This window comes from Loxodonta africana, chromosome Y, assembly GCF_030014295.1.
Source record: "Loxodonta africana isolate mLoxAfr1 chromosome Y, mLoxAfr1.hap2, whole genome shotgun sequence".
NCBI lineage: Eukaryota > Metazoa > Chordata > Mammalia > Proboscidea > Elephantidae > Loxodonta > Loxodonta africana.
The window spans coordinates 5,430,051-5,574,229 of NC_087370.1; the positions used below are offsets into that span (position 1 = coordinate 5,430,051).

Genomic DNA, 144,179 nt, shown 5'->3' on the forward strand with positions numbered 1-144,179 from the left:
TGACCCCACGTGTTTCAGAGTAGAACCGCATTCCATATGGTTTCAATAGCTGATCTTTCAGAAGTAGATTGACAAGCCTTTCTTCCTAGGTTCCGTTTGTGTGGGTTTGAACAACCAATCTTCTGGTTAGCAGCTGTCTCAGTTATCTAGTGCTGTTACAACAGAAATACCACCTGTGAATGTCCCTAATAATGAGAAATTCATGCTGTCATAGTCCAGGAGGCTAGAAGTTCGAATTCAGGTCTAGGGGAGGGATTTGTCTCTCTGTTGCCATATCATAAAATAACCCTTGCAAGGTCACCTAACTCTATATAACCCAGTCCATAATTGAGGATGAAAAGAACAGGGGTATTAAAATTATTCTTTATAAACATATTAGGCTATGGAGGGCCAATAACATCTTGCAGAAGTTCTTAGGCTGCCTTTCATATATGACACCTGAGCTCCAACCAGGAGGATATCTGTGGTGATCAAATAATAAATCTGGTGTCGCTCCAGAAATATAGAGAAAGACAGTTAACCTCCACCTTGCATAGAAATGAATGGTGATACTCAGCCCAACTTCCGGTAAGGAATTAACCTTGGAAGTCATCCAGGATATAAACTCAAAACTGTTTTATTTTCACTACAGGGTGACTGCTTGCTAGTCATCATCACCACCATCATCATCACAATCATCATCATTACCACCATCATCATTCCCACTACTATCATCATCACAATCATCATCACCATCATTATCACCATCATCACCTTCGTCACCATCACAATTATTACCACCATCACTATCGCTATCATCACCATAACCATCATCTTCATCACTATCACCATTATCACCACCATCACCATCATCATCGTTACCACCATCACTGCCATCATCATGATCTCCATCACCATTGCCGTTATCACAACCATCACAATCATCATCATCACCACCATCACTATCCTTATCACCATCATCACTACCACCATCATCACCTTCATCACCATTACCATTATCACCACCATCACTATCATCACCATCATCGTCTTCATGATTACCACCATTATCACCACCATCACCATCACTATCATCATGGTTACCATCATCATGACCTTCATCACCATCACCATTATCACAGCCATCACCATCATCTCCACCATCATTTCCACCATCATCATCGCCATCTTCATCACCATCAATATCATCACCAACATCATTGTCATCAACACCTCCACCATCATTCGTCTGATCTTTACTGTTGAGAAAGCATTTTCCTGTGATTTCTTGTTAGATGTAAATGGCATGGCTGATTTCTGTCTTCAAGAGCAGTAGGTAAAATGGGTGGGAAACTTGAGACTGATTAACAGTGAACAAAAGTTAAGTGCTTGCATAATTACAATATACAAACAGTCAGGATTTTATAAGGGAAAGAGCCTTAGCTCTGAAGAAAAATGAAAGATGTTAGGCACATCGGAGAAGTGAGACAGTAAAATGCATTTTGGCTTCTTTTAGACATGTCGGCAGAAAAGAGCAATCACTAGAAAAGATATCGTGTTGGTAGAGGGTCAGCAGAAACAAGGGAAGCCCTCTATGAGATGGACTTACACAATATCCACAAAAACGAGCCCAGACAACGATGGGCTCAAACATACAAACAGTCATGAAAATGACGTGGGTTTGGGCATTTTGTTCTCTTTGTTATATATAAGGTCATCGTGAGTCTCAGCTGACTTAACAGCAACTAACAGCAGCAGGATTCCCTTGAAAGCAGAGGAAAGGCTTGAGGGTAGGCAATTTATATAGGAATGTGATCCAAGGAAGCAGGAGTCTAAGACAAAAGGAGTGAGATAGAGAAGGGGGAACAACCAGTACAAAAGATGCTTCATGGGAGGCGCAAATAGTCAAGCCCTCAACTGCAATCCGAAAGGTTGGCATTTCAAACCCACCCAGAGGATTCTGAGAAGACAGACCTGGTGATCTGGTTCTGAAAGTTGACAGCCACTGAAAACCTTATGGAGCAGTTGTACTCTCCACACACAGGGTCGCCATGAGTCAGAGTCCACTTGATGTTAACTAACAACAACAACAAAAGACTGGTGCTCAATCCAATGGGGACCTTCATAGCAACGTTTTCAAATGCATCTCAGAACTGTCCACCTGTGGCACAAAGGGAGCAACAATGATCTTCTGACCGTTGTTGACCATTGGCCAAGGGAGACCTCGTGTGTGTTTACAGCCATGTGATTTGAAGTTGCATATCCGTGAGTACAAAGCTGGCTTTGCAGATGTCTCGTTTTGAGATGTCATAGGAACCCCAAGGCAGGCAGAAGGAAAGGAACACTGTTCAGTTGTACCCAAGTGAATCACCGGGTAGTGCAAATGCTTAATGTACCCAGCTGCTAACTGGAAGGTTGGAGGTTCAAGTCCACCGAGAGGTGCCTCAAAAGAAAGGCCTGCAGGTCTACATGCAAAAAATCATCCATTGCAAACTCTATGGAGCACAGTTCTACTCTGACACACATGGGGTCCACATGAATTGGAGGCAACTCTACAGCAGCTGGTAAAGCACCATAGCTGTGGTGGCTGGAGTTGAGAGGAAATTGAAGCAGTTCACAAAAGATGTCGAACAGGGCCACATTATAGAAGTATCCATTCCATCTTTATTAATGATACTATCTCAAAAAAATGCATACTCTTTGATAATGCCAAAGAGGAGGGGAATTTAACTTCATTTTTTTCTTGGCAGGCAACCTTAAGATAACTGCTTAGTCTCTTAAATGACAAAGAAAAGATTTGTAATATTTGGAAGATTATAAAAATAGCCAGACACTTACTTTACTTACATATTCTACAGTCTCCTTTTGAAATTAGCTCATCTATGATACACAACTTTAACAAAGGTTCATACCGATTTTTATAAAATTTTTTTTGTGCTTTAAGTGAAAGTTTCCAAATCAAGTCAGTCTCTCACACAAAAACTTACATACACCTCGCTACATACTCCCAAATGCTGTCCCTCTAATGAGACTGCTCGCTCCCTCCTGCTTTCTCTTTTAGTATCCATTTTGCCAGCTTCTAACCTTCTCTAACTTCTCTTCTGCCCTCCAAACAGGACATGCCAACATAGTCTCAAGAAGCTCACTCCTCACCAGCATCTCTCTCCATCCAATTGTCCAGTCCAATCCCTGTCTGGAGAGTTGGCTTTGGGAATGGTTCATGTCCTGGGCCAACAGACTGTCTGGGGGCCATGACCACCAGGGTCCCTCCAGTCTCAGTCAGACCATTAAGTCTGTTCATTTTATGAGAATTTGGGGTCTGCATCCCACTGCTCTCCTGCTCCCTCAGGGGTTCTCTGTTGCGTTCCCTGTCAGGGCAGTCATCCATTGTAGCTGGACACCATCTAGCTAAACTGGCCTCAGGATGATATAGTCTCTGGTTTAGGTGTCCCTTTCTGTCTCTTGGACTCATAATTACTTTGTATCCTTGGTGTTATTCATTCTCCTTTGCTGCAGGTGGATTGAGACCAGTTTATGCATCATAGATGGTTGCTTGCTAGCATTTAGGACCCCAGATGCCACTCTCCAACATGGGATACAGAATGTTTTCTTAATAGATTTTATCATGCCAATTGACTTAGATGTCCCCTGAAACCATGGTCCCCAAGCCCCCGCCCCTGCTACGCTGGCCTTCAAAGTATTCAGTTTACTCAGGAAACTTCTTTGCTTTTGGTTTACTTCAGCTGTGCTTGATCTTGCCTGTATCATGTGTAGCCATTCCGTCACCTACAGTAATTCTTATCTACTGTCTAATTAGTGAATTCCCCTCTCCCACTCTCCCTCCCTTCCCTGTCTCATAACAATCAAGAATATTTTCTTCTCTGCTTAAACTATTTCTGGAGTTCTTGTAATATTGGTCTTATACGATATTTTTCCTTTTGCAACTGACTAATTTCACTCAGCATAATGCCTTCGAGATTCCTCCATGTTATGAAATGTTTCACGGATTTATCACTGTTCTTTACTGATGCATGGTATTCTACTGTTAATATACCATAATTTATTTATCCGTTCATCCATCGATAGGCACCTCATTTGCTTCCATCTTTTTGCTATTGTAAACATTGCTGCAATGAACATGGGTGTGCATATATCTGTTCGTGTAAAGGCTCTTATTTCTCTAGGATATATTCCAAGCAGTGGGATTGCTGGATCATATGGTAGTTCTATTTCTAGCTTTTTAAGAAAGTTTGAAATGGATTTCCAAAGTGGTTGTAGCATTTTACATTCCGATCAGCAGTGTGTAAGTGTTCCAATCTCTCCACAACCTCTCCAACATTTATTGTTTTGTGTTTTTTTGGATTAATACCAGCCTTGTTGGAGTGAGATGGAATCTCATTGCAGCTATGATTTACATTTCTCTAGTGATCGTGAGCATTTCCTTGTGTATATCTTAGACGTCTGAATGTCTTCTTTAGTTGTGTGCTACTTTGTCGATTCCAGCGCATTGTGACCCTACGGGACAGAGTAAAACTGCCCCATAGGGTTTCCTAGGCTGTAATCTTTACAGGAACATTTTGCCAGGTCTTTTCTCTTTGGAAAACCTATGGGGCAGTCCTACTCTGTCTGGTAAGGTTGCTATGAGTTGGAATCAACTCAACAGCAATGGGTTTGGTTTGGGGTTTTTCTCCTGCAGAGTTGCTGGGTGGGTTCAAACCGCTAGCCTTTTGGTCAACTGCTGATTACTTAATCATTGCAGCAGCAGGACTCCTTTGGTAAAGCAGAGGGCCAGCAAAAATGATGGAAACCCTGCATGAGATGGGTTTACACGGTAGCCTCAAAAGTGGGCTCAAACTTATCAATGTTCGTGAAGATGGCACGGGACCAGGCAAGGAAGGATTCCTTCTGTTAAACATAAGGTCATCATGAGTCAGAGCTGACTCAGTGGCAGCAAACAGCAATGGCAAAGACTGTTCAATGTCAAAGGCATCTATTAAATGCAGACCTCCCTTTGAGGTGAAGAGAGAAGATTCTTATACATGTATACGTTCTTATACATCTTACACATTCTTAGTCTCTATGTAAGTGCCCCAAGAGGGAGGCTCAGACCTGTCTGCAAACCTGCGATCTGCTTGAAACGCGCCTGAGCACATGGACAGAGCTCGTGTCCTATGAATACATTTGCCAAGCATGCAGACACACAGATATTTATCAGGCCACGGGCTGCCAGTGTTACATAAATCGGTGCAAACGATCTCTCTGCCACGGCTCCCTCCTCTGCTTCTATCAAGTAACTTTCATTTCTAGATGTCCACGGAGAATCCAAAGGGGCCCTGGTGGTGCAACAGTTAATCCCTCAGTTGTTAACAAAAAGGTCAAAGTTTGAACTCACCAGAGACTCCATGGGAGAAAGGCCTGGGCATCTGCTCCTGTAAAGATTTCCTCCTAGGAAACTCTATGGGGCAGTTCTACTCTGTAACACGTGGGGTCGCTATGAGTTGGAATTGACTGGGTGCACACAACAACAAGAATCTATATAATGTCACCATAAATCATCACCAGGACTTAAAAAAATACGTCAGTTGCTTCGAAGATCTCCGAAATTTAGAAACCGTTCTGGAACCTTGGCTGGGTTAAATGTACTGAAACATTTAATCACATCCATGAATAAATTAACATGTAGGATTTTAGAGTCTCAAGGAGCCCTGGGGACACCGTGGTTAAGCACTCAGTTGTTAACCCGTATGTTGGAGGTTCAGGCCCACCAGTGGTTACAAAGGAGAAAAACCCCAGAGATAGGTTTCCATAAGAATTTAAAAAAAGGTTGCCCCCAAAGTCAAGTCAATTCTGACCCATAGTGATCTTATAGGACAAAATAGAACTACCACATAGAGTTTCCAAGGGGCAGCTGGTAAATTCAAATTGCCGACCTTTTGGTTAGCAACCAAGCTCTTAACCACTGCACGACCAGGGCTTCTCCATAAAGACTACAGCCTAGAAAACCCAATGGGGCAAGACTACTCTATCACATGGTGTCACTATAAGTCTGAGTCAACAGCAATAGGTTTTATAGGGTGTCACCCAGCCCAGTGCCATGGAGTTGATTCTGACTCATAGTGACCGTATAGGACAGAGTAGAACTGCCCCACAAAATTTTCAAGGAGGGAGTGGCGGATTTGAACTGCCAACCCTTTGGTTAGCAGCCGTAGCATTTAACCACTACACCACCAGGGTTTCCATAGGGACTCACAACTCCTTTTCATCTGGCAAATACATCCAAGCCCAAGGCTATGGTAATAAATTCCAAATTACGGGTTTTGTTTTGTTTTGTTTTTCATGTAAAAGCAGCGACTGTATCCACATCAGGAGTTAATTTTCACAGTTCACCATCTCTTCTTTGAACTTTGTTTACAAGAAATAATGGGTTGTAGAAACAGTGAACCAGAAGCCAAGAGTTGGACAGCCCACTGGGTATAATCCATCAGGAAGGAATGAAAGCAAGCATTACGTTTCTGGAACCCTGTCAGCGAGCTGAACCAAGTGCACTAAGCAGAGACATATGTTATCTAGCAATTTCCTTTCCTTGTTCCTTGACATCCTCAAAACAAATGGCTGTCTTCATTTCTTTAGCCCTGTGTTTAATAGATAATTATTCCTTTATAAATACACTATCATAAATATCACTGTATTAAGAATCAGCATCCATATTATAATACCCTTTATCAGGTTACATGATCTCAAGGGAGCTCCATCATTGAAAATCATAAGATTACTGTCTACACTGGTGCTGTCCGATAGAACATTCTGGAATGATTGAAGTGTTCTATACCTGTGCCGTCCAATATCAAAACCACTTGGCTCGAGTGGCTCTTGAACTTGGGAAAGGTGGCCAGTATGACTGAGGAGGTGAATTTTAAGTTTTATTTAATTTGAACAAATCTGAATTTAAGCTCAAACAGACACATGTAGCTAAATGTATCAGGCAGTATATGGGGTCTCTACCAGTTGGCACTGACTTGGTTAATAAACAGGAATTTAGCCTGCTTGAAAATAATAACAACTATAATAACAATTTTTAGGTGAATTCCATGTCTGCCAAGTGGCATGGATTATATTATGGATTCTAAAATATGTGTTTGAATCCTAACCTCCACACATATGGATGAGACCCTATTGGGAATAGAGTTTCCTTTGTTATGTTAATGAGGCAGTGTCAGTGTCGGGTGTGTCCTGAACATGATCACTTCTGAGCAGCATAGACCCAGAGACAAGCCAACACAGGAGTGGAAAGATACATGCCACAAGGAGATGGCCTAGGAACCAAGGAACTGAAGCTGAAGAGACAAGAATCTTCCCCCAGAGCCACCATACAGGGAGAGGGAGAGAGCCTTTTCCTAGAGCTTGTCCCCTGAATTCAGACTTCTAGCCTTCAGAACTGTGAGAAAATAAATTTCTGTTCTTCAGGAATGGATTATCCAATAAGCAAGGTAAACATGTGCTTAGGGCATCAACAAAACAGGGGCACCAGTTGTCCAAAGCAAAGACCCACAGATGCCAAGCGGACAGGACACAAGGAAAATCGAGCGCCACAGTGGAAGGGGACTGGCAGGGCACTAAATGAAACTGATACCACCTCCAGTGTGTGAGAATGTGATGGCCAGAAGTAAAGCCCATGCAGGGTCATGAAGGCGCCCACGACCAGAGTGGTTTAAGCTATGAGGAACCTGCCACTTCTACACTTTTGTTGACTACTCGGTTCACTCCGGTGTAGTTGAAACTCCTTATCTCTGCAGGTCTCTTGGGGCAATCTACTGTTTCATTCTAATACACAAGAGCTGGGGGTGGGGTGTCGAGTCTAACTCTGCTACATTCACCCCATATGCAACTGAATCCAACATGAGCCGTTCCTGGGCATGGATGGATGATGTTACAGATAACAGATCTTTGATCCATTTTGAGAGAAACGTCTTGTACATCCATGTCTGCTGATCCAGTAACTCCAGCCAGGAGGGCCAGCAATGCTCTTTGCCATGTTACAAACGCAAGGTGTACCCATGTGTGAGTCTGGGTTGAATGCCTAAATTACTTCACAGAAATGCTGGAACTTTATAAAAAAGGAAAGCAGCTGGGGGATCAGCTGCTTTAAAAATTTTTTTTAGTCCTGGTGAAGAAAACAGGAGGGTTTGGTTGTATTGTATTTTTGCTTCTATTGAAGTAGTGTAACTGCTGATTTTGTGAACAAAATGTTTAAAAGCAGACAGGTTCTGACAACTGCCCAGTGTTTTTCTGAGATCACGGTGTCAGCCAGGTCCTGACAGGGAGGGTAAACCATGCATAAACACCACCACCAAGGCTTTTAAGTAGGCTTTTAGGGGTACATAAAGGAGACCACCAGGAGAAGCCAGATGGTGAGCAACAAAAGTGGCAAGGAGGGTGCATGAGAGACAGTGGTTAAGGGCTGAGGAGCAGCTTTGCCAGAGGAAAGAAGGTAATGGGACAGGTAATAAACCAAACTGCCAGAACTCACAGGTAGCAGGAAAGAATAAAACATATGGTGGTCGCTTTTTTTTTTTTTTTTTTTTTGGCTTATCCATCTGCTAGGGAGTCTAACCTCATATATACAGTTGGTCAAGTCCACCTTTGTCTACGGTCGAAGGAGTGTGTTTGCTTAAGCCCTCCCTTTTCTCCCCATTTCTCATTCCTCCCTCTGGTTTCATTTGTAGCCACTTCCTCTTCCCTTCTTTCTTTCTATTCCCTCTTTTTACCTTGTCTTAGTCATCTAGTAGGTTACAAGTCCAAATTCAGGGTGTCAGCTCCAGGGGAAGGCTTTTTCTCTCTGTGGGCTCTGGAGGAAAGTCCTTGTCCTCAATCTTCCTCTGGTTGAGGAGACTCTCAGGCACAGGGACCCCAGGTCCAACATACTTGCTGTGCTCCTGGTGTTGCTTTCTTGGTAGTATGAGGACCCCAAATCTCAGCTTGCTTCCCTTTCCTTTTGTCTCTTGAGAAAAGTGGTGGTGCAGGTCCCACCTCAGGGAAACTCCCTTTACCTTGGATCAGAGTGGTGACCTGAGTAAGGGTGGTGTTACAATCCCGCCCTAATACTCTCAACATAAAATTACAATCAGAAAATGGAGGACAACCATACAATACTGGGAATCATGGCCTAACCAAGTTGATACACACATTTTCGGGGGACATAATTATATCCATGACGTATCTTATAAAGAAGGGTCCAGACAATGTGTGTAGGAGAATGAGGGGAGATGTCATTTAGGCTTTAGAACTAAGTTCTAAAGATAGAAAATTTCAAGTTAGATCAACAAGTGTAGAACACTTGTTACACACCCAGCACTTTGGCATTTGTGGAAGTAAATATTATTAAAGGTAGGATATTTTTACTTCAGTGTGCCCTAGTTTCCATGTCTTCTGTTTTGAGAAATGGCCCACCCATACATTTACTAGAGAACTCAGGAGAGTGGGTGTGGTTGGCTGCTAATTTTTGAAGTGTGCATGGACCCCACACAGGGCAGACTATAGAGCCCAGTGACCAGCAGCCGTGTACTGAAGCACATCACAGTGGTGATGGTTGCTCCATTCCTATTCTTCAGACTTCCAGTTGCAGTGTCTGGAAAATCAGATTTGTCCTGGAAATAAAAGCTGCTGGGTGGGAAGCAGACACAGGTGACTACAGGAGGGTCAGACCAGCCTTCCCAGGCATTTTCAGGAAGAAATGGCTTCTGTCTCTGGAGGTGCCTGGAGCATCCTTTCCAGAGCCTACTGAGCACAGATACCAGTTAATGCCATCTAGGGATTCTGCTGGTGCCATTAGAGCATGGGGAGAAAGCAAACTTGAAATGGAAGGGGCAGGAGAGGCCAAAAGCTGCCCATGACAGGGAGAATTTATTAAATCAGCAATACTTATTAGGTTGTCTCAGGCAATCTTTCTCATGTTCACGCCTGTTGATCGCCTTCTTCGAATATTTTGTGGAAATTCTGGTTCCTGCCCTCAAGTAATTAACAGTAAATAAAGACAAAATACAAACACACATAGATCCAGAAGATCTCTTAGAGCAAGAGAAAGAATAAGCTTTGGATTGTGTTCTCTTCCAGTTGCATCAGGACTCCAACTTGGCAACTTCATTTGTGTCAGAATAGAACTATGCTCCATAGGGTTTTCAGTGGCTGCTTTTTCAGAAGTAGATTGCCAGGCCTTTCTTTTTTTTTTTTTTTTTAATAACTTTTATTAAGCTTCAAGTGAACGTTTACAATCCAATCAGTCTGTCACATATAAGTTTACATACATCTCACTCCCTACTCCCACTTGTTCTCCCCCTATTGAGTCAGCCCTTTCAGTCTCTCCTTTCTTGACAATTTTGCCTGCTTCCCTCTCTCTCTATCCTCCCATCCCCCCTCCAGACAAGAGTTGCCAACACAATCTCAAGTGTCCACCTGATATAATTAGCTCACTCTTCATCAGCGTCTCTCTCCCACCCGCTGACCAGTCCCTTTCCTTTCTGATGAGTTGCCTTCGGGGATGGTTCCTGTCCTGTGTCAACAGAAGGTCTGGGGAGCATGGCCGCTGGGATTCCTCCAGTCTCAGTCAGACCATTAAGTTTGGTCTTTTTATGAGAATTTGGGGTCTGTATCCCACTGATCTCCTGCTCCCTTAGGGGTCCTCTGCTGTGCTCCCTGTCAGGGCAGTCATCCATTGTGGCCGGGCACCAACTAGATCTTCTGGTCTCAGGATGATGTAGGTCTCTGGTTCATGTGGCCGTTTCGGTCTCTTGGGCTCTTAGTTGTCGTGTGGCCTTGGTGTTCTTCATTTTCCTTTGCTCCAGGTGGGTTGAGACCAATTGCTGCATCTTAGATGGCAGCTTGTTAGCATTTAAGACCCCAGACGCCACATTTCAAAGTGGGATGCAGAATGATTTCATAATAGAATTATTTTGCCAATTGACTTAGAAGTCCCCGCAAACCATGTTCCCCCGGCCCCCGCGCTTGCTCCGCTGACCTTTGAAGCATTCATTTTATCCCGGAAACTGCTTTTGGTCCAGTCCAATTGAGCTGACCTTCCATGTATTGAGTGTTGTCTTTCCCTTCACCTAAAGCAGTTCTTATCTACTGAGTAATCAATAAAAAACCCTCTCCCACCCTCCCTCCCTCCCCCCCTTCATAACCACAAAAGTATGTGTTCTTCTCAGGTTTACTATTTCTCAAGATCTTATAATAGTGGTCTTATACAATATTTGTCCTTTAACCTCTGACTAATTTCGCTCAGCGTAATGCCTTCCAGGTTCCTCCACGTTATGAAATGTTTCAGAGATTCGTCACTGTTCTTTATCGATGCGTAGTATTCCATTGTGTGAATATACCACAATTTATTTACCCATTCATCCATTGATGGACACCTTGGTTGCTTCCAACTTTTTGCTATTGTAAACAGAGCTGCAATAAACATGGGTGTGCATATATCTGTTTGTGTGAAGGCTCTTGTATCTCTAGGGTATATTCCCAGGAGTGGGATTTCTGGGTTGTATGGTAGTTCTATTTCTAACTGTTTAAGATAACGCCAGATAGATTTCCAAAGTGGTTGTACCATTTTACAATCCCACCAGCAGTGTATGAGAGTTCCAATCTCTCCGCAGCCTCTCCAACATGTATTATTTTGTGTTTTTTGGATTAATGCCAGCCTTGCTGGTGTGAGATGGAATCTCATCGTAGTTTTAATTTGCATTTCTCTAATGGCTAATGATCGAGAGCATTTTCTCATGTATCTGTTGGCTGCCTGAATATCTTCTTTAGTGAAATGTGTGTTCATATCCTTTGCCCACTTCTTGATTGGGTTGTTTGTCTTTTTGTGGTTGAGTTTTGACAGAATCATGTAGATTTTAGAGATCAGGCGCTGGTCGGAGATGTCATAGCTGAAAATTCTTTCCCAATCTGTAGGTGGTCTTTTTACTCTTTTGGAGAAGTCTTTAGATGAGCATAGGTGTTTGATTTTTAGAAGCTCCCAGTTATCGGGTTTCTCTTCATCATTTTTGGTAATGTTTTGTATTCTGTTTATGCCTTGTATTAGGGCTCCTAGGGTTGTCCCAATTTTTTCTTCCATGATCTTTATCGTTTTAGTCTTTATGTTTAGGTCTTTGATCCACTTGGAGTTAGTTTTTGTGCATGGTGTGAGGTATGGGTCCTGTTTCATTTTTTTGTAAATGGATATCCAGTTATGCCAGCACCATTTGTTAAAAAGGCTATCTTTTCCCCAGTTAATTGACACTGGTCCTTTGTCAAATATCAGCTGCTCATACGTGGATGGATCTATGTCTGGGTTCTCAATTCTGTTCCATTGGTCTATGTGTCTGTTGTTGTACCAATACCAGGCTGTTTTGACTACTGTGGCTGTTTAATAGGTTCTGAAGTCAGGTAAGGTGAGGCCTCCCACTTTCTTCTTCTTTTTCAGTAGTTCTTTGCTTATCCGGGGCTTCTTTCCCTTCCATATGAAATTGGTGATTTGTTTCTCTATCCCCTTAAAATATGCCATTGGAATTTGGATCGGAAGTGCGTTAAATGTATAGATGGCTTTTGGTAGAATAGACATTTTTACTATGTTAAGTCTTCCTATCCATGAGCAGGGTATGTTTTTCCACTTAAGTATGTCCTTTTGAATTTCTTGTAGTAGAGCTTTGTAGTTTTCTTTGTATAGGTCTTTTACATCCTTGGTAAGATTTATTCCTAAGTATCTTATCTTCTTGGGGGCTACTGTGAATGGTATTGATTTGGTTATTTCCTCTTCGGTGTTCTTTTTGTTGATGTAGAGGAATCCAAGTGATTTTTGTATGATTATTTTATAACGTGAGACTCTGCCAAACTCTTCTATTAGTTTCAGTAGTTTTCCGGAGGATTCCTTAGGGTTTTCTGTGTATATAATCATGTCATCTGCAAATAGTGATAACTTTACTTCTTCCTTGCCAATCCGGATACCTTTTATTTCTTTGTCTAGCCTAATTGCCCTGGCTAAGACTTCCAACACGATGTTGAATAAGAGCGGTGATAAAGGGCATCCTTGTCTGGTTCCCATTCTCAAGGGAAATGCTTTCAGGTTCTCTCCATTTAGAGTGATATTGGCTGTTGGCTTTGCATAGATGCCCTTTATTATGTTGAGGAATTTTCCTTCAATTCCTATTTTGGTAAGAGTTTTTATCATGAATAGGTGTTGGACTTTGTCAAATGCCTTTTCTGCATCAATTGATAAGATCATGTGGTTTTTGTCTTTTGTTTTATTTATGTGATGGATTACATTAATGGTTTTTCTGATATTAAACCAGACTTGCATACCTGGTATAAATCCCACTTGATCAGGGTGAATTATTTTTTTGATGTGTTGTTGGATTCTATTGGCTAGAATTTTGTTGAGGATTTTTGCATCAATGTTCATGAGGGATATAGGTCTATAATTTTCTTTTTTTGTAATGTCTTTACCTGGTTTTGGTATCAGGGAGATGGTGGCTTCATAGAATGAGTTGGGTAGTATTCCATCATTTTCTATGCTTTGGAATACCTTTAGTAGTAGTGGTGTTAACTCTTCTCTGAAAGTTTGGTAGAACTCTGCAGTGAAGCCGTCCGGGCCAGGGCTTTTTTTTGTTGGGAGTTTTTTGATTACCGTTTCAATCTCTTTTTTTGTTATGGGTCTATTTAGTTGTTCTACTTCTGAATGTGTTAGTTTAGGTAGGTAGTGTTTTTCCAGGAATTCATCCATTTCTTCTAGGTTTTCAAATTTGTTAGAGTACAATTTTTCGTAGTAATCTGAAATGATTCTTTTAATTTCATTTGGTTCTGTTGTGATGTGGTCCTTCTTGTTTCTTATTCGGGTTATTTGTTTCCTTTCCTGTATTTCTTTAGTCAGTCTAGCCAATGGTTTATCAATTTTGTTAATTTTTTCAAAGAACCAGCTTTTGGCTTTGTTAATTCTTTCAATTGTTTTTCTATTCTCTAATTCATTTAGTTCAGCTCTAATTTTTATTATTTGTTTTCTTCTGGTGCCTGATGGATTCTTTTGTTGCTCAGTTTCTATTTGTTCAAGTTGTAGGGACAGTTCTCTGATTTTGGCTCTTTCTTCTTTTTGTATGTGTGCATTTATTGATATAAAATTGGCCTCTGAGCACTGCTTTTGCTGTGTCCCAGAGGTTTTGATAGGAAGTGTTTTCATTCTCGTTGCTTTCTATGAATTTCCTTATTTCCTCCTTGATGTCTTCTATAACCCAGTCTTTTTTTAGGAGGGTATTGTTCATTTTCCAAGTATTTGATTTCTTTTCCCTAGTTTTTCTGTTATTGATCTCTAGTTTTATTGCCTTGTGGTCTGAGAAGATGCTTTGTAATATTTCGACGTTTTGGACTCTGCAAAGGTTTGTTTTATGACCTAATATGTGGTCTATTCTAGAGAATGTTCCATGTGCGCTAGAAAAAAAAGTATATTTTGCAGCAGCTGAGTGGAGAGTTCTGTATAAGTCAATGAGGTCAAGTTGGTTGATTGTTGTAATTAGATCTTCCGTGTCTCTGTTGAGCTTCTTACTGGATGTCCTGTCCTTCTCCGAAAGTGGTGTGTTGAAGTCTCCTACTATAATTCTGGAGGTATCTATCTCGCTTTTCAGTTCTGTTAAAATTTGATTTATGTATCTTGCAGCCCTGTCATTGGGTGCATAAATATTTAATATGGTTATGTCTTCCTGATCAATTGTCCCTTTTATCATTATATAGTGTCCTTCTTTATCCTTTGTGGTGGATTTAAGTCTAAAGTCTATTTTGTCAGAAATTAATATTGGTACTCCTCTTCTTTTTTGCTTATTGTTTGCTTGATATACTTTTTTCCATCCTTTGAGTTTTAGTTTGTTTGTGTCTCTAAGTCTAAGGTGTGTCTCTTGTAGGCAGCATATAGATGGATCGTGTTTCTTTATCCAGTCTGTGACTCTCTGTCTCTTTATTGGTGCATTTAGTCCATTTACATTCAGGGTAATTATAGATAAATAAGTTTTTAGTGCTGTCATTTTGATGCCTTTTTATGTATGTTGTTGACAATTTCATTTTTCCACATACTTTTTTGTGCTGAGGTGTTTTTCTTAGTAAATTGTGAGATCCTCATTTTCATAGTGCTTGACTTTATGTTAGTTGAGTCGTTACGTTTTTCTTGGTTTTTATCTTGAGTTATAGAGTTGTTATACCTTTTTGTGGTTACCTTATTATTTACCCGTATTTTTCTAAGTAAAAACCTAACTTGTATTGTTCTATATCGCCTTGTATCACTCTCCATATGGCAGTTCAATGCCTCCTGTATTTAGTCCCTCTTTTTGATTATTGTGATCTTTTACCTATTGACGTCCATGATTCCCCGTTATGTGTATTCTTTTTTTTTAATTAATCTTAATTTGTTTGTTTTTGTGATTTCCCTATTTGAGTTGATATCAGGACGTTCTGTTTTGTGACCTTGTGTTGTGCTGATATCTGATATTATTGGTTCTCTGACCAAACAATATCCTTTAGTATTTTTTGTAGCTTTGGTTTGGTTTTTGCAAATTCTCTAAACTTGTGTTTATCTGTAAATATCTTAATTTCGCCTTCATATTTCAGAGAGAGTTTTGCTGGATACATGATCCTTGGCTGGCAGTTTTTCTCCTTCAGTGTTCTGTATATGTCGTCCCATTCCCTTCTTGCCTGCATAGTTTCTGCTGAGTAGTCAGAACATATTCTTATGGATTCTCCCTTGAAGGAAACCTTTCCTTTCTCCCTGGCTACTTTTAAAATTTTCTGTTTATCTTTGGTTTTGGTGAGTTTGGTGATAATATGTCTTGGTGTTTTTCTTTTTGTATCAATCTTAAATGGGGTTCGATGAGCATCTTGGATAGATATCCTTTCGTCTTTCATGATGTCAGGGAAATTTTCTGTCAGGAGTTCTTCAACTATTTTCTCTGTGTTTTGTGTCCCCCCTCCCTGTTCTGGGACTCCAATCACCCACAGGTTATCCTTCTTTATAGAGTCCCACATAATTCTTAGGGTTTCTTCATTTTTTTTAATTCTTTTATCTGATTTTTTTTTCAGCTATGTTGGTGTTGATTCCCTGGTCCTCCAGATGTCCCAGTCTGCATTCTAATTGCTCGAGTCTGCTCCGCTGACTTCCTATTGCGTTGTCTAATTCTGTTATTTTATTGTTAATCTTTTGGATTTCTACATGTTGTCTCTCTATGGATTCTTGCAACTTATTAATTTTTCCACTATGTTCTTGAAAAATCTTTTTGAGTTCTTCAACAGTTTTATCGGTGTGTTCCTTGGCTTTTTCTGCAGTTATCCTAATTTCATTTGTGATATCATTAAGCATTCTGTAAATTAGTTTTTTATATTCTGTATCTGATAATTCCAAGATTGTATCTTCATTTGGGAAAGATTTTGATTCTTTTGTTTGGGGGGTTGGAGAAGCTGTCATGGTTTGCTTCTTTAAGTGGTTTGATATGGATTGTTGTCTCCGAGCCATCACTGGGAAACTAGTTTTTCCAGAAAATCCGCTAAAAAGAAAAATGCAGTCAGATCCCTATCAGAGTTCTCCCTCTGGCTCAGGCTATTCAGATGTTAATGAAGCCGCCTGCGTCCAGTCCAAATCCCTGCGGGACGGTTCCCCGGCTCGGACGCTGCTCTTTCTGCTCCAAGACCAGTCACTGCCTCCCGGGGACTTCTTCTACCGGCTGCGTCCCACACTGCCCGTGGAACCGGCTGGTCCCCCTCCCGGGGTTAGTTCAGGGGGTGGAGCAGCTCTCTGTGCTTGTGCCGTACCTGACTGGTACCCTGGCTCCAGACTCTGGAAACAATCGCTGCTTCCCCGTATTAGTTTGTTCTCCGTCTCTAAATCTGTGTTTGTTGTTCAGGGTTCGTAGATTGTTATGTATGTGATTGATTCACTTGTTTTTCCGTGTCTTTGTTGTAAGAGGGATCCGAGGTAGCGTCTGCCTAGTCCACCATCTTGGCTCCGCCCCCAGGCCTTTCTTTTAAGGCACCTCTGGGTGGACTCAAACCTCCAACCTTTCAGTTAGTAGTTGAGCTCATTAGCTGTTTACACAACCCAGGGAGTCCTATGATCTCTTAGGGTCTTCTTAAACAAAGGTGATTAATACTGTAGTTTAAGTACATTAAGTTTGGGACTTGCTTTTGAGGTTTCATTTTGTTTTGTTTTCATTTCTTGCAGAGAATATAATTTTTGTTTAAGAGATTGACTATGCTAAAAATGAAAATTGTCTGTCACAAGTAATTCATGGAGCATCAAATGTCCTTTACATGTTACGTGAATGGTTTTTTCAGTTACGATGCATACAAGAACATTAATGATAATACCTTGAGACACTTCGCAGGCTTATCAAAGGCTGGCCCTGATAAAGCTGCTGGCCCCGATAGAGCTGCTGGTCCTAATAAAGCTGCTGGTTTTTTTTTTTTTTTCAGTTTGACCAATATCATGGCTAGAAGCAAACAGAGGTCTAGTTTCCTAATTTTCAATACAAATTCACGGAAATACGTGTGTCAGAGGTTTTGTAAGCCCCAAAAAGCAGCTGTTGTCTAAAGCCAATAAAATCCGTGGAAGAAGGGAAAAAAGACAAGTGGTTATGGGGAGGGTTGGCCCTGCCCCTTATGTTCAAACTCCAGAGTTGATAAGAGATTTGAGCCTCCTTAGAGATGAAAACCAAACCAAAACCAAACCCATTTTCATCGAGTTGATTCCAACTCATAGCGACCCTATAAGAAAGACTAGAACTGCCCCCATAGGGTTTCCAAGGCTGTAAATCTTTGTGGAAATGGACTTTCAAATTTTCTTCTGCAGAGCAGCCAGTGGATTTGAACTGCCAGCCTTTTGGTTAGCAGCGAAGCACTTTAATGACTGCACCACTGGGGCGCCTCGAGCTACATAAAATGGAAAGCATTATTACCTGCTCCTTATCTCCTATCTGTCCAGAGGCTCTCCAAGGGAAACGAAAAGCCTAGTGATTCCAACCAGAAAATTAGGCTCATTTTTTCATTGCTGTTGTTGATTTGAAATATAGTACACTGTCCTTCAGTGTAGATAGACTTTATGGAAGTACAAAATCCATAGCATAAGCATGTTGCTGTTAGGTGCTGTTGAGTGGGTACCTATTCATAGTGTGACCCCATGTACACAGAACAAATACTGCCCGGTCTTGTGCTATCCTCAGAATCATTGTTATACTTGAGCCCGTTATTGCAGCCACTGTGTCAAGCCTTCTCCTTGAGGGTCTTCCACTTCTTTGCCGATCCTGTACTTTACCAAGCATGATGTCTTTCTCCAGGGACTGGTCCCTCCTGATAATATGACCAAAGTATTTGAAATGAAGTCATGCCATCCTTGTTTCTAAGGAGCATTCTGGCAGTACTTCTAAGACAGATTTTTTCATTCTTCTGGCAGTCCACGGTTTATCCAATATTCTTCACTAATGCCATAATTCAAAGACATCAATTCTTTTTCAGTCTTCCTTTTCCATCGTCCAGCTTTTGCATGCATATGAGATGATTGAAAATACCATGGCTTGGGTCAGGTGCACTTAGTCCTCACAGTAGCTTCTTTGCTTTTTACAACCTTAAAGAGGCTTTCTGCAGCAAATTTGCTCAATACCATATGTCATTTGATTTCTTGACTGCTGTTTCCATGGGTGTTCATTGTGGATCCAAGTAAATGAAACCTTTGGCAACTTCAATCTTTTCTCCTTTTACCATGATGTTGCTTATCGGGCCAGTTGTGAGAATATTTTTTTTCCTGCTGTTGAAGTGCAATCCACACTGAAGTCTGTAGTCTCTGATCTTTGTCAGTAAGTGCTTCAAGTCCTCTTTGCTTTCAGCAAGCAAAGTTTTGTCATTTGCATATGGCAGGTTGTTAATGAGCCCTCCTCCAATCCTAATGTTGTGTTCATCTTCATAGAATCCACTTTCTTGTATTAGTTACTCACCATACAGATGAAACGAGTATGGTGAAAGGATACAACCCGGACACACACCTTTCCTGACTGTAAACAATGCAGTATCTCCTTGCTCTGTTCAAATGACTGCCTCTTGGTCTCTGTACAGGTTCCTCATGGGCACAATGAAATATTCTGGAATTCCCATTCTTGGTAATGTTATCCATAATTTGTTATGATCCATAGAGTTGAATGCCTTTGCACAGTCAATAAAACACAGGTAAATGTCTTCCTGGTATTCTCTGCTTTCAGCTAAGATCCATCTGACATCAGCAGTGATATTCCTCTTTCCAAGTCCTCTTCTGAATCTGGCTTGAATTTCTGGCAGTTCCCTGTCAATGTACTGCTGCAACTCCTTTTGAATTATCTTCAGCAAAATTTTACTTGCATGTGACATTGATACTGTTCAATAATTTATGAATTCTGTTGGGTCACCTTTCTTTGGAATGGGCACAAATATGGATCTCTTTCAGTTGGTTGGCCAGGTAGCTGGCTTCCAAATTTCTTGACATAGATGAGTGAGTGAGCATTTCCAGTGCTGGATCCACTTGTTGAAACATCTCAATTGATATTCTGTCAATTCCTGGGCCTTGCTTTTTGTTTGTTTTTTGATTTTTGTTTTTTGCCAATGTCTTCAGCGCTGCTTGGACTTCTTCCCTCAGTACTATCAGTTCTTGATCATATGTTACCTCCTGAAATGGTTGAACCTGGACCAATTCTTTTTGGTACCATGACTATGTATTCCTTCCATCTTTTTTTGACGTTTCCTGCGTCATTCAATATTATCCCCATAGAATTCTTCAATATTTCAACTCAAGGCTTGAATCTTTTTCTTCAGTCCTTTCAGCTTGAGAAATGCTGGGTGTGTTCTTCCATTTTGGTTTTCGATCTCCAGGTCTTTCCACACTTCATTATAATACTTTACTTTGCCTTGTTGAGCTGCCCTTTGGAACCTCATGTTCAGCTCTCTTACATGGTCATTTCTTTCATTCTCTATAGCTACTCTACGTTCGAGAGCATGTCTCAGAGTTTCTTCTGACGTCTTCTGATATCTATTTTGTTTTCTTTCTTTCTTCTCTTTTTAATGACCTCTTGCCTTCTTCATGTATGATATCATTCCACAACTCCCCTGGTTTTCAGTCATTAGCATTCATTGCTTCAAATCTATTTTTGAGAAGCTCTCTAAACTCAGGTGGGATATACTGAAGGTTGTATTTTGGCTCTTGTGAACTTGCTCATGTTCAACTGCAACTTGCATATGAGCAATTAATTTTCTGTTCTGAATTGGGCCCCTAGCCTTGTTCTGACTGATAATATTGAGTTTCTCCATTGTCTCTTTCCACAGATGTAGTAAATATGATTTCTGTGTATTTTATCTGGCAAGGTCCACATTTATGTTGTTGAAAAAAGGTGTCTGCAATGCAGAAGTTATTGTCTAGCAAAATTCTATCATGTGGAAACCAGAATCATTTCTATCACCAAGGACATATTTTCCAACCACTGATCCTTCTCTGTTTCCAACTTTCCATTTCCAATCACCATTATTTACCATTGCATCTTGATTGCATATTTGATCAATTTCAGACTGCAGAAGTTGGTAAAAATCTTCAATTTCTTCATCTTTGGCCTTAGTGGTTGGTGCCTAAATTTGAATAATAGTCACATTAACTGACCCACCTTGTCCAGACCAGACCAGACCCAGTGCCGTAGAGTTGATTCCGACTCATAGCAACCCTATAGGACAGAGTAGAACTGCCCCATAGAGTTTCCAAGGAGCACCTGGTGGATTCGAACTGCCAGCCCTTTGGTTATCAGCCATAGCACTTAACTGCTATGCCACCAGGGTTTCTGATCTATCTTGTAGGCGTGCAGATATTATCCTATCACTGACAGCATTGTACTTAAGGATTGGTCTTGAAATGTTCGTTTTGTTGATGAATGCAATACAGGCAGAGTAGACCATATCGTTGTCCTATTCAAAATTGTCAATACCAGTCCTCACTAAATGCCTAGGATATTAATGTTTATGTGTTCCATTTCATTTTTGATGATTTCCAGTTTTCTTAGATTCATAGTTCATACATTCCATGTTCTGATTATTAATGTATGTTTACAGCTGTTTCTTCTCATTTTGTGTCATGCCACATCAGCTGATGAAGGTCCCGAAAGCTTGACTCTATCCACATAATTAAGGTTGACTCTACTTTGAGGAGGCAGCTCTTCCCCAGTCATATTTTGAGTGCCTCGTATCCTAAGGGGCTCATCTTCTAGCACTGTATCAGTGTTCCACTGCTATTCATAAGGTGTTTACTGGCCAATTTTTTCAGAAGTAGACTGTCCTTCTTCCTAGTCTGTCTTAGTCTGGAAGCTCCGCTGAAACCTGTCTACCATGGATGATCCACTGATATTTGAAATACCAGTGGTATAGCTTTGAGCATCAAAGCAACATGCAAGCCACCACAGTACAACAAACTCACAGATGAGTGGTGGAGCATAAATATATAACCCCTAAAATATGGCCCCCCACATGAGGCTACAATAAAGCAGGGCTTCCAACTTGTTCCTTAGGGTTCTTCCTCCTGATGGGAATTTGCGCTTTCCCCCCAGATATACAGAACTAGAATTTACCTTTTAGATTCCTATTCAGTATATTTGGAGTGGAAACATAACTTCTCAGCAAGGGTAGAACTGGAAACAATCTGTTGGAAGCCCTACTGGTAAAGCCAATGTCTGGGGAAATGTGCATGGAAAGCCCAGCATAAAGCATTTGTCGGCTAGATGAGAGGCTGTGCCTACCACCACCTGCTTTTCATTCCGAGCACAGAGGACTCTCACCTGACTGAGGCTGCCTGCATTAATCACTTCTCTGCTAAATGTTCACACTGGGGATGCTGTGCGGTGGGCATCTACATAATAACTGATACAGCTATCAATGAGGAAAGGAATTCAGGTTTGCCTGCTCCGTGGTCACTTACTGTTGATGAGATGACACTGAACTACAGTAATTTGGGGGTGGGGCTGTGCCCCACCTAGATACTCCTGTTTCCCCCAGCATCAGTCTGTGAACTGTCATTCTGTAAAGTGATGTATCTGGTAAGGCATTGTGCTATAACTCAAGTGGACGCCGTCCCTGTCGTTGGATCAATAGGCCTTTAATGCTTCTTCAGGGCTATGCAGAGCAGCCCTCATGGCCAATGTCACACTTTTTACAAGTGCTCTTAAGGCATAGATTGCTGCACAGGATACATTGTGCCTCCCAACTCTTCTAAACCACTGAACCTTGAATTCTACAGATTTAGAAGTTTGTTCAAGCTTCAGGGCAAAGCCCAGTTAAGGCAAGTAAACCGGAAAAGCAAGTGTCTCTGGACTGTCTGGGAGTGTACCCTCTGGAATAAATTACTAGTAAAAAAAGAAAAAAAAAATTATTTTTTTAATACGACTTCAGATAGAGGCGTCTTTAGAATCACAAAGCTGTAGATAAATTCAGTCACATGGATTCAGCTGATCAAGTGGGTTCTGTGAATCCTAGAAGTCCCAGGTGGTTGTAAGGGCCAGCAATGCTGCGCTCTTTGGCCTGTGGAGTTTTACATGCAGGAAGGTGAAGCCAGTGGACCATTGTGTGTCTCAAGGTTTCCCAGATATCTTACTCTAAGCCTCAGATTATGTCCCAGGGGCAAATGCAGGCCGGTCAGCAGGGTGGGGTACAGCTTTTCCTAACCATTTGTCAATGCCTTCATCCTACTCAGGTGGACAACATACTCCCATCAGTGAACTCTTCTGATAATCTGTAATTCTCGACTTGGAGGATACTGGAGAGCAAAATCACAAGACCTGGTTAAGGCTGAGAGTAAAGAGTGTTACTGAGGGAATAGGGACAGCTGCTGCACAAAATAACATTTGAATGGGGAAACATGGAGTCTCAGCATATGGAACACACAAATCCAAGGGGGAGCACCGGGGGCATATGGTTATAGGGCTGGAGGAAGAACTACAAAACAATATTCTGATTGGTTTACAATGATTGAGGCCAGTCAAAGGTAAGACAAAGTGAAGTACAATCTTTGACATCATTAGTTACATGAATATATTGATTGGCTAAAAGACATAACAGAAAGACATGGGGTCAAGGGAGGCTTCACGTTGGTTACAAAGCAATGACATGACCAGTCTGTTCAAAGTTATCCTGCTCTAAGGGTCAATCTCCAGAGGAGACCGGGAACAAAGAGTTTCCATCAGGGTATTCCTTGAGGTATTCACATTCTTTAGCCTGACCACAAAGAAATTTATTTTCTTAACAATAATAGGGGTTGGCTGCTAGGCAACAAAAGTAGAGCCGGGGCAAAGGTTACTTTGAGCTCTTAGAGTTAGCTCAGTCATTTTACAAATAGGACAGATGACTCTGTTTTGATTTTATGCCTTATCAAGGACAAAGGGGGAGGGTGTCAGAATATCTGGGGGAAGGATAGTTTGGAAAACCAATTGGAGCCAGTTGTCGAGTTGACTTCTATTCGTGGTGACCCCATGTGTGTCAGAGTAGAACTGTACTTCTTAGGGTTTTCAATGGCTGATTTTTCAGTAGACAGGCAGGCATTTCTTCCAAGGCAGGTGGACTCAAACCTCCAACCTTTCGATTAACAGCAAAGCTTATTAACTGTTTGCATGGGTAATGCCAATTTCATCTTCCCCTTTAGAATCTCTGCAGAAGATGCCCACTGAAGACACAGGCACTGCAGGCTTTCTCTTCCTCTAGATCTAGGGCTTTGGCAGGGTGTCCCTATGTCACTTCTTTGGTGGCAGGCCACCATCACTCTTCTGTCACACTCCCCTTTTCCCAGGACTACACAAAAAGTAGGGGGAAATACAAATTCCTGCATTTCCCATCAAATAAATAAGGAATTGACATCTCTAATGCAGCTATTTGGACAAAATTGAAGGTTGATCATGTTTATCTTATTTTGGAGAAGTAAGCAGAGTTCTTGGAACGGGAGTGTTCAGCTTGATTGCCTGTTCTGTCTGAGAGTGTAACAAGGAAAGCCACACTGTTACTGGGTGGGAATCCCAGGCTCTTACTCAGCATGACGCGTATTGGCAAATAAATGAGACCAAGGTGAAAGAAAAAAAAAAGGCACTTTATTTCATTGTACAAGGAAATGGAGTCAGTTGGTGTTTACTGCTGCCAAGACTGCTCACTAAGGGCTGGCATGCAGGTTACTTTTAAAGGAGTTTACAAGTAAAGAGTTCATACAAGTTACGTCCCACCCACTGATTACGTCAGCAACATTCTTAATCATACTGCACAGGTGCGATGGGCTTTACATATAACTTTCAAAGCAAATCAGGATTCAAATGCAAAGCTGGGGGTGGGGAGACCAGCAAAGGAAAGGATTTTGCAAAACAGCACTGAAGGGGAGGAAGCCAGGTAAAGAATACAGCACTGTAGGGTTTCTGTCTCACTCCTCCCATTTCTGTTTAGACATTGGTCATTCAAGACCAGTGTCCATTTTGAACTATAGCCCAGCTCAGAATTGTTGGGCGTATTTTTGGGTAGGGCAAATATTGGACCTAGGCCTTTCATTGTGGCTACTGACCTCTTGTTGGTTTATAACTATTTACTAAATATTAAAAGAAAAGGAGTGGCTTTTACGTCCTGTTTATGTGACTGTCTTCCTAAAAGATTTTTTTTTTCTTTTCAGATTGTCTTATTTATTGTCTTTATATCTCAGGGCCCAGTTGATGTGTCTCCATGAGTCTTTGTGAATCCAGCTTCAGCTGGGTCACATTCTTAAGGAAAATGAATAATGATTTCAATATTATTTTCTAAATCATTCCCTCTTGTTGATCAGAGATTGGAGATAACGCATCTATGATCAATACCTGGACTTAGTCAAGTTCCTAAATGTCAGCCGTTGCGGGCTCTTTTAACTCATGGTGCTGGTTTTCCACTAGATACCATTTGGTTTTTCACCAGGCTATTAAGTAAAAGCGATATTCTGAATCACATTGCCAGAGTAGGCAGACTCAGTGTATATCAACATTTTAGCCCAAGGCCTTCTTTTGCCCTTTTGGGTGTGTAAGACAATAGAAGATAAATTTAACTATGCCTAATACCACTAGGATGCAGACTAAGAATATTACTATCCCTTGTAGTAGTGATCTAGCTCATGTACTTATTCCTTTGGTTCGATGGTAACGAACCAAATAAATCTGGTGTTTTAAGAGTGTTACACTGTGTAACCACCAATTCTATGTATATCCTGTTCCACTTTTCTTGTGTTATTTCTGTAAATGCAACAAGGGGTATTTGCTACAGCACAGACTATACTTTCTTGGGCTAATAAAAATCTTAAGGCTATTTTGTCATCTCATGTCACCTTGGCTAATGAGGTCAGAGATTACTGTTGTATCTCTATCTCATTAGCAATTTTGTCTGTTATTTGTCCCATAATGACTGATACATTTTTAAAAGATTTCTCCAATTCAACTATACTGTAACTAGGAATTAAAGCTACCAACCATACTCTGAGTGTTGGACCAATGGGTTTTTTTTTTAATTCTCATTTTATAGTGTATAACAATTTAACATTACCTTTTCAATATTTACTAATACCATTACTCTGAATATCTAAAGATAATCTTAAAATTATCTAAGTGCATTGCCCATGCATTCACTAGAAATCTAAACAAGAGATTGCCCAAGCAAACTCTCTGTCATTTGGAAAAGAATCATTTAAAACCAGTATAATTGGATCCACCACACACAAAGTTTGTCTAGAAACAGAAGGTATAGAAAAATTCACATGTGACAACTAGATTTTCATTAAAGAATACGTGATTAACAAGATGATATAGGATGGGCTTTTCCTGTTGGAGGTCTTCAGTTAACCTATTTAAAACACAGTAAGTGTTCTTCTTGAGGGTAAGGTGTCCCTCCTTGGTCTACCTATTAACAGTCACAAGTCACCTTCTCAGAAGCAGTAGTGTCACAAAACTGTTTTTATGAGAGAAGAACTTCTAATTCAAGAGTCACAATAGCTAAGCCCATTAGTTCAATAATTTAGGAGAAAGGAAAATGGTTTCTTATATCTAGAAAGTATGACTTTAAAACATCAGCAGCATTCTCACATAAAACCCATAGTTTCCTTTCTTTTTCTCTGTCTTCTGTAGTTAATTTCTATTCCACATGATTTTGGATCAGCCACAGTCAGCTTCTGCGTAAAAAAAATTAAAAAATTATATATTTATTTATTTATGCATAAGGGTTCTGAAAATCTTGATTGAGTCTAGTCACAGTCCTTTTCATAAGTCCAATATAGTCTGCCTTTTTTTGTTGAGATATTCTCATCAAATGTTTTCAGAAAATCAGCAAAGTAAAAACTTATCTGCTAATGACAAAACTTAATATAGCCATGATTAACTTATAAAAATAATACTCTTACAGTGAACGACATGGTAGAAATTAATTACAAGCAACATAAAGGCCAAATAAAATCAGTTAAAAAATTTAGATAAAAATATCTCTAAAATATAACCTTTAACTGTATTTTTAAAGAACTTCAGATATAATGCGAAATAATTTTGAGACATAATACCAGGATATACCAAGAATATTACCAAGATTATCAAATTTTAAAAACCTGAATAGTAACGAAAGAAAACTTCATAGGTAAATGACGTAAACTCTCAAACCATTGGCCTTGATAAAGTTGTAACCAAGTTAGCACTTAAGAAATTATAATAAAATATGACATAATATTATGCATTTGCTGTGTAATATTAGGCAAAAACACAAGAGGAATTACTAACATATAAATCTTAACCCAAAGAGAATCAGGCTTTTTTTTTTTTTTTGGATAACACCTTCCATGTAATTTATTAAATAAAACTTTTTAGCACTTTTCCTTCATAAAAAATTCTTTTGTGGCTTTCCGTGAAGTTTCAGAGTTGTCAGGAGTTTGTTATAGGTCACCATGAAATAATACTTAAGTTATTTAACCAAAGATCTTAAAGTAAAAACCTTGGCTTTTTTTTCCAAAAACCACACAGCTTGGTTTTTGGCTCAGGAATCTTATTTTAATGAGAAGCCTAACCTTTGCCTTTGAGGCAGAGTACACAAAAAATAAGCTAACACTTCAACTCAGAAATCAAAGAAAATTTTGATATTTCAACAGGAAGAAACCCAGTTCTTTGTTTTATGTTTTATTAATGTTAAAGCTCTTAAAAATCTCATAAATTAAACCATTAGTCAGGCAGATAAAACTTTTGACCGTATCAAATAAATTTCTTTTTAATAAACCTCTTGAATGTTGTCTTTGTTGCATACCTCTTATGTTGCATTTCTTTAAATGGACACACTCATTAGCAGACCAAAATGTACACACATATATATGTAACCTTTCTCTGTGGCATAAAAAGCAAAAAATATATAAGTTTAAATTATGACATATATCTACTAATTCAATTTAACAGCAGTAAGTTACCTAAAAGGTCTTAATTGCTATTTTAAGCCTATATACCATAAAACATAAAACTGTTGTTGAAAGAATGTCCATTCAAACATTTTGAGTTGTCTTTTAACTTTTACTATTTCTTGTATTTTCCCAATTTAATTGTAGCCCTTAAAGATTTTATCAACTGGCTTTAGAAATCACAGTCTTTGCTCAACTGACCAATTCATTGATATGGGTGTAAACTTAAGTGTCAGCCTAGGGTTATTTAAAGAAAAAGGCAGGCCATTTTAGGTGTGTTTCATTGTGATTTCTATTTGACCTCAAAACTGAAGGCTGGGGAACCCTGATGTTGTCCCACCCTCTCTATTTTTTGACTCACAGTAGAAGACAATATTAGCCCATTCTGACTCATTTACATATGTTTAAATTGATCGAGGCATTTTGAAAGGCTATCTACCCAGTAAATATCAAAGCTCTCTAGCAATTTTATAAATGAATCCATCAATTCTTGGCTAGCAAGACTGGTACTGGGGCAGTGGGGGGGAGGGGGGAGTGGTTATCCCAATTCCTTTACATATGTTTAAATTGATCTAGATCTACAAGAGACTCTTTATCAGACTAAAGAGATACATGCCGAACAAAACAACATCACTAATGAAAATATGCAGAAAGGAGGAGGCAGGCAGAAAAAACTTATAGGTTCACCATGGTGTAAGTTATGTCAAGCTCCCAACTGCCCATTTTGAAAAGGAGAAAACATGTTGCAGACTATTAGGATGACATATTTCCCCCTTTTGAAGCTTGGGTGGCTATGCATCTATCCCAAGGTTCAGCCTAGTCCCTTAGATCAGAAAGTTTCAAGTGAAAGGATTGGGGCTTTTGCCTGCAATGGGTTTGAGTCATCCATTGGACAGTGTGATTTGGGACAGAGAATGCCATCCTACATACAGTCATAAATTGGAAACGGCAACAGATTAACAGGCCTATACTGACCAATCCAGTTCCACTAGTGAATAAGGTTTTTAGCCAGGTAAGATCTGGCAGCCAAGAGGGGAGGCAAGAAAAATCAAACCCTTCATGAATCTTTACTTTTTGTAGCTCATCTTTTACATAGCTCGCTTTCAGTTCAATGAGTTCAGAGTTAGCAGTAAGGTTAAAAAAAACACATTCCTTTTTACTCTTGACACCGTGGTTGTGTCATAGAAGTAGGTAGTCTAAGGTGGCTCTGTTTTCTAGGACGGCCTCTCTGACCTGTCCTAGTTCCTGGCTAATAGCAGGTATGGGTTGTGATGTGGCATTCAGCAATTCTGTAGCGAAGCAAGCTAGATGATCTATTTCTCGACAGGCCCCAACCACTAAGCCTGGGACACTAACCAAGATTGAAGCAAGGGAGATATAGTCAGCAGCACTTAACAAATGTAGATTATCATTACAGGTTGCAGCTAGGACGAGTTTTCTAGTGACGGTATTTTGAAGGAATCTCTTTTGAGGCAAGTTCATAGCCGAACACCCCTTTGAACGGGGCCCATTGGTGGCATTAGCAGGGATATAAGAATAAACAATAGCTCTGCAAAGTAGGAACCAACCTGAAGCGAGTTTGACATGATTAGTTGCATGTGTCACTCTGTCAATGAAACCAAAATTCGAATGGTTTTTCTTCCTAAATCAACACAACTTCATTGACATTTTGAGAACATTCACACAGTTAGAGGCATTAGTTACCAAGAAAACCTGAAGAGTGTACTTCTCTCTGTCTTTGAATCTTGTTACAGGCCCCCAACTATAAATATCAGAATGTTGTAATTCTTTATTTATGTGTTTAAAAATGGTGAAATTTCTCAATACCTCTAGGGGAGCACAAACCCCAAAGAGACAGGACTTGAGGGCAGACTTGGCATGCAACCCCGATGCAGACAGAAATCAGTAATGTTTAACACTTCTCTAACAATATAGATCCAAAAATTTTCACCTTTCAACTAGGGGTCAGGGCAAGCATTTATTTCAGGGGTAAGGATTCCCCAGGTGGAAGTCTCTCTGGTACCTAATAGTAATCCCATCCAAGCTAGCAACAAAAACGTTTTTACTTTTTAACCCTAGAAAGTCTTAACTTCAGGCAGTCGCTGGGTTGGGCTTTCCACTCCTTCTTGTCACTCACTGTAGGCCAGCCAGGGCTTGACGCAGAAATGATGGATCCATGGTTTAACTCCTGCAAGCTTCACGGCTGTGTGAGTGCTGAGTAGCAAGATGAAGGGGCCAGTACATTTAGTCTGTAATGGGAGGTCCTTCCATGTCTGAAGGATCACCTGATCATCGGGCTGGAATGAGAGCAAAGCTATCTCAAGAGGGAACTTCTGCCTGATCCACACTGCCGGATGCAACTAGGAAAGAATTTTGGTTAGAGAAAGCAAATATTTAGACATCATTACATTAGGGGGCTGGGTGGAAGATTGCAGGGAGAGTTGGTTGAGACAATATTGTCTCCCGTAAAGTATTTCAGAAGGACTGATTTGAAGTTTTCCCTAGGGTGCAGTATGAACTCAGAGGAAAGCCAGCGGCATAACATCTATCCAGGGCAGCCTGGTCTTTTGGCACAGTTTACTAATATGGCGTTTTATGGTCTGATTCATTCTTTCAACCTTTCCACTAGACTGGGGTCTCCGTGCTGTGTGGAGATTCCACTTTATTCCTAAAGCAGCTGAAACCTGTTGTACCACTGTGGATACAAAATGGGTGCCATTGTCACTATTGAGACCTCTTGGAAGCCCAAAGTGGGGGATGATTTCTTTCAGAAGGGCCCTGGTCACCTCTCCAGCTGTCTGGGTTCAGCAGGGAAAAGCTTCTACCCATCCTGAAAAAGAATCTACACACAGCAGTAAATATTTCATCCAATGTTTAGTTCTGAACACTTCACAAAAGTAAATTTGCTGTATCTCACCTGGGAAGTGTCCTATTCCTTGAGGGCTGGAAATCTCGGGCCCATGAGTCTTTGGATTATTGACAGCGCAAAGTAAGCAAGTGTCAACCACATGGTGAATGGCTGTAATGAGCTTTTATCCCAAGACATACTTTGTTACTCAATCAAACATGGTTTCTTTCCCAAAATGTGAAGCCTGATGTAGATGAAGAATCATATTAAAACTTGATTGGCAGGGATGAAAATCTTACCGTCAAGGGTGTGTTTCTAGCCTGACTCTTTTGGGTGGCACCCCAGTCTTGGGCTCTCTGTAGATCTTCTTGACTGTATCAGGAAAGTTCATTTGACACGGACAAGACTGGAAGAAGAGCTCAAATTGGCGGAGCTCCAGCAGCCACTCACTTAGCTTCCCGGCTGGCGGAGCGATTTTCTTGTATTATTGTGGAAGTCCCTTTTTGGTGAGCTCAGCAGTGCATTACTGCCACCTGCTGGGATTTTAGGACAGCGTCCAAAAGTTGCAACAGTTCAGCTCCATACTTAGTAATTCTGCCTCCTGTGTTCAGGAGACCCTTTTCTTTCCACAAGGTTCCATGTGCATGTAGCGCTTTAAAAACAAAATTAGAATCCCTGTATATATTGATTTTCTTACCTTCTGCCAATTCCAAGGCCCTTACCAGTGTGCTGAGGTGCCCACCGGTAAGCGTTTGTTTTCAATAACACCTAATAAAGAGACAGTTGCATACCCTGTGCACGGGACTTCCTCTTGCGCGAAACTGCCACCGTCAGTGAACCAGGTATCCTCTGGATCGAGCAGGGGTTCATCTTGCAGATCAGGTCTACTTGAATAAACAGCATCAACGACCTCGAGACAATCATGAATATTTTTTTCTCGAGGGTCGAGTGGCAAGAACTAACCTGGAATGTCAAATTTGATTCCCCCAAAAGCTGGGTTTGATATAGGGCTAGCCAGATGGAGGTAAGCCACAAGTGTTCTTTTTGTTTCAATACTACAGTCAGCATGTGAGGGACACACACAATAATATCACGTCCCGAAGTAAACTTGTTAGCCTCTTTTATGATAATATTAGCTGCAGCTACCGCCTGGAGACAGACCAACCAGCCTTTTGAGACAGTGTCCAGCTTTTTAGAGAAACAGGTGACAGAGCATCTCCATGGTCCCAACAACTGTGCTGATATGCCAATGGCTACTCCTCTCCTTTCATCTATGTATAATTCAAAGGGTTTTTGATAATCTCGCAGCTGTAGAGCTGGGGCTTTCGTCAGCTGGGGCTTTAAATCACTAAAGGCTCGTTGACACTCAGAGTTCATTCAAAAGGATCTCTCTCTGCGCCTTGAGTAGCCTGATAAAAGAAGTTGCACCAAGACCCCAAAATTAGGTATCCAGATGTGACAGAAACCTGCTATTCCTAGGAATCCTCTGAGTTGTTTACGTGTCTTAGGAGGGGCTAGGCAGCAGTCACAGTATTTGTAAGAGTCTTCTTCAGACTTGCCTCCTATCAGGAGGTTGTTCACATATTGCAGGACCATTCCTCAGTTGAGGGGAGGTAACCTCTCTAGATCTTGGGCCAGCGCTGTTCCAAAAATAGTGGGGGAGCTCTTAAATCCTTGGGGTAGCTCAGTCCAACAGAGCTGTTTCTTTCCTTTGTCCCCTTCTTATTCAAAAGCAAAGATCGCCTGGCTCTCAGCAGCCAGCAGGATACAAAAGAAAGTGTCTTTTAAATCCAAAAACAGTAAAATGAGTACAGGGAAGTAGGAGGACCAATAGTAGGGTATATGGTTTCAGGACTACCGGGTGTAGGGTCTTCACAACTTATTAACAGCCTGCAAATCCTGACAAAACAGTACTCACTGGTTGACATCTTCTTCACCAGCAGGAGTGTTGAATGGGGATCAGCACTCTGGCAACAGGCCCCACTAGTGATTAATCCCTGCAGTCCCAGACAAGCCTCAACTCTAGGTGGATACTGCTTAATCCAAGGAAGCATGACATCGGGTAATAGCTCCACGACCACAAGGATGACAGTCCGAGCTTGTCCTGGTTGAGCACTGGCCCAAACCCATAGGGCTTCAGCATCAACCACTCTTTGAACTGTGGGTGAGACAGACACTGGGGACAGCACTGGTTAAGCGAGGGCTAAGAGAGCTGCTTGCACTTTCCACGTGTTTGCTGGTGGTACTGTCAGGGACAAGCCTTTTTCATGAAAAGAGATTTCAGTACCCACTTTACTTGAGAATCCCATCCCAAAAAGGGGACCAGACATTCGGGCATGCATAGAAACTGGTGGAATAGTTTGGTTCCTCCTATTTTATAATCCATGAACTATAGTAAAGGTCTAGTCACCTCTTTTCCAACAACTTGAGTACTGCTGGTCAAAGCAGTCCCTTTAGGCTTCTGGATGAGTACCAAGAAATCTGCCACAGTATCAATCAAAAAGTCTACTAGCTGTCCTCCTACCATAACTTTTACCAGGCGGTTGGTAGGAGGGAAGTTAAAAGTTGTCTCCCCTGGTCTTTGTCATTAACAGTCCTCCTCCTGCTCTTTCGTAACTCTTTTAAAAAGCTTCTCCCCCTTTTCAATCTTGCCTGGGGTTTTTTCATTCTTTCTTTGGGAGCACTCATTCTTTCAGTGTCCGTCCTCTGCAAAATGCACATTTGTTTTTCTTGAGTCAGGGCCCATCCTTACTTTGGTCTTCTCATCTTCCTCCAAACAGTCCTAGAGCAGCAGTCAGTAGATTGGCCTGTTTCTTCATGTCCTGTTCTTTTTCTTGGCCTCTTTTACCTGATCTCTGTTAATAAAGATCTTAAATGCAATTTCAACTAGTTGAGTTAAAGATGGGGTCCCTAGTTCTCCTACCTTCTGCAACTTTCTTCAAATGTCAGGAGCACTCTGCCCAATAAAAGTCATACTGATCAGAGGACCATTCTAGGGCAGTTCAGGATCGATGTATGTATAGCTGTAGAATCCTATCATGAGTCATTCCAGAAAGGCTGATGGGTTTTCTTCCAACTGCTGAATGATCTCTTTGATCTTACTAAAGTTTATCTGTCTGGCTGCCCCATGTTTTAGCTCATACAGTAGGAACCCTCTGTAAGCTATGAGACTCTGTCTGCTTTCTGCTGTATCCAGATCCAACCCTGGGTCCTTAGCAGGTACCACCTGATCTACTGGTATACTAGGTACAGCCTCTCCCTCATTGTATTTTTCTTATGACTTTTCTTTTTCTTTTGCTAAGACCATCCATCTTTCTTCTGCTGTGAGGGGTGCCTCTAATAAAGTCTGACAATCTGCCCATGCAGAATGGTGGGTAGTGAAAATGTGAGAAAAATGTTCAGTCATGACATGTGGGTCTGATTGATACGCTGAGAGTTTTCACTTCCAGTTGTACAAATTGGAAGCTGAGAATGGATTTTGGACCCACGTCATCTGAGGTGGCCCTTCTGCAGCAGGGACTGGCACTTCCTGAAGTGGGTAAAGCCCTCCCGGGGGAACTAGGCCAAATTGTACCCCACTCCTAGTATGGGGTGGGGAGACCATATCTGTCCCCACCTCCTCCAACCCCCTGTAACACCTTCCCACCCTCAACTTCTGATACCACCAGGGAGGGGTCATGCAAATGAGGGGGTTTTTCGAGGTGGGGGAATAAGAACAACATCCATCGGTTCTTCATCTCTTACCCCATCATCATCATCTGCCTGCACCAAAGGGGCTAAAACAGAGGCTTTATCTTTTCTCTTAAGCCATAATGTCATAAAACACCCTACATATAATTTTTCATACCATTTGTTAGTTCGAGTACAAAACAAGTCAAGATGCAGAATAGTATCAAAGCCTCTAAAAAAATTTAAAGGCCATTTGACCCCATCAGGGAGCTGGTATTGAGGCCACACCTGATTACATGAACTTTTAAGACACCTCTTGATTAGTAGATTCCCCTCCCCTCCCCCATAGGTCCAGTTAGAAAAAATAAGACCTAATGCAATTGTGGCCAGAATCTTACTTCCCTGGGTACCCATTTGCAGTGGGGAATCTCACTAATCTCTTGTCCAACCTCACGGGACCTAGTCACCAGTTCTTGGAGGGAGTCTATGAGAACTGACACCACTTGTGGCTTTTACAGAGGATTTACCACCTGAAGCCCAAACACCTATCATAACATGGCTGAACTTTCTCCCTTCGTCTGGAGCTCACTGCCATGGAGTCCTCTTCTGTCACCGGATCTCTGGGACACCACAGGTTGAGGGACCTCCACAACTCGAGGAGGGGTGCACCTTCTCTCTTCCTGGCTCCTTCCTTAGGGAGATGGAACCAGGGCCAGAGTAACTCAAGCCCCACATTGGGTGCCAAAATTTGTTCCCCCATTTAGGGTTTGCGCCCTGGAGCAGTTGAGCCAATGAAATGTACTCCAAGTCAGAAAGAGAGAGGAAGTTTATTTAGAAGGTGACACCAACAGAGAGTCTGGCAGCAACACAGGCTATTTTTTAGGGAGTCTTGAAAAGCAGTTTCATATTAGAGCTCATTTATCACTGTTGCAAGGGTCTTTTGGCATGTAGCCCACAGATGGCATGGCCAGATGACTTCTTCATTACAAGATAATTACAAGAGACCCTTTATCAGACTAAACAGATACATGCCAGACATCTCCTTATCAGGCTAAAAATATACATGCCAGATATGTAGGCTCTAATCTTCATGTGGGGGGTCGTAAGTTACAGGTGGCTGGACAAAACAAAACAAAGCCATTAACAAAAGTATGCAGAAAGGAGAAGGCAGGCAGGAAAAAACTTACAGGTTCATCATGGCATTAGTTATGTCAGGCTCTCAGTCGCCCATTGTGAAAAGGAGAAAGCATGTTGTAGAGTATTAGGATCACATAGGCATTTTGAAAGACAAAAGATAACTAATTTCTTTTTCTTTTCCTATTCTGGAGCTGGTACTTTTACTTTAAGACAAAAACTAGCCCTTTTCCTTAAATAAAACACATTTCTTATGATATCTAGCTTAAGTTACTTAGAAAGGTTTCAACTTTAAGATTGACATAGTATAGAGTATAAAGATCTTAGTGTACTTTTCAAATAGACTAATTTATATAAAAGTTTCTTCAAGTAGCTACTAAATCTAAATCAGAAGACAGATTCAAGATGCAGTTTTTCTTGGTTGAGGAAAGAACTGAGACAGCTTTATAAAAAAACAGGAATTTTCAGCCATACACTGTAGGTCAGAAGCAAGCTCTCAGAACAAAAGGAAACAGACTACATAAACTCACCAAAAAATGCCACACAAAACAAGGATACGTATGTAGCAATTTTTGACTGACTCAATTCAACAGAAAAAAACAGGTTTAAAAATTTTTTTTTAGGTAAAACTTATTAACTTGCCAAAGCCTCGGATGAAGGAATATTAGATTTTGACAAAACCTGAGCTTCAAGCAAAGTTCCCCAAAGAGGAAGAGACAACACAAATGAAAGCTCATTTTCCAAAGTAGTCACCAAAATTCCAAATTACTTCTAGTATACTCAGCGTAGAGTGTTTTTAGATAGGACCCCCAAACCAGTGTCTTGGTAGCAGAGGGGGAAAAATCCAGGCTCATTTATCAAAGATGTTAAGCTCTAAGGTTCAAGCTTTTGTTTTTTTCTTTTTGAACTTAATTCATTCTGATGGCTAGAGACCTAGTCTCCTATTTTAAATCTTAAATATACTAGTTCCTCTAACTGTAAAGTAAAATATCTACTGTTGATTTTAATTTTAACATTGTGATTCTTTATTAACAAACCATATCATAAAACAGGTAAGGGACAACCGTTTCTCCCTGTGAATTTGGCAAAAAAAGCACTGTTTTCCAGGTTTTCTCTGAGCCACAAAAAGAAACCTAACCAGGAACACCACGGGGTTCGGACAGTGTTTTGCTTAGACTAACGTGTACCTTCGTTGAGCGAGTATTCTCTTGTGGGTGGCAGGCAGCCTAGCGCTCTAGCCTGTCTCGTGACTACCTTATCCTGCCACGGGAGCCTTGAACTCTCCTGATGAGCGCTGGTGGCCACCCTAATGGCTTTTACTGGCTGACTTGTGCTGGAATTTTTACTGCTTATAGTGGCTCAGAGCTCTTTGAAAATAGAATTACCTCTTTAATGTTTCAAACGCCCAAATCTGGACTTAAACTGCAATTCACCAAGGGTTACTAGATACCACTCTTAAAACAAACGATCAAGCAAATATCTAAGAAAGATTCTCCTTAGTCAAACAACTGGCTTTTCAAACAAATATGCTGAACAAAACTTAAGAAAACATGAGAAAAAGAATAAGCATAGGCTCATTTTCCGAAAGCATTCACCCTGTGGGTGTCAAAGGGACATGGAGTGTGACTGCTTGGATCCGGAAGATAGGATCTCTCTTTTTGCTGGCTTCTGCTCCACAGTCCAGGTCTCCTCGTGGTTGACTGCATTCGTGGTTTTAGAATTCCTGCAGCAACTAACTCTAATAGGGTGAAAACACGACAAAGTGTAGTAAAGCAAAAAGAAAGGTTTTATTTGGCATATATTCAAAAAGGCAAAAGTGGAAAATGGACAAACATGCTGCCAGAGCCACGTCTTTCTGAGACGTGTTCCCAATTCTTAAGGATGCATCTTAGTGGGCCACATTTCAGGATCCGTTGAACGTTCTCCATTCTCTAGATAAACACACTTGTACATTCACACAACCTAATCTGTTGTACCAATCTAACAGGCACCTGAGCCTTTTATGCCCTCAGCAGTCAATTCCTCCCACTTCTTGGGACTATTCTAGGGCCTTTCCTAGGAATTATCCTGTTACTTCCCAAATAACCTCAGATTCCTAATGCTCTCAAAGGTCAGTTTCTTCTGCTTCTTGGGACTCTTCTAAGGCCTTACCTAGGAATTACCTTGTTATTTACCAAATAACTTCAGATTCCTAATGCCCTCAATGGTCAATTTCTCCCACTTCTTGGAACTCTTCTAAGGACTTACCTAGGCACTTACCAAAGAACCCAGGGGCATTTATTGTCTCTCACAGAGCCATCATTTGGGTCCTGGGGGGAATCAGCTTTCAGAGCTGCTCCAAGATCTCTAGGAGAAATCTCCTGGTGGCACCAGATATTGGGGCTGTTTTGCTTTCCAATCCCCGTCAGGAATCAAGCAGATGGCTCCTGGTTGGCTTGCTAGAAATGTTACTGGCATGACTCGTATTGGCCAAGAAAGAAGAGACCGAGGTGAGGGAACAAAAAAGCCACCTTTATTTCATTGCACAAGGAAATGGATCAGTCGGTGCTTACTGCTGCCAAGACTGCTTGCCAAGGGCTGGCAGTCAGGTTACTTTTAAAGGGGTTTACAATAGAGAGTTCATACAAGTTATGTCAGCAACATTCTTAATCATACTACGCAGGTGCAATGGTGTTTACATATACCCTCCAAGCAAAAGCAGGATTCAAATGCAAAGGTGAAGGGGGTAGGTAGGGGGTAGGTAGGGGTGTGGGCACCAGAGGAAATGATTTTGCAATGCAGCGCTGTAGCAGAGGAAGCCAGGTAAAGAATACAACACTGGGAGTTCTGTCTCAACATCATAAACAAGATAGAAAAAGATCCTCCAAAGTACACCTTCCGTAGCTCATAAGCAAACCTCCTTGAAGCAGGAAACTATTATTTACCTGAGGCTGTCAAGTCACTTGTCCCATTAAAAGGTAAACTTCAAGGCATGTTTTTATTGGAGAATTAGCAAGACTGCCTGCAGTGGGGCTCTTAACAGTCTAATGGCATCTGGGTAAGATGGATTAAGTCCAAGACCACGGGATGAGTCCCCATCCAAACGAAGGTGATAGAGGCACCTTTGAGGGCACCATTGTAAACACCTTTCTCTGTGTCTCCCCCAGGCTTGGATGTCAGGGAAGCTCAGGTCATCCCTCTGTCATTGGTCAACAAGTGCATCAGTGGTGAGTATATCAACGACCAGGGGCTGGTGGTCAATGACTGCCATGCGGAAATTGTGGCAAGGAGAGCATTTGTTAACTTCCTCTATGCACAGCTGGAGCTGCACCTGAGGTAAATGGATCATAGTTTGTGATAAGTTGACTTGTGTTCCCCATATTGAAATACATATTGAAGCCCTGGCCCCTATATTGGTTGATGTGATCCTATTTAGAAATTAGAATTTTCTTTTGTTATGTAAATGAGCTTATACCATTGTAGGGTGGATCCTAAACCTAATCACGTCATAGTTATGAAAAGAGCAGATTAGATACGAACACACATGGGAGAAGAGGAAGACTGAAGACAGAGACCTATGTCTCTGCAAGCCCAGGAACACCAAGGGTTGCTGGCAACTACTCAAAGCTAAACAGACAAGAAAGGACCTCTCCCTAGAGCCACGCACTGAATTCAGGCTTCTAGCCTCCAAAACTGTGAAAAAATTGAATTCTGCTCTTTAAAGCACCCACTTGTGACATATCTGTTACAACAGTACTAGGTAATTGAGACACTGCTGATGACTTAGACAGGCTTTATGGAACTCCATGGCGGGGTAATAAACCTGTCCACTGGACATCCAAACCCATGGCTCTTTTGGAGTTGTATTTATGCATCTTGTTGATGAGCAGCCAGTATCTAGGCGAAAGAAGAGTTACCCCACAGTCAGCTCAGAATGTATTTTCCCCTTTATCCTGGCAGTTTTCCTACTCATGATAAATACTGGTGAGCCATAAAGCTTAAGTTTTTATTCAGACGATTGACAATCCCTTAAGCACTGACATTGTTGTCATGCAAACTAGTAAAATATTGAAATGCCAAGCGTCTTCCTCATTATTGTCATTTCTCTCTCCAGTAAGCACTCCGCTTGCCTGTGAATTATTGCAGCAGTTTCCAAGGCATGTGCGCACGCTCACACACACGGACACATCTTGTCACATGCTCATACCATTAAATAATATTTCGTATTGTTTTCTGTTAAAACATTCAGAGATCTCTAAAGGGTGAAATTTTACTACAAATAACGAATTTCACAAATAAAATCATAGGCAGTTATCACAAGTTCCTTCTTCATGAGGCTAAGACTGCCTTCTAGAGACTAAAGGAAATTATTGAGAAAGAGAACTGACAACCTATTTTATACATTGTCAACTTTCAGGCAAGGTATTTCTCTAATTAGTTACTTATATTCTAAAAACAAATGAGACTAGGGGAATATTTATGGAATTGGCTAGAGGAGAACAAAGATGTTTCCCCAACGGGAACAGCAACCCAGTCCTGGTTTAAACTCTGCTTCCTTTACCGTGGGTTTAAATGAAGACTATATTCTACCCATCACCAGCCCTCCAGTTGTTAATTCCAGTGCTAATCTGCTGTTAAAAAAAAAAAGAAAGAAAAAAGGAGGAGAAATAAAATAAAGAAAAACTGACAGGAAAAAAAAAAAAAAACAACGCATGGTCTCGTGGGAGTTGAAAGCTATTGCTCTCTCTAAAATCCATAATTGCATTGATCGAGCTTAGAGTGTGTTCAATTAGAGGATTATGTTATTTGGATCAATGTTACCTGCTCCCTGGTAAACTTTCATTTCAGCCTTGGAAAGGTGCCAATTTGACATTGGCATCTATGCTTGATTTTGATGAAACTGTTGCCGCTTCAAGCGGGACCCACAATTCAGTATTTCCACCAGGCTCTGTGCCTTCCGACCAGGTAACCACAGGCTCACAGGAAGACTGAAGGCTTAGCACCTCTATCCCTTCCTTGTGAGCTTCTTGTCTTGAGAATTTCTCAGCCAAGCAAATATCTTAGAATGCATAATTTCTGCAAGGCCGACCAGGCTGCCTCTCACCATGCCAGGTTACCATTTTGTTTCCTCTCTCCAAGCCTCTTCCCAGGGCTCAATCCCCACTAGAGTACTGCTAGGCCCACTGTAGTGGTGTCCCTCAGCAACAAGTTCTAATTATATATGACAGGTTGGCAAAGTTCAGTTTTAGTGGTCTATTATCTTCTAGCGCTTTTCCTTCCTGGGTCAGGGGTAATATTCTTATCTTCTTCATCTCTCCCTTCACTTCCATATTTCCCAATTTTTTGCATTTTCTAAGACCATGTCCTCAGATAATATTACCAAAATGGCTAATAATGGATTTTAAACTGTCATCTGCTCCCTGCCCCCTCCTGCATGAGTATTTGCATTTTAATAAGGGTGTTTTCAAATGGAGAGGCCAGAAGCCCCTAAGAAATGTTCTCTAATATTGAAATTTCTGGTGTTCTGATGGCAGTGTGCTCTGAGCATCAGTAAGAAGCAGGCTGTCACCTGGACCAGCATCTCTCTGTCAAATGTATTAAACAGGAACAGAAAAGCTGGTGGATTTGAGCCTGTGACATCTCAGTCGCATTCCTGGACTGCACTGTTAGTCATAAGGATTTGATTGCTGTGGGTCTCTCTGCCAGAAACTTTTCTTCATTGTATCTTCCTAGCCAGTCTTTCCTTTCTTATATCCTTTAAAGCAGTGCTCCTCAAATCCACTAATATTGGAGCCTTGGTCTTGGTGAGGACTTTATGAGTACTCAGTCATGCCATTAACATGTACAGAGACTACACAAAGGGAAGAAAGGCCCAAATATATGCTGAACAGACTCAACTAAAAGCTATACCATAATATACTCTATTAATTTTTATCTGAGCCTCTGAGCAGTGCCCAGTAGCCAAATATATTGCCCCGCATTTGTTCCAGGAGGACTGCCAAGGGTGCGTCCTCAGTTGGATATAGGGAAATGGAATTGGAAGTTTTTCAAAATGTAGAGAAAGATTTCTCTTAAATATCCAAATGCTCAACTGGAAATATTTCAAAATGCCCTTATCTCTTGTCTGTGTCACAGAATGAAATTCAGCTACCATTTATCATGAGTTCTCTGTGTACAAGGCACCCCGCTGCTTGTTGCACAGGATTCAAAGGACAAGTGAACCCCAGAGTCTGCGCAGGTGATCAGCAGTGGGGGGAAGAGCCAACCAAAGGCAGCCCATGATCAAAGTCTTGGCGAGTTGCCAGTGTGACACACCCTTGACCCAGTATCACCTCCCTGTGTGCAGGCTGTGAGCTGGGAAACTAAGGCCCAGAGAACCTTCGCATGGTGACTTTGGGAGTGGTTAAGAGCTCTGCTGCTAACCAAAAAGTCAGCAGTTCAAATCCACCAACTTCTCCTTGAAAACCCTATGGGGCAGTTCTACTCTATCCTATAAGGTCACTGTCAGTCAGAATTGCCTTGATGGCAATGGGTTTTTTTTTTTTTTTTTTTTTTTTTGGTGGAGGAGAAGGGTCTCCAGAAGGCATCTGCAGGGAGAATTCGGAGAGTCAGAGTGAGGGAGGGGGGCTTCTGCTGAACGCACAGAGGCAGAAAGGCATAATATGATGCCTCAAGGGTTTCCTAGTGAGAAAATTTCTGTTCCACTGCCTGTGTGATCTCAGGACCCAGCAAAACAGAATCCATCATCAATGGGGCAGAACTGTGTAGAAACAGCAAGAGTGGCAAAAAAAAGTCTACTGCCTGTAAAAAATGAGAATAAAATCCAAAAGAGGGGAAATATAGGCAAGTTTGTTCCCCCACCTCAGTCTGAGGTGGGACCTATCATTTTTGAGTCTGATGGCCAGCTGTGGGGAAGATTTTTCAAGGGCAAAAGTTCTGTATCTGTCAAAAATTAGCAGGAGACTTTTTTTGTTTTTTGTTTTTTTTTTTGAGCATATACCCTTGGTCATGGTTGGGTACAGAAGAAAAGCAAAGGTCCATATACTTAGATTCCTCACTTGGTGCTATTTCTACTTTGTCATTCTGCTGTCAAATCCAGACACCTTTGTCAAGTCCCTTCTCCTTTTAATGCATAAACACGTTCCCTAGTGATTCTATGTGAAACTAATAGTCCACTCTCAGACCTTGTCATCAGGACCATTCTGTGAAGTCACAGGAGTCTCGTTTTGTAAGTAAAAAAAAAAAAATTTTGAGACACAGGTTAATAGCACCTGAGAAAACTGACACTGTAAAAGATAAACCTCTATGCCAATGTTAAGGAAGGGTGACGATGACAGGATTTCTGCAGCTTTTGTTTGCTTTTTGTGGTTTCATTGCTGAATATTCTGGAAGCTTTATTGCAAGGGGGAAAACACAGTATGCAATGTGAAGAAGAAAAAATGGGCAACAGCTACACAAAGCAAGACAAAGACATTTACTCAGTTGGAATGTTTCTGGTTTGGTCCATAGACAACGATGAGAGGACTCAGAGCGCTCAGTATTTTTGCGGTTAAAAGAGGGCGGCTACAGGCTGAAGGAAAACATTCTGTTCCATCTCTACGTGAGCACCTCCCCCTGTGGAGACGCAAGACTCAACTCTCCCTATGAAATCACAACGGACCGTAAGAGACAACGTTTTTTACCTTTTTTTAAAAAAACAAACCAACAACCAGAAGCTTTCCTCTATCCATTGGCCATGTTGCAGGCTAACTCTGCTTAGGGACCATTTGCATTTGGTGGCCAGGACCCATATACATGCAGAAAGTGGACTGCAATTATGCAGTTATCTGGGTAATTAATATCTCTAAAATCTTAGTCTGAAATGCCCAGATGATTGGGAAAAAATAGTTTGCGATCCAAAATTAGCTATTTAATTGCCATATTCCTCTACTTCATTTTAGTAGGACAGGCAGTCCTAGTATCCCAGGCTGGAAAACAGAATAAGTAAGAACATAGGTGAGAATTAGATGGAGTAGGTGCGAATTCAAACCACCTTTGTTTACTTTCGTTTGCAACCTTGTGGGGAATAAAGGTGAGCGTTTATAACTGTCAGTGGGAAATGATGCCTGGCGAAGATATCTACCTGGGGTTATCTGGGTGATAGTGTAAGTTATCTACAGAGTGACCATTACTAAACCACCTTCAGCAGGATCTGCCCTTTAAGCGGTTTTAGTAGGGGAGATAGTTTTGTAACTATATAGATACGGGTTAATATCATCTGAAAAAAAGCATCAATGCCCCCTTTGGCCCCTCCTCAGTCATCACTGTCACTCAAGAGAAGTGACAATGCCTGTTCCAGCTGGGGTGGGGAAGGCAGAGGTGCAGTCTCTTTGTGTGAACCTGATTGGTCCATGATTTCAGTATCTCCATGTAAAAGAAAATAAAAATTGTTGAGGGCTAACTCCTCCCCTTAATGCTTTTAGAAATTCTATTATCGATATCTATAATATCAATAATAACAAAAAAACAAACCTTTATTATATTATTACTATATGATTATTATATTATGGCATTATATTACTATTATATCTATTTCCATATATGTGTGTATATATATATATATACATATACATATATATGGAAACTCAGGTGGCATAGTGGTTAAGAGCTATGGCTGTTAACCAAAAGGTTGGCAGTTCAAATCCACCAATCACTCCTTGGGAACTCTATGGGGCAGTTCTACTCTGTCCTTTGGGGTTGCTCTGAGTCAGAATCAACTCAACGGCAATGGATTTGTTTTGGTTTTGGTTTTTAGAGAGAGAGAGAGAGTCAGTCCCTGGGTGGCACAAATAGTTAAGTACTTGGCTACTAACCAAAAGGTTGGCAGTTTGAACCCACCCAGAGGCTCCTTGGAAGAAAGGCCTGGCAATCTACTTCAAAAAGATCACAGCCATGAAAACCTTATGGAACACAGTTCTACTCTGAAACACATTGGGTTGCTATGAGTCAGAGTCCATGGCAATTGGTGTCATACACATATACATATGCATACTTATCCATATGTATGCATATATGTAAAAACATACTTATATGTATGTATACTTATTCTATACTGTGTGTGTATATATATAACATATATGTACAAGCACACACACACGTAGACTTCTAAACATTTTCCTGAAGCAGTACTAGACAAGTCAACTGCATAGTCACTGAAACCAACATATGTGTGGTGAGAGAGCTAGTCCTAATAGGGATGCTAAAATATCAAAAAGCTTATCCTTTTTTTAAATTTGTGATATATATAATAAACATCTGCCATTTCAACATCTTTACATGTTCGATTCAGTGACGATGACTACATTCACCATGTTGTACAACATGAGCACTACCCATCTCCAGACTTTTCCATCACCCTTCAAGCAAGCTTCCAAAAAAAAAAAAAAAAAAGACCAAACTCATTGCTGTCGGGTAGATTCTGACTCATAGCAACCCTACAGGACAAAGTAGAACTACCCATAGGGTTTCCACAGAGCAGCTGGTGGGTTTGAACTGCCGACCTTTTGGTTGGCAGTCGTAGCTCACTGTAGCTCCTAGCCACTGCACCACCAGTCCCCCTAAAGCAATGACTCCCTCTTTCCCCCTCTCTCCCACTCCCTAAGCACTAACAAACTTTGGTATTTATATATTTGCAAAGGCTTATTCTTTTGCTAAGAGAAAACACTATTAGAAACACAATGGGCAATGCATAGTTATTAAAGGTTTATTTTGGCTTTCCAATTTTTCTGCTTGGAAGGTTACATTTCTGTTCCAATTACCAGAGTGAGAAAGAATAAACATTTGTTGAGTGCCTGCTGTGTTCCAGGCTTCTGAGGAGCGCCTTTACCAAAGATAAAGGAAGTGTGGGGAAAAAAATAGGTTTTTTTTTTTTAATCCTACATATAGTTAACCTATTTCTCTAACCCACAGATTAGATGCTGAATCTGAGAAATTCACTCTTGTATTTATTAACTTCCCTCCAATCTCATCTCTTTTTCCTTTGGAGAGTGTTTGGGTGGAATTCTCCATCATGGGATTCTAAGTAACGTTTTTACACCCTAGGGAGATTAAATGAGAGAATCAAATTGAATGGAGAATCAAGAAAAAGGGTCACAGTAAATAGTGACTTTTAAAGAAACCACACCATAAAGGAAAGGAGCCCTGGTGGTGCAGTGGTTAAGCACTTGGCTGCTAACCGAAAGGTCAGCGGTCTAGCCCCTCCACAGGAGAAAGATGTGGCAGCCTGCTTCTGCAAAGATTACAGCCTTGGAAACACTATGGGGCAATTCTGTTCTATCCTATAGGGTCTGTGTGAGTGGAAATCAACTCCACAGCAGCTGGTTTAGTTTTTTTCGGTTTTTGTTTTTGGCACCATAAAGACAGGGGCCTAGGGGTTGGGGCATGAAAAGGCAGAGCCATTCTCCTACAGAGGAAAACCACCCTACTGTGAGCGCTGCGTAGGGTCATACAGAACTTCCCCTCTGATACCACCAGCTCTCAGAAAAAGGTTAAAAAAAAAAAAAGTGAAGTTGAGGTTTTTTTTTTAGTTCATTTGGCTGGATCTACATAATATCAATGACCTATATAAAACTGTGAAATCTGGCCTTTAGACAGCTACTTGGAATTATCTTTCCATTTCTTTATGTAAAGGTTTGACCTCCTGAAGGCCCGGCCCAGGAGGCCTTCCAGCTGTGCAAGGATGAAGTCCTGCCAGAATGCTGGGGCTTGCCCCAATTGATCAAGCTTCTTCCTTTGCTGATTTGCCCCCAGGGAGACTCAGAAGAGGGCTGAGTGGAAACAGGAGGGTTTCGGCATATTTCCAGAAGTACTGCTCTCTCCAGAGGGAGCGTTTCATCTCACTGGGCTTTTCGGTCCCTGTACATTGGGCACCAAGTGCAGCCTCTCTTCAGCCCATGATTCCAGCTTGCAATGTCAATGGTTTAGAAAAACAAACAAATATATTCTCAGATACACCCTGGGGCACACTTCCAAACACAGATGTTTTTTATTTCATGGTGCTTTTAAGAAGTGGCAGGTGCTGGTAGGAGGAAAAAAATAAAGCATTTTCCTCACATTTTTGCTGCAGAGATAACCAAGCAAAAATGAGGTGCTACTGCTTGAGTTATGCCTCTCCGTTAGGCTGATATTGCTCTCCAACTCTTCCCGTCTGGGGATCATGGTGAAGGCAGGGCATGTGTCGAGTTTGAAGATTTTATAAATTAGGCTTGTTAGGCAAAAGTCATACATCACTTTTTCCTTATTTAGTAAGTGTAAAAACAAAAAACAGCTGCCAATGAGTCAACTCCAACTCATGGAGACCCCATGTGTGTCAGAGTAGAACTGTGCTCCAGAGGGCTTTCAGTGACTGATTTTTTTTAGAAGTAGATCACCTGGCCTTTCTTCCAAGGCACCTCTGGGTAGATTGGAAACTCCAACCCTTCAGGTAGCAGCTGAATGCATTGACTATTTACACGAACCAGGAACTCCTAGTAAGGGTAAAGGAACCCAAATTCCTGCACCCTCTGCATGGAAGGAATTTCAGAGATACTCAGGGATAGAGCATTGTCCACATCTCCTCAAGAAGGTGCCAGCTCTTGGAACAACTTCTGCAATTTTCACTTTGAAGACGGAATCCTCTAAGCACCCCTTTAAAATAAGGGGGGGAGGGAGCTTTCCATATTGCCCATGCAGGCAGTGTTTTTCTTTGCTGCCCTTTAAAGAAGGCTTGACCACTGGGCTACTGAATGAGGGTGATCAGGACCTTGACTCTAAGGGGCTACTGCCAGGACTAGTCCAGTGGCAGAGTCACTGGTAACAACCCCTCTGGCTGGGCCAGGACCAGGCCTCGAGCTGGGAGCTTTGAGAACGGGTGTTAGGGCTGGTTCCCAGAGGTCAGCTGCTCAGGCACAGTCTACCCTCCCGAAGTTAACCTGGTAGAAACCCAGTCTCACTGTATCGTCCACTCAGGAGTCACTCTCCTAAATGAAGCCCAGGTAACACGGTTCCCTTGATCCTAGTGTCCCCCAAAAGGTCATTGTGAGATTATCGTGCTCACAAATGCAGAGCCTGCAGAATGCAAACATCCTCAGTCTGCTGAATTGATACCTTGATAACGGATCTAATGTGTCCATTGTAGTTAAAAGAAAGCTTAAGCACTGGAATTCTTAGTCTTCCTGAGCTTCTCTCTATCTCCTCTCCCACTCCCGGAAACTGGCTCATTTCCTCTTACCAGTGCATTGACCTGCTTTGGGCCTGTTAAGTTTAGTTCATTTATCTTCTCACTCCCCCTTTTTGCCTGCGTAGAGCTATTGTGTCCTCTCCACTTAGGGCCTGCAGCACTCTTGATGTTAACCTACGGCTATGCAAAAATTATCCACTCTCTCTTCCTCTTCCCTCCTACCCCCCTCTCTCACATGCATACCCACACACAGACGCAAGCACACACACCCATAGGTGCGCAAGCACACATGTGCATCTACACGTACACCCCACAAGTAGCTAATGCACTGGGATCTGCAAAGACACGTATGATGTGTCTAATTCAAAACGAAGCTTGGAAACTTGAATAGAGTTGCCTATATTGTTCTGCCTTCCTTAAAGCGTGAACAACAGTGAAGGAGCAGCACAGTAGTTGGAAATTTTGTGGATGTTTGTAAGCAATTATTTAAAAAAAAATTTAAAAAGTAATTATTAAAGCTAGTGTTATATAGATAGGAGGGCTGTAAAGAACAAAATCTGACCTGGGATTTCTAAGAATAGATGTCTGACCTGCTCGCACAGCAGCTGCCTCCCACCGTGGCCTCACACTCCTTCTAACCGCTTAGAGTTTCACAAGCTCCCGGGAGCCCCTGAGTCAGTCAGCTGGGAGATCCCCAACTCCCTCAGGCCGAGGCACAGAAGCTCCATGTCTAAGGGAGAATCCAAGAGCCATATTATACCCTGACCCCATTTTCTCGGGATGCCTGTGACTCGAGAAATTCCATATTCCAATTTTGTTTATTTTCTCAAAATCATTTATCTGGATAGACTGCAAACTCTCCATCCCTGGAGTCTTTAAATGTGATATCAACACCAGTTGGTCCAAGATGTTTTAGGAGATGTGCCGGCTGCAAACTTAGGTGAGTATTAGGTGTGGTTGTTTCCACACCTGGCTTATTATCACCCAGGAAGTTGCTAAAATGCCACACACTATTCCCTCAAGTTTCTGATGTCTTTGGTGTGGCACGGGACTTGAGAATCTGTGGTTTTAAAGCTTCCCCAGGTGAGTCTGATGATCAGTCATGTATCAGAACCACTGGATTAGAACCTCCTTAAATTGTCTCTGGTCCAGGTTGGGCATTTATTTATTGGCTGCGTATTAGAAAGTTCTGAGTGGGGATGACGATCTGGTGGAACAATCAGGAACGGCTTGGCAGAGCTTTATGGTAGGATTCCCTGATCAGAAACATAGTATGGAGGCAGAAAAAAGTGTTCACTGGTCATAGCGTGTGCTATGAGAGACAACTGCTTCAACGATAGACTTCTGCAGACTGAGGCCTTTGATCTGACTCAACTCAAAGCTACTCCATTCAGCTCAGATAGCTCAAAGCTACTAAGTTGTATGACTTTCTCTTGGATTCAAAGGCCCAAGGTCAGTTATGGTGGAGACAAATGCCTAAAAGACATCTTCTTTACACCACCAGGAGAACATAAAGCTTTGCTTCCTAGAGTTGGGATTCTGTTGGACTGTGTGCGTTCTCTAGAGGTCAAGGACATCCGTTCTCCACAAGGGAGGAGGAGTTCAGACTCGTTAAGGACAATTCCATTGCCTTTAGTGGGCCCTGGAAAGCCTGGGCTAGAGCCATGACAGTCCTATAAGAACCTAAATGTAAGGGCACTTACTACTATAGCTACTGCCCTCCTTCTAACTCACCAGTGACCTTAGTGCAAAGTTCTCTGTGATTTTCCTTCTTGACATGGTTTTTAAACAACCTGTTAAGTTTAGTTCTTAGTGCCATGGTCCAAAATAAACAGCTTCGTTAAAATTTCCAATCTATCTTCCACAAGATATGTCATGAGAAATAGCACGATTATATCATCTGTTTATTTTACAATCATATGCTTAATGCCTAGTACAAACTAGGCCAATCTGATTCATAATACAGAAGGGCAGCTTGAGAAATCGAACCAAAATCTGTACGAAGTTAGGCAATCTAAAGTACAGTTCCTGTGTTCAGATTTGCCTGGTGAGTTTCAGAAGCCTGTCACATGGGATTCATGCATTGTATATTCATGCATTGTAGGATCAATGAATTTAAATGGTCTTGTAATTCTTCATCATAACTATCACTATCATCATCATATAACACAAAGGTTGCTCACATGACCGTATGGCAAATGTTGTTGAAATAATTATTACAATAAATAGTAGATTGGTTCACTGATACACCTTCTGGAACATAACTTTTGAAGATCTGGTATTTAAAAATCTTTTCTTCCTTCCATATACCTTTGTCTTTTCCATTGTTGGCTCCCTCCCCCTTACACCATTGTGGCAACCAAGTGCCACTTTTTAGACAGATCGTTAGCTGCCGGGTGGACTTCTTTAATTGTCCCTTACCTCCAACTTCTTTGAATTCTCCCCCTAAAAATAAAATACTCACTTGAACCTAGTTACTAATTACTCCCTCATTTTATCTTGACATCAATATCAAAAGGTAAGGATTTTAGATTAATAAGAGCTATAATGAAAAATCTGACGATTAGGGACATTAGAATTAGGTGAGAATATTCTGGTGCACTTGGGAGTATTTACATAAACATCATAGGCAGGTACTGAAAGTTTTGCACCTCTGCTTATCTTAGGCACACCGTAAATCCACTACAGATTATTTATATTCAGTTCCCTGCAATTGCTGGTTGGATTGACATTTTGTTCAGCACGAAGTGGCATCTTCAACTTCCTCCTGCCTGTTGCAATTAGCTGAGAAACAGCCAGAGGAAACAGGCTTTGCAAGATTATGGACACTTGGGTCCACACCCGTACTGATCAAGCTGATCAGGGAGTCTGCTAGAGAAGGCAGCCTGGGATTTAACGAGGCCAAAAATAAACACTTCGTGGAAACACCTCCTGCACCTGGCTCTTCAGGCAAAATCAATCTAGCTAGGAAACTTTGGGTTAACTCCTAGAAACCAGTTTTTAATTCATATCTTACCTTCATGTTTTCATGTAATTCAGACTCTGAAACCTACTTTATGGAAAATTATTTTTGCAGGAGCAATGGATAAGAATTTAATACAGGTTTTCAGTAAAATAAGCAATTTTTGAGGTTGTTAAGCACTTGGCTGCTAACTGAAAAGTTGGAGGTTCAAACTCACCAGCCACTCTGTGGGACAAAAATGTGGGAGTCTGCTTCCCCAAAGATTTACAGCCTTGAAAACCCTATGGAATAGTTCTACTCTGTCCTTTAGGGTTGCTATGAGCTGGAATCGACTTGACAGCAGTGGGTTTTGGGGTTTTTTAGATGATGACACAATAGCTGTGGTATTAGGAAAATGATAAGAATACTGTAATTACAATGAAGAGAAGGACAGCAAGTCCCTGACAAAATATCCCGAAAACGGAAGACTAAAGTCTAACCAAAAGGTAGAGGCACTTCAGAAGAGAGCCCTGGTGACCTACTTCCAAAAAATCAGCCATAGGAAACTCTGTGGAGCACAGTTCTACTCTGGCACCCATGGGGTCATCTCATGGCACGTCTGAGTCCACTCAACAGTGACCGGTAACACTGCTGTTCGGTATATTAGCTCCTTCGCTCTCCAAATGCTGGCTGGCCAAAGAAAACGATGCCAGGTGAAAGCCTCATCTTAATAGTGTAAAAAGTCAGGTTAGAATAAATGTTTGCTCAAGTGTGGTTTTTATGTCGTCAACTTTTTTATGCTCAGCTTATTATTATTGCTATTGTCATCATCATCATCACCTGATACCCAGCAACATTCAAAATGGAAAAGACGAAATTTATTCTCTAACTGGGGGAAGGCTTGGCATTCATTTACTGTGAACAGTGAGGCTGTCTCTCACCTCGGTTCTCCCCCGGCTAGGTGACTCACAAACCAGCCCAAACTTGCATCTCTGCAAGCATCTGATTGGCGGCAGGGTCCAGAGGCGACCTCAAATATCTCAAAAATTGCCTGTCTCCAGAAAGTAAAGTGATCTTTCTTCCCAAAATACAGTCTTTATGGTAAAATGTATGTGTGCTGTAAGAACTTCAGTTCTTAGAAACAATGAGAAAACAAACTGGAAATTACTTTAAGTTCTGTAGTACGAAACTCCTATCTAAACCCAAGTGTGAATTATTACTTGGTGCCTGCAGTGGTAGTAAATGAAGGGAATTCCATTCCCACAAATTCTAAAACTTAAATGGCAACTTTTTAAAAAAGGCATTTAATATTCATTCATGTTATCACATGTATGTAAATGTTGGGATCACTATGCCATTTTATATGTAATTTGTACGCAAAGGACTTAATCATTTCCATATTACAGTATAATCCGCAGTTAATATACAGAATTTTTTTCTAAGAAAAAATTAATTTAAGCTTCTTCTTATTTACTGGCATAGTAGTTAAGTTCTACGGCTGCTAACCAAAAGGTCGGCAGTTCAAATCCAACAGGCACTCCTTCAAAACTCTATGGGGCAGCTCTACTTTGTCCTATATGGTCACTATGAGTCAGAATTAACTCAACAGCCCCAGGTTTGGCTTTTTTGGTTTTTCTCATTTATGCTAGCTCTCCAGATAATTGTAGGGTGTGGCTGTGTGAGTGTACTCACACATGCACACACACACACACACACACACACATGAGTTGAGAGGGCTCTGGAAAGGAAGGGAGAAAGAATGCATGAAGACTTAGGAATCTCTAAGGCTCCATTCGTAGCCTGCATCATTTCTGGCCCTAGCAGAGCACCTGGTTCATACAGTTCCTTGATAATAGTCGGAACACAATGACAGCTAGTTGCATTCAGACTCTGTGCTAGCACTTTTACATATACTATCTTATTTAATCCTCATGGCCTAGAAAGTAGGCACTATTATTATTCCTATTTTAAGATGAATTAACACTGTCAAAGAGATATTAAGCAGCTTTTCCAAAGTTGCACAGCTAGGAAGTAGTGTAAACCCACTGCTTTTGAGTCGATTCTGACTCAGAGTGACCCTATAGGACAGAGTAGAACTGCCCCATAGGGTTTCCAATGAGCAGCTGGTAGATTCAAACTGCCAACCTTTTGATTAGCAGCTGAGCTCTTAACTATTGTTCCACCAAGGCTCCAGCTAGCACAATAACCAAAAATCTTTGCTGCCAAGTCAATTCCAACTCACAGTGACCCTATAAGACAGAGTAGAACTGCCCCATAGGGTTTCCAAGGAATGCTTCGTAGATTCAAACTGCCGTCCTTTTGGTTAGCAGCCTAAGGCTTGACCACTTCTCCACGAGGGCTCCAGGAAGTGGTATAAACCAAAACCAAACCCACTGCTGGTGAATTAATTCCAACTCTTAGCAACCCCATAGGACACAGTAGAATTGCCCCATAGAGTTTCCAAGGAGTGGCTGGTGGATTCTAACTGCTGCCCTTTGGTTAGCACCCTACTGCTTAACCACTGCACCATGAGGGCTCCAAGAAGTGGTACAGCAAAATTAATATCTAGACCAGGAGTTGGCAAACTCGACCCCTTGGGCCAAATCTGGCCCACCACCTGTTTTTGTATGGCCTGTGAACTAAGAACGCTTTTTTACATTTTCAAATGGCTGGAGGAAAAAAAATGAAAAGAAAACTATTTCACGACACATAAAAATTATATGAAATTCAAATTTTGGCATCTATAAATAAAATGTTATTGGCACACAGCCATGCTCATTCATTTATGTATTGCCTGTATCTGCTTACACACTACAATGGCAGAATTGAGTGGTTGTGACAGAGACCATATGGCCTACAAAACCTAAAACGCTTACTATCTGGCCTTTACAGAAAAAGCTGGCTATCTTTCCCTAGAGCCCAGGCTCTTACTTAGGTATGCTGTGAAGAAATCCCTCCCCCACCCTAAATCTGTCTTCTCACCCCTCACCAAATGGAAGGGAACTGAAATCCTTCGACATGCTTTCTGGTTACGCTTTCCCCCAACCTCTCCCACCACTCAAAGTTACAGAATCCAGAGGTCTCGTTGGACAAGCAAGCACCCCTGCCATCTCTCACCTATTGCCTTTTATCTCCTAGTGCACAGCAACAAACACATAGTCAGGAAGTTCCGAGGACATCTGCGGACGAAGGTTGAGTTGGGGGAAGGGACAATCCCTGTGCGATGCCACAGCGCAGTTCAGACGTGGGATGGCGTCCTGCTAGGGGAACAGTAGGTCACCATGTCTCGCACAGACAAGATCGCCAGGTAATAGCCTGATTTGATTTCCTCTTACAAAAGTCAGTATGTCTGTTATGTGGATGGGCTGTGGTTCTGGGTCAGAAAAGTCAACAGGCAAAGCCACAGGCTACTGAGCTATGTAAGGCCTAGTCCTGATTCACAGCAGGTAAATACAGTCAGTGTATGTTGTCAAGGAAATGGTAGATAGTGGCCTTATTGCCTAATTCACAGCTCCTCTCTTAAACAGGTATTTTCACATTTTAATACACATATTTGAGACAAACCAAAACCAAACCAGTTGCTGTCAAGTCAGTTTCAACTCATGGTGAATTGACTTGTCAGAGTAGAACTCTGCTCCAGAGAATTTTCAATGGCACATTTTTTGGAAGTAAACGGCCAGGCCTTCCTTTCGAGAAGCTTCTGTGTAGACTCAAACCGCCATCCTCTTGGTTAATAGCTGAGAGCTTAACGATTTTCGCCACCCAGGGACTATTTGAGGCAAAGTGTCTTTAAAGACCAAGTACCTAAAAATCTCCGGTTGCCCCTACAAACCACCAAATAAACAAACTTTCCGTGAATGATCTGACCACTGGTACTGCCCGCCACAAACAGTTTGAGAAATACCTTTCTTCAGCTCACCTCTCTTCAGCATCATCTCATAAGTTACTTTGCCCCCCAAAACGTTTTGTGTACCCTCCATGCTGCTGTCCAAGCGGCCTTAGCGCCTCATGATTTCCAAGCCCTGCCAGGCCAGCCTCGCAGACACCAGGCAGAGGCACTTCCCGTGACATTCTGTCTTTTACGGTTCTTCTCACCACCAAAATGTAAGGGATTTATGGGCCCTTCTCAGGCCTCCTATTCTTTGCTAAAATCTGATCAACTATTTCAAGGAAAGGTGTCAATCTTTGATGACAAAAAGGTGGAACTTCTCTCCCCCATCACTCAATAAAATATTTTCATTTTAGAAGGAGGTTTCAAAAGCCTCCGCACAAAGATTCTCCAAGAGTGAGAGTCTCAGAAACATGGCACGTAGGAGGAAAGGAATCAGGAGAAAAGAATATCTCAGCATTGCTCCAGATCACTGGAGAGGCAGTGAGCAGCTCCATTCTGCTCACAATAAATAACAAGAGCGTAATCGCTAACCTGCTCTCCTGGGTCTCAGTGTTGGTGCCCCCAGACATGCCACGTCCATGGAGGAAGCACTTCTGTAACCTTGGTTTGGAAAACACTCACAGCGCATGCTTTGGCAGTGAGGAGGAGCAGTGGGAGCCAAGCCAGTTGGCTTGCAGAGACTCAAGCACTCCCTGAGAGAGCCACGTTGCTGTTTTTAGTTACAGTTGTATAATAGAACAAAACGTTGCCCGGTCCTAAGCCATCTCTTTGATCATTGGTGTGCTCAAGCCCATTGTGTAATGCTTTCCAACCTGAGGGACTTACCTTCTAGCACTATGTAGGACACTAGTCTGTTGTTATCCATCAGGTTTTTATTGGCTAATTTTTGGAAGTAGATCACCAGGCCTTTCTTCCTACTCTGTCTTAGTCTGAGAGCTCTGCTGAAACCTGTCCACAATAGGTGGCACTGCTGATATTTGAAATAGTGGTGACATAGCTTCCAGCATCACAGCAACATGCAAGCCCCCACCGTACAATAAGCTGACAGATGGGTGGTGGGAAAGAGCCAGAAACTGCCCCCAAAGCCATCCCTGATATTAATAATAACAAAGTGGTCAGAGAAAGCCTGTGTTACAAGTGAACGAAAGCGTCTTTTAGAAACTTTGATAAATGCATTAATCTGTGATATATAAAGTAAATAAAACTGTTGTCCTGTCCCCACAAATGTGGTTTCTAGGGAAGTCGCCACCTCCCCAACTTCTAGAAAGACTGCTGCTGCAAAGATTCTGTCTATGGACATTTTTGGAATTCAGACTAGTCAGGAGGAGAGAAGATTGGTCTCAAAAGTACATGAAGGAATAGAGAGACAGGTTGAGAGAGGAAAGAAAGAGAAGCTGAAGGACCCCAGGAAAACCAAAGCTGGTAATCTAAGGCAATTCAGAGTTCCGTGCCACGGCAATAATTATCTTGTACCAACAAGGTGCCTAAAATTCCCACAATCAATGAAATCCCTTAGTGAGCGGATGGCGAGGGTGGGTAAAACTGGTCTCCACCATCCCCAGCTAAAATGCAAATACCCTTAGTGCGTTTCGCCTAGAAGATTGAAACTCCATGAGGTAGGAACCATGCCTGCCTTGTTTATCCCTTTATCCCCAATTGCTAACACAGTGCTGGGCACAGAATGTTGTTACTGTTTGCTGCTGTTAAGTTGTCCCTGACTCGTGGTGACCCCGTGTACAACAGAATGAAATGGGGCCCAGTCCTGTACCAGCCCCCGATGGGTGGTGGATCAGACCGTTGTGAGCTATAGAATTTGCGTTGGCTGATTTTTGGAAGTAGATCACCAGGCCTTTCTTCCTAGTCCATCTCAGCCTGGAAACTGCTAACACCTGGTAAGCATTATGGCAACCTGCAACCCTCCGCTTTCAGACAGGTGGTGGTGGTGCATGAGATGCACTAGCTGAAAATCGAACCCAGGACTCCCTCATGGAAGGCAAGAATTCTACCACTGAACCACTAATGTCTCCTCTGTACATAATGCCAAAACCAAACCAAACCTAAAGCTGCTGAGTCGATTCTGACTCATAGCGACCCTATATGACAGCATAGAACTGCCCCATAGACTTTCCAAGGTTATAAATCTTTATGGAAGCAGACTCCACATCTTTCTCCTGAGGAACGGCTGGCGGGTTCGAACCAACGACCTTTTGGTTAGCAGCCAAGCAATTAACCACTGCGCCACCAGGGTTCCTTGGCACATAATAGGTGCTAAAAAAACATCTGTTGACCAGCTGTATGGTTCTCTTATCCACCTATGATAACTCACATTACTCATCACTTGGCTGCCTTTCTGTCTGGAAATCAGGGAGCAAAGCCTGCAGGGAATGAGGGAGAAGTAAGTTCTGCGTGAAGTACGGGGAGGCGGGGACAATAATCAAAGAAGCACAGAGCAAAGGGAAGGCAGGCCTCGGTTAGATGCGTGCGGTGAGCCCAGAGGAGCGGGGGTAGGGGAGTGGGGGGGTGGCGGGGGGAGCAGCACCGAGATTCCAGGAGGCCCTCATCGTAGGTTCCAGCAGGGAAGAGGACGGCAGAGCCTGCCGAGCTTGCTGCAGGTGCTGTGCAGACCTCTGCACAGCTTCAGTCTTTCCTGCTCTCTACTGCTGCTCTAAGAAATCAGCTACAAAACACAGCTTTGTGCCTCTGTGCCACTTCCTGGGCTAGAGGGCAGAGAAAACACCAGCCCCTGAGAGCTGTGATTCCAGATTCTCATGGAGAGGTATAAATGACATTTGTTCCCAAGTTTGATCACCCAGCTCAGCAGCAGCAATGGGACAGCCTGATGACAGTGAAGCAAAGCCCAATTCTATATCAAAGAGGAGATACAGCTCATCTCTACAGAAAATGGGTTCCCTCTTTGTAGTATTCTCACCTATTCAGGAAGTGAAAAAAGAGCAACAGGTCTCATTTAGCCGGAATTCTCCTGGAGCTCTGAGATAGCAATGGGTTTCTGAATTAACTCTCTGACTCCCTAGAAAAATTTAGGGAATTAGCACTGCAGAATTGAAATTGTGTTGTCACTGGGAACTTAAACATCAACAGACAGTAAATTAAATGTGGGCTACAAAACCTGCTTTGTATTTGTTGCTGACGAGTCTGTTGATGGTAACGTAACTGCTCAAAAGTCAGGTGTTTCTCCTTTTAATAAAATCTACTTGAAAAATAAAAGTTCACATTGCATTCCATCTCCAGGGATTGTCAAACAATTTCCTGGAAAAAGAAAGCAAGACTCTAGATCACTTTTCAAAAGAGGAGTAAAAGTTTGGGAAAATCGTAACGCCCATGGCTCTAGGTGGGTTGGAGTGACAACTCTCTCCCAGAACTTATCCAGGAATTAATCTTCCAAAGTGCCGAGGTAGATTAGAATTCAATAGTTACTTAGTCTCATTCCCATTTACTTAGTTCTTAGTCCCCATATCTGGTGGCCCTGGGGAGTGGTGGCAGGAGGCCTTGGTCGCCTAGGATTACTGTACAAAATACCACAAACTGGGTGGCTTGTAATAACAGAAATGTCTCACACTTGCGAAGGCTAGGAGTCCAAACCAGGGTGTTGGCTGTGCTGACTCCTTCTGAAGGCTCTGAGGGAGAATCTGTCCCATGCCTCTCTCCTAGCTTCTGGTGGCTCCCAGCTTGTAGCTGCAGTGTCACATGGCACCCGTCCTGTCTCCCTGTCTCTGTGTCTTTTCTCTTTCCTAAGGGCTCCAGTCCTATAGCATTAGGACCCACCCTACTCCCATATGGCCTCACATTGACCTGGTAACATCTTTAAAGACCCTATTTCACACAAGTCCCATTCACAGGTACAAGGGTGAGGATTTCCACGTATCTCTTTGGGAGACACCATCCAGTCCATGACAGGGAAGGTGCACCGTGGGGAGAGCAGGCAGCAGGTGCACTGAGAGAGGCTGGCCCACAGGCCAAGCTTGTCCATACATTTAATCTCCCCTGAAAGCCCACTTCCTTCCCCTTCTGGTTTCTCTGTGCTCTCACACTTCCTCCTTTCTCTCAGTCTCTCTTTGTCTCTGTCGTTGTTTCTCTCTTTTGCCTCTCAAGCGTCTTAATTTCTTTATTGAGTTAGTAATGTTTACTCCCTAAATATGTCATAAATTATTCTTCAGTTTCTCCTTTCCCAATGGCGATTTTTAAGACTTTCCCTCTCTCTTTCTGTCTCTGTCTCTCTCTCTTTGTATCTGTCTTTGTCTCTCTCTCCTCTCTCTCTCTCTCACCACGCTCATCTCATCTCTGACTGCTCTCATACTTCCTAAACTGACTTACCCATTCATTACTAACAGCTTTCCCCACATGCCAACTGCTGAGCCACCTTTGGCCTCCCCGGCTGTAAGCATCATCATCCTCAGCCTTCACATGCACCCCACCTCCTCCCGCACTGAAATTATGGGAATTCATTTTGTCCTAATACTGTTTGCTTCTGCATCTAAGAGGTGACCTTCAGGGGATTACTTGTCACTTGATTTGCATGATGTCTGTCACAGTGAGATGCACATGACAGCCTTTGGTAAATAATACTTGTTGATAATGATGATGAGGAGCAGGCCAGGATGATGAGGGTGATGACAGAAATAAAGCCATGTCTCTGAATTCAGCAGTCCTGTCTGGATCAGGCAATAGCAACCAGCATCACACCACATGTGCAGGCAGGGAGGTACTGGTGCCTCCACCAGTAGTCAGAACGCCCAACATAAGACAAGGATGCTTTAGCACAGGCATGGTCTCTTTATGATGGAATCGCATTTGCCACTTTGAGCTGCACCATGTCTTATGCTAATGACTCAAGACCATAAGCATCTGTATCACGCATTATTTGTGTAAAGGCTTCACTAGGAGGCCATCTGATAATATATGTGTTCATCTGTTTTCTACCCTTTACAAAAACAAAAATTGAACCTAGGGCTTAAATCATGTTCAAATAGAGGGCCCTCTGTACACAAATACAGATGAAACATTTTAGCTCAATGAATTAAATGACACTGACATTCAAGGCTCCATGTGGAGCATGGCGATGTGAGGATACCAAGATGTGGAAGTCACAGTTTTTCCCTGCAAGGAGCTTATAAAACAGTGGAAGAGCAGTCCTCACTATAGAAAACTATAATACCTGGTACAAGAGCATGCTGGAGACAACTGGAACCTGTAAGACTTGATTATTAAATCTTCACAGAATTTTGCAAGCCAATTGTTAGACATTTTTGTTGGTTGCCGTGGAGCTGATTCTGACTCATGGCGCCCCCATGTGTTACAGACTAGAACTGCTCCACAGGGTTTTCTTGGCTATAATCTTAATGGAGGCAGATATCCAGGGCCATCTTCCATGGTACTGCTGGGTGGGTTTGAACTGCCAACCTTTTGGTTAGTAGGCTTTTAAATGTATTAAAAATCATTGCATTAAAAAAAATAAAATTACATGAACTTCCATTTAAATAAATTATATTAAAAACAAAGTCATCCCATAGCAAAACTCACCACATCCTAATTATTTTACTGCCTTTTACTATCGTTTATGCTCTTGAAGCTATTTGCATCTATTCCATCTGTACGGTGAGAATGCTGTAAAGTGAGTTGCCCCTGTGCATCTCTTACCACCTCTCTGTTCAATGCCTTCACGCTGGTAGCTCGAAATTGGCCCCAGTGAGGATATTACATCGTGGAAATTGGCAAAAGCTATAAATCTTTTTTTTTTTTTTTTTGAGTTTTGATTGTTACCAGCATACCACTGAATATAACTATCATGAGAGACCTTAAATAAATGCACACATAGTCTAGAGATAAACTATTTGGGGCTGGTTATCTAGTCTGTTTTCTGTACTCAAGTGGCAATGGAAATACATGAATTAAGAGCTAATGGTTGTTTGCAACCCACACATATTCCTATCGGGGCAAATGAAAGCAGTGGAGAGGGAGATGGTGAGGAAGGGAGTTCCAGATACGGCTCACTTTCAACGCATCCTCACATCTTCAGACTTGAGAAAACAGATTTTCTCCTATGTGGTATCCCAGAAGATACTACCACCCTACAACTTCCCTCATTACTCCCATGCCCCTATGAAAAAATCAGAGCCATTAATCAAAATTTTCCTCGACTTCTCCGTGACATTCACATGGACACCCATATGTACTGCTGGTTTCTCCTTCGTTCCTACTTCCAGTGCTCTAGAGCTCCAGTCCCCTCCCACGTCCCCGGGGACCCATATCCGTCACGTGTCACCTCGTCCTCCCACCGCCCCGGTGACCCATCTCCGCCACGTGTCTCCCTGTCCTCCCATCTCTCTAACATTCTCCTTGGTGGTGTTGTTATTGCCATCAAGTCACCTCTTACTCCAGGTGACCTTATGTATAAGAGAACAAACTACCCATTTCTGTGCTATCTTCAGATCATTGGGATGCTTGAGTCTGTTGTTTTGGCTATTGATCACCACGCCCACCATCTTGAAATGCTCTGTTTTGTTGGTCTCTCTGACACAGCCCTTCTCTAACCTTCCTCCTATCTATGGTCACCTCCCGCTTTTCTTTCACAGTGCGAATATGGGAGCCACAGATGGAATTTAACATTTCCTAGTTGCCGCATTTTGAAAAGTAAAATAGAAACAGTGAAAATAATCGTAATAATATGCTTTATTTAAACCAGTATACCCCAAATTTACCGGTTCGATGTGTAATCAGTATTTTAAAGAATTTAATGAGATATTTTACATCGTTTTTTGTACTAAGTCTTTGAAATCCAGTGCGTATTTTAGGCTGAGAGCATATCTCAGTTTGAACCGGCTGCATTTCAGGTGCTCAATGGCCATGTGGGACCAGTGGCTACCATGCTGCACAATACAGCACAGGACCTTCTTTCCAGTAAGCATGTTCTATTTAACAAATACTTATGTAGCATTTAGTTTGTGTCAGGCACTGTTCTAAGTTCTTTACAGATATAAGCTCATGTGATCCTGCAAGTTAAATAAGTAATAATCATTTATAAATTAATATTTGCAAATATTAAATCATGTAATAACCCTATTAGGTAAATTTGGTTCTCATTGTGGAGTCCCTGGGTGGTGCAAATGGTTTAATGTACACCTCCATTGCATAAGACATGCTCTCTGATCTGGAAAGGTTGGCCATTCATGTCCAATCAGAGGTCCCTCAGAAGAAATGCCTGGTGATCTACTTCTGAAAAACCAGTCATTGAAAACCCTGTGGAGCACAGTCCCACTCAGAGGGTCGCCATGAGTCAGAACGGACTCCACAGCAACTGATTGCCGGTTGGTTATGTTCTACAGGTGAGAAAACTGAGGCAGAGAAAGGTTAAGTAACCTTATCTAAATCCGTAAATTCACTTTTTTTTGCTAATTCCCAAATCTAGAGATACAGACATGTCTTCTCTGCTAACATCAAAGCTCCTTTATCTGTCTCCTAGAAATTTCCATTAAGAGAAGAAATGAGAAAAGGAAAAATAAAAGCTAATATTAGTTAAGCGCTTGCTATGTGCCAGGCACTATTCCAAATCCTTTTAAGTTTTATCTCATTTCGTCTTCATGATACCCCTTAAAGGGTGTTATTATTTTCCTTTTCAGATAAGCAATAAGAGCTCAGAGACATCCAGTAGCTTGTCCAAGGTCATGCAGGTAGTAAACCAGGGTTTCAACCATGTGTTCTTAGAGTCTATGCTTTACCGCTTCCCTGCAGCCTCCTCATACCTGACTCAGTCCACCCGCTTCATGATTCACCCCCATTCCTTTAAAATATATTGTTTCTTAATATTCCCTATTATGTGACTAGCTACACCATTCACCTAATTGCCCAAATAAGAAACTTAGAAGTCACTGTTGACTTTCCCCTCTAGTTTACAATCCATTTGCCATTAATAACTAATTTGTCTAGATTCTGCCTTCTTCATATTTCTCAAATCCATCACCTTCTCTTTGTTTGCACTGATAACACCTTAGTCCCAACCTCACTCCTTCTTATAATTTACCTCTCCCACTGAACTATAAGATTCTTGAGGTCAGAGAACGCATCTTATTCTACATTATGTATTCAGTGTCTGGTACAGTCAGTGCCTACATGTAATAGGTACAATGAATGTTTATGGCAGAAATTGATGGACAGAGGAGGGCTAGGTGGATGGAAGAATGAATGGATAAAAAACTGTGCTATAACAGAAGGCAATGATGGCTTTTAAAAGGCCCTTCCAGCTATGTCTGCAGTAGTTTGTTAAGCTGAGTATATGTTTATAACTAGGTGAAAATGCTAGCATAGTACTGGCATATACTAATCACTCCATAAATGTCTGTCGCTGTTGAGGACTACTCTAGCTTTCAAGAATATAACTTATCAATTAGTTAATAAGCCTTATTAAGCACCTGTAATGAAAAGACATACTAGGCACCGTGGGAAATACAAGGGGAATGGAAGGCGTTTCTGACTTTTTAACATCGTTACATCTTGTCAAGGTATTGTATATTATACTTCCTTAGAGCCTTCGTGTGGTGAAAGTGTTGTAGGTACAGCCAGTATTCAGTAAATATTTATTGAACGAATGAAACTTACCCTTTTGTCAGAACAGCCATTATATAAAGTATGAATAGATACAGCTGATTGAGCACAATCTGAAAACTTACAATTTAAAGGACTGTGATGCTTTTCAGTGTCCCATACAGATAACCATGGAAAAATGAAAAATATGTTTGCTGCCAGCCCCCGAAATACTGCCCTTCTCTGCTGCCAAGGCTAACAAGTGATTTGTACTACCTCTAAGTCTTAGAAATGTGTTTATAACAAACTATAACCACCTGGTTTCCTTTCCAAGAGAGTAAGAGTCTTATTCCAAATGCTGCTCACAGCCCATAGTCACATATATTTAGCAATTTAGAAATTTCTCTATGAATAAAATTTCTCTGTTTAGTTTGAGCAGCCATGAAACAGAAATATTAAGCTGATTTCTTCTATCACCTATTTCATATAGATTTTATATACATTAAAATGAAAATAAATGAATAAAACCGAATCTTTAATTGAGGTAGGGAAGTGCATCCACTAAACAAACTTGTAATTCTCTTTGTAAACTCCCTTTGATACCAGTGAAAAATGAACTAGAGGCAGTTACATCAAGAGAAATAAACAAATAACCCAGCTACATTATTTCCCACCTACTGATCAAAAGTAATGCGGAGGTAACCCCTTTTTAGATCAATAATACCTAAGTAATAATATAAATTAAACCACAACAGACATTCTTCTGAGCACAGAATTTCATGAATAACAATTGATATCATTTTACAATGTCAGTGGTAAGATCGGCTTACAGCAAAATATGTTACAGAAAGCCTGAAATTTTTACAGTGGTTTAAAATGAGCCATAAAACATTGTGAAGAAAACTTCCTAGGGTTCCATCAGTAGGATAATTCTTCATATTTCCTTACATAAGTCCTCATATATATTGACTTCAGACTTTCTCTATAGCTCTTATTGTAATTGTTAGGTCTGTAGGAGAAGTACATGTTAAGATAAGACATGTCGAGGAAAAATGGTGATGGATTTAACTGATCAAGCTCATTATTAGTTGTCCCAATTCTTTATCAAGGTACAAGAACCCTACTGGGAAGAAGAATGTCAATTCCTTTAATGAGGAGAATCACTTTTTTTTTCACATGACCTGAATATTTGTCTAAAGAGTAACTAGTTACCATTAAGTCAGTCCCGACTCCTGACAGCCCTGTGTGTGTCCAAGTAGAACTATACTCCATAGGGCTTTCCATGGCTGTTTTTTTGGAATTAGATTGCCCCCCTTTCTTCCGTAGTGCCTCTGGGTGGACTCAAACTGCCAACCTTTCGGTTAGGAGTGGAGCATGTTAACTGTTTGCACCACCCAAAGTTGCTAGCATTTCTCTAGGAGTCATTTAATTAATTTCTCTCTATCCTAAGGAAAAGTTGGCCCACATGTGGAAAATGGGATGTTCTTGCATCCTCCCTCTACCCACACATAGGTAATTTTCCTCAGCATTCAGAAAAAACGTGGAGATATCACCAAGCCCCATTGGTCCATCTGAAGTATTGTTTTGGCTGCAGCCCCTCTCCAGGATCTGTACTTCAGCTACACACAGAAGCCCCCAGCCAGTTTTCAAGGGCAGGACTCCCCTCCTCTCTGCATACCCTGGAGACTACTCACCTTGCTTTTGTACAAGGGATAACAGCCTTGGCTAGACATCCTGTACTCTTTGGCCCCCCAGAAGAAAAACCTAAAGACCGTTTTTACTGATAAGAATCTTCTCTTCTTTAATTTTGTTTTTAAATATGGCTTCTTATGTCTGATGTCCCCTAATAGATTATAAACTCCTAACAGTGGTTAAGCTCTCGGCTGCCAACCAAACATGTCAGTGGTGCGAACCCACCAGTCACTCCATGGTACAAAGATGTGGCAGTCTGCTTCCATAAGGATTACAGCCTTGGAAGCCCTGTGGGGCAGTTCTGCTCTGTCCTATAGGGTCGCCGTGAGTTGGCATTGACTTGACAGCACACAACAAAAACACAGGACAGGAATCATCCTACTTGCACTCCCTGTTCTCACAGTTGTTATGAGTACATGAACATATGAGGTGCTTAGTAAATGCCCACTGACTTGATAGTTGAACAACCATTTTTGAAATATAAAGGACTCTTTAATGGGTGACTGAGTGGTAGAACTCTCGCCTTCCGTGTGGGAGACCTGAGTATGATTCCCAGCACCTCATGCGCAGCCACCACCTGTCTGTCAGTGGAGATTGCGTGTTTCAGTGGAGCTTTCACGCTAAGATGGACTAGGAAGAAAGGTCTGGCTATCTACTTCCAAAAATCAGCCAATGAAAACTCTGTGGATTGCAGTAGACAGATCTGCAGCCAATCATGGGGATGGTGCAGGACTGGCAGCATTTGTTGCAGTTATGAATGGGGTTGCTGTAAGTCAGGGCCCAACTGGACCAACTCAACAGCTGCTAACAACAGCAATGATGAATAAAATCTGTACTGAACTTGGCAGAAAATAAAATGGGAGTCATTTTGTTTACAAGAGAGCCATCAGAATTAGCAGGAAAATTCTTGGGCAGGGAAAATCTTTTGAAAGTAAAATAATTTTTTTCTTTCTTGGTTTTCAGTCAAAAAGAAATTTTAGTTAAAACTGGAGCAAAATACCAGCCTGAAGATAAAAGCTAGAGCAAATGCTCCAGGTGGGGAGAATCAATTTCCTTGTGGGTTAATTGGCTTTGCACAGAAAACAAAACAAAATAAAAATCTATGACCACAGGCAAGCCTAAATACACCTGAACCTGTGTAAAAACAACAACAACAACAACAACAATGCCTCCAGATAAATGGGACAATTTGAGAACGTATGAAAAGGTCAACCTATCATATCTCTGGAAACCCTGGTAGCATAGTAGTTAAGTGCCACAGCTGCTAACCAAAGGGTTGGCAGTTCAAATCCACCAGGCGCTCCTTGGAAACTCTACGGGGCAGTTCAACTCTGTCCTATAGGGTCACTATGAGTCGGAATCGACTCGACGGCACTGGGTTTGGTTTTTGGTTTGGATCATATCTCTACTGCTAGAGAACCAGCTTAAAGTGGTATATATTTGAAGGTACCCCACTCCATTAAAAGTAAAACACAATAAAAAAAAATTATGAAAAGTAGGGAAAGATGAAATAATGAGCCAATTTCCCAGTAGTCATTTAAAAAATCAGTATTTTGCTGTATTTGTCAATCTTTTTTCCTAAGCTTTTATGAGATAACACAGTTTGCTTATAATTTTCTTCACTTAACACTATAATCATTCCTCACTTTTTAAAAGAGCAGTTTAATATTATGTGTAATAGTTGTGCCATTGGTTGTTTTTCTGTTGCTGGGCGTCTGGAATGCTTCCAGTTGTTTGCTACCGTAAATAATGTTATCAATAAACTTTGTAGAAAGTTTGTCCAAATCTCATATTAGGTATGTAGGTTATAGTCCCCTAAGTGAAGGTATGGAGTCCATCCACAGGAGCCGACGTGGCCCTAGAGGGTAAATGGTATGTTCTCATAAATAAGGAACAGGGTGAAACCTCCTCAGAAATGACTATATCAGGTGTGGAAGGCAGGATGGTGGCCCCAAAAAAGGTATGTTATGGCCTAATCTTCAGAACCTGCAAATATTACTTCATATGGCAAAAGTGAGAATATTTATGTGGCAACAGATGTTTAAGTTAAGGATCTTGAGAGGAGGACCTTGCCTGAATTACCCATGTGGTCTCTAAATTCAGTTACAAGAGAGATGTAGAGGAAATTCTGGTATGACACACAGAAGAGAAGACATTCACAGACTAGAGAGTGATATGAAGACGGAGGCAGAGGTTGAAGTGATACAGCTACAAACCAAGGAACGGAACGCCAACAATTGCCAGCAGCTGCCAGAAGCTAGAAGAGCCGTGGGATGAATCCTCCGCCAGAGTCTCTGAAGCAGCATGGCCCTGCTGACACCTTGATTTCAGACTTCTGGCCAGCGCAGTTGCTTAAATCACCAAGTTTGTGGTAATTAAATACGGTAGCCCTCGGAAACTAAGACACCAGTGTAAGTGAAATTACTCATTTACCCTGACTCATTTGGTCTTTGGAAAATTATGGAATCAGATAAAATCATAGTAAAGTTGATTCTTAAAATCCTGCCATCAGTATCATCAGGGAGATTAAATAAAACTATGTCAACTAGGTTATTTCATCACATCACTGAAAACTGACCTTCAAAACCACAAATTAGGTTGAGTAGCACACTAAAGGTTAGTCCAGGTTTTCCTCAGCTCAGTAAGACACGCCTGACCAAACCCCTGGACCTCAGTGGGACAAGAAGACCACAGCAAATATGTCTGTCACGTTCCACATTCCTTTAGACATTTGTTTGTCTGGCTGTGAGAATCTATGCTCTCTGTAACAGGCAAACATCACAGTCTACTTCGAAAATGGGGAGAACCAAAGCAGTGTTTTTTGCTTTTGTCTCTAAGAATCAAAAGTTGAGTGCATATAAAAATCTAAATCTTCTGGAACTAATGTTCCTTTAGATATGGTTTCTAATTTTAAGTACCTGAGCTTGATTATTGATCACAGTGTGTCTTTAAATGAACAGATTAAAACTTTCTCCATAAAAACCAACTGTAAAAAATTATAGCTGCTCTCTGGAGAATCAGGTACTGTCTGATTTCTAAACGTAGATATCAGACCATGAAGAATAAGCTTCTCTTTATGATTATAGAGATTTTCTGCTCAAAATTTTCCCAAAGTGAGTTTTTCTATCCTCCTCTCTACCACCAGCCCACCTGGGGAAAAATTCTGACAGCCTTCCTATTTTGTGTATGGATGGCTATCTTATTCTTAAAATGTTACCAGTTCTGTCAAAGTCAAATGAAAATGTTATTTTTCTAATCTCAAAATATAAGCAGTAGCCAGTTGCTTTTGAGTTGATTCTGATTCCTGGAGACCCTCTGTGTGTCAGAGTAGAGCTTTGCTAATTTTTCAGAATTAGATCTCCAGGCCTTTTTTCTGACAGACTGCAAACTCCACCCTTTGGGTTAGCAGCTGAGCATGTTAACATTTGTACCACTCAGGAACTCAAAATATAGGTCATTGTAAAACAACTTCTTAAATACTCTAACCAAATATTTCACAGCTTGCTTAATAGTCTTTTTACATTTTCCTCATCATAGATTGTGTGGTACTTTTATTAATACTTTTAAGTCAAATTTTATATAATCTCTTGTGAGGAAAGTAGTGAGTAATAAAGCCCATAATATTTATCAATCATAAAGAATAAAGAATTAATAGCACTTCTGTGTCTGTCACCTCTTTTAACTCTTGCAACCACACTGTGAAGTGGACAGAGTGGCGAGATTATTTTCATTTGAGAGATGGCCAAAATTCACCACCTGGGGAGACAGCAAAGGGCAGAGAAACGCAGTTTATGTGAAGGAGAAACTGTTAATCTAACTACGTGAACAAAGGTTAACATGAACATTAAAAGAAAACAAAAGAATGGACTAACAGTCTAAGACAACTCCACAAGATATTTCATAGAAGAGCTCGAATGTCAACTTCCTGTGACAAACGGCACAGTGCTATGCTTTCTGAGGGAAGAGAACAACGTTTGAGGACTCACAAAAACAGACATGAATGGGAACCTGTATCGTATACACAAATGGTCAAACTTCATTTTATTGCTTCCATCTTCACAAAAGGAATAACAAGGTGTTCCTTAGGGTAAGTAAATTTTGTCTTCTTTCTCCTGAGAACCAAGAGGCCAAAAATAATGCCTGTGAGGAGAGACTTGTTTCTTCACAGGCCTCACTCTAGGGCAGCCCAGAGAAGGGGCCTGGGTGATGGTGGGGGAACTCTTGACTGGTTCACAAATATGCACTTTCAGTTACTGAAAAGACACTGTATTTCATAGACAAACTGTCACCACTTCAAGGTCAGAGAACCTTTATCCCCAGTGCCAACGTCTGGGGTGAGGTGGACTTGTTAGAGCCTAAGAATGGGAAACGGGACCATTAGTGGTTCAGTGGTAGAATTCTCTCCTTCCCTGCAGGAGTCCCACGTCCGATTCCCTGACAATGCACCTCATGAGCAGCCACCCCCCATTTGACGGCAGTGGATTATGTGTTGCTATGATGCTGAACAGGTCTCAGTGGAGCTTCCAGACTAAGATGGACTAGGGAGAAAGACTTGGCAATCTACTTCCAAACATCAGCCAGTGAAAACACTATGGATCACAATGGTCTAATCTGCGACCAATCATGGGGATGATGCAGGCCCAGGCAGTGTTTTGTCCATCATACACGGGGTCACCATGAGTCAGGGGCTAATTCCATGGCAGCTAACAACAAGAATGAAAACACGCAATTGAAAATAATCTAGTCACCAGCGTCATTGTTGGTCTTCCAAGACCTTCTACAATTTACTAATTTTTATGCTATAAATTCAGCCAGAGATGTCATGTCAGGAGGTGTGAAAATTTTCAGATAGGTTTTGAAGAAGATAAATGAGACACAATGTGAAGTAGAGGTAATTTCTTTCAGCTAAAAATAACATGAAATGGCCTAGCATCGCTGATTCCAACCTAACCAGCAGTAGAATGACCCAGGTTTCTTGGGCACCTCATTCTCCCAAACTTTTGCAGTTAGTAATAACATCCATCCAAGGATTGTATTGTTTAATTATTGCTATGACATAATATAGACTTCTTGAGAAGTTATTGGTAGCCGATATAGATCACCTGACCCAAACTATGGTGTTTTCAATCTCCTCAAATGCATGTGAAAGCTGGGCGATGAGTAAGAAAGACCAGAGAAGAATCGAATGCATTTGAATTATGGTGCTGATAAAGAATATTGACTATACCATAAACTGCTAAAAGAACAAGCAAATCTGTCTTGGAAGAAGCACAGCCAGAATGCTCCTTAGAAGCAAGGATGGCAAGACTTTGTCTCATGTGCTTTGGACATGTTATCAGAAGGAACCAGTCCTTGGAGAAGCACATCATGCTTGGTAAAGTAGAGGGTCAGCGAAAAAGAGAAAGACCCTTAACAAAATGGATTGATACAGTGGCTGCAACAGTGGGCTCAAATGTAGCAATGATTGTGAGGATTGTTGTACAGGGAATTTGTTCTGTTGTACATAGGATTGCCAGTGCTCATTACAGATTTCATGGCAGCTAGCAACATAGATCCCCTCAAAAAATGCAGTGGTTCTGTTATGAATTGAACTATGTCTCCCAAAAATATGTGTTGTAAATCCTAACCTCTATGCCTATGGCTATAATCCCATTTGAGAATGGGCTGTCTTTTTATGTTAATGAGGCAGGCTTAGTGTAGGGTGTATCTTGAGTCAATCTCTTTTGAGATATATATAAAAGAGATTTTAAAAGCAAGAGATGAGGGAAGAGAAAAACCAAGCCACATGAAGATTGCCCAGGAACAGAAGCTAAAGAACTCCCTCCAGAGCTGAGAGACAGAAAACCTTCTCTTACAGCCAGCACCCTGAATTTGGAATTCTAGTCTCCTAAACTGTGAGAAAATGAATGACTGTTTGTTAAAGTCACTCACTTGTGGTATTTATTATTATAGCAGCATTAGATAACTAAGATAGGTTCCATATCATTAATCTATTGCTGTGCAACAAATAGCACGCCAAAACTTAGTACCCTAAAACAGCAACAGCCATTTGTTTTGCTTGCAAATCTTCAATTTGTGGAAGAATTGACTAGGCTGTCTCACCTTAGTACCACAGGGCATCAGCTGGGACAGCTCACCCCAGGGGCTGGAGGATCCACTTTCAAGATGCCGCATTCACATGGTAGGTGTAGTGGTTATGTAGTGCTACTATAACAGAAATACCAAAGGGGATGGCTTTAACAAAGAGGCATTCACTTCTTCACAGTAAAGTTGGCTAAAAGTCCAAATTCAGGGCATCAGCTCCAGTGGAAGACTTTCTTTCTCCATTGGCTCTGGAGGAATGTCCTTGTCCTCAGTCTTCCCCTGGTTGAGGAGCTTCTCAGGCACAGGGACCCCTGGTCCAAAGGATGCACTCTGCTCCCGGTGCTGCTTTCTTGGTGATATGAGGTCCCCCGTCTCTCTGCTAGCTTCTGTCTTTTATATCTCAAGAGATTGCCACAAGACACAATCCAATTTTGTAAGTTGAGTCCTGCCTCACTAACACAAACTGCTGCCCATCCTCCCTCATTAATATTATAGAGCCAGGATTTACAACATATAGGAAAATACTGGGAATCTTGGTCCAGCCAAATTGATTCACACATTTTGGGGGGGACATAGTTCAATCCATGACAGCAGGCAAGTTGGTGTCGACCGTCAGCTAGGAGCTCAACCAGAGCTGTGGGCTGAGACCTTGATTTCTCTTCAGGGACTACTTGGGAATCTTCATAGCATGGTGGCTCGGATCCAAGAGGAATATCCCAAGAGAACTAGGCATAAGTGCTTGATATTGTTCCTTAGCATTATTTCCACTGTACTCCATTGGTTGAGGCAGGCTCAGAGGCTCAAGGGGAGAGGACATAGGCTTCATCTTGTTAGTGTCAAAATCTCATTGTAAAAAAGGATGGAACAGTTATTGTGTCCATCTTTGGAAACTGGGATTTGCTATATGCTCTAATGTTTTATTTCCATATTTGAACATGATGCAGCTGCTGAATGAAGCACCACATACTTATTAGCCCCCTTCTTACAACACATTATACAACTCATTATACAATGAGAACCGTGTTTAAACAATATCATGAAATTAAAAGTGAATGGCACAAAAGAGTAGTACAGAAAAGTGCTATCAGAGCTCAGAGGAGAGAGACAGTGTTTCCACCTAGAGGATGAGAGAAGCCTGTAGTCAGCAACAGGCAGCCTATGTGGAACTCAGACAAATGGAGGTAGTAGTGGGGATAATGTGTGAGTAAGGCTTGAGGTAGAGATGGGCGTGATTTCTGCAGGAATGTCAAGGATCGTAGCCTGGCTGGATCATAGTATATGATAAGAGTGAGAAGAGAGACACCACAGCAGGGGATGAGTTAGGAAAAGGTTGTAGTAGTCAGGCAAGAGGAAATGCAATAAGGAATTCACAAGGGCTGGTCAGTGCTGCAACTTCTGCTGAAGGATTTAAGGGAGTCTTTTGGCTCCCTTCCTGGAGTTCTACCTATAGGTTTAGACTGGTCTGTGTAGAATTTTTCAAGTATATCTTTGGAAAGCATTAACATCCATCCTATGACTGTGTCAATAAAGCTATCTATTCAGCTTGGCTCCTTCTTTATAGCCCAGAGCTGATTCAGCCATATCTAAATCGCAGGACTCTTTCTGCTAATACCTGAGCTTCATCTGTGCCAGGCAGGCCACGCCCTGGCAGTGCCCAGAGAGCCATTCACCTGGAAAGTGAGGTTATACATGCCCTCACAGTCAGGCTATAGGACAACCGTGCCTGAAGTCTTGATTATGGTCCACAGAAACCAGTTTGAGCTAGTTTTAGCAGAAAAGAAGGAATTATCATAGATGTAATACTGAGAAGTTTCGCCAAACCCCAAGGAGAGATACAGCCAGGCCTCAAGGAGTTGGGACCCTCTCCCACTGTTTATTTTTGCTTTCCTCTGGTTCCTCCATTCATTTCTTCTCTCTAGCTTCAGGCCTCTGTTCCTCCAAACTCTGCGGTATGAGAAAGTAAATACCCTCTACACCACACCCACTTGTACACTTAGCATTGCAGTCCCTCTCTTTTCCCCTCTCCTTCAGTTCCAGTTCCTAGGAGAGGGGCTTTGGCCCAGCACAGGCAGGGCGTCTTTCCTGAATCAGTCAGATAGCAAGGAGTCCCTGCGTGGTGCAAACAGGCAAGTTCTTTACTACTCACTGGAAAGTTGGTGGTTTGAACTCAGCCAGAGATGCCTCGGAAGAAAGGCCCTGACGGTCTGCTTCCAAAAGGTCACAGCTTTGAACACTGGAGCACAGTTCTACTCTGAGACACATGGAGCTGTCATGAGGTGAAACTGACTCTGTGGCAACTGGTTTGTTTGTTTTCGTGGTTAAGTAGGACCATGAAATAGAAACATGGCCAGGAAAAGCATGTGTGTGCATGTGTATGCACGTGTGTGCATGCACACAGACACACACAGGACCAGCTACATAATTTGTGGGCTCCTGTGCAAAATTAAAATGCAGGGAACCCTGGTCGTGTCGCAATTAAAAGCTATGGCTCCTAACCAAAAAGTCGGCAGTTCAAATCCATCAGGTGCTCCTTGGAAACTCTATGGGGCAGTTCTACCCTGTCCTATAGAGTTGCTGTGAGTTGGAATCAACTCAACAGCAATGGGTTTTTTTTTTTTTTTTTGCTTCAAAAATGATTAAGAACTCCAAGACAAAGATAACAGAGCATTAATCTTTCTAAGTGCCACTTGCACGCCCACGAAGCCAGCGCACCCTCAGAGCAGGTGAGGAAAACTCTCAGAGGTGAAGGGTAGGTTACAAAGCCCCCCAGGCATCTGCTAAAGCGGGGTTAACAGGAATGGAGAGTAGCAGCAGCCTCCAGGAAGCCATAGCTATGGAGAACTAAGGGAGACAGCAGAGGAGTAGGGGAGGCACCACGCTTGTGTGACAGGGAATATCCGGCCCTGCCCAGAGCAAGGTCTGCACCTATTGACAAAAGTCACCACGGAATTTAAATATAAAAACTCAGTCACACAATGGCAGTGACAGATAATCATAAAGGAGGTGTTGCTCTCCCAAAGCCCCAAATACTAGAAGGCTTTTACTAACTTTTCTTCAGGGACAGAATATATATGTGTGTGTGTTGTAATGGATTGAATTGTGTGCCCCCAAAATATGTGTCAACTTGGTTAGGCCATGAGTGGTTGTCCTCCATTTTGTGATTTTCCTATGTGTTATAAATCATAACCTCTGCCTGTGATTAAAGAGGATTAGGGTGGGATATAACACCCTTGCTCAGGCCACATCCCTGATCCAATGTAAAGGGAGTTTCCCTGGGGTGTGGCCTGCACCACCTTTCATCTTACGGGAGATAAAAGGAAAGGAAAGCAAGCAGAGAGTTGGGAACCTCATACCACAAAGAAAGAAGCATCAGGAGCGGTGGGTGTCCTTTGGACCCGGGGCTCTTGCATGGAGAAGCTTCTCGTCCAGGGAAAGATTGACAAGAACGACCTTCCTCTAAAGCCAACGAAAAGTCCCTGAATTTGGACTTCTAGCCTACTAGACTGTGAGAGAATAAACTTCTCTTTGTTAAAGCCATCCACTTGTGGTATTTCTGTTACATCAGCACTAGATGACTAAGACATATATACATATATATGTGTGTGTGTGTGTGTGACATATATATATTACAGGGGAGGAAACCCTGGTGGCGTGGTGGTTAAGAGTTTGGCTGCTAACCAAAATGTCGGCAGTTTGAATCCACCAGGCACTCCTTGGAAACCCTACAGGGCAGTTCTACCCCATCCTATAGGATCGCTATTAGTAGGAATTAACTTGACAGCAACAGGTTTTTTTTGTTTTGTTTTGTTTTTTATCACAGGGAAGAGTAATTATATTTAATGGAATTTAGCTTTTATTACTTATCACTATGATCAGTTGGGTATGCTATTTGCATTTGTTTCATTTCAGTAACTTTGATTGAGTGCCTGCAAGGTAGCAGGCACTGTACTAGGTACTGAGTATAAGCCCAGATTCTAGAAAGGAACAAACAAGGGGCTTAATTGTTTGTACTACCCCGGGACTCCAGATGAAGAGCACAGTGAAATAAACATGCAGTTTTGATGGGTATCTGAAGACTGTCACGCAGCCTTCACTACAACTTTGGAGGGTTAAACCTTCTCTCTGGGTCCTGTCCAGGTGTGAAACCAGTAAGAGGTAATGCAAGCTACCCAAAAACATGCCACGATAATTGCTATCTGTCTTATTGCCAAGGCTCACACCTGCAGTGCCAGACCGAAGGGCAACCTATTCTGAAAAGAACCTTGTAATCGTTTCCATTGTTACTTGGAGGCCAAGATTTGAACTGAACAAGGAGATTGCATCTCTTCGTTAAAAAAAGGCAGTCTCTTTTCCAAGATCTTTCCCCCACTTATCTGTGGTATTTCAGTGATTGACAAACAGACAGAAATATATTTATTTGGGGATTATCTATATTGAAAACTAGACATGGGATCTTTTTTTTTCTGTCAACATTGCAGTAATATCAGCTGTTTGAACAAAAGGAGAGATATTTTTCCACTCAATCCTGAATGCTGAAAATTCTCCAGTTGATATTCAGTAAGACATTTGGTTTTATTGATCCTGCTAGCTGAATAAGTTTGAACTGCTATAACCAGGCAAGGAGAAGGTTGATTTTCTCTTTATTGTAAAGGTTATTAAGAGAAAATCAGATCTAGAAGTTATTTGTCTTTAGACAATCCTGTAGAACCAGAAAATAAAAACAAAGCCATTTCCGTCTAGTTGATTCTGACTCATAGTGACCCTACAGAATCAGAACCACTCAGACCTGTTCCCAGAAGTTTTGTTCAAAGCCAGTGCTTTGATGGTCTGAAGTATAATGACATTCTACTGTGAATACTAATTTTATTGTGCCAGACTTGGCTTAAAGAGCAGGTTTTGTTGTAGAGGGAGGAAATACTCATCTTTATAAGCATCCTTGCTGTAATTGATAAGAAATTTTAAAACTGTACTAAAGGTATGAGAAATTATAAGTACTACTTAGATGGTCTCTAACCCTGTGCTCTTGCAATAAATGGTAACGCATACTTGTAACATGCGAATCTACTACAGCTCTCTCCTGTAATTGCTACATTGCAAGCAAAACTGCTCTCAATACACGCAAACACAAGACAGTCTATATTTGAGTTGAAAATAAAATATACAATTAAAAAATAAATACCAAGAATTTTTATAATGAAATAGACTTAAGCTTATTCTTCTTCCTCCCCCCACCCCTTCCCCTTTTAGTATACCTTTCCAGTTTATTGAAATATAAAAAGGAGGCAACTAAAATCCTAAATGAATATTCCAGTGTCAGATTTAAGAGAAAGGGCCAAATCCCTCAGTCAATGCTTGAAAACAACCGAATTGTTTCTTCTGGGAAAAGCTCGGAAACCAAAATACTCCTTTCCTGGATTTTGTAGAAATCCTGTAACACATCAGTGAGGAAAAAGACAGCCTCCCAAGGGCCACGGGTTGGCAAGTCAGATTGTAATATCGTGGGGAAAATAAAGGTCTAGGCAGAAGCAAGTCCCTGGGTGGCACAAACAGTTAAACTCTGGATGACCAGCCAACAGTTTAATGGCTCAAACCCTCCCAGAGGCATCTCAAAAGAAAGGCCTGGCGATCTGCTGCCGAAAGGTCACAGTCTTGAAAACCCAGAGAAGCACAGTTCTACTCCGCACACAAAGGGTCTCCATGAATAGGAACTGACTCGATGGCACTAGCCTAGTACGGTGTCTGACACATTGCGGGCACTCCACCAGGCAGAGACGCAGGAAGAAGCGTTTTTGTTGCTTTCAGAAATGTCCTCCTTGAAAACATTTTGGTATTAGTTCTTTGGAAAATTTATACATATCTAAAGGATAACCACTGCATTCCTTTCTGAGAGGAACGACTTGACTTCTAAAAATGACCACCATGTTTTTTAAAATGAAGTTATGCAAATCTGATCGACTAAAGTAAATGTTTCATAAAACCAATGACTGTTTAAATTGTGGGACTAAATTGTTCGTATATAAATATTACCTTTTTTATTCCATTTGAGTTTTATGTAGATGAACACATTACTTTAATGACCTGCATTATGGAGGGAGAGCTGGAGTATTGCTCTCTGGATCCTCGCCAGCCAGATGGCTGCCTTTTCTTGCATGAGATTAAAAGATGTTTCTCATTCACCACGATGCGTCTGAGGCAAATTAATATTGCCAGCTAAATTGCTTGTGTTTTTGGAATAAAATTTAAAGAGAACTTTTTAAAGCAATTGGTATCACAGGTTCTCAGAGCAGATTGCTCTCCAGGTACAGCAAGCTGGTTTTAAACGTTCAGTAATTAACGGAAAGAATTCTGCGTTAATTGACTGCTTCGGGAAAGGGAAATAAAATGACTCCTTATTAATCATGAAAAGAGGTGTACAGCGTGGCGGCTCTACAGTAACTGCTCCGACAGCGGAGAACTGTTAATTAATGAAAAGCACAGTGATGTAAGAAATTAGTGCATAATGCTTGCTGCTGACTGAGGCTGGATTCTAAACACATCACTTGGAGGAGAACTCACAAATGTTGCCTTAAATAAGACCCATGCATAACTTTTACCACCCACATCTAGGGGAAGGAACCTTAGAGAAGCAAAAACATCCACTCTGGGTTGTATTTATTTCAAAGAAAACGGCCTTGTAGTTCATCTCTGACCTGAGCTTCTAAAATCAAAACCATCCCCAGACCAAAGTAAGGTCATTTATTAATGTCATTTAATTTCAACACAATATCCTGACTGCTAAGGACAAAGAAAGTAGAAGAGAATATTTTTCCCTAAACTGAAATAAACTCAATTTCAGATATTTCCCAGCTAATCTAAAGCAAGATACAGATTTACTTTGAGGACAGTGTGTCTTTTTGAAAAATCTAATGTTATGTGCCTGAGAGAATAGAGAGCTTCCACACAGTCTAACAGCTCATTTTCCAGGAAAAGAAGCCGAGTCTATTAAAATGCAGAGCCATTCTCAGAGCTAGCCTGACAGCAGTTAGAGGAGCTCAGGACCATTTGTGGCCACATGGCCAGAACCTGTTGTGATCACTCCGCCATGTCTGCAGAGCTCCTGGGCTAGACCTTTCCATCTACACCATGGGCAATGTGACACCATAGGAATCAGGGACACAAGGGGAAAAAGCCACTTCTATTGTTTTTTTTTTTTTTTTATTTTGCAAAGCAAGCCAAGGTAAAACATGCCTAGGTGGCTCTGAGTGGGCTGCTTTCCACTTCTGGTCCCCCTGTGCCAGGGGAGTAAATCGCTCTTGACTGTTCCACTGGTTTTGTTTCAGATGGAATGTTCTGGGACTGCAAGGCATGCTTCTCTGCTATTTCACTGAGCCCATTTACCTCCATAGTATCATTGTGGGGAGGCTGCACCACACAGGCCACCTGTCCCGGGTGATGACTCACGGGACTGAAGACATCAGCCAGCTGCCAATGTCCTACTGGCACAACCAGCCTCTCCTCAGTGGTAAGAAGACACCATCCAGAAAGACAAAGATTCACTTTCCTATCAGTAGTCAGCTGCATGCAGGGCCCGGCATTACTAACTTGGGACAGAATTCTACCAGTTCTGGCCAGTGGCTGTTTAAGATCTAGTGAGCAAAATTATAACCATTCACAGACTCACTGAATAGGGGGAAAAAGGTACAGTGTATCTCTGAATATATGAACAGGCAACATTTTAAAGTGAATTTCTAATAGGACTTAGGACACTAATACATCATTGTGTCATTTTAACTGGAGTGTCTAAAGTGGCTAGTAAAAATAAAGAGATTGTAATGACTATATGCCGGTCTAATAGGATAATAATTCATTCTCCCTGGCACTGCCCCCTACCAAAAAATTCTGATAAAGATCCAGGTATATGATTTACATTAAAAAGGAAAGTGAATACTTGTACACTAATGTTCAATGCAGCATTATTCGCAATAGCCAAAAGATGGGAACAACCCAAGTGTCCATCGACAAATGAATGGATTGACACAAAGTGGTATATACATACAATGAAATATGACTCAGCCATAAAGAGAAATGTGACTCTGATATATACTACGACATGGATGCGCCTTGAAAAACATTGTGCTAAGTGAAATAAGTCTGACACAAAAGGACAGAGATTGTATGATTCCACTTACATGAAATGTCTAGAATAAGCAAATGCATAGAAACAAGTTTATTAGTGGTTACTGCAGGCTCAGAGTAGGGGGATGGGGATTTATTGCTTAAGGGGTGCTGAGTTTCTGCTTGGGGTGATGAAAAACTTTTGGAAATAGATAGTGGTGGTGGTTGGCAACATGGTGGATATAATTAATGTCACTGAATTGTTTACTTAAAAATGGTTAAAATGGCAAATTTTATGTAATTATATACATGTATACACACATACAGAAACCCTGGTGGCACAGTGGTTAAGTGACAAGAATGCTAACCAAGAGGTCAGCAGTTCAAATCCACCAGGCACTCCTTGGAAACTCTATGGGGCAGTTCTACTCTGTCCTATAGGGTCGCTATGAGTCAGAATCGACTCGATGGCAGTGGGTTTGGGTTTTATACACACACACACACACACACACACATATATATATACACCACTTGTCTGTCAGTTTGTAGCACTGTGGTGATGTGCACATTGCTGAGATGCTGGACGCTAGGCCACCAGTATTTCAAATTCCAGCAGGGTCACCCACAGTGGATAGGTTTTAGCAAAGTTTCCAGACTAGAAAGAAAGGCCTGGCAATCTACAGAGTAGAACTGCCCCATAGAGTTTTCTTGGCTGTAATCTTTACAGAAGCAGATCTCCAGGTCTTTTCTCCCTCAGAGCCACTGGGTGGGTTCAAATCGCCAGCCTTTCAGTTAGCAGCTGAACTGCTTAACCACTGCGCGACTAGGGCTTTTTGTTAATTATATTACTCTTGATAATTTTATCATTTACTTTAAGGAAAGTATTTCCAATGTCAGTTTAATTATTTATCCAAATGTGAAGAAGTTTGTTAGCATAATCCAGACTTTCCTTTGATGAGTCTACAAGTGGCTATTGAGTACATGCAGTGTACCAGGCACAGTCGTAGGCTGGGGATAGAGCCATGAACAAAACGGGCAAAAATCCATATCCAGCAGGACAAGTTAGACAAACAAACTACAAAGCATAGTATGTGATTTGGAAATAAGTGGCTTGGAGAAAAATAAAACAAAAAGGACAATACAAAGCAACTCTCAGCTTTAAACAGAAGGATCACAGGGGTCTCACTAAGATGGTGTCATCTGAGCAAAGTCCTCGAGGAAGGAGAGAGTGCATCATATGAAAAGCAAACAGCTGTGGCAGCTATAACTGACAGAAGAGTTTTTAAGAAGAGTTTTGAGACACAGGCAGGGTTGCAGGAACTTAGGTGAAACAAGTGGGTAGGAAAGAAAGGGGCTCATGAAGAAATGTTGCTTTGTATCAACTTGACAGTGTTTGAGATCACCAAGTAAAGAATTCAAGTGTTTGAAACTCCAGTGTGGTTCAGAGCTAAGACTAAATCACGTGGGCCTTGGCTTCAAGACTTAAAAGTACGGTTGTAGAACCTAAGTAGGTAAGACTAGTAAGGTACCTTAAAAGTATCTAGTCTACTCTGTTGTCTTATAATGTCACACTCTCTTCCAAAATAGCTTTACCCAGTTATTTACCAATTTATGGTGACAGGAAACTTACTACTTTCCTTCTTTTGATATCTTTGACTAATAGTAAAATCCTTATTCTGAACAAGCTATTAAAGCCCCTTACCTAAAAATACTTATTACAATGTTAACATATTAAATGATGTTCCTTTGGAGATTCTATGAATCTGGAGAGTTTTGATTTCAATAATGCTGCACCTCTTAAACTGAACAGCTGGAAACAATGGGCAATAAACACATAAAGACGCCCTCTTGAAGGCATTATAGGGCTACCAGGACAGTGAGGGATGACCAGGTCAGGATTTGGAGAAGGACAGAGGCCCAGGGGGGTGAGATTGGCCTTCAGGATTGATTTTTACCCCTAGGATCCACTCCCCTGAGAAGCTGGGTGGCTGAGGGGTGCTTCTGCTTCCACTTGGGGCTGAGGGATCAGGGATTAGAATCTACAGCATCGTGTGCACCCAAAGAGTAAGACTGAACCAGAAGTAAGTGCACCCTTACAGAGCTTGGAGAGGAGCTATGAACTATCTCCATCACTGATTTTAGATTAAGAAGATCCTATAGGAAAATTAGGTTAAGATAGTCCTACAAAAAATGTAAATAAAATACAATGAAAAATAAGCAAGCATAGGAGGAGACAAAACTTTTTGTACAAAAATCAGTAGAAAAAGACAATGAAAACAGACCCATGGCTCCAGAGATTGGAGTTATCAGACACAAACTTTAAATAACCATGCTCAATATGATAAAACAGATAAAAATTAAGAGGGGAAATATAGTTGGAAAGATGCAAGTTATTTTAAAAAATCAAGTGAGATTTTTAGGAATAAAGAAAAATTTTAAATAATTTTTTAAAAAGACAGATTTAATAACAAATTAAACAGAACTGAATAGAGAATTGAGAAATGGGAACATAGTTCTGAAGAAAAATCCAGAATGCAGTAAAGAGAGACAAAAAGAGGGAATATACAAGAAAAAATAGAGGCAGCATGATAAAGTCTAACATACTAGTAATAGGAGTTCCAGAAGAAAGAGATAATAACCAAGAAATTTCCAAAACTGATTAAAAACATCAGACTACAGATCCAAGAGTTACATTATACCTAAAGAAGAATTTAAAAATAAAAAATCGTCATGTCAGCAGTAAAACTGCTGAAAACAAAGACAGAGAAATTCTTAAAAAGCAATTAGGAAATGAAAGATTAACTTCAAAGGAGCTAAATCAGATGGTTAGCTGATTCTTCAGCAAAAAAATGGAAGGCAAAAGATATTGAAATAGCATCTTTTAAATGCTTATGAAAAATTAATCTTAACTTAAAATCTTATACCCAGCAAAAGTATCCTTCAAAATGAGAGTGAGGTGACATTTTCAGACAGACAAGAACTGAAATAATTTAACTCCAGCAGACTCACACATCTTTGAGCATGAGAAAATGATTCTAAATGAATGACCCAGAATAAAAATCACCCATATTTTTATTCATTTCGAAACTTGGCTTAATTACTGCATTTTGGGGTTCTACAGCAGCAGTGAGAAATACATATTTTGGATCAATAAGCAACCATATTCTGTCAAAACCCTACTATTTTTACATTTTTTTTTTTAAATTATAGAATCCTTTCAGGAGCCAAGAATCATGTCATTAACATAGTTTATAAAGAAAATGTTCTACATTCTACTTTGGTGAGTAGCATCTGGGGTCTTAAAAGCCTGTGAGCAGCCATTGAGGACACGCCACTGATCTCACCCCTTCAGCAGCAAGGAAGAATGAAGATACAAAACAAAGATTTCTCCAGAGAACTAATAGACTACATCTACCACAGTCTCCACCAGACTGGGTCCAGTACAGCTAGACGATGCCTGGCTACCACCACTGACTGCTATGATAGGGATCACAATAGAGGGTCCCAGACAGAGCTGCAGAAAAATATAGAACAAAATTCTAACTCAAAAAGAAAGACTAGACTTGCTGGTCTGACAGAGACTGGAGAAACCCTGAGAGTATAGCCCCCAGACACCCTTTCATCTCAGTAACGGGGTCACTCCTGAGGATCACCCTTCAGCCAAAGATTGAACAGGCCCATGGAACAAAACAAGACTAAAGGGGTACACAAGCCCTGGGGCAGGAACTAGAAGGCAGGAGGGAACAGGAAAGCTGGTAATAGGAAATTCAGTGTTCAGAAGGGAGAGTGTTGACAAGTGATGCGGTTGTTAACCAATGTTGTAGAACAATGTGTGTACTGCCTGTTTGATGAGAAACTAGTTTGTGATGTAAACCTTCATCTAAAGTACATTAAAAAGAAAGAAAGAAAAGAATCTTGTCAGTATCAGGTTTGCCTGTTTCGGTCAAGTCGATTCTGACTCATATTGACCCTATAGGACAGAGTAGAACTGCCCCATAGGGTTTCCAAAGAACAGCTGGTGGATTCGAACTGCTGACCTTTTTGGGTTAGCAGCTGAGCTCTTAATCATCGTACCACCAGGGCTGCATTATCAGGTTAGAAAAGTCGAGTTTTTTCTCCTGGTGTGGTAAATTTTACATCTTTGGAAGCATCCTGTGAGCCTGCACATTTTTACCTACATAGAATACAAACCATAGCCATTTATCAAAATGAATAAGATCACAGTTCTCTGGACCATAGGGATGAAATCCCCAAACATCAGTGCGGAATAAACTTTCATTAGAAAGAGTTCCAAGCTTTGCTGTCTTAGTGGCATTGCTGCCGTTATCAAGAGCATTCGCACACAGTATTAATAAATGGTATAACCATCAGGGCAGTGGGTCTCACATGTGCTTCAAACACTTGCTTTCAACCACGTCAACCATGTCAACCAAACTAGTCAAATGAAGTAAAGAGGACTCATGGCAACCCCATGCGCAATGGAACGAATTGCTGTCCAGTGCTGCTTCATCCCCATAATTGGTTGTGGATCAGACTGCTGTGATCCGTAGGGTTTTCATTGACTGATTTTGGAAGTAAATCATCAGATCTTTCTTAGTGTTCGTCTGGAAGCTCTGCTGAAACCTGTTTAGCATCATAGGAACTAACACACAAGCCTCCAGTGACAAACAGATGCACATGATGTACGCTGGCCAGCAACAGAACTGGGGTCTCTTGCATAATTCTTGTCAGTAGGGGTTTTCTTTTGTTTTAGTAATGTAAATACCAGAGTAGAGCGGGTCCTAAACTAATCTCATCTACGGTGTCTTATGAAAAGAGAATAGACACAGACGCACACAGGGAAAGAGCAGACCCCATGTGAGGACCTGTCTGCAAGGAAAGGAAACCCAAGGAGTGCAGCAGTCACCGGAAACTAGGAGAGAGGCTCCCAGAGGAGTTGGCATGGCCAAGACCCTGATTTGCACTGTCGGCCTCCAGAACTCTGAGAAAATAAACCTCTGTTCTTTAGAGCCACCTACCTGTGGTATTTTTTGCTATGGCAGCACTAGGTAACTAAGACAACTTGTTAAGGACATCTCACAGCAGAAAGAATTAATTTTCCACCCTCATTTCTCCTGACACACTATGTCCAGATTCTATAGTACATTTTGCATATTTTCCATTGAATATGCTCTCTTAGGACAAGGCAATAACTATTAAATTACTGTCAGCTGCAATGATGTTTATGCTAATAATAATGAATCAAATGGCATTAAAACAGACTTAGCAACTAGTTATCCCAAATCCATGAGTCCAGATTAAAATATTACTAACTCTACATAAATTAAAGGTGTGTGTGTAAAAATAAATTAATAAACATGTGTGTGTAGAGTAGGGAGTTGTGGGTGTGTGTGCATGTGTGTGTCTGTGTGTGTTAAATTCTGAGGGCCATCTGCCAAAATATACAACTAGGCTGCATACAAATAGGTTCCTCCTCCTCCTGCAATGTTATGATTCTGGGCATGCCAGGGGCAAGCTGCTTCATTCATTCCACAAAATTAGACACAGCGCTGCCCTGTAATACAGACTTGCCTCGCTTCATGGACAAAATATACTCCTGAAACGTCTTGTGTGAATTTAATTTTGGAAAAGTGAATTACATTTTAAATACAGTAGACTCATTAGCTATTTAAAGACATTTCATAATATCTCTCTTATACAACGCCTTTTAGAAAAGGTAAATAAAGATTTTCTTAAGTAAGGAATCCTTTTATAGCTACATGAGCCATATTAAAACTCATTTTCATAGATGAATTGTGGATTCACTCTCACTGCTCTTAAATAATAGTAGTGGTTGTAGCGATAGTAGTGGCAACCGTAGTAGTAATAGGTTAGTTAACTTTTCCAAGGTCATACTGCTAGTAAGTGATAAAAGTGGTATTTGAATTTGGTCTGTTTCTAGAGCACACCCTATTAACAAAATTGTATCTGCTTGAACAAAAGGTCGTATAACCTTCATCAAGCCGATCTCTCTTTGTTAGCCAACCTAGCAGAATTTTAGTGCCATTGAAGGCTGATGGAGACAAATCTACTTTGAAATAACTATTTTAAAAAACTTTAAAAATCTAGATTTTTTTGAAATCTAGAATTTTGGAAATCTAAAAATATTTCGGTAAAGATGGATAACCTATGTTTTGTGTGGTATGCCTTTGGATTAATCAATGTCAACACATCTCTGATTTACTTATCAGGTTTACATATTTTAATTGACGCTATTTCCATCAGAGACTCTTCTAATAGAGATAAAGTTTAGGCAGGTAATAGTTATTTCCAAAACTACTTGGAAATAATTACTTAAAAAAAAAAACAAACTACTAGATCCCATTCTTCATCAGGTTACAGTCTTTCAGGGACATCTTTTTTTTCCCCCTCACTCTTTCTTGGGCTTTCCAATCACATCTGTAAATACAGGATCCTGCCTGATTGAGATTGGCCAGACTCAGGAGTATGTGCCATGGTTCTCATCTCTTTTGTTCATTCTGCACCGACTAGCTGATTGGCACACGAGCGTTCCTCCTGTGTTACACTGTCTTCTCTAAGGGTAAGCCTCTCTGGCATTTCCAATGATACTCACGCCATACAAGGCACAGAACAAAGAGAAATACGATGTGCCGGAGAAGCAGCTGTGAATCCTCTCTCCTGCAAATCCAGTTGTTCTGCCAGAAAGTGGTGCCCAGAATATCAGATTACTCCTGCAGAAAGAGCTTCCCTTGGTTCGTAGACCAGTACCAAAATTCAACATTGCTGCTTATAGGAGGCAGAATAATGGTCCTCTCAAAGATATCCGGTCCTAATCCCTGGAGCCTGTAAATGTTAACCTTATTTAGAAAAAGGGTTTCTGCAGATGTGATTATATTGAGGGTTTTGTGATGACATTATCCTGGATTGTATAGATGGGCTCTAAATTCCACCACAAGTGTCCTTATAAGGGAGAAGCTGACGGAGATTACACACAAGGAGGAGAAGACAATGTGAAGATGGAAGCAGAGATTAGAGTGATTTGACCACAAGCCAAGGAATGCTGGCAGCCAGCAGAAGCTGAGACACGCAAGGAGCAGATCTTCCTAGAGCCTCGGAGGAAGCAGGGGCCTGCCAACACCTTGATTTCAGACTTCCAGAACTGTGATAGAATACATTTCTGTTGCCTTGTTATCAAGTTTCTGGTAACTTGCTACAACAGCCCCTGGAAAGCTATAGGGGGCTACATGATTAAAGTATAACTTTCTCTACATATAGGAACTATATTAAAATATACAGCATTGTTCTTAATGCTGTCATAACATCAAAGGCAAAAGTTTGTTATTGGGTTTGTTCTATTTTGATTTCTTTTAGTTCTTGCATGTCAAGAAGCAGAGTCACCAATCTTTGTTAAAGTGGTCTGTAGACTGAGGAACACCAGGCTTCTGAAGTATATACCTGTAAATAGATCCCATGAACTTAAACAAACGTTGTTCACAGTGCTGACTTTTCCAAGTGTTTATTTCTCATGAGGACTTTCTTTACTTCTTGGAGCATAATTGACCCAACACTCATGCTTTCAGTATTCAGACTCCCAAAGCTCTTTAATAAGATCTTAACTATACTGAGACCTCATGTCAAATAGAAGATTTTGATCTGTTTACATCTTTCTCTGCATGGAAATTTCTGAATAATCTCTGGAAGGTAGTGCTGTGAATTGGGGAAAGTGGAGATTGTATTACTATATTTTCTGAGTAAACTGGATTGCTAGATATGTGTTAATATAATATTTTGAGGAAAATCATGAAAATAGGTCTTAGTAAGGTTTGCCTGTGACTGTAAATATATTATGTCCTTTTGACTTGATTTTTATCTTAAATCACTTGATGTCAAAGGAAAAAAAAAATTATTTCAGGAGCTTATGCCTCTCTTTCGTTTTCACGATCCTCAAAGGAAGAAAAAAATAAAGCACAAACCAGATTTTCATTTCTAGACCTGAGCAGGTGTGTCTTCATCTTTCCAGCACTATCTAAAACAATTCTTAACAATGCCATTCAACACTAAGTGAGGTAAGCAGTTTTAGCCCTAACAGCTTTAACACTTTCAACCACTTTCAAAAGCATAACCCTCCATGATATGGAAAACAATAACTATTGAATGAATAAATACATGAATGAGCTCTTGAGCTATGGGATATTCCTTGCAAGTATTTAAAGGCAGAGGTGCCAAAAAGGCACCTGGGAAATTGATTTTAAATGGTAAAATTAATGCCTAATGAAGGAGATTATTCATATATGTGTATAAGATTCCTTAGAAACCAAATGTTTCCCCAGGCTGAACAACAACAACAAAAAATAGAAAAATCAAGAATCTGGAAGTAACCTAGTCAATCATTTTAATATGTCTTCAAAAGACCATATCAACCAGTTGAGGGATTATGTATGTGAATGTGATGAGGTATGAGGAGAGAACTGGGAGAAACGCTCTGAAACATATAAAAATGGCAAAGAATATTGAATATACCATGGACTGCCAGAAGAACGAGCAAATCTGTCTTGGGAGAAGTACAACCAGAAAGTTCCTTAAAAACCCAGAACCCAGTGCCGTCGAGTCAATTCCGACTCATAGCGACCCTATAGGACAGAGTAGAACTGCCCCATAGAGTTTCCAAGGAGTGTCTGGCAGATTCGAACTGCCAACCCTTTGGTTAGCAGCTGTAGCACTTAACCACTACGCCACCAGGGTTTCCTTAGAAGCATGTAATCCGGGCATGTTATCAGCAGGGATCAGTCCCTGGAGAAGGACATCAAGCTTGGTAAAGCAGAGGGTCAGTAAAAAAGAGGAAGACCCTCAATGAAATGATTGACACAGTGGCTGCAACAAAGGGCTTAAGCATTACAATGATTGTGAGAATGGTGCAGAGCTGGGCTGTGTTCTGTTGTACGTGGAATCACTATGAGTTGGAACTGACTTGACAGCACCTAACAACAACAACAAATGGCTAGGGTCAGGTGCACCTTAGTCATCAAAGTGACATCTTTGCCTTTTAAAACTTTAAATGGATCTTTTGCAGCAGGTTTGCCCAATGCTATATGTTGTTTGATTTCTTGACTGCTATATAGATATTTTTTTCTGTTTTTTTTTCTGTTTTTTTATATAGATTTAGAAATAAACATTTTTGATAATTTGGTTTGCATAATCATATGTATGAGTTTAGGTATTATTTATTGCATGAGCAATTCTCCCTATCCACATACTTTCTTTGCTTCTTCCGCACGTGCCAACAAAATTGGGATCAAAGCTAAACAGAAAGTGTGATTAGAGCGCTAGTGAGGAGATAGAACCTGCTTGTCTCGCGAGTTACATTACCGCATTTCCATCAATTAGTTCTGTCTTTCTCTGTTATACCAGCAGTATTTCTTCCTTCCCCATCATTCCTCTGTGTAGTGAACAGAGCATGCAGGCTGGGTTGAAAAGAGTGCCATGGCTGCTTTCCCTGGCACTGTCCTGGCTTCTTTGGAGAGGCCAGCAACTGGAATGTGCTGGGGGCATCCTGCCAGAGCTGCAGCTGGACCACTTGCCAAAGGCCAGGTGTTTCTGAGCTGAGAGCCAGGAGTAAAGTGGCAACACTATTACACAACAGAGAGAGATGAGAAGGAAGGAGGGAGCTAGTGCATCTTGTAGGGAACTCAGGAAGTTCTGATGTCAATATTAGGCAATCCAAGACTGTTGTTTCTGAGTTCAGAGTCCAGAACTTGGGGAGAAGGCCCAGATGATGAATCTTGAGCTCTGGGTATCAGTGCCCAGTCCTGATCCTTTTGGAGACCAAGGATGAAAGGAGGGAGGGAAAGCAGGAGGGGGAGGGAGTGGGAGGAAGGTGCAGGTTGCTGTTTCTGGCAGTGCCTGGCTGCAGTGCCAGTCTGGAGCAGATACTGATTCTCTTTGTGCCTAGTTATCCCTGACCTCAGCAACTGCCTCCTCTTGCCAAGGCAGTCCATGCCCAGTAGGACAGCCCATGGCTGCCAAGGTGCCAGATTGCTTTCCCCTACCTGGCACTTGGGGTTAGTAACTGCCACAGTGAATCACTTCAAGAAAAAAGAAAGAGCTGACATGAATGAAATGAGCCTGGGTGTCTGACGTTGCCTATCCATGACCAGAAGAAGGTCGTCAGGTGATTTTCACTTTGGAAGCTGGGCTGTGTTGGTGACAGACTCTAGCCCCAAACAAACTGTGTTCAGTGAAAGGGCATTTGTTCTGTCCTAAAGCCCCTCACTTGTGTATGGGGGCGGGGTGATACAGCAGGAGAATCCTCAGATCTGTTCACTTTGCAGCTGAGACCTGAGGGGCTCTATTCCTGAATTTGGGGGCCTTGGAGGTTCATCAATAGAATTCTTGCCTTCCATGTGGGAGACCCGGGTTTAATTCCCCGCCAATGCACCTCATACACGGCCACCATCCTCATGTCAGCGGAATCTTTTGTGTTGCTATGATATTGAACAGGTTTCAGCAGAGCTTCCAGACTAAGATGAACTAGGAAGAAAGGCCTGGCAATCTACTTCCAAAAATCAGCCAATGAAAACCCTACAGATTACAGTGGTCTGATCTGCAACCAATCATGGAGATGGGGCAGAACCAGTGGTTCCACATTTTATGCAAGTAACACACCTTCTGTGCATGTTTGCCAGCTGTGCCCTCTTCCCTCAAGGCACCCTCACAAGCACTGCCATGCCATTCTTCTTCCACATGTTGCTGTAAAAAAAAAAAAAAAAAAAAGCATAATATGCTTATAAAAATACCACTTGGAGGGAGGGCATGGCCTGCAAATAAATGCAGATGGTGCACGTTATTTGCGTAAAAATACAGCATTTCGTTCCATTGTACACGGGGTCACTATGAATTGGGGACCGACTTGATGGCAGCTAACAACAACAACAACAACAACATTCCTGAATTTAAGTGAAGACTAATTCCAAGAAAGCAAAATTTCCTTACTTTAATGAAAGGATATCTCTCACTGGAAGTGTCCACCAGTAGGTTCCAGAACCTGAATTCACACCTCACTCAATCCAGCTCAAGTTATTTGTGCTTGAATTACATCACTAATACCAGGGCTTCTCCACCAGCAATTAGTGGCTATTGCTATGGCCCTTGAACAGCCATTCTAATGGCCTTCTAAATGGAATTCACTTGCCAACTCATTCAGTTTTGTTTTTCCAGGCTCTCCACTATGTGACATCTGACAGATAACTGACAAGATTGAATGGATTCCTTTCCTCCCACAGCACACAGTCCAGCCCTTGCCCCATATTTACCATTTGAAAATGGGACAGGAAAAAAGACTGCAAAGAGAGAGACCTGGAGTGCTAGTCAGAAAGGAAGCAGGGCAGAGCTGGGAAGCCTCTTAGTTACCAGGGACTACCACAACAGAAATGCCACAAGTGAGCGGCTTTAAAGAACAGAAGTTTATTTTCTCACAGTTCAGGAGACTAGAAGTTTGTCTTCAGGATGTGGCTATGTGCATAGGTCCTTCCTTGTCTATTTCAGCTTCTAGAAGCTGGGGAAATGCTTGGCCTTTCTGGGCTTGTAAATGCATCTGTCTCCATCCTCTGTCTTCCCCACGTGTGACTCTGTGTCAAATCTGGTCTTTTTATAACTCAGAAGTGATTAGCTTTAGGACCCACCCTGCTCACTAACATAACAAAAGAAAACCCCCTATTTCCAGAAAGGGTCATATTTACAGGTACAGGAGTTAGGACTTCAACACATATTTGGGGGGAACACAATTCAATCCATAACAGAGGCTAAGTTGATCTTTACAATATGAAACTGAAGGGGAGAAGAAGAGAGACAGTCAAGTTAGGCTGGGTTTAGGGAGAAGTGTCCTCCTATAAGAAGCTCTGGAGGAGTGGTGGAGGAGAGATAGGATTCAAGAGACTCTGAAGATGGCATCTGAGAAGTGTTTCTTGGTTATAAATTAAATATGCTGTAATACCGTCCCAGTGAACAATTGAGAGATTGAATCCTTCTCCTACTTACTTTTGTGTACTGGACTGAACATCTTTCAGTGTGGCTCTGAGCAGAGACTGGGACGTATGGCATGCCTCCCTTAGAATTTATTAGGGTTACGTATATTATGTATGAAATTGCCATGAGGAAATTTAGAATATTGAAAGCATCTGGTCTGTTTTCACCTGGGAAAGTGCTCCTTGCCTCCACACTGCTTCACTTATTTATCTTCGGATTCTTGTCCCCCTTTGAAGGTTACAGATTGCAAACATAACCTTCAAAGGAGAGGAAGATAAATGGGGACGGCATAGCAGCACCAGAATCTTACGTGGCTTAGAACTCTCAAGACAGTATCAGAGCATAAGGACACTGTGCTCACTCCAGGGGCTCTCAAAAGGTTGCCAGGCTTCTTGCCAAAACGGTCACCCAGAGATTCCTAATCAGAATGACAAGCAACACTAGATGGCTGGGCGGGAGTTGAGGCTGGGGCTGGGGTTAGAAGCCAACTCCACAGGCTGCCAAAATGTTTTCCTAGTACACTGTGGTATTTCCATTTTCTGATCTGGTTTGTGAACCTATTACTATATAGATTGTATAGTCCCAGTTAAAAATCAGAGCATACATCTGACAAAGGGGGAAATACTGTGAAGCAAGGACTTGCCTGAGATTTTTTAATGTTTTTTGGACAGGACCAGTTGAATGATCACGCAACCTGTGCTTAAAAGGGCCCTTGCTTGGTTTAATACTCTGCTGTTGCCGTCTCGAAACTCTTAATAAGTGTTCAGCAAGGGTCCCCACATTTTTCTTTTGCGCTTACTGTTGTTGTTAGTTGCCACTGAGTTGGCTCCGACTCATGGTGACCCCATGCACAACAGAACAGGCCATTGCCTGGTCCTGCACTGTCTTCATGATCGTTGATATGTTTGAGTCCATTGTGTCAACCCATCTCATTGAGGGTTCCCTCACCTCTGATGCCTCCTGATGACATGTCTTCAGTAAGCAAGTCAAGGTCTTGAACAATATCCTGCGATCCATGGGGTTTTCATAGGCTAATTTTCAAAAGCAGATCACCAGGCCTTTCCTCCTAGTCTGTCTTAGTCTGGCAGCTCCACTGAAACCTGTCCACCGTGGATAACCCTGCTGTTTGAAATACTGGTGACCTAGCTTCCAGCCTCATAGCAACATGCAAGACACCACAGTACAACAAGCAGACAGATGGGTGGTGGTTCTTTGGCAGTGGGTCTTGTAAATTACATAGCCAGTCCTATTTCTGGATCACATCTCTTGATTGATTAATTAATTGATGGATGGATGGCTTAATTATCCTATACCCTTAGCTCTCTCTTCTTTCTTATCTAGTAATGTTTTCTCCTCAACTAGGTTATAAACCTAAGGGTCTGTCTGTTATTGTTTACTACCCCTGAGATGCTGCCCAGTACAGAGATGGACACTCAGTAAGTGCCTAGTAAACAAATTCTTAGATTGCCTTTACATGGTTCCATTTGTTCATTAATTCACTCAGCAAATATTTATAGAAAGGGAAAAAAATCTGGGCAGTGCTTTATTATTACAAGCCTTCCAACACAATCTTTTAAATTAAAAGGTTATAAATGGGTCCCAGCAATATTTTCTAGAAAGAGGCTGTCATCACAGTTATGCTCGATTTTCAGCATACATCCCTGCAGGTCAAATGATGACCTTGGTATGAACTGGCCAGGTTGTAAATAGGAAAAACGGAACTATGTGTCCATGACTACCTCCTATCAGAGCAAACCAGACTTTTTTTCCTACTAGCTGGCCTCACAGGAGCCTTGTGTGGGGCCAGGAATAGTAATGTTTGGCTGTTTCTATTTCTCTGCTAACAGGAGTGAGTGATGTGGAGGTGTGCCAGCCAGGAAAATCTCCCCTCTTCAGCATGAACTGGATTGTAGGTAGCACAGATCTGGAGATTATTAATGCCACCACAGGGAAGAGGGACGGTGGGGGCTCGTCGAGACTCTGCAAGCATGTGTTCTCTGCCCGGTGGGCAAGACTTTATGGTAAGGTAGGTCACACGCATCCCTCTCTAGGGACAAGTTGGATGCAGCTGGACCAGGCTCACATCTTGGACACAGCTCACAAGTGATGAGCCTGGTGGGTTATCATCTGGTCCACAATCAGGGGGCATAAGACACAAAAACTAAGGCAGATTTGTGTTTCCTTTTCCCCAATTCCCCAGGCCAATAGCACCTTTTCTGTAGACTTACACGCTGAGGCTTTGATACACAAAGCATGGTCCACAGACCAGTGATGTTGCCATCACCTGGAATTTCATACACATTAGAATTGGAGAAACATGTTTCCAGAAAATCAGGCAGAAAAGGGGCTAAGTCGTGAACACTTCATGTGCTCCAGGCTCTAAGCTAACTGCCTTACATGTGGTATCACGAGAAAAGGCCCATAGAAACTTTTTGAGGTAGTTATTATTCCCACTTTACACACAAAGGAACTAATGCCCAGGAAAATTAGGTAATTTTCCCCAAATTAAGCAGGTAGTTGATGTCAGAGGTGAAACTGGAACTCTCTTCTCCCAGACTACATTAGTGATTCTGAGCTTGTTTTCTATAAATAGGAATAATTACATTTTGAGGCATTACATTGAACTACAGATTTCCATTGGCTCAAAGAATGACACATTGTAACAAAAATGGAATGCAAAGGAAAAGATATATATAGAAATACTTTGCCCATTTTCCTACACTGGTTTATCCAGGCAATGTCTACAAGTGAGGCCACTGGTGGTTCTGTGGTAGAACTCTCACTCACCATGCAGGAGACCCAGATTCGATTCCCAGCCAATATACGTTACGTGCAGCTACCACCCACCTACCAGTGGAGGCTTGCATGTTGCTAGGATGCTAAGCAGATTTCAGTAGAGCTTCTAGACCAAGATGGAGTCTGGAGAAAGGCCTGGCAGTCTACTTCCAAAAATCAACCAGTGTAAACACTATGGATCACAAGAGTTGGATCTGCAACTGATCATATGGATGGACCAAGACGGGGCAGCACTTTGTTCCATCTTGCATGGTGTCACCATGAGTCGGGGGCCTACTCAATGGCAGCTAACAATAGCAACAACGACTATAAGTAGTAATAATAGTGTTGTGATGGATTCGTGAACAAATAGAAGAACAAGATAGTTGTACTGGCACTTACAATGAGTATTTTTGTCAGTTTAGAGAATACTGAACACCACACTTCGTAGTTCCTTGGCTGGCAGAGACTTCTGCCTCTACCTCTGCTCTGTCACAGTCTGTTGTAAGGCAAAGTGTGTCTATGGCCAGGCTCCCTACAGCTGTGACCACGACCCCTCAGCCTGTGTCAGGTCTGCTTTAGGACACCCTCCCATGCTTTGTTATTCCATGCATTAGGTGCAGACTATGCTAAGACTGGTAGGTAAGAGGAAGCCATCGATTTTTTCTTGCTCAACAAAAGGGGCTTTCTTCTTTTACATATGCTCAAGGTGACATTGGCCAGCAGGTGGGCAGCTTGACTTCCAAAGCTGTCTCTGGAAGCTCCTTCAGTACTATTCACCTCACTTGCCAGCAACCCCCTGACCTCCCTGCTGCATGCTGGATTAAAGCTGTATTTGATCCCTACCTTAGGCTGCCTGGTTGTACAGTGGTTAAGCACTTGGCTTCTAACTGAAAGGTCAGCAGTTCAAATCTACTAGCTGCTCCATGGGAGAAAGAGGTAGCAGTCTGCTTCTGTAAAGATTACAGCCTTGGGCCTAGGGTCTTAAAAACTTGTGAGGGGCCATCTATGATACATCTCCTGGCCCCACCTCATCTGGAGCAAGGGAGAATGAAGAAAAACAAAGGCACAGTGAAAGATTAGTCCAAAAGACTAATGGACCACAACTACCATAGCCTTTACCAGACTGAGTACAGCACAACTAGATGGTGCCCAGCTACCACCACTGACTGCTCTGAAAAAGGTCACAATAGAGGGTCCCAGACAGAGCTGGAGAAAAATGTAGAACAAAATTCTAACTCACACACACAAAAAAAAGACCAGACTTACTGACCTGACAGAGACTGGTAACACCCCAAGAGTATGGCCCCTGGATACCCTTTTAACTCAGTACTGAAGTCACTCCTGAGGTTTACCCTTCAGCCAAAGATTAGACAGGCCTATAAAACAAACAATTGCTCACGTAGTTCAACCACGTATATGAGACTAAATGGGTATACCAGCCAGGACGAGAAGGCAGAAAAGACAGGAAAGCTGGACTAACAGAAATGGGGAACCCAATGTCGAGAAGGGGAAAGTGTTGACACATCACGGGTTGGCAACCAATGTCACAAAACAATATGTGTATTAATTGTTTAAAGAGAAACTAATTTGCTCTGTAAACTTTCACATAAACCACAATTAAAAAAAAAAAAGAAATTAGCCGGAGGAGCCTATGAGGCAGTTCTACTCTGTCCTATAGGGTTACTATGAGTCAGAATCAACTTGATGGCAATGGTTTTGATTTTGTTTGTTTGTTTTAGGCTGATTCCAAAGCATTCCCTATTGTTACTCAGAAAACTGACAGGGGAACATCCTATTTTTATTGTCTTCCTGATGGGCTAGCAATATCAACTCAATAGCCTCCCTATTTCCTTGTTACCATAGTGCTGTGTTAGCTTCAAAAATCATTCTTGGCTTCTCCTTCCACCTTGCCCATCCTTTACCCATTTTGACCACCCAGTCCACCTGCAGAAGGACACAATTTCATGCAGTGTTCCTGTTTTTAATAACAGACAAGGTATATGCTTATTTTGTTCATTAACCATTCACACTTCTGGTTAAATGAAAGTTTCCTTAATAACTAAGCTTCCCATAGAATTGCATGATAGAACTTGGTAGCTATGAAGAGTAACTTTATAGTGTTGCTTTTTTTTTCTTTCTTTTAAAGGAAGACAGACAGAAATGAAAAGGCCTAAGACCAAGAGTTAACTTATTGCTTATAAAATTCCTATGGTGGTGTGATTCATCTGCAAAAGCCTCTTATTTCTGCCAGGTCATTTATTTGTTCTTTCTTGTTTCTGTTCCACAGCTGAGCACACGGATACCAAGCCATGGAGACACGCCATCAATGTACTGTGAGGCCAAGCTAGGGGCTCATACCTACCAGTCTGTTAAACAGCTGCTGTTTAAAGCATTTCATAAAGCTGGTCTGGGCACCTGGGTGAGGAAACCACCAGAGCAAGATCAGTTTCGACTATCACTGGACTCCTTGCTGTTTGACCAGAGTGAAACACTGGAGAAGGCAGGGCAGTGTGTGTGGAGAGATGTGATGGTGTTGATCAGTTCTTTGCATTCATTTTCTTTTGGTGTTCCAGAAGTATGCAAATGTTCAATGTTCGAAGAAGCAACTAAACTTGAATTAGGAATATGCTGCTTCTCAGATGGCTGCTCCCCAGATTGCTACCAAGAACACTGAGTGCCACACTTAAAGGTATAAGTGCAGTTGGGCTATCTCTATCTCTTCATGGTGGTATCAAAAGGAGAGTTTCTATTCAGGCTGGAGGTCTTAGTTGCAGCCTTGAAAAGGGTATTGAAACATTGCCAATTAGAAATAAACCTCAGGCACCATTCCCCCTCTTTCTCTTCCCTGCCATGTACCTCTTTAGCAATGCATTTGGTGGTCGTTAGCACAAGTTCACTTGATGCTTCAAGATAAGCCACAAGCAAAAAGCCATGGCTCCTTCCCAAAGAAACCTATAAGAGTGCTCTATTATTTTCATTATCCATTTCAGTTTTGTACTCCACCTACTTTCAAAAAGGACTTGAGATGTGCAATATTAAAGCACACATAATAGCACAAGAGAAATGAAGACCATTCGTGCAAAGTAAGGGCATAGTTAGCCAAGACACCAAGGAGTTAAGATTTACGATGTACAGAAACTCTGTAAACTCCCTAATAACTAAGTGCTGCAAACTGACCCAAGCCTATTTAGTCAATCAGGACTCTTAGTTTCTTTTGGCAGATAATGTTAGCCATGGGAGATGTCTGTGTTACATAAAGGTTAACTACTACCCTGCAACCTACCGGGTAATAAGGAAACAGTCTTAGACCAAATTCTGACATTTTAAACTAAGTTTTTATTAGAAAGCAAGCCCAAAAACCATTCACAGCAACTTCTTCTTTTGACTTGAGGAGCTACCAACTCTGTCCTTTTAGGTGCTCCAACCACCATCTTGCATGAAAAAAATTTTCGCTTAAAACAAATGTTGAAATGCAGGAGGCAAGATCACATCCTTTTGTTGCATGGATCAGACAGCTAGAATCCTCCAGCTCACAGCTGGATGTAGGACCATTTAGAGATTTAACCTAGAGCATTATTCCTGAGAGAAAAGGTATGGGTTCTTATGCTCTGTTCATGCAAGGACAAGGAACATCTCTTAAAATATGTGTAGTCAGTCCATATCGCTTGAATCACTTTAATTTTACCAGTGAGAACCCATTTCTAACATTCATCATGCTAGTTGACAGGTCTCTAATTTTTTTGACTAAAAATCCATATCGGAAGTCGATTATGCTAAATGGCAAAGCTTAGTAGTAACCACTTCTAGAGTATGGGCTTCCTGGTTAGAACTCCAGCTGAGAACCCTTAGAGTGTACATCCTGGTTAGAATGCAAGGTTATCACTTAACCCATGAAAAACAAGCATAATATGTTGTATATATCCAAGCATAAATTACAGATATCAAAATGAAACATATTGAGTTGTAGATATTTGTTATAAAATGAGGAGAAGTAGAGCTATTAGTACGGAAATGGAAAATTTTCTGGGATTTAATTTAAAGTCAAATTCATTACTCAAGTTCTTTTAGAAAAGAATATGGACATTGTAGTAAACATCTTTTTCAAGATAAAGTTTCAAAAGCTGTGAATTTTTTTTTTTAAGTAAATGGTTCTTATTAAACTTTCACAAAAATTGAGGAAATAAAACAGATTCTTAATTCAGCGTAAATGCTAAGACCAAATGGCCAGTTTATATTACTTTCTGATCATTTGGCTTATGACTAGGATGAAGTTTAGAGACAGCTTCCCCCCGCCCAAAAATAAATAAATAAGTGTGTCTAAGTTTGTGGCTTAGACACGCTCTCTCAACTGTCAAACATCTGGAGCCCTTTTCTGAAAGTATGAAGACATAGCCAGTTCCTTCCTGAAACCTTTGACCTGAATTTTGAATTTACTAGCATCCTGAGCAGTTGCTTTAAGAAGTATATGTATGCTTTATATAAAAGTGCTCCAAGTAGTTCTCTTTCTACAATGAGGAGACACACGTTAACCACAGCAGTCTTAACCATTACAGAAAAGGCAAAGGGCCACTCATCCTACAAACAGGCACATTGAATACCACCCATATTATCTGATCAAAGAGACTTGGAAGCACTCACCTACCCAATAATAAATACTCTACAATGCCTAAATTCCAGCCCTTTGGTCAAAATTCATTTTGCTTAAGGCACTGGATGTCTAAAAACAATTCAAACTTCAGTAAAATATAAATATCCACTTCTGGAAAAGCCACCCATTAACTCTGATCTACCCATTAGCACTAGCAGAGGGATTCATTTATTAGATCAACACTTTGGGGGGACTAAGGCTCTGCAGGAGAAGGTTTATAGCAAGAGGGAGGCATTAATGCAGCAGGGAGTCAGTTTGAGGAGCTGGAGCTTTGCCGTGGAGGACCTGTCAGGGTGGGGCATGAAGGCAGACGGGGAGGAGGAGGACCTAGGGCTCTGGGCATTGAAAGGGCAGTGAAAGAGGAAACATGGTTCAGACAGCTGGTGGTAACAACATGCTGTAAGCCGATGGTTGGCGAAAGGCACTGCCGAGGAATGGGGGGAATATAGAAGGTGGTTTAAGATGGGCAATTCAATGTCATGATAATTCCACTCTCTGAAGCAAATAGGTGGCCAAATTAGGGCCGCATTCCCATGAGTAGATTGCGCTGCACAGACGTTGCTCCTGATTGGCAGAAATCAGACCCAGCCAACAAGAGGCCAGGTCACCGGATTCTATGTAGCATCAGGTGTGACTGTAGGGTACAGACCATGTCAGCCCATAGACAAAAGGTCTAGTGGTGGGAGCCCAAGGATTTCACTTTCATCCCAACACTAATCTTAGGCTGATTCTACCCTGCATTTCTTTGATCGGTGAATTAGAGTCTCTAGAATAGCCCACATATACCTCACCTGACATTCCAGTAAGGAGAACAAAAGCTCAAACCCCTTTGTTTTCAAATTTTCTGTATTCCATATTAATATGTATTTTCCCTATGATTAAAGCCCAAATAAATGAATAGTGCCTTTATCTGCCTCTGAAGCATGCATAGCTTTCCTATTGGGGAGATAAGCAAACTTGCCTGGTTCTTAGGCAAAAAGTCAGAGCGTGTATCTGTGAACCTTTCCACAGGCACTGCGGCCAAGGGGAGAGTCACCAGGCCATGAGCTCTGCTTGTCCATCGTACAGGGTCTCTCAACAATGTACAGTGTCAAGTTATTGAATTTAGAATTTCTTTGGTTTTCTTTTTTGCCAAGGAAAGGATTTGCAGGTCTGTAATTATTGTTTTCTTTTTATTCCTGTGATTCTCTTTAAATCTGTATATACCTATCATGTGCCACCACTGATTTTGTGATGAGTCTTGTTGTTCCTCAGAAATGTCAAGCTGAGTTACTTTTCAAAAAACATACAGTTCACATTTTCCCCACAGAATTTCCTTTTCACAGGGAGCTATTCTTATCAGTAAAGTTAATTTTGGTATAGAGTTAACCATGTCTGGAGAGCCATAAACAGTAAATGCATAGTATATCAATGCCCAGAATAGAATAGTAAAAGTATTTTGATGAAATCCTATTTTTAGATTATAAATTTCAAGATGTGTCTATAGTATCTTGTTAAAATATTAAAAATTAAAGTAGACATTTTTAATTTAGAGAAACTTATATACTCATTTTTTAAAAGCCATTCTAATGAAGTAATCTGTCTGATTGGGCCCAAATACAATAACTATCCATTTATAATGAAGACCAAAGGGAAGTTAGAAAGTCTTTCTTTCATGTGAGTAACCATTTGATTGCTATGACCACCTCATTTGGCAGAAGTCTCATTTAACACTCAGCAAAACCTAATGTACCTTTGCTAGTTTCTCTACCATCCTTCCCTAACAGAGTTTGCAGAGCCTATAATCCAGTCCAGGATCAGAAAAATCCACTGTCTTTCACATTTTGCTGGGTTTGGGTATATTCTAGGAAGGGCAGTACCACTGTCAGGTGACACTTAGCGGGAACGAACCTGTCTCTCAGGTCTTGTTGGTGTTTTATTGCTGGTACTTTATGCATGCTTCTCACAGGTAAAGTTGATACCACAGGTGGGAGATAATGTGTGGGGGCAGGCAGGAGGGAAGGACGTGGAATAGAATGTATGGGATGGAGAGATAGGCCTTGGCATGGCACCGTCCATGGACTTGACTCAGCACTGCAAGCTGGAGCACCAGTTCTGATTCAGACAAAGCAAAGGATGGTGGGCGCAGGGGGGTGAGGAAGGAGAAATAAGAGACAAAAGGTATAAGCTGTTAGAGAGATGACCATAAAGAATAAAAGAAGTGTTGTTCCTATATTGTTTTCCCACTCGCTCAATTCTGGGAAATAGGAGAGAAGCGTGACCCCATTTGCCACCGTTTTTCACTTGTCCTCCCACCGATTCTACCTCTTTGGTTTTCTTTCTCACTCTTCATCTTTCTTTTTTTTTTTTTATTCTCACCTCTTCCCTATCCCTAAACCACCTTCCTCATTTCTCCTCTGATTCCTTTGTTGGGGGGTTCCCCGGAACTAGTGAGAGCACTTAGCTGGTCTGTGGTATCATTAGGTAGGATCTTCTGATGTGTTCTTATGAAATCTTGTCTAAAAGGATCCCAGAGTCTTTCTTAGACCCTGGAACATGTCCATTCAATCTGATCTCCTGTCAAAAGGAACACTGCTGGCTACATCTCAAGAAACGCAGACCAAACAATATCCCCCCTGAAGGGAAACGTAGACAGTCCCAAACCCTGGTGAAAGAAATGCCTAATTTCCCAACTCATCATTTAAAAGGAAACCTAAAATGATCTGGATTTTTGTGCCTCTTTTCACACGGGCACTAGATTTCTATCATTCTGCAGGACAGGCATCGGTAAAAAACTAAACCGACCCTTTCCCAGCAGTGCCCAGTTAATTTTTTAAGCAAAACGAACTTAATAAATAGTAATTCTTAAGTGAAGGTATGTACATAAAAAGCATGATTGAATGGCAATATTGTACCAATGGGTGTACATTTGTAATATTTGTAAAAAAATCCAAAACCTATTCCTAACATATGAATTTACATGTTAATTTGCTTCTAAGTTCCGTAAATCGCACTTCAGTGATATCTGATAAGTGAATGTTTCTGTTAAGTGAATAAAAATATCAAGTTAAGATTGTTCTTTCCTGGATTGTTGGGTCTTTTTCATTAATCAGAGTTCCAGGGAGCCTCTGTAGCATATGACATGAACCCTGGTGGTACAAACAGTGGAGCACTTGGCTGCTAACAGAAAGGTTAGTGATTCAAGCTCATCTAGCACCTTTGTGGGGTCTCCTTCCGTAAAGATTGCAGCCAAGAAAACCCTGTGAGGCAGTTTTACTCTATCACATAGAATCACTATGAGTCGAAATCAACTCGACGACACCTAACAACAACAACAACAACAGGTTTTCTTAGGGTCCACACAGTGTCTATCCACCCCTCCAAAGAAATGACTCATGTTTACAAAGACCACACAAGTTCTAAATCTTTTTGTTTTTATAATAATTATGTATTAGTGTATTCTGCCTGAGCGACAGTTATTAGACCAAATGGTACCCTTGTAGACTTAACGTAAGTGATCTAGTTAGAATATCACAGGACTGCGAATGAAAAGACCTACTTTCAAGCCCTGACTCAGCTTTTCACTAACTGTGTGAGATGAAATGAATCACTTCGTGCATGACTTTGCACATCAGTTTTTTCACTGTCAAGTGGAGGAAACAACCATTATCCTACTACTTCACAGGGCTGCTAAAGGGAATCGATGCAGTCAGAATTTTGCAGAGCTTTGAAAATTTACAGCATTGTAAATATTTAAGATGTTCTGAGTCCTCCACCCAAATTAACCATAACATAGGAAATATAGGCATGGATGATAATTTTCCTGTAGAATACAAAGCCAGATATTGGGGCACAAGAAATATCTAAAATATCATTCAGTGGTGTTTATACCCTTGGATTTACATAACTCTGCGTGGATTAAATATTCCAGAATTCAACTGATCATTTTCCCAATAAAGTTCAACTGATTGTCTTCCCAATAACACTTTTTGCTCCTTTCTGGGAAAGAGAGATTGACAGAAATTTGCTTGCTGAGGAGACTTAGATTTTTCACTTTCATGCTGAGAATAGAGGAAAATTGCAAATATGGTGAACACAGAGTTTGTATGCTATAATTTGAATGATCATAGACTAGATTTCTTGTTTGGAAGTAGTCCTCTCACCTATCACAGTGTCTGAAATTCTGCCATGCCCTTTTTGGGCCAAGGTGGAGATCTTTTAACGGTTTTTCAAGCTACACTTATTTCACATTAACCACAGTGAGAGCTCAACTCAAGTGATAGTACATCAGATTTCAGGTTGAGGGTAGAGATGTAGGCAGGATGGTCTGAAAATGTTTCTGGAAGTACTGTAACACCTTCCCTGCATCCTAGGTGGAGGGGGAGGTGTTGCACAATTCTTCCTTGTTTAGCGTCACTGTTCTAGGGAGTTACCCCTAATAGAGAAGATAATTAGGGGTCAGCATGATAAGTAGGGAATAAAGGAGAAATGAAAGCATAAATAAGGTTCAAAGGCAAATCCCAAGTGCATCAGAGTTGTGACATGCCTTGGAAGACATCAGGGACAAATCACCAGCCTTTGGGAATTTGGATGTTTGGTGGCAGGAATTGTTTATTTGGCTAAAGGAAGGAAAGCTGTCTATACTAATCTCCCAGAAGCGACTCTCAGGCTGGTACCCCATCATTGCTGTCACTCACAGAGGACCCCCCTCCTCCCAGAGAATTGACATTATTTTTGGAATGAAATGGTTCAATTCTTTGTAACCTCATTAAACTTAATGGTTCTATGTATCAACCCAAACAATTCCTCAAGCTAGTCAAGTCCCAGGCTGCCCAGCCTGAAGCGTAGTCTCATTTCTTGTGACATTTTTCTTTCTTGTTGAGCATTAAAACACACACACACACAAAACATATGATATATTGTCTTAGCACAAGATTTCAGCTAAGTGCATACTTTCCAAGGAAAGCAACAGGGCTCTACTCTGGTCCTTAAAATTTGATAGGTATTCATGAAGAGTGAAGGACAAGATGACCATCGCAGTGGTTTTTAAACTCTGATTTATTATGCTTTTGTCCACCTTGGAGCTATCAAATCAGATTCCTTCGGTCGGGTTCAACTTGATGACAGAAATACACCCTTCCAAGTGAGTTTCAGGAAACCACTGCCTTTAAAGGGTCAGCTTACTGGAAAAGTCTTTTTATCAACAAGGATCCAGAGGGAATAAGACCCAGGATAACAACAATGGTCACAAATACTAACTTAGCCCAAAGCAGTTACGCTCAATTGCCTAGCCTTTCAGAATTATAAATTACTTGACTAAAATAAAAATTAAGCTCACTAAAAATTTCAGTATTAAAAAGTCTCTTCAACTCCCTCAAAGCACAGGTATGCTACAGAACCATTTTGACTAATTTCTCATACTCACCTTTGGGGAAAAAAAGCCTTAATAAACTATTCAAAGATGGGCTATTTGGCCATATAGGAAATGGGCTCAGAAGGTATAACAGAAATACGATGCCTTTTGGAATCGAAGGACCTGATTTCTAGTCCTTGCTCCATTATTGATAAGTTCTGTGACCCTGGACAAATAACATTATTCTTTCAATGACTTCAAATATAAAATGGGGTAGCACTTACCCCAAGGGGGTTGCGGTGTCAGGTGCTGTCAAGTCAGCCCCCAATGCATGGCAACCCCAACCACAATGGAACAAAATTCTGCCTGGTCCTGTGCCACCGCATGATTTGTGGCGTACCAGACCATTGTGGTACCTGCAGGGTTTTAACTGGCTGATTTCAGAAGCAGGTTGCCAGGTCTTAAAACTGTCTTTTTTTCTAGTCAGTCTTATTCTGGGAGGTCCATTGAACCTGTTCAGCATCATAGTAACATGTAAGCCTCCAATGACATGTGGGGGTGGCTGCATATACAGTACATTGACTGGAAATTGAACCCCAGTCTCCCGCATAGAAGGCAAGAATTCTACCAGCAAGCCAGCAATGCCCGCAAGAGTATTGTAATAAGGATCAAATTAGATAAAGTGAAAATGCTTTTCAACTGAACAATGCTGTAAAAGTGTCAATCACTATCCTTCTAAGAGAACATCTATTACCCAATGTCACCAATATTGAGCAGATTTGGCAGGTGGTCCAGGTGAGTTACTTCTAAAGTCAGTTCTACTCAAAAATTCCATGACTTTAATAGCAAGAGAAATATAACTTTCCAGGTTTAGAAAGTACTAGAGAATGGAAGAGAGAATTGGATCCATGGAGAAAGAGAAGTTGTCACTGAAGTAAGAGGAGAATTAGATGATGTGATTTTTATAGAGCCTAGGAGAAAACAGCATGTCAGGAAGATGAAAAATTATGTAAAAAAGGAAAGAAAACAAAGAAGAGTAAGGAGTTAAGAAATATCCTTGACAATCAAGAGGATATTTGAAAGCTTTAAAGGAGAAGTTGCGTTAGAAAGGAAGGGGGAAAATGTTCACACAGTGATGTAAGGAAGTGTCTTAGCTACCTAGTGCTGCTGTAACACAAATACTGCAAGGGAATGGCTTTAAGGAACAGAAATTTATTTTCTCACAGCTCAGGAGGCATCAAGTCCAAATCAGGGTCTTGGAGTGTTAATCTCCTTATTAGCAGCCCAGGTGTTCCTTGGTTCCTTGGCATTCTGCAGCTTGTAAGCAACCCTCACGTGACATCAGTCTTTCCCTTTGTGTTTGTCTCTGTGTCTATTCTGGTGTTTTTATAACTCAGAAGTGATTAGGTTTAGGATCCGCTCAACACTGGTATAATCTCATAACACAACAAAGGAAAACACCTATTTTCAAACAGGATCAAATTCACAGGTACAAGGGTCAGGAATTCATCACATATTTTGTAGGGCCAAATTTAATCCATAATGATGTTGTTGTTCTTAGATACTGCCAAGTGGGTTCTGACTCCTAATGACCATATGTACAACAGAAGAAAACCCTGCCTAGTCCTGTGCCATGGTGCCATCACAATCGTTGCTCTGTTTGAGACCACGGCTGCAGCCACTGTATAAATCCATCTCGTTGAGGGTCTTCCTCTTTTTCCCTGTCTGTTTTACAAAGCATGATGCCCTTCTCCAGAAACTGGTCCCTCTTGACCACATGTTCAAACTATGTCTCACCATCCTTACTTCTAAGGAGCATTCTGGTTATACTTCTTCTAGGGCAGATTTGTTTGTTCTTCTGGCAGTCCATGATATATTCAATATTCTTCACCAAAACCATAATTCAAAAGCATCAATTCTTCTTCAGCTTTCCTTATTCATTGTCCAGCTTTCACATGCACGTGAGGCAATTGAAAATACCATGGCTTGGGTCAAGGGCACCTTAGTTCTCAAAGTGCTTTTTACCACTTTAAAGAGGTCTTTTGCAGTCAATTTGCCCAATGCAATGTGTCATTTGATTTCTTGACTTCTGCTTCCATGGGTGTTGATTGTGGATCCAAATAAAATGAAATCCTTGACAGCTTCAATCTTTTCTGTTTACCACATTGCTGCTTATTGGTCCAGTTGTGAGGATTTTTGTTTTCTTAATGTTGATGTGTAATCCATACTGAAGGCTGTAGTCTTCAGTCTTCTTCAGTAAGTGCTTCAAGTCCTCTTCACTTTCCACAAGCAAGGTTGGGCATCTGCATATCGCAGGCTGTTAATGAGTCTTCTTCCAATCCTGATGCAACGTTCTTCTTCACAAAGTCCAGCTTCACGGATTCTTTGTTCAGAGTACAGGCTGAATGAGTACGGCGAAAGGAAATAACCATGAAGCATACATTTCCTGACTCTAAACCACACATTATCCCCTTTTTCTATTTTAACAACTGCCTCTTAGTCTATGTCCAAGATCCACATGAGCACAATTAAGCATCCTGGAATTCCTATTGTTAAAATGTTGTTCATAATTTATTATGATCCACACAGTCAAATGCCTTCGCATAGTCACTAAAACACAGGTAAACATTTTCTGGTATTCTCTGGTTTCAGCCAAGGTCCATCTGACATCAGCAATGATATCCCTTATTTCACATCCTCTCCTGGATCCAGCTTGAACTTCGGGCAGGTCCCTGTCGATGTAGTGCTACAACCATTTTTGAATTGTCTTCAGCAAAATTTTACTTGTGTGTGACATTAATGATATTGTTTGATAATATTTGCATTCTGTTGGATCACCTTTCTTTGGAATGGGCACAAATATGGATCTCTTCCAGTCAACTGGCCAGGCAGCTGTCTTCCAATTTTCTTGGCATGGATGAGTGAGTGCTTCCAGCACTGCAGCCATTTGTTGAAACGTCTCAGCTGGTATTTCATCAATTTCTGAAGCCTTGTTTTTCTCCAATGCCTTCGATGCAGCTTGGACTTCTTTAGTACCATTGGTTCTTGATCATATGCTTCCTCCTAAAATGGTTGAACATTGGCCAGTTCTTTTCGGTACACTGGTTCTGTGTATTCCGTCCACTATCTGTAGATGCTTCCTGCATCATTCAATATTTTGCCCATAGAACCCTTCAATATTGCAACTTGAGGCTTGAATATTTATTTCGGTTCATTCAGCTTGGGAAATGCCAAGCAGGATCTTCTTTTTTGTTTTCTAATTCCAGATCTTTTCACATGTCCTTATAATACTTCACTATGTCTTCTTTGAAATTGTCAGTTCAGCTCTTTTACTCTTTCATTCCTTCCATGTTTTAGCTGCTGTACATTCAAGAGCAAGTTTCAGAGTCTCTTCTAACATTCATTTTGTTCTTTTCTTTCTTTTCTGTCTTTTTAATGATCTTTTGCTTTCTTCACGTATGAGGTCCTTGATGTCATCCCACAACTCGCCTGGTCTTTGGTCATTAGCGTTAAATGTGTCAAATATGTTCTTGAGATGGTCTCTAAATTCAGGTAGAATATACTCAAGGTTGTACTTTGGCTCTTGTGGACTTGTTCTAATTTTCATCAGCTGCAATTTGAACTTGCATATGAGCAATTGATGGTTTGTTCCACAGTCAGCCCCTGGCCTTATTTTGACTGATGATATTGAGCTTCTCCATAATTTCTTTCCACAGATGTAGCTTATTTGATTCCTGTGTATACCATGTGGTGAGGTCCACATACATAGCCACTGTTTATGTTGTTGAAAAAAGTATTTGCAATGAATAAGTTGTTAGCCTTGTAAAATTCTATCATCCAATCTCCAGCATCATTTCTATCACCAAAGCTGTATTTTCTAATCATCCTTCTTCGTTTCCAACTTCCACATTTCAATCACCAGTAATTATCAAATCGTCTTGATCGTATGTTTGATTAATCTCAGACTGGAAAAGTTGGTAAAATTCTTCAATTTCTTCATATTTGGCCTTAGCGATTGGTGTGTAAATTTGAATCATAGTCATATTAACTGGTCTTCCTTGTAGGCACACAGATATTATCATATCACTGACAGCGCTGTACTTCAAGATAGACCTTGAAATGTTCTTTTTGACAATGAATGTGACGTCAACCAAACTGAAACCAAACCCATGGGCATTGAGTTGATTCCCACTCACAGCAACCCTATAGGACAGAGTAGAACTTCCCCATAGAGTTTCCAAGGAGCACCTAGTGGATTTGAACTGCTGACTTTTTGGTTAGCAGTTGTAGCACTTAACCACTATGCCACCAGGGTTTCTGAATGTGATGCCATTCCTCTTCAATTTGTCATTCCTGGCATAGTAGACCATACCATTGTCTGATTCAAAATGGTCAATACTAGTCCATTTCAGCTCACTAATGCCTAGGATGTCCATCTTTACTCATTCCATTCATTTTTGATGACTTCCAATTTTCCTAGATTCATCTTTGTACATTCCATGCTCTGATTAATAATGGATGTTTGCAGCTGTTTCTTCTGATTTTCACATGTGTCACATCAGTAAATGAAGGTCCTGAAAGCTTTACTTCATTCACGTCATTAAGGTCGAACCTACTTTGAGAAGGCAGCTCTTCCCTAGTCGTATTTTGAGTGCCTTCCAACCTGAGGTTCTGTGGTTAAGATTGTGTGTCAGCTTGGCTGGGCCATGATTCTCAGCGTTTTGGCAGTGGTATAATGCTGTGATCACTTCCCTACTGAGATTTGACACATGATCACCCTCAGGATGGGATCTGCTCTGAGTAGCCAATCAGTTGAAGTGGAGTTTCCTTGAGCATGTGGCCTGCATTGAGTGTGGGCAGATGTTCAGGCAGGGCTCAGGGGCTTTTGCTTGTTCTGAAACCTACAGTTGGCTCCTGTTGGTCTGCCTTCTGGTTCTTAGGACTTCAGCTGGCAGCTTACCTGCAGTCTTTCCTGCCAATCTTGGGATTCATCTATCTTCACAGCTTTGTGAACAACAGCCCTGCTCTCCGGCCTCCAGTCTGCTGATCTTGGGTTTACCAGCCCCTGCAGCGATGTAAATCAGAAGAAGCATTTTTTCTGACCCATGGTCTTGGGACAGTACAGCCTGTACAACTGCATGAGCCATTTCCTTGATATAAATCTCTCTCTCTCTCTCTCTCTCTCTATATATTCATATGCTTTACTGGTTTTGCTTCTCTAGAGAACACAGCCTAAGACAGGTGCTCATCTTCTGGCACTGTATCAGACGGTATTCCACTGCTATTCATTAGGTTTTCACTGGCCAATTTTTTCAGGAGTAGATCACAATGCCCTTCTTCCTAGTCCATCTTAGTCTAGAAGTGCTGCTGAAACCTATTCACCATGGTGAACCTGCTGGTATTTGAATTACCAGTGATGCAGCCTCCAGCATCACAGCAATATGCAAGCCACCACAGTATGACAAACTGACAAATGAGTGGTGAAATCCATAGTGAGAGGAAACAATTACAATGCAATAGAGAGGCTGAGTATAGATGGCTCATCAAGAGATTTAACTTAAAAAGAAAAGCATGAAATAAAGTTAATAGAAGATGGAATTGGCCACATAACAGGCTTTTTAGCATACAGAATGTTTTGTGTTGGGGGAGCACTTATTCAATATACGGGGAAGTTGAGGGAATGTTACAAGGACTACCAAAACAATCCAGAAGGAAAGGACAATCCAGAAAGGAAATTCTTGAGCTGGCCTCCGGCATAGAGATGCTTCTACTGCTGCTTAGGCTTGTCAGGATTTAGTCTTAGTTTCTGGCAGTGGAGGAGGCCCTTGTATTCCCAAGCCCTCATGACAGGGTCCTACTAGAGAGTAAGCTCCAAGAGGACAGCAATATGGGGCAGTGGTTGAGTTTCTTTTTACTAGTGTGTCCCTAGAACTAAAAACAAACCAAACTCATTGCTGTTGAGTTGATTCATATTTCTACTGAGTTTCTCTCTACTTTGTTGTACAAAGTAGAACCAACGCATTGGGTATCTAAGGCTGTAATCTTTATGGAAGCTGACTGTCACAACTTTCTCCCACAGAGCAGTTGGGTGGGTTCAAACCACCGACCTTTTGGTTAGCAACCAATCACTTAACCACTGTGCCGCCAGGGCTACTGTCCCTAGAACAGAACTTATCATATAATAGATGGTCAATAAATATTTGTTAAATTAACAAATGGACAAGCATTTCTACAAATAAGGAGAGGAAAAAGAGAAGAATCAAGTCTTGAACAAGAGAAGGGGAAAACTGACCCAGGCATCAGATACAATCCTAAACTTTTTTACTTTAATTATCTTTGGAAGTCAGATTATATAAGACAGAAAAGTCAGCTGACCCCCATTTGCAAGGAAGCACATTCCCACCTGCAGGTGGCTTGCTCTGTGTCTTTTTTCTCTCACCCTTTCTCTCTCTCTCACACACAGTCTAATTCCAACCCCCAATTTCATAAAGCACAAAGTTACTGCTCTAGAAAAACCCCTTTTAGAAAAGTGCCTGCTTGAAGCCTGCTTCTGATGATTCCATTCAACGCACAAGTTAGTCTGTTCAGCAACATATCACTTCTTTCACTTTGCTTTCCCCTCCAATTACACTAAGTGTATAAATGTCCCTTATGACCAGACATCCTGCCACTTGCTGATGTGGCCATTTAATGCCCTAGCAGTTAAGTGACACCTCACTAAAGTCACAGTATCCCTGGAGGCTACCCATTAGGCCCTTCAGGCATGTTAGATCACGACCATCAATTCTGATTTGTGTGAAGCACCCATCAAAGCCCACCACTGGGAGCACTTACACAGCTTCTGTAACATCGTGGTTAATCACAGACCATGGCAACTGCCACTCAGGCACAAACTAGAGCCACCAGACCTTCCAGAGGCCTCCAGGTATGGGCTATGGGCCCTGAGTCAGCACAAGAGAAGGCCTTAAAACCTCCCAGAGGGCCTTCAGGAAGCCATTCTAACAAGTGGGGATGTTATGAAGACCAGCAGCATGGACTTCAGTGATTGGAGAGCAACTTTCTGAGCAACTGTGGTTTGAGGCTGGACGTATTACTTCTCTGCTCTGCATATAATCTACAACAAAGTAGGCTTCATTACTTTCAATTTTGGTCCCCTTAAATGGCTCGTTTAAAAATAAATTGTAATGTACTCTCCAATACTGAGTACCAACTGGTAGTGAGGAGTGGGAGGTCAGGCAGCCAAACTGGGGAGGTATGCAGGCAGTGGGCTGCCTCAGTCCAGAGCTGGTGACTGCCCTGAATTATTACTTTAGCAGAAGTGCTTGAAAGACAATCATTGTTCAAAGATTGAGGCTCTTCTCACTTCCCCAAGGGTGTTAAACCTGTAGGCAGGCACGTATTATCTTTTAGAATCCAAACGCATTTCCCAAGTTGGTTAGACCCCCAAGAACTTCAAGTGCTTCATGCTTTATACTCTAATAATGCCAGGCTACCTCTACACCATATAGTTTAACATCCAAGTGTCTTGGCTTATGCTGTTCATCCGCACAAAACGTTCCCTTCCTTTCTTAACCTAGCCAGGGATCATGTTCACCAGGAGGCCTTCCTACTCCTCCCTTGAGCCCGATGACAAATCTCAGCACTTTGATCCCATAAAGCCACTTGCACACATACCTCTATAACTGCCACTGTGCATTCCATGAGTTCCTCAAGGGCAGGAATGTTTCTTATTCATCCTTGAACCCCAGTACCTAGTTCAATTCTTGGCATGTACTTGGTGCCTGGAAACCCTGGTGGCGTAGTGGTTAAGTGCTACAGCTGCTAACTGAAGGGTCGGCAGTTCAAATCCGTCAGGTGCTCCTTGGAAACTATGGGGCAGTCCTACTCTAGCCTATAGGGTCACCGAGTCAGAATTGATTCGACAGCACTGGGTTTGGTTTGGTTTGGTTTTACCTGGTGCCTGGAAAATAATTCTTGAAATGAACTAAATTTCAAGATCCAAAATCATAGCATTACTCCCTTTTTAGAGATCAATGTTTGTGTCCAGGAGAGGAGAATTCTGCTCTAACCTAGTCTCAAACAAAAGTTGAAGGGTCCAACTTGACTCAGCCAAATGCTTGGAATCCTTGGCCCCCTTAGCAGTTGTTTCACTCTGATACAAGGAAGTAATTTATTTTTTCCCCCCAGTCATACCTGGAGTAAAAATGTCAAAGTCTTGTGAGATAAGTTTTCTCAATATTGTCTATTTTGTATATCATTCTAAGCTAACACATTTCCTACCTTCTTTCTGTATCACTCAACATTTTTATTTTTAGGCAATGGCAGTTAACTCTGCTTGTTTTAGCAGAAAAGAAGTTCAATAAATGTGATTAGAGTAGTTGAATTGACCACAAAATTATTGAAAGCACCGGTCAGCCTCTGGGGATGCTGAAAGCTATGAAGCTAAGAAAAAAATCTAAAACCATACTTCAAACTGTGGACAATGATCACCAGATGAGAGGCATCCTCACTGCATTTATGAGTTGGTTATATCAGAAGTACGTGTCCTTGATGATGGAAGTAAAAAGGGTGAATGATCTAGATTCCAGCAATCAGATGTCCCTCTACCTCCCAAGTATAATATAGATGTCTATGTTCTGGCTGCAAACAAGACTAGAAAAATTAGGACTTAGCATTTTCATCTTCTACAGTAGCAGATGGACATTTTCCTTAACCATGGTTTATAAGGTCATGTGGGCACTGTTGGTGCCAAACCTAGATCTATATGATGACTGGCACACCAATTTCCCAGCTGTCGGGAGTGTTGGGTGCTAAATGGATCATTGCTACTATTTTCTCTGGAAGATTTCCCTCACCTGAACAGGAGCCATCTCTCTTGGACAGCTATGGATCGTCTCCCTCTTCATCCACCAGGCACAGCCTATAATCAATGACTCACAGAGAGAGTCAAAAAGCCAGACTCTTTGCCTCAGGGTGGAGCCATTGCTATGGTGCAATTCATGCTCCAAAGATCCTCATGGGAAAAGGCTGAAGCAAGACTTTAGCTAAAACCACATACTTGCTTCCCTGCTTCTCCTTTCTCCTGAGAGCACTAGTTCAATAAATCATATGCTTACTCTCTGGGTCTGCTTCTAGGGAACCTAACCTATGATAGTCGCTACAAAGAATATCATAGGAAGCATACTCTAAAAACATGATTCTGGAGTTGGATTGCTCTCTGATAGCTGGATAAAAGGACCTCAGCACTGGTTGTAGATGGAGTATTGATAGTTCCTGGTATGTAGTAGCAATGCTATTGTTAAGGCTTTCACCTGTCGCAAACTAGGACGTGCATTTTTTGGTATCTCTGGCATTTGTGCTATATTACAAAGACTATTGAATTAAGTGGTTATTGCTGAATACAACTGATGCCTTTAAGTGAGAAAATGGTAGGCTCAGGACAATAAACAACCAATTTAAAGCAAAGTGTGACCATCAGAAAGCTTTTTCAGAAGTCATTTAAAAAGACATCATTCTCCTACAATTGGAGATATATGAAGCTGAAAACAGACACAGAAGTTAATCGCAAGGCTGGCAGATGTTCAGAGAAGGTTGAATTTATAGTTGAGGCAGGTCTCCAACCAAAGTCAGGAAGAAGTGGAACCCTGAGACTTGAAATGGGGATATCAGGGCAGGTGCACTTAAGAAACTTGAGCACTCAGACTGCCCTGAACCCTTGGGGCTTGCAGAAGTGGTCTATTTGCTTAAAGACTAGGTAGAAGCCTCAAATGAATATGTGCCTTACAGTACAATGCTTCGCCTCCAAGATCTGCTCTTACCTCCCCTCCACCCACTAAACCAATAACTAGGATCAAAATATCTCACCTACATGACCTAATTGGGAGAGTGCTAAGCCTGCTCAGGGATGAAAAGAATTATACTCCCAAAGAAACTACCCAAAAAAACCCAAACTTGCTGCCAATGAGTTGATTCTGATTTATGGCTATCCCATGTGTTTCAGAATATAACTCCTCCATGAGGATTTCAATAGCTGTGATCCTTTGGAAGAAGATTGCCAGGTCTTTATTTCAAGGAACTTCTAGGTAGATTGAAACTGCCAACTTTTCATTTGGTAGCCAAGCCCAAACCTTTTCACCACCCAAGGATTCCCAAAGGAGCTGCAGGATCTGATTAATACATATGAGCAGGAATTGGAAAAGAATGCCTGAGAGTGGATCCTGAAGATAATGTATAAAAGAGATGAAATGTAAAGTTAAACAAAGAAAAGTTTGTCCACACTGCCTCCCAGATACAGGATTTAACACTTTTGCAGGGACCCCAAGAGATGGTTTTAAGATCCTGCAGGGTTGGCTTGGAAGCTTGGGAAAATCATTGGTCTCCATTCAATGAAATAAAGAAATGAGATAAGGTAGAAGACTGTGGAGAAGGTGATAAAAAGACTAGGCAATATTTGCAGATGATATGATACTATATGTAGAGAACACAAAGGACTCCACAGGAAAACTACTGGAACTAATAGAAAGATTGAGCAGAGAAGCAGAATACAAGATAAACATACAAAAATCAGTCGGATTCCTATACACTAGTAAAGAGAATGAAGAAAAGAAAATCAGGAAAGCAACACCATTTATAATACCCAACAACCAAACCCTCTGCCGTCGAGTCGATTCCGACTCATAGCGACCCTACAGGACAGAGTAGAAATGCACCACAGAGTTTCCAAGGAACACCTGGTGGATTCGAACTGCTGACCTCTTGGTTAGCAGCCATAGCACGTAACCAGTACGCCACCAGCGCTTCCAATTTATAAGAGACACTCAAAAAATAAAATACCTAGGAATAAATCTAACTAGAGACATAAAAGACCTATACAAAGAAAACCACAAAACACTACTGCAAGAAACCAAATGAGACCTACATAAATGAAAAAATATACCAGGCTCATGGATAGGCAGTCTCAACATTGTGAAAATGTCAGTTCTACCCAAAGCAATCTGCAAATACAATGTAATCCCCAAACAAATACCAACAGCATTCTTTAATGAGATGAAAAGACTAATCACTAACTTTATATGGAAAGGAAAGAGGCCTTGGACAAGTAAAGCACTATTGAAGAAGAGGAATAAAGTAGGAAGATTCGCACTACCTGACCTCAGAACCTACTATACAGCAACAGTAGTCAAAATAGCCTGGTGCTGGTACAACAACAGACACATTGACCAATGGAACAGAACTGAGAACCCAGATGTAAACCCATCTGCCTAAGGTCACCTGATCTTAGTCCATTAAATGGGGAAAAGACAGTCTTTTTTTACAAATGGTACTGGCAAAACTGGATGTCCATCTGCAAAAAAAAAAAATGAAATAGGACCCATACCTCACACCATACACAAAAATTAATTCAAAATGGATCAAAGACCTAAGTATAAAATGGAAAACTATAAAGATCATAGAAGAAAAAATAGGGTCAATGTTAGAGGCCATAATACACAGCATAAATAAGATACAAAGCATAACTAACAATACACAAACTCCAGAAGATAAGCTAGATAACTGGGATTTTCTAAAAATTAAGCACTTACGCTCATCAAAAGACATGGGCAAAGGATATGGACAGACACTTCACCAAAAAAGACATTCAGGTGGCTAACAGATACATGAAGAAATGCTCCAGATTACTAGCCATCAGAGAAATGCAAACCAAAACTACAATGAGATACATCTCTCCCTGACATTACTGGCACAAATCAAAAAAACAGAAAATAACAAATGTTGGAGAGGCTGTGGGGAGACTACAACTCTTATGCATTGCTGGTGGGAATGCAAAATGGTACAACCATTTTGGAAAATTATATGGTGCTTCCTTAAAAAGCTAGAAATAGAAATACCATATGACCCAGCTCTCCCACTCCTAGGAATATAACCTACAGAAATGAGAGCTGTCACATGAAAAGACATATGCACACCCATGTTCACTGCAGCATTGTTCACAATAGCAAAAAGATGGACACAACCTACATGCCCACCAACGGATGAATGGATAAACAAACTATGGTATATACACCTAGTGGAATACTACACAACAAGAAAGAACAATGATGAATCTTGGAAACATCTCACAGCACGGATGAATCTGGAGGGCATTATGCTGAGTGAAATACGTCAGTCACAAAAGGATAAATACTGTATGAGACCACTATTATGAGAACTAATGAAAAGGTTTGCACAGAAAGAAACAATCTTTGATGGTTATGAGGAAAGGCAGTGATGGGGAATGAAAAACACTAACTAGGCAATAGTTAAGTGGTAACTTTGGTGAAGGATAAGACAGTACATAATACTGGGGAAGTCAACACAACTTGACCAAGGCAAGATCATGGAAGCTTCATAGACACATACAAACTCTCTGAGGGACCAAGTTACTGGGCTGAGGGCTGGAGACCCTGGTCTCGGGGGACATCTAGTTCAACTGGCATACCATAGTTTATAAAGAAAATGTTCTACATCCTACTTTGATGAGTAACATCTGGGTTTTTCAAAGCTTGTAAGCAGCCATCTAAGATATTCCAGTGATCCTACCTCACCTGGAGCAAGGGAGAATAAAGAAAACCAAAGACAAAAGAGAAAGATTAGTCCAAAGGACTAGTGAACTACAACTACCACAGCCTCTACCAGACCAAGTCAAGAACAACTAGATGGTCCCTGGCTACCACCACTGACTGCTGTAGCAAGGATCACAATAGAAGGTTCTGGACAGAGCTGGTGAAAAATGAAGAAGAAAATGCTAACCCCTCAAAAAAAGACCAGGCTTACTGACAGAGACTGGAGAAACCCCAAGAGTATGGCCCCTGGACACCCTTTTAGCTCAGTACTGAAGTCACTCCTGAGGTTCACTCTACAGCCAAAGATTAGACAGGCCCATAAAACAAAATGAGATTAAATAAGCACACCAGCCCAGGGGCAAGAACTTGAAGGCAGGAGGGGACAGGAAAGCTGGTAATAGGGAACCCAAGGTCGAGAAGGGGAGAGTGCTAACCTATGATGGGATTGGCGGCCTATGTCACAAAACAATATGTGCATTAATTGTTTAGTGAGAAACTAATTTGCTGTGTGAATCTTCATCTAAAGCACAATTAAAAAAAAAAAAGATAGGGAGATGTAGGTAAACTAGAATAACTTACCTATATAAACCTATGTTCCCCAGGAGGGTCCTGGAGGATGCTTCATCTACCAAGGCAGTAAGGAAAGCAGTGGTGGAGGGGACACCAGCATTACTGAGAGGCTCTGCAGTGGCTGTCTTCCACAGACCAGGTTGCCAACAGGGTTTCCTACGACCAATTGACAAAGGAGGAAAAAGTATTTTTTGCTCCCAGATAAGTTGGCTTGTTATATGGACACAAACTACAAATGGTCTGCTGCTGCTCTGCACCCCACTCAGGATTGCCCTGTAAAACCAGTGAAAGGAAGTTCTCTTAACAAGCAAGCTTCAGGCCCCAAAACCCACTGCCCTCAAGTCGAATCTCACTCACAGCTAGAGTAGAACTGCCTCATAGGGTTCCCAAGGATTGGCTAATGGCTGCGAACTGTCGACCTTTTGGTTCGCAGCCTGAGCTCTTAACCACTTCATCACCTGGGCTCCAAATTTCAGGCAGTGGACCTGGTAATCTACTTACCAAAAACCAAACCCAACCCACTGCTGTCGAGTTGATTCCGGCTCATAGCAACCCTACAGGACAGAGTAGAGCTGCCCCGTAGAGTTTCCAAGGAACTCCTGATGGATTTGAACTGCCGACATTTTTGGTTAGCAGCTGTAGCACTTCACCACTACGTCACCAGGGTTTCTGTAATCTATTTAGTTAGGAGAAAACTGGCCCAAATTAAGAATACGCACATACACACATACATACATATATATATATATATGCATACATACATATATATATATAAAAGACTGGTGCTCCAATCACTAGTTGTCCTTAGGCAAACAGGAGCCAACTCAGCACACACACACACACTTGGCAGCCTATACCCAAAAGCTGGCTGATACAGGGTGACAAAAGACTGACCTTCTTGACTTAAGGTGGAACCAACTCTGGCACAGTTGCGGATCCCAGGCTCTGCATGGATCAGGCTGAAGACTCCAGCTAAGACCACATCCTTCCTTAGCTCTTCTGTTTTCCAGACTGCCTTTCTCCTGAGAACATGTCCTCAATAAATCACATGCACACAAATCTTTGTCTCAGGCTTTGCCTCCGGCATAGGACAGGTGGGGAATTCACTGCATTTAGAACCAGCTTCAGAAACTCGGTGGCCAAAATGAATAAAAATGCCCATACCTGCTATTCAAACATGGCTATATCTGAGGAGCCTTTTGTTGGTACTTGAGAAGGGAAATATTTCTTTCCGCCCATGAAATTCTCTCTTCACCTTGATTCACAGTATAGCAAGGATTGCAGATTGATGAGAAATTTTACTGGGATTCAGATGTATCTAGGCATGTCTGGCGGAACAGTCAGGTAGTGCTGGGAGGAATCTATTTTCAGAACAGAGCAAGGGGCCTCCTTACTCATGCTTTGCCCCAAAACTCTGCTTCGCCTGGGAACAAAGTGCCAATCCACTGCCCAGCATGTCAGTCACTCTTACTTGTCCTTTGTTCTAACCCCATTAACTCATTAATGGGACAGATCAGAAATGCATAGTAAAACGAACCACAATTGCCTCTTTCACTAAAAACACTTGTTCTTAACTACATTGGGCTAAAAGGCAGTGAAGCTTGGTTGATCAAATGACTACACGCAGCATAAGAGGAAGAGGCATTCTCATTTCTACGCAAAACAGCCCATGGATCTGCCCTTTGCGGGCTTTAGATGTGCCCTGCACAGCAGCAGCTCTGGAACTTGACAGTAGCACTGTCTAGCCTAGCGGGTCCCTGCAAGAGGAGTGTCCACTAGGGGCGCTGTGGCCAGGGATGAGCTGCCTTCACTACATTTTGGAAGCAGAAGTTGGAAGCTGGGAGAATTTTTGTGACCATGGATCTGACACACTGAGGAGACGCCCCCACCTCCCAAAATATGTGAAGGGCTTTGAAGGGGTTGCATTTCCCAGATCAGCAGATAGGGGCAAAAGCCGAGGAATAAATCTTAGAATTGTTAATGAGGCCATATTTTAACCCAGGATAGAGTGGCTTCCAGCCGCCTGTACTACAACAACTCATTTTGTTAATTTCCTTGTCCCCACAAAGATCCAAACTCTACATTCTTTCTGGCTTGAATCTCTCTTTGAAGGAAAGCAGTCAACTCCTTACTGTATGAACTTAATGCAGACCTTGCCCTGTCAGCCATTAAGCTTCTTCACACAAATCCCAGGGATTGAAGTCTAGGAATTTTCTGTGCCTTATGAAAGACTACTTTGCATTTCAAAGGAAAAATTACTACACTTGAAAGCTCACTGTGAAAATAAGGGCTGCTTTATGAATGGCATGACCTCTTACAAAGTCCTAGCCACTGACCCCTAGCCAAAAGGGAAGAAAAAGCCCTAGATGGAGATCCAAAATTTGCTAGCTTTCACTGAATGAAGTTCCGTACAGACTCATGCTATAGTGACTTTCTTTTTCATTGATCTTGATCTATCCTGGGGACTAGGCTGAACGATTTTCTTTTAGTGAGCAGAGGCTATTTTCACGTAAATAATGGTATCCAAAAACCTTCCTTCACTATATACCTTTGAGCAAGTTACCTTTGAAGCCCAATTCTTCATCTTTTCAAAACAGAGAATAATGCCTCAGTGCAGGGTGATTGGGAGGGTTCAATGAGACAGTGGATATAAAGGGCCTGACACAGCCAGTGTGGTTGCATGGGTTCCAACTTATCGCCACCCATAGGTGTCAGAGTAGACCCATGCTCTGTAGAGTTTTCACAGCTGTGACCTTTTGGAAGCGGATTATCCGGCCTTTCTTCTGAGACACTTCTGCGTAGGTCTGAACCACAGCCTTTTGATTAGTAGCCAGCATTTAACCATTTACACCACCCAGTGACCCCAGGCACAGTAAGCGCACAATAAATGACAATAAAAAAGAATAGTTATTAGTGTAGACAAGGAAGATTTTTCTCCCATTTACTATTCAACGTTGAAATCACACTTTTCTCACCGTTACTGGGATTTCCACTGGTCATTGACAGAGAGAATTCAAATAATCACTGTAGTGATCCCTTCTTCTCCCAAGTTCTTTAATAAATATTTACCCAGCCTTGCTGTGAGCAAGTCACACTACTAAGTCCTTGGGGATAATGAAGAGTGTGGAACATGATCTCTGACACCAAGGAGCTGACAAATTAATTGGTAAAACTGAACATAAAAGCATAAAGAAATTACATAGTACAGACAACAATGTTGTTGTTAATTGCCATTCAGTTGATTACAACTCGTGGCAACACCTCATGTGCAGAGTATAAGTGATTCCTAGCATTTTGTATTTCAGCACCAAGCTTTTAGCTAGTACTCAAGCACTTAACCCTTTGTGCCACCCAGGGACTCCAAGACAGTAAGAGTTGTCATAAGGTACAACATAATTAGTAGCTGAATGATAGTGTTTTAAATCAAAAGCAAAAAGAGAACAGTAGAAAAGACTCATTTAAGAAAGCTTCATACATGCAGAATTGATTTGGGAAGTGAATGGCTATCTTAGTCATCTTGTGCTGCTATATCAGAAACACCACAAGTGGTGGCTTTAAAAAACAGAAATTCATTTCTCACAGTTTAGGAGGCTAGAAGTCCGAACCCAGGGTGCTGGCTTTAGGGGAAGGCTTTCTATTTCTGTCAGCTCTGGATGAAGGTCCTTGTCTCTTCTGAGCTTCTACTCCTGGGCAATCTCCATGTAGCTTGGCATCTCTCTTCCCCCATCTCTGCTTCCTTACATGCTCGTTTAATCTCTTTTATATCTCAGAAGAGACTGACTCAAGACACACCCTACACTAATCCTGTCTCATTAACATAACAAAGACAACCCGTTCCCAAATGGAATGATAACCACAGGCATGTTGTTGATGTTAGGTGCCTCCAAGTTGATTCTGACTTACAATGACCCTATGTATAACAGAACAAAACACTGCCTGGTCCTGTACCATCCTTACAATCATCGCTATGTTTGAGCCCACTGTTGCAGCCACTGTGTCAATCCATCTTGTTGAAGGTCTTCTTCTTTTTCGCTATCATTTTACCAAGCATCATGTTCTTCTCCAGGGACTCCTGATAACATATTCAAAGTACATGAGATGAAATCTCACCATCCTCACTTCTAAAGAGCATTCTGGCTGTACTTCTTCCAAGACAGATTTGTTCATTCTTCTGGCTTTCCATCATATAGTCAATATTCTTCACCAACATTATAATTCAAAGGTATCAATTCATCTTCAGTATTCCTTATTCATTGTCCTGCTTTCACATTCACTCGAGGTAATTGAAAATGCCATGGCTTGGGTCAAGCACACCTTAGTCCTCAAAGTGACATCTTTGCTTTTAAACACTTTAAAGAGGTCTTTTGCAGTAGATTTATCCAATGCAACACATTGATTTCTTGATTGCTGCTTCCATGGGCGTTGATTGTGGATCCAAGTAAAAGAAATTCTTGACATCGTCAATATTTTCTCCGTTTATCATAATGTTGCTTATCAGTTCTGTTGTGAGGATTTTTGTTTTCTTAAACTGAGGTGTAATTCATACTGAAGACCTTTGATATTTATCAGTAAGCTCTTCAAGTCCTCTTCTCTTTCAGCTAGCAAGGTTGTGTCATCTGCGTATTACAGGTTGTTAATGATTCTTCCTCCAATCCTGATGCCACATTCTTCTTCACATAGTCCTGTTTCTTGGATTCTTTGCTCAGCATACAGATTGAGTAAGTATGATGAAAGGATACAACCCTGACTCACACCTTTCCTAATTTCAAGACATGCAGCATCCTTGTTCTGTTCAAACAACTGCCTCTTGGTCTATGTACATGTTTCTCATGAGCACAATTAAGTGTTCTGGAATTCCCATCCTTTGCAATGCTATCCATAATTTATTGTGATCCATGCAGTTGAATGCATTTGCATGGTCAATATAATACAGGAAAACATCTTTCTGGGGTTCTCTGCTTTCAGCCAGGATTCATCTGGCTTCAGCAATGATATCCCCTGTTTCATGTCCTCTTCTGAATCTGGCTTGAATTTCTGGCAGTTCCCTGACAATGTACTGCTGCAACCATTATTTAATTATCTTCATCAAAATTTTACTTGAGTATGATTCTAATGCATAGAAGTTAGAAATTACTACACACGAAAGTCAAGACAGTGGTTATCCTTAGGGGAAAAGAAATAAGACATGATCAACAAGGGGCACCCAGGAGTCTTCTAAGTTACTAGCAATATTCTATTTCTTAACCTGGATAGAAGTAACTTTTCACATTTCAAATATTGCTTTATAATTTTTCTTTAAATTGTGCATATACATGTATTTTTTCAGTGTAAAAACAGTTTAAATGTATTTTTTAAAGTAATGCAATTTCAAGAAGCTTTTTGATCTTTTAATATTATTTTTATTAGTATCAAAAATAATAGTTGTCATGTGTTAAATATGTACCCTGTGGCCCCTGCTGGAAGAAGCAGGAAGACAGAAAGCAGGAAGAGGCAGAAAGGAAAAAAGGCAACAGAGAAGAAGCAGAGAGAAAGGAGGCAAGGACCCTCCTAAAGAGGTGTAACACAAGTCAAGGGCTGTAACACTGAAGACAACAACAGACCCAGAAGGGGCCCTGCAACGGAGTTGATGGTGACAGACAGAAGGGCTGAGAGGAACGTGTCTTCAAGGGGTCAGGAGAAGCCTGTTCTGAGGGAACCGAGAGAAGGCTCGCAGGGCTGAGAGGAGCTAAGAGAGCTGCCGTGCACTGAAGAAGGGAGACTTTGCCTACATGCTTCCTGATTTGAATCCCAAGTTTTAGCCTGTAGATCCTGATCTCAAGTTGTACCTTAATGCTTCCTTATTAAAACATTTAGCTGTAAGTAAAAAAATATTTAACTATTCTACAGGGAAAACATTAAATGACACAGGAAGTTTTAAAGACAATGGAAGGAAGACACAGAGTCATTGCACCAAAAAGAGTTGGTCAACGTTCAACCATTTCAGGAGATAACATATGATAAGAACCCATGGAACTGAAAGACGTCCAAGCTGTACTGAAAAACAAGGCTCCAGGAATTGATGGGAGACATTTGAGATGTTTCAACAAACAGAAGCAGTGCTGGAAGTGCTCCCTCATCTATGCCAAGAAGTATGGACGATAGCTACCTGGCCAATGGACTGGAAGTGATCCATATTTTTACCCATTCTAAATAAAGGTGATACAACAGAATGCAGAAATTATTGGACAGTATCATTAATGTCACATGCAAGTAAAATTTTGCTGAAGATCATTCAAAAGTGGTTGCAGCAGTACATAGAGAACTGCCAGAAATTGAAGCCAGATTCAGAAGATGACTTGGGAACAAGCAGATGGATCCCTCATCAGATAGATCTTGGCTGAAAGCAGAGAATACCAGAAAGATGTTTACCTCCATTTTATTGACTATGCAAAAGCATTCGACTATGTAGGTCATAACAAATTATGGATAACATTGCCAAGAACGGAAGTTCCAGAACACTTAATTGTGCTTATGAGGAACCTATACATAGACCAAGAGGCAGTAATTAGAACAGAACAATGGGGACTTTGTGTGGTTTAAGATGAGGAAAGGTGTATATCAGGGTTACATCCTTTCACCCTACTTATTCAACCTTCTGGTGAACAAATATCCAAGAAGCTGGATCGTATGAAGAAGAATGGGGTATCAATATTGAAAGAAGACTCATTAACAATTAACAACCTGCACGTGACACAACCTTGCTTGTGTAAAATGAAGAGGACTTGAAGCACTTACTGATGACGATCAAAGTCTACAGTCTTCAGGATGGATTATACCTCAACAGTAAAAAAAGAAAAGTTCTCACAACCGGAGAAATAAGCAACATTACAGTAAACCGAGAAAAGATTGGAATTGTCAAGTATTTCATTTTACTTGGATCCACAATCAATGCTCATGGAAGCAGCAGTCAAGAAATCAAATGATGCATTGCGTTGGACAAATCTGTACCAAGAGACCTCTTTAAATAAGTGTTAAAAAGCAAAGGTGTCACTTTAAGGACTAAGGTGTGCCTGACCCAAACCATGGTGTTTTCAGTCACCTAATGTACATGCGAAAGTTGGACAATGAATAATGAAGACTGAAGAAGAATTGATGCCTTTGAAATATGGTGTTGGTGAAGAATATTGAAAATACCGTGGATTGCCAGAAGAACAAACAAATCTGTCTTGGAAGCCAGAATTCTGTCTAAAGGGCCAGAATGCTCTTTAGAAGTGAGGATGGCAAGGCTACGTCTCACATATTTTGGACATGTTGTCAGAAGAGAGCAGTGCCTGGAGAAGGCCATCATGCTTGGTAAAGTAGACAGTCAGCGAAAAAGAAGAAGACCCTCAACAAGATGGATTGAAATAGTGGCTACAACAATGGGCTCAAGCATAACAACAATTGTGAAAATGGCCAAGGACCGGGCAGTGTTTCATTCTGTGGTACGTCGGTTGGTTATGAGTTGGAACCTCCTTGACAGCACCTAACAACAACATACCTATGTGTGTATATACATACACATGTATACATAATATACATATTATATGTATATACCCTGTGACATGTGGATTGCTTACAAAAGCAGGTCCTGGAGCCAATGTACCTGTGTTCAAATACAGGCTCCTCCACCTACCAACTCAGAGCTTGAGAAAGTTATTTAATCAACCTATGCCTCAGTTTCCTCTTAATTAAATGAATAAAATTAAGAGAATCTACTTATACAGTTGTCAGTTATAGTGCTTAATTCTGTGCCTGGCCACAAAGTAAGCACTCAATAAATAGTAATCACTGCCTATTATTTGATCTCGTAAATTTCTTTTGGTGTCAACTATGGCGTAAGCTGTATCTTCATGTGCTTTCCTAAGCAACTCAGTTTTAATGGAACCCTCTGCTGTATGGCTGACCTCTTGGCACAGACTTCTGCATCCTCCCATTATGGTCCCTGAACAAGGGACAATTAAGTACATTGTATAGTTTACAAGGATGTTAGCATTTAAGAGCTGCTGGTTGGCAGTTCAAATCCGCCAGGCCCTCCTTGGAAACTCTGTGGGGCAGTTCTACTCTATCCTATAGGGTCGCTATGAGTCAGAATGGACTTGATGGCAGCGGTTTTTTTTTTTTTTTCGGGTGCACTGAATGGAAACCCCGGTAGCATAGTGGTTAAGTGCTATAGCTGCTAACCAAAAGGTCAGCAGTTCAAATCCACCAGGCACTCCTTGGAAACCCTATGCAGCAGTTTTACTCTGTCCTATAGGGCTGCTATGAGTTGGAGTAGACTGAAAGGCAATAGGTTTTATTTTTTGTGCAGTGAATGGGAACAATTACTCCCTGTCTCCATAACAAGCCCAGAGCAATAGGGCTGCTTACAATCTACCTGCTCCTTCCCTCAGAGCCCCTCAAGCTGACGCCTCTGGAGACTGAACCTCTTGGGCTCACAGGGCTGGGCAGGTGGCCCCAGCATCGTCTGCAAAACTGCTCAACCCTCCACCATTCCTCTGGCTCAGCACGCGACATCACCTGGCCCTCTCATGGCAGCTGATACTATACTGTATCATTTTTCAAAATAAAGCAATGTGTCAGGCTGGGTTTCAGAAATTCCTTGACAGACCTGGCAAAAAAATGACCCTGGGGGCTCTCACAGGTGTGGGGAGGAGGCCAGAGAGTAGGAGATGTGGACAAACAGAGCCAGAACATTCTGAAGGCTGAGATTAATTGCCAGATGGCCCTGGAATCTCATTTTCATCACTCAGCTAACACTGGAACATTTAACACAGGTTAAGTGTGTTATTTAAAACTCCTCATGCAATCTCATGAAGCCAACAATTCCCCCCAAAACATGGGCACTTTTACTGAAAATTTTGAACAAAATGGGGAATAATGCAGAACAGAATTTCAAATTCTCATGAAATCCAGAACCCTGAAACTATTGCTCTTAGATCATCTTTAAACCTTAAACCAAAAGTATCCCCTGAAGCCTTCTTTAAACCAAACACTAGTTTAGCTTGACTAGTAAAGAATGTCTGCCTTGAGCGTTGTGCTGTTTTAAAGAACTACCTATATGGGGTCAAATGGACAACAGTAACTTAAAAGCTTAGATAGGAACCTTGGGGTGCAGTGAGTGTATGTTAACGGGAGAAGAATAATTTGGAAAAGGAGGGTGGGAATGGCTGCACAACTTGAAAAGTGTAATCAGTGCCACTGAGTTGTACATGTAGAAACTGTTGAATTGGTATATGTTATGCTGTGTATATTCTCAACAACAAAAATAAATAAAATAATCTTTTTTAATGGGTACTTCTGTATAGCTTGAAAGAAGTTTAATTGAATGAACACTTATTAAGCCCTAGGTGGCACAAACAGTTAAAGACTTGACTACTAGCTGAAAGGATGGTGGTTCAAATCTACCCAGAGGCACCTCGGGAGACAGGCCTGGCAATCTGCTTCTGTAATGTTAGTTATAGCCTTGAAAACTGTATGGAGTAGTTCACATGGGGCCACAGTGAGTCGACACTGTGCTGGGTGCTGTAGGAATAGAGCTGAATAAAGATATAACTTTACCCTTTTGTAGTCTACATTCCAGTGTGGAACTCAAGCAAGCATCCAAGAGAAGGGCTCTGGAAGCAGGAAAAAGGAGGCATTTCCTTCTGTCTGATATTGAAGGGGAACCCTGGTGGCACATCCGTTAAGAGCTCAGCTGCTAACCAAAAGGTTGGGGGTTTGAATCCAATAGCCCGTCCTATAGGGTCCTGTCAGAATCAACTTGATGACAATGGGTTTGTTTTTCTTTTTTTTGGTTTGGTGTTAAAGAATGTCAATAAGTTGTTGTGGTGGTTCTTTATGTAGGAGGAAGTAAAAGAAATTTTTCACGGATTACAACTAGAAGGACAAGTCAGACAAACCACAGTGTCTCAGAGAACTGGATTGGTGGGTTTATTAATATGTATTAAAAAAAAACAGTTCTTTATATAAAAAAAAAAAAAGCCAACATCACTTTGTGAGATGCTTAAGATTCCTGTAATACAAGAATCTTCTTAAAGATGTTTTATTTTAGAACCAATTAGATTTTCCCTATTTCTAAATATTACGAATTTTTAAAATAATGATCAATTGCTTCATGGCGACAAGTACTCGAGTCAGTTTTCTAGCCCCAGTTCAAATCTCCTCCAAACTTATATTTTTAAATCAAATGAACATGACACCAGATATTTGCATCAAAAAAAAAAAAAAAATCAGTGTGGAGAAGCGGAGAGGGCAGAGGGCACTGTTACAGATACAAAAATAAAATAAAAATTGGCCATGAGATGACACTTGCTGTAATTAGTGGGTACACAGGATTCATTATACTTTCTGACTTTTGCATATGTGTGGAATTTTCCATAATAAAAAGTTTAAAAAGAAGAAAATGACCATTATTTTTATTGTCTTAGCCTTATGAAAGAAAATTAGTACTTTTTTAATTCTACACCTTCCGTCTTTCTCTTTTTTAAAATATTTTATCATGTTTAAGGTGAAAGTTTACACATCGAATTAGGTTTCAATTTAACAATTTCTACACAAATTATTCAGTGATATTAGTTACATTTTTCACAAAGTGTCATTACTCTTATTCATTCAGTTCTATTGTACCATTTCCAGTACTCTAGTCTCCCTGTCCCCTTACCATTTGGTCTCATACTGATGGTTTTTCTTTCTTTTTTTTTTTTTAAAGAAACGCATTACTCATGGATGACATTCTTTATTTTATGAGCCAATCTGTTATTTAGCTAAAAGGTGACCTCCAGGAATAATTTTGGCTTAAGGTTTAAAGAGCACCTCAGGGCAATAGTCTCAGGGAGTCCTCTAGTTTAACAGGTCTGGTAAGTCTGGACTTTTAAGGAATTTGAGTTCTGTTACACATGTTTCTCCCATTCTGTAAGGATCCATCTAATGTGGCCCTGATCAGAATGGCCAATAGTGGTAGCTGGGCACCATACAGAGTTCTTCTGGTCTCAGGATAGATGAGGTCATGGTTCATGACAACTATTAGTTCCATAGACTACTTTCTTCTCTGAGACTTTGGTTTCCTTCTTTACCCTCCTTTTTTTTTTTGCAAAGGAAAGATCCAGGAAAAGATCCTTTGTTTTTCTGAGTGGAGTAATAATGGCGGAAAATTTGGAGGTGCCGCATGAGGGCTAAATGGCTCTAAGTAAGAGAAGAATAAAGACCTGAAAGGAATATCTGAGAAGGCTTGGAGGAGGCTGATAAATTATAGCCAGAGAGTAGAGTACAGAGAGTTTTATACGAGACAAACAGAAAATGCATCTGCCAAAAACCCGTTATGACCCTATAGAACAGAGTAGAGCTGCCCCATAGGGTTTCCAAGGCTGTAATCTTTATGGAAGGCAGATCACCACATCTTTCTCTTGAGGAGCACCTGGTGGGTTTGAACCGTCAGCTTTTCAGTTAGCAGCCAAGCATTTAGCCATTCCACCATCAGGGCTCCTTTGACCTACCAAAAAAAAAATCCCTTTATTCAATTCTTCTCCATTACTCCACATATGTGTGTCTCTCTTTCCTTTAGAGTCTTTGCTGATACCCTCGTATGTCAAAATCCTATCCATCCTGCAATGAGCAGCTCAACTCACTTTTTTCCATGAACTTTTTCTCCACCACTACACCAAAACCCAATACTCAAATCTTTTATGCAACACGAATTAGCGCTAGATTACTCGCTGCCTTAAATAGCCCCTAACTATGTCTGTGTTTAAGGTTTTATCCTATTCATGTCTAAGTGTTTTGCAAGCAGAAACTTCGTTACTTCTTTTGTGTCTCCTAGAACACCCACCACTGTCCTGCCCTATAGTAACTCTGTGTTAGAGTGAAAAGGAAAGGGTTTTGAAATTAAATGCAACTGGAATCAAATCCTTAGCTCTGCAACTTGCTGTGTCATTTTGAAAAAATTATTTCACTCCTCTAAATGTGTTTACTCATTTATATAATTTGGTTGATAATAATACCAATAATACCTGCCTCCTGGACATATTGTGAGGATTAAATGAGGTAGTTTTTGAAAAGCAGAGTTTTTAGCATTTAGCGTGTAATTAATAAGTGCTAGTACCTCCAAATACTTGCTAAAATGAGCCAAACCAAATCATTTACCTGTTCTGTATTAATTTAACTAAAGTGTTTAATTTGGCCATAGTGAGTTTTACATCAAAATACTCCTTTGCCTTTTCATCACTATGTGTGATCCCCTTCTGGGAAATTTTGCATGGCAATGGAATGCAAACATGAACAGCGGAGAGAAGCAGACCTGGCTTTGAATGCTGGTTCCATCACACATTTACCTAGCCCCTCTAATTTGTTTTTATCTTCTATAAAATGAGGTAATACCAGCTGTATTACAGGATTCTTAGAGATCAGAAATAAAGTAAGTAAAAAGTTTAATAAATAGGCATTAATACATGATAGTTATTATTATTGGCTAATACCCACCCACTCACTGCTGTCGAGTCTGTTTCTACTCGTATCGACCCTGTAGGACAGGGTAGAACTGCCCCCACAGGGTTTCCAAGTTTGTAATCTTCACAGAGGCAGACTGCCACAACTTCCTCCTGCAGAGCAGCTGGTGGGTTCAAACCACTGACCTTTCAGTTAGCAGCTGAGTGCTTAACAACTGCACCACCAGGGTTCCTTAGATTGGCTAATTAGTGCTCAATAACTCTTGATTGATACTGATGTGAATAAAAGACATGCTATTAGTTCAGATGAATCAAAACATATACCAGATTTGATATATAAGTACCTTTCTCACCTGTGGACACTGATTTCATTCAAAACAGAGAAGGCAGTTTTATATAAATACATAACTTGTACATAGAAACTTCACTTTTTCATCAGAAGACATTGTTTGTCTATATAATTGCCTATTGCCCAGTTTCCTAGTGCTGCTGTAACAGAAAAACCACATGTGGAAGGCTTTAAAGAAAAAGAAAATTATTTTCTCACAGTCTTAGAAGCTAAAATGACCATATCAGTGTCTTCCTGGCAGGCAGTCTTAGTGCTCCTTGGTTCCTTGGCTTGAAGGCAATCCTCCCATGGAGCCTGTCTTCCCCCATGTGTATCTGTATCCATTCTGCTCTTTTTATAACTTATGAAAGATTAGATTTAGAACCCAGCCTACTAGGGTATGATCTAATCAACCTAAAAAAGAAATTCCTATTTCCAAACAGGATTACACTCACAGGTAAAAGGGTTAGAATTTCAACACAAATTTTGGGGGGACACAATTCAATTCATAACTAGGATCAAATTACATGTTTTTTAAAGGAAAAGATTTTCCGTTTTTTTTTTTTTTGTAAATTTTCTTCATCTCAGAAATAAAAGATGATTGTCACTTCCTAGTTTATCTTAATGAAGTAAGGTATTTATGGTCATTAGGATGACAACTATCAGCATAGCCACCTCACTAGGGTTATCAAATTTCTATTGAGGACGCACATGCAAACAGATGCAGACATAGCTTTAACAGGTGCAATAGGCTGTGGGGATCTGAACCCCAAGAAGGAGAGAATTATGTATGCGTGTGCCTCCACGTAAGAAACCCGACAAAGAGAATTCCACACTGACTAAATATCTAAAATAACAAGGTTTTAGAAATGAAATGTAAACTAGTTCAACATCATCATTAGTTTAATAAGGAGGTGAGTGTTTTTATTACCAGAAGAAACTCTTCTTTACCAGCGTTTTCACACCATTGTTCCTAAGTTATCTGGATACATTTAAGACACCGCTCCACTTTATACAATGTGGCTTATAAACCTTATTTTATGGAATTATCTAGTGCATGAAGTGAGACATTTGTGTTTTCAAAAGGTCAGTGACTATTGGAGAAATTCCTATCCTAAGAAAATAGTAAAAGCAACCAAGCTGGGAAGAATGCACCTCACCAATAGAGATTAGATAATAATTATTTTGGACCTGCAAAGAAACACAGTGCATGCAGTAGGTGCTAAATAATGCAAAAGAGATTTAGATATAATAAATAAATCATAGCATGTATCAAAGATGAAATACCATTTCATATTTTATCAGAATATTTTATAATAGAGGAAAGTGTTCATATCACATCAAGTGAGAAAGCAGGTTACAACGCCTTTACTGTATTTCCAATTTTATTTGAAAGATATTCAGTTTTCGATGGTTGTCTCTGAGTGGTGGGATTATGGATGAATTTTCTATAATTAATACATTTTCATTTATAATTATGAAAAACATTATTTTCAAAACATTAATACTGATTTAATTAAGCCAAGGTAGTGGTTGGTCGTGCTTCATATTCTAATATGATACAGTAATAAAGAACACTGATACAGATACTTCACTCTCCTTAATGACATAATTTTCTTTGAAAATACTTTTTTCTTATATTCAGGGATCTTTTTAAGCCCCTTTCATTTGAAAGAATAATTAAAGCAAAAGTGGAATCCAGAGATTTACCTGGAAATAACTTGTGCTTCTTGCCATGTCTATTAAGGCTCATGCTGCTGTGTTCCCCTTTTGATTTCACGGTGTTTACCTGAACAGCTTGTCAAGATTTCATTTTCTCAAATTTGAGCCACTCATATTGCCCCAATGCATGACCAAAGCTTCAAATAAAGGTGTTTTACAATGTTCCAAAGAGAATTGAACCTGTGACTTCCTGGAGTTGCTGGCTGAAACCACTCTTGGGGAAGTTAGTGCTTCATACATCATCTGTCAGTCCAGGGCTCAAAAAACGATCCCAGCATTTTTAGCCACGACCACAGCTCACTGGGAAGTCACTCTCACCAGCAGTTGTGAGGCCTACTAGTCAGGTAAAGTAATAATCTATTTAAAAGCACTGCTACAGGGGCAGAGCCAACATGGTGCTATAGACAGAAGCACTGTGCCATCCCTCTGCAGCGAAGACCCGGTTAAGTAAAACACAGACAAACATCAATTCCTGGAACCCTAAGCATCAAACAACTGATAAAGAACTAGATCAAGAGATGAATGGAAGAAGAAACTGACAGAGAACAAAGACAGCAACAGAGTTGAGGTTCCCTGCCAGCTAATGTAGCACAGCTTTACCATCTCGGAGCACAGCCAGCAATAACCCCAGACAAGGAAGGCAAAGTCATGGAGCCCCCAACAGGAGACAGAGCACCTGGTAACCATAGTTGCACACTTTCCCATCCCTCATCCTTCTATCCTGTATGCTGCCTCCGCTGCTTCCGAAGGGGCCATGGGCACTTGGCCAGAGAGACACCAGCTCTTTACTGCCCTAGATCTGCCCTGCCCCCACCGGCCAGCATCCACTGAGCCCTTTTGTTTTCTCTTTCCCTTCCTTCCTTTTCTTTCTCCCTCCCACTTCAACTTAAGTGTGGCCTCTGCCCCTTCTCAACGGACCATGCTACACCACTTGGCCAGAGAATCACTGGCACACAGTCTCCCCACGTGTGGTTGCAAAGCTGCCATTTTTTCTCCATTCTCTGTTCCCCTTTCTTCCTTTTCTTTCTTCTTCCCACCTAGCTCTGTATGCCACTTCCACCATGTTCTACTGGGCCACACCTCACTGCCTCAGCTGTCTAGCTACTAGACAGCCAGTGGCCAATGACAGCCCTGGGTCTGCTCCACCCCTACATGCAATGCTGCTTATTTTTCTTTTACTTTGTTTTCTGTCCACTTCCCACCTAGACTTGTATGTCATCTCCTTCCCTTTGCAGCTGGTGCCCAGGTCTTCCCAGAACCTCCCACTGGCTACTTTTTTTTTTAACATTTCTCTCTTTTTTTTTCAACCTTTCTCTCTTTTTTTTTTTCAACCTTTCTCTCTTTTTTTTTTTTCAACCTTTCTCTCTTTTTTTTTTTCCTTCCCCACCACCTAGCCCCCTGACATGTTACTACTGCTAGAGCACCCCTGGAGCTAGACCAGCCACCACACCAGGCTCACACTGCTCCCCCTCCTGCCACTTGACCAGCTGCAGAATGGTGGGAAGTGAGCCCAACCCATCCCCATCAGACACCCCCATCTATCTGGTGAGGGGCTAGAAAAGCTCCCACACCCCTGGACCAACATCAAGAGACAGACAGCACCCACCCAACCCTCCCTCAGCCACCTTGCCAAACCAGTGTACAGTGAAGCAGGCTTGTCCTACCTGTTGCTGCCCTGCCCTCCAAGACAAGGTGGTGAGAACAAGCAGCAAAACATGCCTGGTCTACCTGGCCTGACATTTCAAAACAAAGCAAAAAAGCAGGAAGAAACAAACATACAATCAATAAATAAGGGAATTGATACCATAATGTCTCAGAGACAGCAAATAATATCAAAGCATATAAAACAGCAGTACTGGATAGCTCTAGCAAATGACCAAAATAAAGAATCAGATGACCTTCCAGTAGAGGAAAAGGCAGAGGAACTATCTGATATGGAATTAAAAAGACTAATATTTAGGGCACACCAAGAGATAAGGAAAGAGATCAAGGAACCCACAGACAAAACCAAAGGAAAAAAAAAAAAGAGAAAATCATGGAAAATAGACAAAACCCAATGAAAACATAGCCAAAATCAAGGAAAACACAGACATAACAATGGAAGAATTCTGGAAAACACTACAAGAAGAAAATATTAAAATAAATAATTAGTAATCATACAAAAACAGTAACTAGAAATCCAAGGGATAATCATAAAATCTCAGAAATGGACAACTCAATAGCAAGTTTCAGAAGCAAATCTGAAACAATGGAAGACAGAATCAGCAAGACTGAAGACAAATCCATGGATGGCACTTTGAGGAAAAATTAGAGAAAAGAATGAAGAAAGCTGGGAATTATGTGGGACACAACCAAGAGCAAAAATCTGCACGTCATTAGAGTTCCAGTACAGGGGGAAAAAATGGAAAGCAGAGAGAAGATTGTTGAAGATTTGCTGGCAGAAAACTTCCCAAATGTCATGAAAGACAAAAAGCTGACCATCTAAGAAGCCCAAAAAAACTCATATAAGGTAGGCCCAAAAATAAAGTCATCAAAAACCAAAAAAAACCCAGTGCCATCGAGTCGATTCCGACTCAAAGTCACCAAGACACATCATAATCACACTTGCCAAAACCAAAGACAAAGAAGAAATCCTGAGAGCAGCTCAAGAAAAATGAAAAGTCACTTACAAAGTGGAAACAATAAGACAAAGCTCTTGATTACATGGCCGAAACTGTGCAAGCAAAAAGGCAGTGGGATGACCTATACAAAACCTTGAAATAAAAAAACCCTGCTGGCCAAGAGTAATATCCTGCAAAACTTGCTTTCAAATACAATGACAAAATCAGGGTATTTTCAGATAAACAGAAATTAAGGAAATCCATAAAAAGCAAGCCAAACTTATACCCATTTCTGATAAAAACTCTCAGCAAAATAGAAACGGAACGGAAATTTCTCAACATAATAAACAGCATCTATACACAACCAATAGCTAACATCATTCTCAGTGGAGAAAGGCTGAAAGCATTCACCCTGAGAACAAGCACAAGACAAGGATACCCTTTATCACCAATCCTGTTTAACATTCTGCTAGAAGGAAAAAACGATGAAGTAAAAGAACTGAGCAGAAGATTTCAAAGGGCAGCTCGAGAAGTCAATGTAAAGTATTGTAACGACATGTGCAAGGAGCTGGAGATAGAAAATCAAAAGGGAGGAACACGCTTGGCATTTCTCAGACTGAAAGAGCTGAAGAAAAAATTCAAGCCTCAAGTCGTAATAGTGAAGCATTCTATGGAGAAAGTATTAAACGATGAAGGAAGCATCAATAGAAGATGGGAGGAATACAGAGTCATTATACCAAAAAGAATTAATCAACTTTCAACCATTTCAAGAGGTAGCATATGATCAGGAACTGACGATACTGAAGGAAGAAGTCCAAGCTGCACTGAGGGCATTGGCGAAAAACAAAGCTCCAAGAATTGATGGAATATCAATTGCGATGTTTCAACAAATGGATGCAGTGCTGGAAGTGCTCACTCGTCAATGCTAAGAAACATGGAGAAGAGCTCCCTAGGCAACTGACTGGAAGAGATCCATATTTATGCCTATTCCCAAGAAAAGTGATCCAACCTAATGTGGAAATTATAGAATAATATTAATATCACAAGCAAGCAAAATTTTACTGAAGATCATTTAAAAGCAGCTGCAGCAGTGTATCAACAAGAACTTCCAGAAATTCAGGCTGGATTCAGAAGAGGACGTGCAACCAGGGATATCATTGCTGATGTCAAATGGATCCTGCCTAAAAGTAGAGAATACCAGAAGGATGTTTACCTGCGTTTTCTTGACTATGCAAAGGCATTCGACTATGTGGATCATAACAAATTATCAACAGCATTGCGAAGAATGAGAATTCTAGGAACACTTAATTGTGCTCATGAGGAACCAGTACATAGACCAAGAGGCAGCTATTCGGACAGAACAAGGGGATACCAAGTGGTTTAAAGTCAGGAAAGGTGTGTGTCAGGGCTGTATCCTTTCACCATACCTATTTAATCTGTATACTGAGCAAATAATCTGAGAAGCTGGACTATATGAAGAAGAATGGGTTATCAGGATCGGAGGAAGACTCATTAACAACCTGTGTTATGCAGATGACACAACCTTGCTTGCTGAAAGTGAAGAGGACTTGAAGCACTTACTGATGAAGATCAAAGGGTACATCCTTCAGTATGGATTACACCTCAACATAAAGAAAACAAAAATCCTCACAACTGGACCGATAGGCCACATCATGATAAGTGGAGAAAAGATTGAAGTTGTCAAGGATTTCATTTTTCTTGGATCCACAATCAACACTCATGGAAGCAGCAGTCAAGAAATCAAACAACCCATTGCATTGGGCAAATCTGCTGCAAAGGACCTCTTTAAAGTGTTAAAAAGCAAAGATGTCACCTTGAACATTAACGTACTCCTGACTTAAGCCATGGCATTTTCAATCTCATCATATGCCTGTGAATGCTGGACAATGAACAAGGAAGACTGAAGAAGAGTTGATGCTTTGAATTGCGGTGTTGGCTAAGAATATTGTATATACCATGGACTGCCAAAAGAACGAACAAATCTGTCTTGGAAGTACAACCAGAATGCTCCTCAGAAGCAAGGATGGCGAGACTGCATCTTACATACTTTGGACATGTTGTCAGAAGGGATCAGTCCCTGGAAAAGGACATTATGCTTAGAAAAGTACAGGGTCAGCAAAAAAGAGAAAGACCCTCGACAAGGTGGATTGACACAGTGGCTGCAACAATGAGCTCAAGCATAACAACTATTGTAAGGGTGGTGCAGGACTGGGCAGTGTATCGTTCTGTTTTGCATAGGGTTGCTATGAGTCAGAACTGACTTGACAGTACAGAACAACAACAACATCAGAAGTCCTAGCTAGAACAATAAGGCAATGGATAAACAAACTGTGGTACATACACACAATGGAATACTATGGAATGATACAGAACAATGATTAATCCATGAAATATTTCACAATATGTATGCATCTGTGGGGCATTATGCTGAGTGAAATAAGTCAATCACAAAACGACAAATGCTGTATGATACTATTATTATAAAAAGTCAAGGAAAGGTTTACACCCAGAAATAAATAATCTTTGATGGTTACCAGGGAGAGAATGTTTGGGGAGGGAAAATAATTAACTAGCTTGTAGATAAGTGTTAACTTTGGTGAAGACTGTATACAATACAGGGGAATTCAGCACAACTTTACTTAGGAAAAGTCTTAGAAGGTTCCTAGACACATCCAAACACCCCAAGGGACTGAATTATTGGGACTGGGGACCTTGGTTGCTGGGGTCATCTATGTCAATTGGTATAACAAAGTTCATAAAGAAAATGTTCTATGTCCAATGGATAAGGAAGACTGAAGAATTGATGCCTTTGAATTACAGTGTTGGTGAAGAATGTTGAATATACCATATACTGCCAAAAGAATGAACAAATCTTTCTTGGAAGTACAGCCAGAATGCTCCTTAAAAGCGAGGATGGCAAGACATTGTGTCATGTACTTTGGACATGTTATCAGGAAGGACCACTCTCCGGAAAAGGACATTGTGCTCGGCAAAGTAGAAGGTCAGTGAAAAAGTAGATCCTCAAGGAGATGGACTGACACAGTGGCTGAACAATGGGCTCATACATTGTGACAATTGTGAGGACGGCACAGGACTGTGCAGTGTTTCACTTTTTTGTACATAGGGTCGCTATGAGTTGGAACCTACTCAACAGCACCTAACAACAATTATATATACATATATGTGTGTGTGTGTGTGTGTGTGTATGATATATTGTCCTCACAAGACTGGTCACCTTGGAAGCAGAGTCAACAATGATCCGAATCCCTGAAAGAGTTATTTATGAAATTCTGTGCTCATTGTCACAATCATATGTGGCTCTTAGGGGAAGGTCTTAAAATGGATTGTTATGAGAGCATTCCTAGATACTTTCCCAACAGTTTATTAGACTGTGGCAATAGTTTGCAAATCAGCTCATGAGTGGAAAACCTATGTGGATCAAACAACTTCTATTGATGATAACTTATGTTATTATTCATCTTTCCATCTTGCAAATGTCTGCCTTTGGTCAGGAAGTTGGCTTGGTATGAAAACGTCAATGGGTAAACTCAAATCTACCATAGTTATTATTAACACATAAGCACACACACGTGCGTGCACACACGTGCATGCACACACACACACACACACACCCTTTTTATGCACTTAAATCACTTTTGTTCTTTTGAAATGTACCTTTGCCATTTAGATCTCCTCAGCTCCCACCCGCCTTGCTAATAGCAGCCTGATTTCCTTGGGGTACCACCTTTCCCTGGTTATTTCTTGACTTGGTGGGACCATCTCTTACCGTAGAAGACAGAGTTTCTAGCTATACCCTCCTTCACCCTGCTTCAGTTAGAAGAAAGGGGGTATATCAAGAAGACCTATCAGACACAGGACCGGGCAATGTTCTACATAAGGTTGCCATGAGTTTCAGCCAACTAAGAGCAAATCACAACAACCTCAGGCACTCACTCCTGCAACTTTGAGTCCTGAGGTAAGGACGCTTCAGAAATATGACTACTTTGTTTCTGCGGAGAAATCTCTGGTGTAACATTCAACTTCTTAACCTCTGAAACTGCCTTAGCTCTTTCCTGTTCCTTAGCCCAGATGTGCAGCCTCCTGCTGATTCTGTGAGTTCCTGATATCCTAATAACATATTCCCTTTGACAACTAACCAGTCAGTTTCTGTTGCTTCATCTAGATATCGCAACTGATAATGTTGAAGAAGAAAAAAAATACTACTAAAGAAAACTTACAAAATCAATCAAAGTATTTCCAGGTTAAATTTTTGCTAATTTCATTGATCTATTAAGGCCTGTACATAGACACCAAGTTTTTCCCAAACAAAGCTGCATTATAATTGATGTTTTTTCCCCCTACAACAGAACTCAGATTTAGAAAATAAGAATCTGTGTGCTAATGGAACAAGATGCTGGATTATACAGTCATAGATGATGGACAATGCCAAGATATTCACATATGATATGAGAGAAACAGCAATCATCAAAATTTTGAGGGCATTTTCCTTTTAGAAAAATCAGAAACAAAATCACGTTGGAGCAAAATGTCACCGATATGCGAAGTACACTGAAAGAGTGTACGTGCCAACTGAAGCAAACCCAGAGCTTCCTAAACCCATATACATTCCCTCTTTTATATCAATACCTGGAAAATTGTTAGAAAAAATTAATATAGGCTCATTCAAAGCAGTTAGCTACAATACAAACCAAGGTGCATTAAAAAGCCAGCTATCTTAATAGAGTGAGATGAGTTTTCCTCACATGGAGTTTCTGAGATGTGTTATTCCATCATCCTTCATCAACAGCAATGTAGCAGAGTCCCCATCCTCCTGAGAAGTGAATCACTATCTATAACGTGTGTGTTTTCCATTGCATCTCTGCTGTCCACTGGGTGACTAAACTGCCATGAAAAACACTACCCCTATTGTACCTTCAAGAACTTATTCCCTCCATACAACCCAAAACTCCTGAGGGAAAAACAAAACAGGACCCCCCGCTCTTTGTCACCACCTCCCAGGAATTCACTGCCATCTACTTACTGTCAGGTCTCATACTGGGGCCTTCGATATTCGCCCAATTGTGTCTAAATGAATGAAGGCACTAGTATTTCCTAATTTAAAAGTCACAGATGGCCATGGTGCTACCTAAGAGACATTTTTATAAATGCAAATCATTACGTCGTTTTCTCTGCGACAAACAGGGAAAACACTCACCAAATTTCTGTTCTACATCAAAGCTACTGAACATTTTTATTTCCTTTTTTTTTTTTGGTAATAAGCCAACCAACTAAAATAACAAATTGATTTTCATTCAGGCAGCTCCAATAGCATGCTTGCTGAACTCGAATAATTTCCCACTTTTTAGAACATCAAACTCTTAAGCTTTAAAGATGTGGTCTGAGGTTCGAAGGCCTTATCACTCATCAGATATCTAGCTGGTTTAATTGCTCCAGAAGCAAGTGGCCCAAATAGAAATGAACTTGGCCCCCTGGAAAGGTGATCTCAGATACTGAATAATAGCAAAGCCAAAGGAAACTGGTCCCTTGTTGCATCCTGCTCACTATTCAGGATTTGTCTCTAGAAAACAGTCTGTCCTACTTTCTTTTTTTTTTTTTTTAATTGTGCTTTATGAGTCAGAATCGACTCGACAGCACTGGGGTGGGTTAAGTTTACAGCTCAAGTTAATTTCTCATACAAAAATTTATACACATATTGTTATGTGGCATTAGTTGCAATCCCTATAATGTGACAGCACACTCCCTCTCTCTACCTGGGGTTACCTGTGCCCATCCAACCAGCTCCTGTCCCTTCCTGCCTTCTCATCAACCTCTGGACAGGAGCTGCCAATTTGCTCTCATGTATCTGCTTGAAATAAGAAACACACTCTTCATGAGTATTATTTTATATTTTATAGTCCAGTCTAATCTTTGTCTGAAGAGTCGGCTTCAGGAATGACTTTAGTTCTGGGTTAACAGTCCAGGGGCCATGGCTTCAGGAGTTCCTCCAGTCTTAGTCAGACCATTAAGTCTGGTCATTATGCGTGAATTTGAGTTCTGCTCCATACTTTTCTCCCACTCTGTCAGGAATGCCGTTGTGTTCCACGTCAGGGCTGTCACTAGTGGTAGCCAGGCACCATCTAGTTCTTCTTGTTTCAGGCTGATGGAGTCTCTGGTTTATGTGACCCTTTCATCTCTTGGACTAATATTGTCCTCGTGTCTGGTGTTCTTCATTCTCCTTTGCTCCAAGTGGGTTGGGACGAATTGATGCATGTTAGATGGCCATTTTCAAGCTTTTAAGACCCCGGATGCTATTCACTGAAGTGGGATGCAGAACTCTTTCTTAATAAACTTTGTTATGCCACTTGACCTAGATGCCCCCCCAAAACATGGTCCCTATAGCACAGCACCAGGTACTCTGTCCCTCATAGTCTTTGGTTGTGCTCAGAAAATTCTTAGCTTTTGGTTTAGCCCAATTGTGTTGACTTCGCCTTTATTGCGTAGTCATTTCCTTTCACCTAAGATGATTATTGTCTACTATCTAGTTAGTGAATTTCCTTCTCCCTCCTTCCCCACCCTCCAAACCATCAATGAATGTTTTCTTCTGTGTTTAAACCTTTTCTTGAGTTCTTATAATAGTGGTTTCGTACAATATTTGTCCTTTTGCAACTAATTTCACTTGGCATAATGCCTTCCAGATTCATCCACGTTATGAGATGTTTCAAGAACTCATCATTGTTCTTCATCATTGCATACTATTCCATTGCGTGAATATACCATAATTTGATTATTCATTCCTCCATTGATGAGCACCTACATTGTTCCATCTTTCTGCTATTGTGAACAGTGCAATGAGCATGGCTGTTATATATCTACTCATGTGACAGTTCTTATTTCTCTAGGATATATTCCAAGGAGTGGGATTGCTGGATCATATGGTAGTTCTATTTCTAGCTTTTTAAGGAAGCACCGCACCACTTTCGATGAAGGACAGAACACCTAGAAAGAAACTCAGTAAAGACACGGAAGATCTAAAGGCCACAATCAACTAACTTGATCTCATAGATGTATACAGAACACTCCACCCAACATCAGCCAAGTATACTTTCTTTTCCAATGAACATTGAATGTTCTCCAGAATAGACCACATATTAGGCTGCAAAGCAAGCATTAACAGAATCCAAAACATTTAAATATTACAAAGCATCTTTTCTGACCATAATGCCATAAAAGTAGAAATCAAGAACAAAAAATAACCAAGGAAAAAAATCACAAACATGGAAACTGAAGAACACTTTGCTCAAAAACTACTGGGTTATAGAAGAAATCAAGGAGAGAATAAAGAAATTCATAGAATCAAATGAGAATGCAAACACATCCTACTAGAACCTTTGGGACATAGCAAAAGCAGTGCTCAGAGGTCAATTTATACCAATAAATGCACACATCCAAAATGATGCAAGGGCCAAAATCAAATCATTAACCCTACAACTCGAACAAATAGAAAGAGACCAGCAAAAGAAACCCTTGGGCACCAGAAGAAAGGAAATTTTTAAAAAGAGCAGAAAAAAATGAAATAGACAATAGAAAAACAATAGAAAGAGTTAACAAGACCAAAAGCAGATTCTTTTAAAAAAATCAACAAAACCAATAAACCATTGTTCAAACTGACAAAAGAAAAACAAGAGAAGAAGCAAATAACCTGAATAAGAAATGAGATGGGCAATATCACAAAGGACCCAAATGAAATTAAAAAGATCATAACGGTATACTATGAAAAATTGTACTCCAACAAGTTTGAAAACCTAGAGGAAATCAATTTTCTAGAAACCCACTACCTACCTAAACTAACACAAATCAATGTAGGAAAACTAAATAAACCTATAAAAACAGAAGAGGTTGAAGAGATAATTGAAAAACTCCCCTGCCCCCTAAAAAAGCCCTGGCCCTGACAGCTTCACCGGAGAATCCTACCAAACTATCAGAGAAAAAGTGAAATACTAAAGGTATTTCAGAACATTGAAATGGGTGGAATACTCCCAAACTTATTCTATGAAGTCAGAATAACCCTCATACCAAAACCAGGTAAAGACACCACAAAAAAAGAAAATTACAGACCTATATCCCTCATGAACACAGACACAAAAATCCTCAACAAAATTTTAGTCAGTAGAATTTAACTACATATCAAAAAAATAATTCATCATGACCAAGTGAGATTCATACCAGTTATGCAGGGATGGCCCAACATTAGAAAAATAATCAATGTAATCCATCACATAAATAAAACAAAAGAACCACATGATCTTATCAATCGATGCAGAAAAGGCATCTGACGAAGTCCAACACCACTGATGATAAAAACTTTCAGCAAAATAGAAATAAAAGGTAAATTCCTCAGCATAATAAAGGGCATTTATACAAAGCCAATAGCCAACATCATCCTAAATGGAGAGAGTCTGAAAGCATTCCTCTTGGGAATGGGAACGAGACAAGTTTGCTCTTTATCACCACTTTAATTCAATATTGTGTTGGAGGTCTTAGCCAGAGAAATAAGGCAAGAGAAAGAAATAAAGGGCATCCAAATTGGTAAGGAAAAAGTAAAGGTATCCCTATTCGCAGATGATGTGATCTGATACACAAAAAACTCCAAAGAATCCTCAAGAAAACTATTGTAACTAGTAGATTTCAGCAAAGTATCAAGATCCAAAATAAACATACAAAAATCAGTTGAATTCCTCTACACCAACAAAGAGAACTTTGAAGAGGAAATTACCAAATCAATACCATTTATAATAGCCCCCAAGAAGATAAAATACTTAGGAATAAACCTAACTGTAGATGTAAAAGACCTATACAAAGAAAACTACAAGACACTAGTGCAAGAAACCAAAAGGGACCTACATAAGCGGAAAAACATACCATGCTCATGGATAGGAAGACTCAACATTGTGAAAATGTCTATTCTACCCAAAGCTATCTTCAGATACAATGCAACCCCAATCCAAATTCCAAAGCCATTTTTTAATGAGATGGAGAAACAAATCACCAACTTCATATGGAAAGGGGAGGTGCCGGATAAGTAAAGCATTACTTAAGAAGAAAAACAAAGTGGGAGGCCTCATACTACCTGATATTAGAACCTATTCTACCAACAGGGTAGTAAAAACAGCCTGGTGCTGGTACAAGAACAGAGACACAGACCAATGGAACAGAATTGAGAATCCAGATGTAAATTCATCTATCTATGAGCAGCTAATATTTGACAAACATCCAAAGTCCATTAACTGGGCAAAAGACAGTCTCTTTAACAAATGGTGCTGTCATAACTGGATATCCATCAGCAAAAAAATGAAACAGGACTAATACCTCACACCATGCTCAAAAACTAACTCAAAATGGATTAAAGGCCTAAACATAAAACCTAAAACGGTAATGATCATGGAAGAAAAAATCAGGACAATGCTAGGAGCCCTAAACGTGGCATAAACAGAATAGAAACCACAACTGACAATGCACAAACACCAGAAAAGAAACTAGATAACTGGAAGCTCTTAAAAATCAAACACTTATGCCCATCAAAAGACTTTACTGAAAGAGTAAAAAGAGAATCTACAGATGAGGAAAAAAAAAATGGCTACAATGTATCTGATAAAGTTCTAATCTCTAAAATCTACAAGATACTGTAGCACCTCAACAACAACAACAAAAATAACCCAATTAAAAAATGGGCAAAGGATGTGAACAGACACTTCACCAGAGAAGGCATTCAGGCCACTAACAGACAAATGAAGAAATGGTCACAATCATTAGCCATTAGAGAAATGCAAATCAAAATTACAATGAGATACCATCTCATCCCATCAAGGTTGGCACTAATCCAAAAAACACAAAAGAATAAATATTGGATAGGTTGTGGAGAGACTGGAACACTTATGCACTGCTGGTGGGAATGTAAAAAGGTACAACCACTTTGGAAACTAATTTCTCTTTTCAATGCTGTTAGAATTTGTTTTATGTATTTTGGAGCACTGTCATTGGGTGCGGAAATATTTATTATGGCTATGCCCTCATGGTGTATTAACCCTTTCACCATTATGTAGTGTCCTTCCTTATCCTTTGTGGTGGATTTTAAAGTCTATTTTGTCAGAAATTAATATTGCCACTCCTGATCTTTTTTGATAATTGTTTGCTTGATATATTTTTTTCCATCCTTTCAGTGTCAGCTTGTTTGTGTTTTTAAGTATAAAGTGTGTCTCTTTTAGGCAGCATATAGACGGATTGTGCTTTTTTTAATCCATTCTGCCACTCTCTCTTTATTGGTACATTTAGTCCATTTACATTCATCATAATTATTGATAGGTATGAGTTTAGTGCTGTCATTTTGATGTTTTCCCCCCTTTGGTGTTGAACAGTTTATTGGTTGCACTTAATTTTCTGTGCTGAGTCATTTTTCTTTATGTGTTTTCTTTTCATCTTTTTCATTGTTGTTGATTTTGTATTTGCTGAGTCTTTATGTTTTTCTTCTTTTTTATTCTTGTATAGATTTGTTAGTTTCCTCTGTGGTTACCTTAAAATTTGCCTCTTTTTCTAAGT

General features: G+C 41.0%; 1 protein-coding gene across 1 annotated transcript; it reads left to right on the plus strand.

The window, feature by feature from the left end:
- The first annotated feature begins 37,545 nt into the window (after positions 1-37,545).
- Positions 37,546-95,976, plus strand: LOC100661999 (adenosine deaminase RNA specific B2 (inactive)). Its single transcript, XM_064278750.1, is given in 7 exon segments — positions 37,546-37,579; positions 38,237-38,405; positions 42,579-42,730; positions 53,345-53,513; positions 77,729-77,910; positions 92,372-92,550; positions 95,590-95,976. Coding segments are annotated over 7 exon segments (1,272 nt in total).
- Positions 95,977-144,179: the final 48,203 nt, after the last annotated feature.